General features: G+C 39.0%; 1 long non-coding RNA gene across 1 annotated transcript; it reads right to left on the reverse strand.

Annotated features, from left to right (window-relative positions):
- Window positions 1-2,996: 2,996 nt before the first annotated feature.
- On the reverse strand, window positions 2,997-61,984 carry LOC129622965 (uncharacterized). Its single transcript, XR_008700212.1, has 3 exons — window positions 61,747-61,984; window positions 55,869-56,117; window positions 2,997-4,445 (listed from the first exon to the last, which is right to left on the reverse strand). It is a non-coding gene; the product is annotated as an uncharacterized LOC129622965 (long non-coding RNA).
- Window positions 61,985-144,179: the final 82,195 nt, after the last annotated feature.

Consider the following 144,179-nt stretch of genomic DNA (forward strand, 5'->3'; position numbering starts at 1 on the left):
ACACTTTTAATAAGTCGTGTTTATTTCCCTCCAACATTAATGCTTCATGTGCCTCCCCACCAGCTAAGTAGAACTGAACACAAAACTCTTTCTTCCCATTGTTCATAACTGAAGCATAGATCTGCCTCGTGCATTTGACTGGTGAAGCCCAGGTATATCCTATGTACAAGGGAGGTGCTGAGGATTTTAGTTCTGACTTGTAGAATAGTTAAGACTATCCTCATAACTTAGGGATTTTTCTAAATATACAAAGACTAATAAAAAGATGATAGACAAACATAAATAGGACAAATGTCCAGTAAATAGTGATAGGGCAGGACTCATTGTACTCATTGTTCATTGTTCAGAGAGATTAGTTTATGTGAAAGAGGAAGTCGCTCAGTAGGTCTTGACTCTTTGAGACCCCATGGACTATACAGTCCATGAAATTCTCCAGGCCAGAATACTGGAGTGGGCAGCCTTTCCCTTCTCCAGGGGATCTTCCCAACCCAGGGATCGAACTCAGGTCTCCCACATTGCAGGTGTTTTCTTTACCAGCTGAGCCACAAGGGAAGCCTAAGAATACTGGAGTGGGTAGCCTATCCCTTCTCCAGGGGATCTTCCTGACCCAGGAATCAAACCAGGGTTTCCTGCATTGCAGGTGGATTCTTTACCAATGGAGCTATCAGGAAAGCTCTAGATTATGTGAAGGAACTAAAATCACAACCAGGGTATGGCAGACTTCCCAGGATACTCCTTTTCTGATCGAATGTCAAAATGTCCCAATTTCATACTTCTAAAGTTAATAGCCACATACTTGATGGCCAAATGTTAATAGTTATATGTCTTCTGTGTTCTTATTTGCTCAGTCGTGTCTGATTCTTTGCGACCCCATGGACTGTAACCCAACAGGCTCCTCTGTCCATGGGATTTTCCAGGCAAGAATATTGGAGTGGGTTGCTATTTCCTACTCCAGGGGAGCTTCCTGATCCAGGGATCAAACTTGCATCTCTTGTGTCTCCTACATTGGTAGGCAGATACTTTATCACTGAATCACCTGGGATATACACAAGCATATCCAAAGGCAGAGAAAAATCTCAATATCTGAGGATGTCACCAGAATTACATGTGACACCACTATAACGTCTCAGCCTCTCTGAATCCTCTGAAACAGGGGTATAAGCGGTTGGATAAGGGAAGGATTTTAAACTGCAGTCCATTGGATGTTTGTGATAGCTTGTGGCACATTTGATAATTGTGGACAATCAGAACCTCATTATCAGTGTGTATAGGAATTTCAGGTACTCTGCTTAAAATGTGAATTGCAAATGGGCAGGAATCCCATGTTCACACCATTCCAACAGGCATGGGCTATAACTCTTCCTTGGCAGAGAAGAAAAAATAAAGCCTTTCTCAACTGTCACTTACTCTGCTTTCCATCCCTTTTGCTCCATGTCCCAGTTTGCAGGTCTGTTTCTGGAGAACCATTTTTAAAACTGACAACAATAACAGCAAAGCATGCCAATGACTGATACGCTGTGAGAGGATTTCCTCTCTTGCTTCAGGCTTTGCTGATGCCCTGACACATACAGGACAGGCACCTTTTGTGCATGAGCATTGAATCATAGGATCTCAGAGGCAGAACAGCCCTCAAAACAATAGAACTCAGCTACATTTTGCCAGACAAGTAAGGCTGCGAAAATATGAAAGTAGATTTGAGGTCTTGTATGTTCATCAAATGTGGTTAGCATTTGTTCTTCAAATGACTTAAATGGCAAATGTATTTTTCGACCCTACCTGAGGCCTGGAATATAAAACACAAATTATTTTTTTAATCTCTAATAAATACTGCTAAAACTAGAAAAGTGTACTTTGGGGCATGTTAAGGAGGCACAGTGACTTGAAAGGGCTTTGATGCTGAGATTGTAAACTCAGACTTATGAGTATCTAAAGTCAAAACTCTCTACATAACACAGTGAAGAGGATTGGTCTGTATCAGGCTGAATGACTATTTCATTTATCTCTGCTGGCTATGCCTCAGTGCAGAGCAATTAAACTAGAGTTTAGAAACAGTGGTTTAGATAACTATTCATAACGATCAACGTCAAATCTCCTGCAAAAGTTACTCCTTGTCGTAACAGCAAATGCATCTAAAAGTATAAAAATTGTGGCGTGAGCAAAAACTAAAGAGCCTAAAAAAGAAAAGCATTCAATTATCTGTGATTTAAGTGACTAAAGGTTACTTAACAGTTTTCTGAAACTATTGGGTTTCCTTTCAAATGAACAGATTTTTAAAAAACACAAAACTAACAGACTTCAAAATGTTTAATATAAATTTTTAAAATAAACTGAGTCGCATTCAGGCATTAAATGTGGCCTCTTTATTCTGACCCCATGAAAAATAGCTCTAGATTAAACTGGAATATTAAAATTGCCACCAAGAAATTATTGTTCTTAGATATTGTTCTATATTTTATCTTAAAAAGTCTATTTCCTTTGTGGCCTCCACTTCTGTCATTTTTTAACTGTAGCCTAGATTTTTTTATTTCATTATAGTTACCCCACAATGAAGAATAACAGTGGCAATGATTTATTGAAAAATTTATGAAGTTCAAAAGTGAAGTAAAACAGTAGATAAAAAGGGAAAGTAATATCTCTAGTCCACCTATAGGTAATTTGATTTAACTTCTGTTTTGGTTTTTGTTGTTGTTTTCCCAACAGAAGTGGTATTAGATGCCTGGTCACAGTCCATAAAATGTCTTTAAAGTCTATGAGTAGAATCATCTGCAATTCATGCAGTCTTTCCATGAGTCCTAAAATTTGAGGCAACACAAACTGATCTTTTCCTGTTACCACCTTCTTTAAATTCACTGGCAAAGGGATGAATTGTAAATGTCTTGAGGTTAGGGAAGTCTTTTCAGTATCATTATTTTTCTTTTGGTTAAAAAAAAAAAAAATCCACATTTCACAAAGAACTCAGGATGGAGACTTGGGCTGGAAAAAAAAACATAGATTATGTCCATTACCACCTGCTTATTAAAATGGAATAACATTGAGAGCTAAGCCAAAGAAGTGAAGAACTCCCAACCACCATTGATTTTCTTTCTTCCTACAGTGTTTCTACTGTATTATATTTTATTTTTGTGTCCTTATTTTACCTTTTTGGTCATTAAAAATATTGGGTTAACCCCACTGGTAAACCACAGTCTAGGCTTTGTGCCACTCAAAGATTTAATAGAAAGAAAATATCTTACTCATAGAAGAAAAGAAAATAGTCTTTACCCTTATGTATTCTACAGAAATGCTGTTAATAAATTGCAAAGACTTTACAACCAATGAAGAATAAATCATTGAGCTAGATGAAATTCAAAACATGAATAGTGAAAGAATATACAAGCAAGGAGATAAGAATAGTTATCTCTCGGTAGAGATGATAGTATTTTTACTCTTTATTAGAAGAAACTTCTAATTTTTCAACAAAAGGTATTTATTGCTTATGTAAAAATAAAAAAACAATAAATGTAACATTTAATTTCAAAAATATACAGCCAGACCTTAGTCCATAACAGAATTGCAAGACTATTTTTTTGCTCAATCCTATGGTCTTGCAAGATGATCATGATTTAGGAAAAATTTCACAAATATAAAAAGATCAGCTAGATATAAATTTAGTGCAGTGGTTCAAAGCATGGATTTTGAGGTCGGATAGACTTATTTTGGAACTACACCTCTGCTTCTCACTCTGTGGGCTTAGTTGGGTTTCCTAAGCTCTCTCAACTGTGGTCTCATCCATAGTAAAATGGAATTAATGATAACTTCTTACTTCCACTGTATAATCATAAGGGATTTGATTTAGGTCATACCTGAATGGTCTAGTGGTTTTCCCTACTTTCTTCAATTTCAGTCTGAATTTGGCAATAAGGAGTTCATGGTCTGAGCCACAGTCAGCTCCTGGTCTTGTTTTTGCTGACTGTATAGGGCTTCTCCATCTTTGGCTGCAAAGAATATAATCAATCTGATTTTGGTGTTGACCATCTGGTGATGTCCATGTATAGAGTCTTCTCTTGTGTTGTTGGAAGAGGGTGTTTGTTATGAACAGTACATTTTCTTGGCAAAACTCTATTAGTCTTTGCCCTGCTTCATTCCATATTCCAAGGCCAAATTTGCCTGTTACTCCAGGTGTTTCTTGACTTCCTACTTTTGCATTCCAGTCCCCTATAATGAATAGGACATCTTTTTTGGGTGTTAGTTCTAAAAGGTCTTGTAGGTCTTCATAGAACTGTTCAACTTCAGCTTCTTCAGTATTATTGGTTAGGGCATAGACCTGGATTACTGTGATATTGAATGGTTCGCCTTCCAAACAAACAGAGATCATTCTGTCGTTTTTGAGATTGCATCCAAGCACTGCATTTCAGACTACTTTGTTGACCATGGTGGCCACTCCATTTCTTCTGAGGGATTCCTGCCTGCAGTAGTAGATATAATGGTCATCTGAGTTAAATTCACCCATTCCAGTCCATTTCAGTTCGCTGAACTATGGAATGAGATTCGTGACATTGTACAGCAGACAGGGATCAAGACCATTCCCATGGAAAAGAAATGCAAAAAAGCAAAATGGCTGTCTGGGGAGGCCTTACAAATAGCTGTGAAAAGAAGAGAAGTGAAAAGCAAAGGAGAAAAGGAAAGATATAAACATCTGAATGCAGAGTTCCAAAGAATAGCAAGCAGAGATAAGAAAGCCTTCTTCAGCAATCAATGCAAAGAAATAGGGGAAAACAACAGAATGGGAAAGACTAGAGATCTCTTCAAGAAAATCAGAGATACCAAGGGAACATTTCATGCAAAGATGGGCTCGATAAAGGACAGAAATGGTATGGACCTAACAGAAGCAGAAGATATTAAGAAGAGATGGTGAGAATACACAGAAGAACTGTACAAAAAAGATCTTCACGACCCAGATAATCACGATGGTGTGATCACTGACCTACAGCCAGACATCCTGGAATGTGAAATCAAGTGGGCCTTAGAAAGCATCACTATGAACAAAGCTAGTGGAGGTGATGGAATTCCAGTTGAGCTATTCCAAATCCTGAAAGATGATGCTGTGAAAGTGCTGCACTCTATATGCCAGCAAATTTGGAAAACTCAGCAGTGGCCACAGAACTGGAAAAGGTCACTTTTCATTCCAATCCCAAAGAAAGGCAATGCCAAAGAATGCTCAGACTACCACACAATTGCACTCATCTCACACGCTAGTAAAGTAATGCTCAAAATTCTCCAAGCCAGGCTTCAGCAATATGTGAACCGTGATCTTTCTGGTTTTAGAAAAGGCAGAGGAACCAGAGATCAAATTGCCAACATCCGCTGGATCATGGAAAAAGCAAGAGAGTTCCAGAAAAACATCTGTTTCTGCTTTATTGACTATGCCAAGGCCTTTGACTGTGTGGATCACAATAAACTGTGGAAAATTCTTCAAGAGATGGGAATATCAGACCACCTGATCTGCCTCTTGAGAAATTTGTATGCAGGTCAGGAAGCAACAGTTAGAACTGGACATGGAACAACAGACTGGTTCCAAATAGGAAAAGGAGTTCATCAAGGCTGTATTTGTCACCCTGATTATTTAACTTCTATGCAGAGTACATTATGAGAAATGCTGGACTAGAAGAAACACAAGCTGGAATCAAGATTGCCGGGAGAAATATCAATAACCTCAGATATGCAGATGACACCACCCTTATGGCAGAAAGTGAAGAGGAACTAAAAAGCCTCTTGATGAAAGTGAAAGTGGAGAATGAAGAAGTTGGCATAAAGCTCAACATTCAGAAAACGAAGTTCATGGCATCCGGTCCCATCACTTCATGGGAAGTAGATGGGGAAACAGTGGAAACAGTGTCAGACTTTATTTTTCTGGGCTCCAAAATCACTACAGATGGTGATTGCAGCCATGAAATTAAAAGACGCTTACTCCTTGGAAGGAAAGTTATGACCAACCTAGATAGCATATTCAAAAGCAGATACATTACTTTGCCAACAAAGGTCCGTCTAGTCAAGGCTATGGTTTTTCCTGTGGTCATGTATGGATGTGAGAGTTGGACTGTGAAGAAGGTTGAGCGCCGAAGAATTGATGCTTTTGAACTGTGGTGTTGGAGAAGACTCTTGAGAGTCCCTTGGACTGCAAGGAGATCCAACCAGTCCATTCTGAAGGAGATCAGCCCTGGGATTTCTTTGGAAGGAATGATGCTAAAGCTGAAACTCCAGTACTTTGGCCATCTTGTGCGAAGAGTTGACTCATTGGAAAAGACTCTGATGGTGGGAGGGATTGGGGGCAAGAGGAGAAGGGGACGACAGAGGATGAGATGGCTGGATGGCACCACTGACTCGATGGACGTGAGTCTGAGTGAACTCCGGGAGTTGGTGATGGACAGGGAGGCCTGGCGTGCTGCGATTCATGGGGTCGCAAAGAGTCAGACACAACTGAGCAACTGATCTGATCTGATCTGACCTGTAAATTTAGTTCATGGTTGTTGTGGAGACTGAATGAGGAAATATAGAACAAGGATATAATGTGCTTATGTCTCATTAAACATAATGCAGGCTTAATAAATAATACAAATAATAATGTAATAATAATAGCAATAACAACCACAAATTATCTAAAATGTATAGTCCCTCCTATATGTCCTATTCTAAATGCATTCACAATTTACCTCATGGAAATGTAACAACCCTATATGAAGTAAGTCACCATATTTTCCTATTTTATACTTGAGGGAACTGTGACACAGAGAGACCCAAAGTCCCAAGTTCATGCCACCATGTTGCCTGGTGTCTCTTAAGGGTATTTTTGGGGGGGGGGGGTAATGGATAATAATAATTTATATGTATTGATTTGTTCATAGGAATTGTTTTGGATAATGTGTATAATATTTTAGAAGCTGAGAAGTTTAGAGATTTTTTGATTATCAACTTTATGTTAATTGAAACATACCTCAAAGACTATCAGTGATAGGAGGTAAGAAAAAGGGAAGTTAATTGGAAAGTCTGAAGTTGTGGTTGATCCCCTGGAGCATATGTTGGCTTTTCATGTGAGAGCATTTGAGGGTGGGGTTTGTCCTAATTAAGGAAAATAAGCATGTCAGGAACTACTCTATGGCTTCTCCCTGTGGTATGGCAGGAGACTAGCATTGTTTTAGCCTTAGTCCCTTTAGTTATTTTTCTTTTCTGAGCCCCAGAATGCTTTAACGGACTTAATAGCAGTCCCTCTTATAAGAGACATAGTGAGAAAGATGGATAATATGCCTTCCAGATAAAATCTGTTTTTCTTGAGGATAAATGACAATGTTCTATTTTCTTTAGAATTTTCACATTCCCTTTTCTAAGATAAATAACCCCTCACATAATATTTTAAGTCATCATCCATGAGCTTTCTTCTCAAATTCGTATGAAATAAAGAAAACAATCCTAATATCACACCAAAAAAAAAAAAAAAACTTAAGTGAGACACTTTTTACTGTGAATACACAGAACTAGTTTATTTTTCTTGGGTTGTATGGTGACTACTCTCATCCTTTATATCAAGTGGGTGCATTTATCTGCCGCTTCTCCTTAGAATACAGAGCCAAAGTTCACATTTTCTGGAAATTATATAATTTATTTACAAGGACCTCAAGACAAATTGTATCCACATCAGAGAGCAGTATAATCAAGATGATCACTTACCACAAGAGGTTCTTTTATAAGCTGCAAAACATTAAAGTTCTGTTTTCATTTACTCCTCTCTGTCTCTTGGAATCTAGATGGTAGTTGAATTCACAAGCTATTCCACCCTCTGGGCAAGCTCCATGCTGATTTATAAGGTGTGGAACTTTTAGTCAGTTCTGTTCTTTAGGATGTTATTAATCAAAATCTAGAAGGAGATGCCTTAAAGACCAGAACTCTCATTGTAAGTCTGCTACTATCAGGGTTACTAGCCCTGGATGAATTTATATCTCTGGGCCTCAAGTTTTTCAACTGAAAAATAAAAAACAAACAGATGATTTTCCATGGACCATTTCCAGTTCTAAAATTCTATGTTTTGATTTTTTTGTTTTTTTTTTAATGGTTGCTGGGGCAAGGGGAGGAGAAGAATGGGAAGGGAGAGTTAGTGAGTTTGGGGTGGATAGGTATACACTGCTCTATTTAAAATGGATAACCAACAAGGGCCTACTGTATAGCACAGGGAACTCTGCTCAATGTTATGTAGAAGCCTGGATGGGAGAGAATTTGGGGGAGAATGGATGTAATAAAATTCGATGTTTTTTAAGAAACATTTAGTTTTATGTCTTTTAGTTCATAAAATGAGATGATTGGAAAAGACTCTCAAGAGTCTTCTCCAGCACCAGAGTTCCAAAGCATCAGTTCTTCCTTATGGTCCAACTCTCCTACCTGTCTATGACTATTGGAAAAACCATAGCTTTGACAAGGCAGACTTTGTCAGCAAAGCGATGTCTCTGTTCTTTAATACGCTCTCTAGGTTTGTCATATGGAGAAGGCAATGGCACCCCACTCCAGTACTCTTGCCTGGAAAATTCCATGGATGGAGGAGCCTGGTAGGCTGCAGTCCATGGGGTCACTAAGAGTCGGACACAACTGAGCGACTTCACTTTCACTTTTCACTTTCATGCATTGGAGAAGGAAATGGCAACCCACTGCAGTGTCCTTGCCTGGAGAATCCCAGGGACGGGTGAGCCTGGTGGGCTGCCGTCTATGGAGTCCCACAGAGTCGGACACAACTGAAGCGACTTAGCAGCAGCAGGTTTGTCATAGCATTTCTTCCAGGGAGCAAGGGTCTTTTAATTTCATGGCTGCAGTCACTGTCTGAAGTGATTTTGTAGCCCAAGAAAATTAAATCTGTCACTGTTTCTGCTTTTGCTCCATCTATTTGCCATGAAGAGATGGGACTGGATTCCATGATCTTTGTTTTCTGAATGTTGAGTTTTAAGCCAGTTTTTTCACTCTCCTCTTTCACCCTCATCAAAAGGCTCTTTAGTTCCTCTTCACTCTCTACCATTAGAGTGGTATCATCTGCCTGTCTGAGGTTGTTGATATTTCTCCCAGCAATCTTGATTTCAGTTGGTGATTCATCCAGCCTGGCATTTCATATGATATACTCTGCATATAAGTTAAATAAACAGGGTGACAATATACAGCTTTGACATACCCCTTTCCCAATTTGGAACCGGTCTGTTGTTCCATGTCTGGTTCTAACTGTTGCTTCTTGACCTGCATATTGATTTCTCAGGAGGCAGGTAAGGTGCTCTGGTATTCCCATCTCTTTTAGAACTGTCCACAGTTTGTTGTGATCCACACAGTCAAAGGTTTTAGTGTAGTCAATGAAGCAGAAGTAGATGTTTTTCTGGAATTCTCTTGCTTTTCCTTTGATCCAACGTATGTTGGCAATTTGATCTCTGCTTCCTCTGCCCTTCTAAATCTAGCCTGTATCTGGAAGTTCTCAGTTCAAATATTGTTGACGCCTAGCTTGAAGGATTTTGAACATTACCTTGCTAGCAAGGCAAAGCGAGGTAATCCGCAAATACTGTATAACACAAGGAACTATACTCAATATTTTTAATAAGCTATGTGCAAGAAGAATCCAAAAATGAATAGATATATATTGTAACTAAATCACTTTGCTATACACCTTAAACTAACACAATGCTATGAATAAACTATACTCCAATATAAAGTAATAAAACAATTAAAAAAACATAAAATGAAATCAGCAAAGATTTAGAATTCACGGATGATCAAAATGCTGTTTTGCCTCAATCTGTCCTGCATCAGTATGATATAAACAAACAAATCTAATCCACAGTAGGGCTGAATAAGAGGCTCACTATCCTCTCCCACAGTTAGAGTAAAATATTCTTGACATGCTATTTTTTCAACTGCCTGCACTTCAAAACAGAGTATAGGATCAAGTTTGAAAGAGAATTACAATTTGGAGAAATTATGTCACATCACAAAAGCAGCATACTAACTTTTAATTTACATTTCCAAGAGTCTGACATTAACTCCAAATATTTTGTTTCTTTGCCTTTTTTTTTTTTGTCTCAGAATCACAAGCATAACAAAACATAGTGGGAGGAATTTCTGCTGATTCTACCCAAGAGGCAGAATTCAAGGTGTTTTTACATCCTAGCTGAGGAAGATACCTACAACCAACGTCCTTGCTTGAGTCAGTTAGGAAATGAGTCAGGAGGTGCTAGAATTTCGTGGCCTGAAGCAAACAAGGGCTGATAAATCTAAATGCTGGTGCAGGAATGGAAAATACATGCTTCAGCATTGATAAAGAAGTCTCTAGACTATGCATCCCTAACTTGTGATCTTTTGATTTGAGATTGTAAATCTCAGTTCCTGGGACTCTTTGGAATCACTGAAGTGTTTGAAAAAGCTTTTGCATAGAGACAGACTCCATGGCATTTATCAGAGACTTCAAGAGCCCTAAGAACCAAAGTTAACAGGGGGAAATGGGCCATATGTCTGCTTCACTGGCTAGATCAAGGCATACGGATCAGTAGACAGGATTATTTAGATATTCTTCTTAGAATACTCATCAGGAAGCCCTCTAATTTTTGTTTTAATTTCCCACATAGTGGTTTGGAAAGAGACGTATCTTAACATCAATAACTGCTTTGGCTAAAAATCAGTTTCACAGATCTGAAATAGGTCCTTTATGTCCCTTTTCTCAAAGCTTAAATTTCCTTGAGTAAGTTATTAATTGAATTTCCAGACCTACTGGATTAGAGGAGGGAACCCAGAAATAATAACAAAATGAACCCATAACGTCTTTGAGATCTTTTCTGACAACCAAACATAATCCCACAACCACACAGCCTCTCACTAACACAGGATGAATCTGGAGATTTAATATGTCAATACTGAATATCAAAGAAGCCCACATATTCTAGCATATTTTCCCTTATATGTTTACTACTGTTTTCTCACCAGGGAACAACCACTGAGTGATTTAGTAACTACAAAATAAGCTTTTTTCACTTGAAAAATAAAGGTCCTGAGGATAGACTGACTAAAGACTGATATTTGTTTAGAGGGAACAAGATATCAATAACTTCTCCTTTCTTTCCAGATCAGTAGACTTCATTTTGTGTGCTATGTGATAGGTTGTAACAATATATTTGGTCAGCTTTATTCCCAAAGAGTTACCGATGTGATTTTTAAGAAGTTACATTTTTCTATTATTATGTTCACAAAAAACAATGCTCTCTTCAAAGGAAATGTTCTAGAAAGAAATCCATTATGATGCTGTGATGAATCTCCATCCCCCCCTACAGGAAAAAGAGTTAAGGTTGTAACTCCGATTCTTTTATTCATGCTGGAAAAAAATCTGTATTTTTGGTTCCCATCACAAGGTACTCATGAGACTTGCCTTTCGGCATCATTAATACCCAAAAGGGGTACTCCTTCTTACAGTCCCCTCTAGAGGCTTCAAAGTCCTTTCAAACTCTCTCAAACTCATCACCTATGACTTCAAAGGCTTCGGTCTCTTGTTGGTCTTTATCATCCTTGAGCTGCCTCTACCACTGAATACTCTTCACTCCCTTCTCCAATTCTATCTCCTTGGTCACTGTTCACCTACTGAGATTACCCCCATCGTCTCCTCATACCTCTCTGCTCCTTCTCCCTCATCTCCATCACTGACTACTCAGTGCCTCAGCCTCCTCTTAAATGTTGTGTTCTCCAAGCTTCCACCCTGGATAATCTTCTCACTATGAAATCTCATTCACCACTTCAATGTGGCAACACCCAGGTCGGTATCTTCATATCAGGCCACTCAGCTGAATACCTAGATCCAGTGCTTCTAAATACCAGCAAATCAGTCCTATACAGTTACCTCAGTCTTACCTACTCAAGATGGAATTCATTATCCTCATCCTCTTTCTGCTAGTCAAACTTGTTCTTTCTTCTATAGTCCTTTTTTTTTTTTTTGCTGTGCCATGCAGCACACAGAACTTCCCTGACCAGGGCTTGAACCTGTGCTCCCTGCACTGAAAGCATGGATTCTTAAGCACTGGACTGCCAGGGAAGTCCTCTATAATCCCTTTTAAGCTTAATAGTGATACCACCCACACAAGTATTCAAGTCAGAGGTGACTAAACTCTCTCTGAGACCTTTATACAAGAAATAATATTTGAGCTTCATTCATGAACAATAGAAACATATCAGTTTCAAAAAACAATAAGTCATTGAGTTGAGCATTTTTCTTTATTTTTTCTTTAAGTGTTAGTCGCTCAGTTGTGCCTGACTCTTTGCAACCCCATGGACTACAGCCCACCAGGCTCCTCTGTCCATGAGATTTTCCAGGCAAGGATACCGGACTGTGTTGCCATTTTCTTCTCCAGGGGATCTTCCCAACCCAGGGAAAGAGGTGGGGAGAAAGTCACTGAGTCAAAAAACAGTGTGACGTGTTGTTTAGAGACTGATAAGAAAGTATGTTTGGCCGGATTATACAGAATACAGTAGAAATTGGCAGGAGATGAAATAAAAGTAAATTGGGGTCAGATTGTAAAAGATCTTATGTATCAAGCTAAGGCTTTGTACCTTATTTTATAAGCAATAGGAGGTCTCCTCTGATCCTCAGGGGAATATCTTTTTTTAGCAACATCTTATAGCTTTCACTTTGCCTCGGATGGCTTTCAAATTCTCATCAAAGCCTGCCCTGAGCCATTTTCGGGAAACTTCAGGCTTTCAAAGAATCATTCAGTGTTTGTTACTTAAAGTTCATGGAAGCTACAATAGCATAGTACTACCCTTATAATTTTCTTAATAAGAACACTCTAGTGAACATTTATTGTGTTAGATAACCATCACCCATTTCCCCATCTTTTGGGAATACTCAATTTTCCTTTGAGGATCATCTCTCTTCCAATCAAGCCTGTGCTTCAAGTGGAGGTGATTCTTTGTCCAGCTCCTGCACTGTTCCTGCCACCAACTGGGTTATTTCATCACTCTGGACATGATAACCCTTCAAGGATATACATGATTCAATTAAAACAAATGATAGTCCAGATATTTTGTTTGCACTGCTTAGGGTGATGGGGCTTCCCTGATGGTTCAATGGCAAAGAACCCACCTGCTAATGCAGGAGACAAGGGTTCAATCCCTGGGTCAGGAAGGAGAAAGAAATAGCAACCCAATTCAGTATTCTTGCCTGGGAATTCCCATGAACAGAGGAGCCTGGTGGGCTATAGTCCAGGGGGTTGCAAAAGAGTCAGACACAGTTCAGTTCAGTTCAGTCACTCAGTCTTGTCCGACTCTGAGACCCCATGAACGGCAGCACACCAGGCCTCCCTGTCCATCACCAACTCCTGCAGTCCACCCGGTAATGCTATCCAAACATCTCATTTTCTGTCGTCCCCTTCTCCTCCTGCCCTCAATCTTTCCCAGCATCAGGGTCTTTTCAAATAAGTCAAGCTCTTCACATCAGGTGGCCAAAGTATTGGAGTTTCAGCTTCAAAATCAGTCCCTCCAATGAACACCCAAGACTGATCTCCTTTAGGATGGACTGGTTGGATCTGCTTGCAGTCCAAGGGACTCTCAAGAGTCTTCTCCAACACCACAGTTCAAAAGCATCAATTCTTTGGTGCTCAGCTTTCTTTATAGTCCAACTCTCACATCCATACATGACCAGTGGAAAAACCATAGCCTTGACTAGACGGACCTTTGTTGGCAAAGTAATGTCTCTGCTTTTTAATATGCTGTCTAGATGGGTCATAACTTTCCTTCCAAGGGGTAAGCATCTTTTAATTTCATTGCTAAACAACAACTTAGGGAAATGCTATCTTTTCTATTGAATTTGAGCTTGGAAAGCTGTTAAGAGCAGAGCCAACTGGAAACCAGCTTATCCCCACCAAGAACCTGAGGATAAAATCAACACAGAATTAAACAAAAGCAAGAGATTTTCATAGCTAAATGTTGGTGCAGCAGGAGATACAGCATAGTAAATGCATGACCCCTACCTTCAATAAGCTTAAGCTATATCTGAGAAAACAATAATAAGTATAATACTCAAGTGAAAGAAGGAAACTGGAAAACTACTCTTTCCTATTTACACTAAAAGGAATCAAGAAAGGAAGACCAGAGTATTTGCTTCTTTTCTACTGAGATAAGCAAGAGAGCCTGCCAAGCTGCCTAAATTTGAGAAAGAGAGTTTGAAGGAGTATAAATTATGCATTCAGGCTTCATTTGTCTCTCAATTGTTTCCCTTATCTTTCGCCATCACATGCTTAAATATTAATGGGTAAGAATACTCGTACCCCTCACCTTGCCCTGACTTTACTGCAAACTGTCTTATAACCATGCTTTTTCTGTAGAAAAGGAGAAATGTTGGCATACTTATTTTAAAACAGATTGACAGGCAACTGAAAGTTAGACTGAGAAATGCTCACATGATTGGAGTGCAATCCAGGGAGAGTGATACAAAAGATGCTTAAGAAAACTGAAAAACCAAGAGGCAGGCAGACTCAGTGAGACTGAAGAATAGTGATAGACCTTAAGGGAACTGGAGCAGACCAGAGTAAAAAACACCAGTATGTAAAATTATCCAGGCATACAGACAGCAGCTAGAGGAGAGATTATATATATATACACACACAATGCTAAACAAGGGGAGAATATAAAATGGAAGTTCCAAAGAGAATTGTTTTCAACTGAACCTAACTGCAGACCTGAAACCAAAGCACAGAGCTGAAGATCAGAAAGCCATAACTGTCTCATCCTGTAAAAGCCCCAGCACTGTTTTTGTCTGGCTCAGGCTGGATCTAGTAATGAGGCCATCTGCTCATAGTGCTTGCTCCATGTGCAGCTTATGCCCAGAAATCTACACGCCTTCCAGCAAAGTCATTTTTACACTGTACTTGACAGACAGAGCATGTGTTTATGTTCAAAACACTGCAGGAAAGGGGGTACTGGGAGGATTCAGAAAAGCCTTGACCTTGGAAAAAGACAGTCATGAACCCTAAGGAGGTAGTATTAAAAAGCCAGGGGCAGTGGAAAGCGGAAGAACCTACTAGAAGCAATTCTTTAGACTCATATCATTCCATAGTAGGTAGGAACACCTGTTTGGAGTTGCTTTGGGTGAGACAAAGCACAATGGCCTTGTTCTTTGTTTTTTAAATGACTTTACTTTGTTCAGTATTTAGCTAAAAGACATACAGTCAAAAATGACTTTGAAAATATTAGTGGGGACCCCTTTGCCAACTGGATAAAGCCCAAAGTATTTAACAAGATCTTTTACAATCTGACCCTAAATTACTTTGCACCAACCCTACCTCAGGCCATTTATTACCATATATACTCAAATTTTTAACAATCCACAAATATGGCATACGCTTTAATGCCTCTAGACCACTGGAAGTTTGGTTTGCACTAACCTAATATTTTTTCCACTCTTTCCAAAATGAATCCAAGAAAAGTTAACTTGCCCAAGATTAGAGAAATGTTGAGTGTGTGACATGATAATAAGACACCAGATATGAAAAAATAAAAAATCATCAAAATGAATGGCCATAAAATTTGAACGGAGATGCTTAGGCAAGAGATCATATGCCATGGTTCCTCACAGAATTTCCCACAAAGAGAGAACTGAACTTTGGTGTGAAAATATCAGCCTATATGAAGGGATATTTTAAGCAACTGGAATGTGTCCTTTATCATGTTTAGTGTGAGCATCTTACAAAGGACACTGTTACATTAGTCAAGGTTCTACTGATAAGGATCCTTCACAGACAGATCCTTTTGGTTTTCAGCACCAGAAATAATTGTATTTGACCTAGAAAGCTGAAATTTATTTTGTTCTATAGAAACTGAGGTGCTCATGAGTGGAGAAAGTTGGATCTCTGCATTAGCAACTAGAAAGGTTAGAACCAAGTTTGGGGCCCATCCTTCATGAGTATATGGGACTGTATGGCAGGAATCAGCAAATGTTTTATAAAGGGCCAGATGGTAAATATTCCCACCTCTAAAGGCCATACTGACTCTGTCACAGCTGTAACGTGAAATGAGCAAAGACAAGGAACAAAGGAATGAGTGTGACTGTGTTCCAATAAAACTTTATTTACAAAAACAGGCATTGAGCTGGGTTTAACCTCCTGGCTGTAGTTAAATGACCCCACTCTATGGCATGCTTTTGTAATAACAAAGTCTTAATCATGATTCTATTTAATTACTTTAACTTACTTTTCTCTTTGTTTTTTCTTACTCTTATATTTATGTTATATGGCTATGGCTTATGTAATTGTGCACCATTCTGGTATTTTCTGAATCCAAGAAAGTAATAAATATTTAAATAAACGTTTTTAAATTAACTGGTTATAGGCTTGCTTTGTGGTTACATTCAAGTAAGAAAGGATATTTGCCAAAGTTAATAGGGCAATGAAACATGTCAGATGGAATAAATTATATTAAGAGTAACTTAGAAAGTAAGATTTTATTTTTAATTTTTTCCTCTGGGTGTACCTCTAAGGAAAAAAGGCAGAGAAAGCCCAAGTAGAGAAGGAGGTCAAAAAAGAAGTCATGAATAGGTAAGAAAGTAGGGAGCCAATGGAGGTTGACAATAACCATTTTTCTTCTGAGTCCTTATTTCTCAGGTAGTGATATTTATAGCTTTCTAACTTTTATCAGAGTAATTTTATATTCCATAAAAGCCACTTACAATGTGCTGTTTATTTCCACTGTGTTATTGTCCACACATCTCTGTCCTCAACCTCTTAACATTTATTCATTTAATACTTATTAAATATTAATAAACTAATATTATTAGATGCCAGGTATGGTTCCAGTACCATGTGTATAACTCTAAAGGAAAGAGACAAGGTCTCTACCCTTATAGCATTTGTTTCCTAATAGAGAGAAACAATGAAGAAATAAATAAATAAGTCCGGTGGGAAAAGAAGGTATTGGTTGATACCAGAGCAAGAGGATAGAGTGATGGAAAACTGCTATTCTGTGTTGGGGAAGATACCTGGATGAAGTATTGGAGCAAATCAGGCACGTACATGAGGAAAGAGAATCCTAAGAGAGGGAACTTAAGGTGCAAAGTTTAAAGGTTCTGAGGTGGAAGGAAAGCAGTCCCCTGTTCCTTTTTCACAGGGAACAGACTCCAACCCCCAGGACTTCCGTGAGTCCCAAAGGGCAGACTCAAAAAATTGCTAATCAGGGAAGGGAGGGAAGGCAAAGAAACTGGAAGAACAGCCAGGAGGCAACAGAGCAACCTTGGAGGAGGATCCTGGTTCTGCCTCAAGGGACACATGTAACAGCATTTCTATACAGCTAAAACCTCCAGTGGAATGGAAGATGTCATCATTCTTCATTCCAGATCAAAGGAAGCAGAGAAGCTCTTCAAGAAGACCACCCAAGGCCAGATTAAAGGAACCACAGACATTCATCAGATTACCTAAAACCAGATTAAAGGAGTATAGCCCCTGCACATACACTAATCTTATCAGCAACCTCACCCTTCAACTATTGCTGTAAAACTCTTCATCAAACACTCCTGGGTTGGGACATACAGTGTTTTAGGGCAGGGTTCCACTGTGTCCCCCTTCATCTGACAAGACAATAAAGCTACCTTTTTCTACTTGACCCGAAATGGTCTCCAAAATTCATTTTGGCACCCATTCACAGAGGTTGAGGTTTCGGCATTAGGAGCTCCATGAATGCTATGTAGAGAGTATGTGGTAGGGTCAAAGGTGAAAACAGAAAAATTGATAAAGAGACTTGAAGTTATTCAGGCAAAAGAGAATGGTGCCTGAACCAGAGTGATAATAGAAGAGGTCATTTGTATTTATCTGAAAGAAGTGTTCTGGCAGAGTTTGCTGACTCATTGGATGTGGGTGTATGCGAAAAAGAAAGGAGTAAAAAATGACCCCAAAGTTTTTGTTCAGGGAAAGTGGGAGAATGAATTTTCCACTTATCAAGATGCAGAATACTAGGCACTAATAGGGTTATGATAGCTTACCATGTCAGATTCATGATCTCCAAAGAAGATTTAGCTTCCAGACCAGGGACCAGGCTTGATAACTCAAGAGCTTTTGTGTAGCAGAGTTTTATTAAAGTATGAAAAGGGACAGAGTAAGCTTCTGACATAGACATCAGAAAGGGGATGGAGAGTGCCCCCATCACTAATGTTAGCAAGGGAGTTACATAATTTTTAATTGGTTATTACAATACATCAAAAGAATGTCTCAAGATTGTAAACATTTTACCAGACCCACTCCCACAGTTTACATTTTAAGATAACAGGATTAGAACTTAACAATAGAAAGATTTTACCAGACCCACTCCCATAATATACATTCTAAAATATCAGGATTAGTCAGAAGGTTTTCAGGAAGGCAAAACTGTCCTCAAGCGGGATACATGGTTGTTATATAATCCTTAGTACAGAGTTTAAACTGAGCTGTGTGTTGTGTAATCATCAGTTCCAGGCTTAAAGAAAACAAATGTTTTATGTGACTAAGACTGAGAAACGTAGAGGAAAAAGAAAGTTGCTTGTCCTTTTCTTCTTGAGAATTCCAGACCCCTAACTCCTCCTTGAGAGCCCCAGACCCCTTTTTCCATCTCAGGGACCCCAGACTTCTTATCAACCTGCCTAGGAATTGACTGTCTCAGTTGGGAAGAAAAATCATGTATCTATTTTAAACTTATTAAGTTTGAAGTGGCTAATCAGACATCCAAGTAGTGATGTTTGTTACATAGTAAGCTGTCTGAGTCCAGGGTTGAGAGGAAAGGTGTGCAGTAGAAATATACATTTAAGCATAGTCAGCTATAGATTATATTTAAAACCATAGATGGGGAAAATCATCATGGTAGTGAGTACAGTTAGAACAGGGCAGTTTGAAAACTGAACTCTGGGGTCCTCCAGTTTTAGGAGGTTTGAGATGAATATATGAGGAATTTAATAAAGGAGAATAAAAGACAGAAGCCTGTAAAATAGGAGGAAAATTAGGAAAGAGTCTATTCCTGGAGATCAAATCTAAAAAATGTTCCAAAAATGAAGACATAATCACCTGTGTCAAATGATGCTGATAAGTCAAGGGAGATATGAACTGAGAGGTGACCTTTGATTTTGACAACATAAAGGCCACTGATGTATTTCATTAGACTGGTGAGAGAGAAAAGCCTGTTTGAACTCAATTCAAGAGTGGTAAAAGATAAAAGGCATGGAAAAATTTTCCATGTCCAGAGAAATGGACAGTAGCTGGAAGTGGACAAAATCCATAGAATTCAATATAAAGGACAAGTTATATACAGTAAATACAAAGATAGGTCATGTGGGAAAAAGTGTTTGACATCCCATGTGCTCAATCTCCCCTTGCTTCATTCTTTTCTCTCTTTCTCTCCATGATATGAATCCTATCCTCCTCCAAATCTGCCTGGACATCCAGGGTCCTGAACAGCCTTCCTATGCACTGCTGTGTCAAAGCTGTCAGGACTAGAAAGGTGAATCCACTCTAAAAACTGGCTAGTAAGATTACATGGGTCTGCACTGGCAGATGCTTTGTATTTTTGACACTGATCAAAATCAATCGTCCTCAACTAAAATAATAGATTCAAAATAAATGAGATCTAAACTCATCACAGCTCTGCCACCACCTCTAGCTTCCCCTTCAATCCCACTGTAAAATCCTATAATACAATGAATGAAATCACTAATTTGGAAGCTAGACAAAAGATGAAGAGGTACTTTACATCCCTGACATTCTTTTCTTATGCTATAGAACATGTTGGGTTTTATTCTGAAAACTGCATCAGTATTTGAAGCAACCAAGTTGTCCTTCAGTGAATGGATGAATAAATTCTGGTATATCCACAAGTGGAGTATTAGTCAGCTCTCAAAAGAAAGGCACTTTTAATCCATGCAAAGACGTGGAGGAACTTGAAATGCATATTATTAAGTGAAACAAGTCAATCTGAAAAAGCCATATATGCATGAATCCAACAGTGTCACATGCTGAAAAGGTAAAATTATGAAAACAATAAAAAGATCAGCAGTTTCCAGGAGCAGCTGAGGAAGAAGACGTTGAGGAAGAGATCAATAGGCAGAGCACAGAGGACTTTTAGGAAGTGAATATACTCTGTTAATTATTATCATGAATATGTCATTATACATTTCTCCAAACTCATAGAACATACAATACCAAAATTGAACCCTAAGGTAAACTGTGGTCACTGTAGGTTTATCTTTGGTAAAAATGTACTACTCTGGGGTGAATGACGTTGAAAAAGCAGGGGTGGGGGAGAATGCATGGGTTGGGGCAGGGGACATATGAGAAATCTCTGTACCCACCTCTCAATTTTGTTCTAAACCAAAAACTGCTGTGTTTTTTTTTTTTAAGTCTTTAAAAAATAAAAGGACAGCAATAATCAGTGACCTAAGAAAAGTGATGGTGACTTTAACATTTAACATTTATCTACTAAATCTTTCTGGCACCTTTGATATTCAGCCATTGTGCTAAGCCTCTGGGGTCAATAGGGGAGAAAACAAAGAATGAATGAGACAATTCAGTCAGTTCAGTTCAGTCGCTCAGTCGTGTCTGACTCTGCAACCCCATGAACTGCAGCACTCCAGGCCTCCCTGTCCATCACCAACTCCCGGAGTTCACCCAGACTCACGTCCATCGAGTCAGTGATGCCATCCAGCCATCTCATCCTCTGTCGTCCCCTTCTCCTCCTGCCCCCAATCCCTCCCAGCATCAGAGTCTTTTCCAATGAGTCAACTCTTCGCATGAGGTAGCCAAAGTACTGGAGTTTCAGCTTCAGCATCATTCCTTCCAAAGATATCCCAGGGCTGATCTCCTCCAGAATGGACTGGTTGGATCTCCTTGCAGTCCAAGGGACTCTCAAGAGTCTTCTCCAACACCACAGTTCAAAAGCATCAATTCTTTGGTGCTCAGCTTTCTTCACAGTCCAACTCTCACATCCATACATGACCACAGGAAAAACCATAGCCTTGACTAGACGGACCTTTGTTGGCAAAGTAATGTCTCTGCTTTTCAATATGCTATCTAGGTTGGTCATAACTTTTCTTCCAAGGAATAAGCGTCTTTTAATTTCATGGCTGCAGTCACCATCGGCAGTGAATGAATGAGACAAGGATATCTAAATTCAAAAGAGATTATTTACTCTCCTTTATCCATGATTACAGTTTAGAACTTTAAATATTCCTAGATCATAACCATTTGCATCAACTAAGTGTCTTTAAGACAAGCCACTTTACTAATCATCTGAATTTGGAAAAACACGGGGAAAGTCTCCACCGTTACTTTTGTATCAGTATATACATGGAGAAGGAAATGGCACCCCACTCCAGTGTTCTTGCCTGGAAAATCCCTGGACGGAGGAGCCTGGTGGGCTGCCGTCTCTGGGGTCGCACAGAGTTGGACACAACTGAAGCGACTTAGCAGCAGCAGCAGCAGCAGCAGACATGGTAACAAAAACTAGGTCTTCAGAGGTAAAGTTGAAATAATTTTTAAATACTGCTATTCTACCTAATTTTTTGGTAATATTTGAACTTGTATAGTGGTGTTCAAACATCAAACCTAATAAAAACTAATAATACAGAGGAAAATTAAGTGGACTATGCCTCTGTAATAGTTGTCAATTAACAAGAGACAGGTTCTCCTAAGGTCATATTAGTGACTTAAAGTGAAGCGAAATGCTGAAAGTATAAAACACTATACTAACATCAAAACATGTCACTATTTATATTTTCAGGTAGCAAGCATTCTATAATACAAAAAAGCCCATCAGAATCATTTGCAAAATTTTTAATGTGAACTTTTGTTACCTTCTGCTCCTGATTATGGTACTACATCTATTGTATTTTTATTTTTGAAAATCAAGACAGTTTATATGCCTGATTTGAATTAGGTAATCTCAGGTTCATTCAAGGCTCTCTTCCCTAGTCAGAACTGGATTAAAATGTAAGAAATAAATGGAAAATGAAAAACTCTTGATGAATGAAGACAAATTTAATCACAGTCATACAGCACAGGCCTATCTCAAAGAGGAGTATATGTCTTAACTATTTTTAAAAGTTAATAGGATATACAGAAAAAATAAAAAGCAGTGCATAAGCTGTCTTTAATTTTGTGTCTGTTTTGCCCTTTCAGAGAAAGACTGGAAACAAAAATGGAAAGGTTCATACAATTTCATAAGAGACAAAATTATTTCTAAGTAGACAATTTAAGAACTACCTCTCTCCATCAGCCAGTATTTACTGAGTGATTAGGAACTCGGGCCTCCTAGGAGACCCCCTGAGAGCAAATTGAAGAACCCTGCCTTCAAGGAGCTACTAGTCTAATCCAGATGACAAGTTTCCTATCCAGTGTGCCGCTTCCAAATAACAGACATTGGGAGAAAATGACATTCGTTACATCACTTTTCTGCTCAGTATCTTTCAGTAGGTATTTTCTATCATACCAAATTCAGATGTATTTTCTTGTCCGTGTAAGATCAAATTGTTCTCTCAAATTCACCTCAAAACCCTGATTAATTTTAGTGCTGCTTTCTTAATTAAGCAAACGTTTTTAGTTTTACACAGCCACACACACACGAGCTTGGCCCCTGACCCCCTGACTGTCTTGGGTGGAGAATGCTGAGTAGTGGGGACTGGAAGAAAGCTTGTAGGTATGAGTGAAACCTAAGAAACAAACACCCAGTGTAGCTGACAGAGAGCAAGAACCAGACCCCTAAGCAATGACCAGCAACAGAGAATGGGAAGACCAGAAGAGGTAGGCTTAGGACAGATAAAGCCTGTTAAGGTGTCCACTACAAGCTCATTGTTAGGGAAGGAGCCATGAAGGTTACCCTGTTTTCAGTGAGAAACACTGCCTCTCCCACTGCCGTCCCTCTAGACTCCTAGTTCTCGTTTTCCCCTGACATTGCATGTGATGCCTATAACTCACCTCCAGGAAACTCCCCAACTCCACTCTGATGTCCCACTATGTCCTCTGCCCTTGTATCTATTTCAAGCTATACACGTCTACCTGACAATGAGACTGCAGACAATCAGAGGGCAATGCATTACCCCCACATAAAATTTCCACATTTGCTCTGACATCTAGGAACAGACGGTGTTAAAGAATGACTGTTGAATGTATGAATTACAGACATTTTAGCCCCCGACACCCATATTATAATTGTTAGGAATATGAATTGCAGGGATAATAGGTACTTATCTCTTTTGCTGTTGAGATGTATTTCATTTTCTTACATTATAACATCACTGATGTTTTAGTAAAGTTGAATGAAGTTCCTCCTTGTGCAGCCTCTGAATGCATATTATAGTGAAGAACATTAGTCACTTTCCCTGGCTGGTAGTATTAAATATTAGGGTTGAACAATTCATACTCTATGAGTAACAGCTTCTTGGCTATTTGTCCAGTTTCATCATGGTAATAATAATTTATAATGTGAGAAAGTTCTTTATAAAGCATTCTGAAAGGAAAAAACTCTTTCCTGGTCTTATATATTGTATATGTCCTGATTTTAAATGCACTGTAAGATATTAATAGCACATTCAAATATAGTTTTCAAGGAATTTTTCCTTAATGAAAATTTAATTTGTTAATTCCAAATCCATAAGAATTGGGTGATTATATTGGTAATAAAAAGCATGGGTTGAATTGTGACTTTATTTGGAAATCTCAGTCTTCATAGATAACATTTGTCCTCAAAGTTCCTAAAACCACCCACACTAACATGGATATGTAAAATGCTATCAAACAATCCCTTGACACACTTTCAAAGCCAGTCACTGTGCTGTCCTCCAAGAGTAGTAAAAAAAAAAAAAAAAAAAAAAAAATTTAAACTTAAGGGTTTTTTTTGTTGTTTAGTCTTAAGTCATGTCCAACTCTTTTGCGACTCCATGGACTGTAACCTGCCAGGCTCCTCTTTCCATGGAATTTCCTAGGCAAGAATACCGGAGTGGAATGTCATTTCTTTCTTCAGGGGATCTTCCCAACCCAAGGATTGAATCCAAGTCTCCTGCATTGGCAGGCAGATTCTTCAGCACTGAGCCACCAGGGAAGCCCTAGGTTAAGATACTTTATGCCATCTAAAAATAAAAGAATGTCAATTTCAAAATATCCTACAGTGCAGATTTTTTTTTACTAGGCCAGGTACATATTTTTACCTATAAATCATCCTGATAAGTTTTCACTGCACAGTTTAATGTCATTTCAGTTTAAGGTTTTGTTTTCTGGGGTTTCTACTTTACTTTCAGTAGGTACATTATTTCCAGTGCCTTTGTCAAAATCCAGTTTTCTAACAGAGTTGGAGTCTCTAAGTCCTTTAGAAATCTCCTAATCGTTTATTCTTCAATACATTGTTTATATAGAAAAAGAAAACGTTAGTTCTTCTCCCATCTTTACCTTATGTAGCTAGAAATTAAGTGATGATGGCCATTTTGCTTTTGCTTTCTCTTTTCTATTTGAAACCCCAAAACAGATGAGTTTTAATTATGTGTTTTCCCTAATCTGAACAGGTTCATAAAACATCATTTTTCTTCTATTGTGTTTATTATATGGTACTGCCATCTATGGATCCTACTCACAGAATAATTTTGGTTTGGGGTTTTAAAAACATTAGGATTTGGAACCAAAAAGACCATCCAGTCCTCATCTTTCATTTATAGATAAGAAATTAAAGACTCTAGGTGGCTAAATAACTACATTATAGAAACAAGGTTAGTCACTAATAAAGGCTGAATTATTACCTATACTTAATGTTTTATACCCATACAAGTGATTTTTATACTGGTTTTGTCTCTTGTACAACTTGAACAAGCAAAAATACCTCAGATGGATTGTTTTCATAAAATGAGGTAAACACAAGTTATTTTAAATATATAAACATCTAACCACCTACCATCCCAATTTTAATTAATTTGCATATTTGTTTTGAGGATTTTTAAAGAACAGGCAAAACCTCTGCATTTAAAAAAGTTTTAAAACTCACTATGTTAAGAAGACATTTGCATACAAAATTTAGGTGTTATTTAGAGACCTAAGGAATAAATTTCAATGTCATTTTCATTTTTTTGTAGTAATTGCCAAACACAAGGGGACCGAAGGAATTAAAAACAAAAGCGAGACCTTTATTTTTGACAGTTAACCGCAAAAATATTTTGAAAGTTTAATAGCAAGAAACCCAGTGGGAAACTGACAAACTTTATATTTATTCCAAAAAAGTTCAAATTTAATAAAACACATAGGAGTATAATGATTTTTTAATCCTTTTTTTTGGTGTTCAATTTAACATGCCAACATTTTATTAACAATTTTTGCAACAATACACATATGAGAATGATCTCTGTTTTTCTTTTTATTCTGGCTTGGAAGGTTTTGCAGTCAAGGTTATGCTAGCATAAAATGAGTTGGGAAACTTTTATCTTTTTCTGTGCTGCGCACAGTTTAATTGGATATGTACAAAATGTTATTCCAAAGCCTGTTCTCATTTTAGGCCATCATACTGATTTTTCCTCCACTCACTTCTCAGGATTCCTGGAAACTGTTACTATATCCTGAATATGTTTCAGATTCTATTAAAGACGTCTTTGTTTTGTTTTGCTTTAAAACTTTATTGAGTTATAATTGATATACAAAAAGCTACATGTATTTAATATAAACAATTTAATGAGCTTGGACATATGCATACACTCATATCACCATGGTAATAAACATATCCATCACCTCTAAAATTTTAGCTACATCCCTTTAGGATTTTTATTTTGCTCTGATCTTTTTGTCTGTTTGTTTCTATGGTAAAAACACTTAGCATGAGATCTACCATCTCAACAAATTTTTAAGTGCACATGCACTTCTTTTTCTGACATCAATACCATTATTTCCCAACTGTGTTAATGTAGTATGATGACTCTGAGATATTAACATTTCTAAAAATTGTATCATTTAATTACTATTTATAACAAACACTAGAAGTTAATGTCTGTATCTTAAAAACTGAAATTGATAGTAGATCAGCCCACACTCTCCCTACTGACCTATTTTTGCATAACTAAGTTCACCATGAAACAAGGCAGTTATGTAGAAGGTAACTATTCAGAAAGAATAACTAACGTAAGTTGAACTGTTGAGCAAGTCATAGTAAAAGTACATTATTTCTTTTTATATTTATCTTCTAAGGAGATTCAGCTACTTTAATGATCTTTTGCAAGATGCAGAAACAATTTACATCAAGAAATTTCTTTACTGCATAGGCTAATTTTAAACACCCAAGACAGAAATTAACAGTGCAAAGAATGGATCTTACCCCCAACTCCCAACAAAAAGGATTATAATGAATGTCCATTGTAAATAAGAAGATAAACCATTTCTCAATTATCACTATGTTAAATGTGCTTGTTCTCATTTATAATTACTTTATAAACAAGGTAGGAAATAAGATAAGACTTTTTCAAATGTAACCATATTCTGTCAGCACTTAATGAAGATTTAATAACAAAAATAATTATAATTAACTTTTATAGTGCCAGAGAGTCAGTCTGCCTCCTGAGTTCAAGTTCTAAAATTATTAATTTTATTAATTTATTAATATTATAAATTTACTATATACAAAGTTCTGAGCTAGATGCTATAGGAATTACAAGTAATATCTACTTACTCCCCATCCCCAAAAAAACAGTAGTCTCAATAAAGGAATAATTTTATAAGTCACTGGAACACATAGCAAATCTATGCATTAGAGAGATGAAAACCAAGTACTACTGAACAAAGTTCTTAGAAGGAATCTTTCGGTTGAGACTGAACTTTAAGGGCACATGCAGCACTTGAACCTAAATTGAAGCCAGGAGAATAGACCAGAAAGAAAAAGAAAAGCGGCAGATAAAAGATAAGTAAGATAAGTTTTTCCACTTCTCTAGAAAAACTGGATGTGTACAAGTAATATCAAGTTGCTTGTTTTGACAGGCGTTTCCATGAACCTTAACTTTTAGAAGGTCACCCCCAAAAGCTAAGATAGAAACATACTGTGAAAATTCTTGTATATCAGAGTAAATTTGTGACTGATTTAGACATTGAGGGTAACTAGAAAGTTCTATGAGCTCTGATCTGGAAAACTTGGTGACAAATAAGAAGATAAAGGAAGTAGAACAAAGGAGAGTAGACTATTATTTTGAAGTGGTTGGGCTGGAATGAAGAATGATAGTGTTGGAAAAGTAAGTGGATGGTTATGGGAAACATGTGATGATGAAATAGTCTATGATTTAGCATTTATTGATTGGATGATAGAAGAAGGGAGGATTCAAATATGACTCATAAGTTTGAGTCAGAATGACCTAGAAAATGGTGCTGCCATTAGAAATAGGGAAGTCCAGAAGGACACACACAGATGGAAAGACAAGAAGTTTCTAATGACAATATTGAATTCAAAGTGTCAAACGCCATTCAGACAGATATCCCAGAAGGCAGGTAGAAGTACAAAGTCAGGACTAGAGAGAGTCATTTGAGTTATTTCCACATGAAAGAGATCATTGAAATCATAGGAGTTTTTGGTGTTGAAATTGGTTAGCAATAAGAAAGCCATTGAAAGATCAAGTGGTAAAGTCTTATTTCTAGAACCACAGGAAGAAAGATAAGTAATGAAGACATACAGAGATCTTCAGATAGATAAGAGGAGAATCAAGAAAAATACTATAGAATCAAAAAGAGGAAAATGTTTCAAGGAGGAGATTATCAAATGCTTCAGGCAAGGGAAGACAATAAGGATTTAGAATAAATTGCATTAATAGATTATACTACAGGAAATTATCAATGAACTTTGACAGACTTTTATTAGAGAAATTTCCACAAAACGTTAATTTTTACCAACAGTACCTTTTATCAAAAGTGTTAGATTGTATTATCTGTTCTTAATTACTCATTTCCTCCCTACATTTGCCATTCTTAACCATAGGATATGGATGTGAGAGTTGGACTGTGAAGAAGGCTGAGTGCCGAAGAACTGATGCTTTTGAACTGTGGTGTTGGAGAAGACTCTTGAGAGTCCCTTGGACTGCAAGGAGATCCAACCAGTCCATTCTGAAGAAGATCAGCCCTGGGATTTCTTTGGAAGGAATGATGCTAAAGCTGAAACTCCAGTACTTTGGCCACCTCATGCGAAGAGTTGACTCATTGGCAAAGACTCTGATGCTGGGAGGGATTGGGGGCAGGAGGAGAAGGGGACGACAGAGGATGAGATGGCTGGATGGCATCACTGACTCGATGGACGTGAGTCTGGGTGAACTCCGGGAGTTGGTGATGGACAGGGAGGCCTGGCGTGCTGCGATTCATGGGGTCGCAAAGAGTCGGACATGACTGAGCGACTGATCTGATCTGAACCATTGGATGGATGTACTTCCAACCCCACTGACTTTTGACTTGGTCTTGTGTCTTGCTCTTGCAAACAGAATGTGAGCAGGCTTAAGCCACTTTCCATCACATACAGATTATGTTTGCATGGCTAGGCTCTATCTCTCTTGTGTTCTGCCTTCTGCTGTGAGAATAGCATAACCTGGTTAGCGGCTGCTCCTTCAGCCCAGGTCCTAGAATGAGAAGATATATGCAGGCAATCATCCCAGTTGAGCCCAGCCAAGACATCTCAGCTAACTTGCAGCCCTCTTACAATACAATTTTAAAATAAACATTTGTTCTTATAAGTCATTGAACTATTGGGGTTGTTTGGTACCACAACAAAAGCTAACTAATATACCACATTTAGAAAACTGATAGATTGTTAAAAATTTTAGACTCTTTGGAAATGTTGTTGTGTGAAGTTCCTTGAGACATATATAAGTTAAAAATAATTTACCTTACCCATTATCATAAACCTGATAGTTTGTAGATATCTGTGAATCTTTGTAAGTACCTCTAATAATGTAATATACAAGAAATAAAGCGTGCTTTCAAGTCGTCTCCATGGGCTCTTTAATAGCCATACAGCTCCACTCTTTAGTACTTGGATTTACCATGGAAAGTATTTTTCCTCCCTATTATTGTTGGCAAAAACTGCATCATTCTGGTCTGTTCAGAACTCAACAATCTGTACTGCCAAATGTGCTATTACAATGTCTCTTAAGATTTCCTTTGCCATCCCTTTATTCTTGGTACCTCTTTTGTGATTTATGAGATGTTTTATGGCATTGTAATGTGGCTCTTGACATATAGTATAACCCACTAAATTACCCTGATTTTAAATAAATAACTTACTACGTGAATATACTCAGGTATTTCAAAATGCAGTGTTTTTCCCTTGATTTGGCCTGAAAAATCAATGGCACAAAAATTAAAGCAGAGTGCTTTAGCTTACAATGTGTAGAGTTTCCCTTTGCCACTCCTATTTGTGATATTACTAGAAACAAAAATTGTGTGTTTTGAAGAAAAATTGTGCATTACCTGAGAACATGAGGGTTTTTTTCACTTATCAAAATATTTTCAAAATCATATGGATACTTAGTTAGCTATATAAGAATATTGATAATCCAGTTTATAAATATGTTCCATATCAAATAACAAAGATACACAAGATATATGAACAACTGTTCAGCTTTCTTTTCAAATATTAGGGCCGTGCTGTCAGGTCAGAAGCATGTAGCTATCAAATCTGTTATATCTGGAAAAGAATGAGATTGAAGACATGCCCCCAAATACACTATTATCTTGAATGCAGAAGTCATATCTCCTAACATTGTTGATTCAAGTAGGAGGCAGCAGATGGTACAATAAGATAGTTGTAAAGTCCAGGAAGATACAAAAAGGCTGGTATAAAAACCTTAGTGAAAAGATGAGAGGGATTTTAAAAGAAGAAAACTCAACAGCTTCCAAGACAAAACAAACTAAGGAGGGAAATCTCTCAATGGGAAATAAATTCACAGATTTGCTTTGAGAACTATTTTTAATAAAGAGAAACTTGGATTCTTAGAAAAGAGTATCTATCCAAAAGCTCTTTTCCCTGTTTTTATTACTCAAAATTTTTGGTCCTCATTATTCATTAAATAATAGTACTACCTCCCTAATTATGTTCTCAAGAGTATATTTAATTACAGTTTCTACATTCAGTGATTTGGTCGTTAAATCAATATACTTGACATTATGTTTCTACTGGAGCACACTCAAAAAGCATAATGTACTCAGCCTTTGGATATGGCCTTTTTCCCCTTCGAACATTCCCTTCAGATACAAATGGGGAAATAGAGCATTTCAATTCCACTATAATTTCTTCCTTCAGTAGTAAAGAACCTGTAAGTTTGCCTTTAACTATAAGCCTACTCACTCTGTTTGAGCCTTCATAGAGGCAGCCCTGAATCCCAGATGATTAAGTGGGACCTGTGCTTTTTGAGTATCTACTACAGTTATTAGTTCCACTGTGGAAGCTGAGGACAACAGGAAATTTTGAGCTTAGGTCATTTTCCAAAATATTTCCAAATATCATTAAAGCAAATGCTTTATTCCTCACAATTTTTTTAATCCAGGAAACATTATAGCCTAGATATCCTAAGAAATCAAAAATTAAATTTCTTATTAGAAACTATCAAACATAACAATGGAATTTATTTTCTGGTATGCTGTGCTGTGCTGTGCTCAGTTGCTCGGTCATGTCCAACTCTTTGCAACCCCATGGACTGTAACCTGCCAGATTCCTCTGCCGATGGAATTTTCCAGGCAAGAATACTGGAGTGGGTGCCATTTTCTACACCAGTCATCTTCCCAACCTGGGATGGAAGCTGAGTCTCTTGTGTCTCCTGCATTGGTAGGCAGATTCTTTACCACTAGTGCCAGCTGGGTCCGATCTTTCTGGTATATTTCTCCTATAGAATTTTGAAAACCATTAGCAATACCAAAAGTATTCATCTCACGAGATTCTCCAAGGACCTACTTCAGGAAGTAGTAGGGTAAATAGATCAAGCAAAGATGCCAATTCATTTTATGAGGTTAGATAAAATTTCATTCATTAATTTCAACACATCATCCTTTGTGAAAATGTGTACTAAAAGACAAAATATACATTTCCAAGTGAATGTCTTGAGTCTGTGTTTTGTGGTCATTAAAATCTTTCCTTGAGGCTTAGTGGTAAAGAATCAGTCTGCCATTGCAGGAGACCTGGGTTTGATCCCTGTGTTGGGAAGATCCCCTGGAGAAAGAAATGGAAACTCACTCTAGTATTCTTTCCAGGAAAATCCCATGGACAGAGGAGCCCAGTGAGCTACAGTCCATGGGATCGCAAAAGAGTTGGACACAACTTAGCAATTAAACAGGAACAACAAATAGATCTTATCATTTTCTCTCTCCCATTGATCATTAGAAAGGTCAAAGCCAAATCAGTGACTCATCTTTAGCCAATACAAAGACCTTCATAGCTTGAACTTGATGTGCAATATAATGCTTGCCTTCATTTTACTTGGTTAGATTTCATTTCCTTTTGAGACACGAGATAGATGGGCCCCAGGCTGAGAAGCTGAAGTCTGTCCCCTGTGGACACATACTCCAAGATAAAAATAATGGCAGAGGCAGAGGACCTGAGTCCTGCCCAAATAAAAGATAAAGAGACCACATATTTCTCATTCTTAAGGTCAAAAAGATCTTTCCAACTATTCATGCACAGAAAGGTTCCTTGGGGGCTAAAAAGTGAGGGGTGCCACCCCATAATAGGTGGTGTCAAACTTTCCAAGGTCTCTGTGCTGGAATCCATCTTGGCTAAGAGATGTACACGCACAGGAGAAGATGCTGAATTATACCAAATATGGACTGAGAGCCAGGCAGAGCAAGATGACTGGCCAGGGGAAACCCAGAAGAAATGCCCCATATAGGTCATTTAAACTACCATGAAGGCATGACTCTCTGTCTTTCTGAGCCTGCCTGTGTGTGTCTATTCACAAGTACTCTTTTTTTTCTTTCCTCCTCCTATACACTTTCCTTGTTTTACTGCTTTCCATCTCTTTGTTGAAATTCATTTCTACAAAGCATGAATTTGCTTTATAGCAAATTTGCTTTGTAGCAACCAGGGCCTTGTCACTAGCCACTAGCCCTCATAGTCTAGTGGCTAGGTTCAATACTCCCATTGCCATGGCCACCCAAGATCACTATGCCTCATTTTTTTTTTTTAAAAGAACTTTATTTACTTAATCTTTCATTGTAAGTTCATTCAAAGACACTGGGAAAAGGTAGGATACAAATGATTAAAGACGTAAGCATTTTTAATAAATAAATGAAGAAAGCATATACAGAATGATTTTTTGTTTTTCTCTTTGACTGAACTGTACAGCAAGCAGGATCTTAGTTTCCAGACTACAGATAGAACCTGTGCCCCCTGTAGTGGAAGTATGGGATCTTATCTACTGGACTGCCAGGTAAGCCTCTGATTCTTTTAAATTTATCTTTCTCAACTGATTGCTTCATTGTTTTGTTTATTTGTTTCTTTATTTTATCTTTCTGAATCCCTGAGCCCAACGTCTAAGTTACCTACCTTTCCTAAACTTTCCCTGAGAACTTTTAGCTTGGAAGTACATTCGCTATGGGTTTACCCTCTATAACATTTCTCTTTAATGTTTATACTTCTTTTCAGTTTAAACTCAATTTTACCAAATTATAGAAGATAGAGGAAGTCACTTGAGATTCTATCAGTTGAACACATAGATTATTTTTATATTTGGTGTATTTCCCTTTAGTCATAGTGTTTCATCAATCTCTAGCATATTTCAGTTTTATTCAGGAAACATTTTATGAGTGTTGACTATGTGCTAAACACGGTGTTCACTGTATATGCAAAGATAAAGGCCGTGATAGCCCCCAGGTAGCATTCCGTCTAGAAAATGATATCCATGTGTAAAGTAATGCAACACAGAGTGTAAGTATGTGCAGATCTATAGACCCCATGAGTAGGTAACCCGTTAGCTAGGATCTGAAAGATAAAGAGGAGCTCTGCTGATACGCAATGAAAAAAAGGCATCTCACACTGCCACATTGCAGTGTTGTGAGTGGGGGCAATTATGGAAAAAGACACCATTAATGGTGGACAGAGATCACCATGCTGAAGGGTATTACTTGCCATGAAAAGGAATTTGGACTTTCGTTCCAGAGACAATGCAAAACCAGGAAAGAGTTCTAAGTGTAAAAACAACACGATCAGATTACATTTCAAAAACCAAGCTGTTTTACAGCATTAAGAGGAACAGATTGAGGGAGAGGCAGCCATGTAAGATAGATAAACCATTTGGAAGGCCATGGCAATTGTGGCAAAAGACAGAGGTTCTAACTGGGCCATGGCAGTAAAAATGAAGAGTCAAAGAACAAAACTGAGATCTGTTTTCAAATATTCAATTTGATTCAGTGACTCTACAATAGTGACTAAACAACAGGAAGCCAGGTGGGAGGGTGAGCAGGTGCCAGGAGAAAAAAAAAAGGCTGAATCTAGAGTGATTTTAAAGTTTCTGGTTTAGGAAGCTGGAATGGCAAAGTTGCCATTAACTGAGATAGAAAAACCTGTTAAAAAGAGTGGAAAAAGAGTGAGAAGAGGGGGAAAGAGACTGAAAATTAGTGAGGAGATAAGAGTTGGATTTGGAACATTGCTTTGGGGCTCAGAAAAATAGCCTTTGTTGCCTCTGAGTATACAGAGTTGGAAGAGACCTGGAGATAGAGATTTGGGATCATTTCCTAAACAGCTGGTAGTTAAAACCATGTGCATAGACCTTTGTAAGGGCTGATTTAAATATATGTTGGGGGAAAGGGAAGGAGGCAGTAAAGACCTGATGGAAGTGGATGGAATTGTTAATGTAGGACAAGAAGACAGAGAACTAGAACAGACTAGAACTAAGAGTTGGCTGTAACTGGAAAGGTACACAGAGCCATGGGACAGACTTCTTTGCTTCAGGATGAGAGGCTCAAATATTTTTAGTCTCCAGAGTACACTCTTACAAAGCAAGCAAAGAGGAGAGAAAGCAGAGAGGGATCAATCAATGACATAAAGACTTGACGGAAAACAAAGGGATAGGATCAAGAGACGAAAGTAGAAATTAACCTGGAACCAGGGGAAAATGCTTCTTCTAGGAGGTGAGGGAAGAAAGAGAAGATGTGCAGTGATAGAAAATATTACATGGAGATGTATGGAGATGTAAGAACCTTCATGTCTATCAACTTCTTGATGTTCGGGGGATGATTTCAACTGCTGGTCATGGACAGGGCAGACCAGGCTCTCAGGAGAATCAGGGAATATGAGTGGACCTGCCAGGAGGAAGAGAAGAAAGCAGCCCCCAAGGGAAGGACTGCCCAGCACCGTCAAGGCTCCACTGTGGATTTACAATAGTAATGAACTAGCTTATGATTTGCTTCCAGCTTCAGTTGGCCAACTGAGTAAAGATGGGGAGAATTCATATTTAAGGACTGAGCCAGAGTTGGGAACAATTATTTTTTAAATTTTTTGGAAGGAGAGGAGGCACTACACTACAACCTTTCATGAGAAAGGCTAGTTTGCAGAACGAACTGAAATTGAGGCAGTAAGAACGATGTGAGCCCCACCCCTCGTCCACTTCAAGGAGGAGCAGAGCAGAATGTAAGCTCTCTGTAGGCAGGCAGAGCTCAGAAACAACTGTGTGTCCTCCTTCTCTGCAAGCAGGCAAATCCCAAAGAGGATCAAGAAGGAGCTGAACTAAGCATGCTTAGAGCCTTTTCAAAATTCACCAGTCAGGTAAATCTTTCCTCCTCTCCTGAAAGGAGCAATGCAGGAACAGAAGTCAGGAATTTAATTCAGGTAAAGTCTAACCACAGGAAGAAGTGGGGGAAGTGTCCCGTCTGCCTTAACAGACAGAAGAAAAACAGAGGGGACAGATCCTTAATGCATGAACATTAAAGAGAGAGTGATGCTAGTGACTGTCTGGGCTAGAAAGGGAAAGAACTGTGGACAGAAGAGGCTAAAGGACATAAAGAAAAGCACTGGCAAGGGTGACTAAGAACAGGTTTGATGGGAGTGTAGTAGGTTTGGTGGGAAAGAAGGAATGTGACTGTCATATTTTTATCAGAGTAACAGAGTGTAAAGCTTCAGAAAGCAAGCAGTTCCAATGTGATCATTGAAACAGGAGGATGAAATAGGTTGCAGTTTACACTGCAATTGAAGACATTCAAAAACTCAGAGGCTAGGTACTGCCTAGACTGACCACATAGACACTCAAATAACTCCTACAGTTTGTCAGGACTAAGCAGGGGGAGGAAACAATGAACCAAATGCCAGGGTCCTTATAAGATGTGAAGCACTGAGCTGGATGAGGTGAGCAGATGATACAAGTTGCTAGAATGCTCCTAGAAACCAGGGGAAAGAGAAGTGAGGTTAATAAGTAAATGTTGGATAAATACTGGGGAAGATTTTTGTTTCTGAATGGGGAAAAAAAAAAAGCCTGAGAAGCTGCAAGAGAGAGTATAGAAAATGCACGTATTGCCTCCCTTCCCCAGTATCACTGGAACATAAAAGAAAGAACAACCCTGACTCAGGGCTGAGGAATGTGAAACCTCTGTTCCTCTGCACTGCTGTCTTGAGTGTTCAGAATAAACAGAATGATGCTGAAGCGGTAAAGGACGCTGGAGATCTTCCCAAGTCACACTCCCCCTGAGAGATACTCAATGACCACAGAAGACAACCTGAAATTCAGAAACGGAGTCACTTGCGTGAACCAGAAGCTTCCTAATGATTGAACTAAAGGGTTTTCTAAGGTTATCAGTGAGTAAGGAATACAATTCTGGTCTTCTGAATGTGCATCCAGGATCTTTCCAAGCACCTCGCAGAGTTTTACATGTGTTTCCTGGAAGAGGCTGTTGATGACATGCCTCAGAAGCTACCAGATGAGAAAAAGGAGATTGGGCCCATGGGGTTCCAGGCATATCCCACTATTTCAATCAAAACAGCTTTGCTTTTATGTTTTATATACTGGTGTTCCATTTAGGAACTGAATTTTTTAATATTTTAAAATAGTCTACTAGGCATATGTGAGAAGTTTAAAGATAGACAATGGTATTCTGATATAACTAGTACTGGGTGGGGGGATTTTGTTTGGATCAAAAGCTCTAATCATCTAAATAAATTATAGGCTCCTTGAAAGTCAGAACTTTATCTCAAACCTCTTTAAATATCTTGCCTCCTACCAGGTGCCCTACACAAGATAGACTACCAAAAAATTTGCAGATGACGGATATGACCCCTGGCCACTTTACTACTCAGTGTCTTTTCCCCAAATGTCTCTAAGAACAAAGGAAAAAGTAGGGGAAAATCTGTACTAACCAAGTAGCATCACTTCCTCCAAAGTGTCAGCACAGGCTGGGGCCCCAGAACAAGTCTTATTTATCATCCAACATGTCTGACACTTGAGCAAAAAAGGAAGCACGAGATGGGAACTGTGGTTGAAAGTCATAGCTCAATCCCTTCTATGACCTAGAAACTAGACCTAGTGAATGAAACAGAGACAGAGTAGGTCAAAGTGGCTATGGAATTTCTATTATTTTTTACAAAAATCAGTATCATATGATAGAAGGATTACTTCTTGGGAATTAGACAGACATCGATATAAACCCTGGTCCAGGATATAATAGCTAGATGACTTTGGTTAAGTTGCTTAAAATCTCTAAATCTCAGCTCTCTCATCTGTAAAATGGGGAGAACATTGCATGCCTCTCAGAAATGTTGAAGATTAAATGAAGCAATGTGTTTAGCACACACTGCCTTGTGCCTTGCATGTAGCAATCTCTCAATAAGTAGTAACAGTCATTATGAAGTCTACAGCACAGGGTGGAGTAAAAAACGTTGGGCTTTGGAGTCAGAGAAAAAATACAAATTTCATCTCTGTCTTTGACTAACACTGATGAGTCACTTAACATTTCTGGGTCCAGCTTTCTTTATAAGTCAGTGATACTCAATGGCTACATCAAGTAGAAGCTCCTTGAGAAGGACTAGAGTTTCAAGATCTTTTCTTCCATTTTGTTTCATCTTCTCATAACAATGTGATGCTCATAAATCCACAACGTATGTGATCTAGGTCATAAATGATGTAGCCCTTAACAAAGCAATTCCCCCAAACTAATTTAAACCTTCATTTTCATCTTTCAAAAGCATTTGCCAAAATTATCCATCATCTCATATTTTCTGGCACTGTGCCACCCCTGGGAGTCTCATGTTCTCTTCCCTGTGAACATTTGCTGCCTCTGGATCATCAGGTCCCTATCATCTTATTCCCTTCATCACATCTCCCCCTGTCCTCTCAACCCAGCCCATCTTCTATTGCCCACAGTCCTCCATGTGGATCGTTATGTCCTTTGGGTCTCCTCAAAGCTGGAAAGGAAGAAATCAAGTAGTAATGTCTAAGTGTTTTCTGTTCTTGTCAGTGAAGTACAGAAAAGACAATTTACCTCCACATGGTAATCATTTTTGTACCATCATCAAGCGGTAATACTAACCTGTCTTCCCTGTCCTAGTGACTAGGAATTTGGTATCTGTGTGACTGTGTGAATGCAAAGCTCAACCACCCTTGGCCAAAGAGCCCATGTTCTGTCCCCCAACTATATGCCACGGGACAAACTGAGGAATAGACACCATATGACTAATTCCTCCACATAATGGGGGATGTTTCATAATTCTCCAAGGCATTGCTTGTGTTGATAGCTCTGGCATTACTCAAGAGTTCATTTTAGGGCAGTGGTTCTCAAACTCTGATTCACATTAAATCACCCAAGGACCATTAAAAACCTTGAACATTCAGACTGAACCATATGCCAATCAAATCAGAATCTCTGGATGTGAGATTCAGGCATCAGTACTTACAAAGTGAAAACTTGCCATGTGATTACGCTGTACACCCAAGTTTGAGTAACAGTGTTCTAAGACAGTGCTTCTCAAACTTGAACTACTTAAGAATTCCTTGAGGAAGCTTTTTAAAATTATGATTCCCTGACCCTATGCTGACTGATTATATCATAATCTGTGGGGATGAGTTCCAAGAAATCAGTATCTTTAAAATCCTCTAGATGATTCTATATGGCCCATTTAAAAAGCATGTTTTGTCAAGAGAATGAGAAGACTGGGAGAAAACATTTACCAAAGACATACAGGACAGTTATCCAAAATATACAAAGAATTCTGCCAACTGAAAATTATTACTTGCCATCTGTTTTTATAAGAATGAAGTCACTCACCACTGCAGTTGCTGACAATGAACACACCCTGAAAGGAGTTCAGGATGGAGATCAGGAATGAGGCACTCGGTGCTCTGGGAAAAACTGGCAGGACAGGCCTTCAGATAGCTATTTTCAGGAGAAGATTTTATGAGCCCAATTTCTTGCACCATCTCATATCCAGAAAAATGCTCAAATCATTAATGGAGACATCTGCCCCTCGTGATTAGCAGCAATCTTTTATTGCATGGACCCCCTCCACCAAAATCACATGTATATTGACCTCCCCCACTGCCTCTTCGGAACAGTTCCTCAGAGCTGTCTGAGAGGCTGTCTCCTAGATGATAGTCCTCATTTTGCCCCAAATAAAACTTAACTCACAGTTCTCAGTTGGTGCATTTTTTTTTTCAATCCACAATCTTATAACTCAAAAATAAGAAATTGAACAACGCAATTAAAAATTGGGCAAAAGATTTTTACACCTCAGCAAGGAAGATATACAGATGGCCAATAAGCACACAAAAAGACACACCACGTCACATGTCATTTGCTGCTGAGTCACTTCAGTCGTGTCCAACTCTGTGCAACCCCATAGACGGCAGCCACCAGGCTCCCCCGTCGCTGGGATTCTCCAGGCAAGAACACTGGAGTGGGTTGCCATTTCCTTCTCCAATGCATGAAAGTGAAAAGTGAAAGTGAAGTCGCTCGGTCATGTCCGACTCCTAACGACCCCATGGACTGCAGCCTACCAGGCTCTTCCGTCCATGGGATTTTCCAGGCAAGAGTACTGGAGTGGGGTGCCATTGCCTTCTCCGCACATGTCATTTAGGGAAGTCTTAATGACAACAACAATGAGATACCACTATAGATTATCAAAATGGCGAAGATGTGAAACCCTGACAACACCAAATGCTGGTGAGGCTATCAAACAATAGGAATTCTCATTCATCACTGGTGGGAATACAAAATATTAATAGTACAACCATTTTGAAAGGTATTTTTGCAGTTTCTTAAAAAGTTAAACTTAGTCTCACCATATGATCCAGCAATCACACTCCTTAATAATTACCCAAATGAGCTGAAAACATATGTCCACACAAAACCTGCACATAAATGTTTGCAACAGCTTCATCCATAACTGTCAAAACTTGGAAGTAATCAAGATGTTCTTCAGTAGGTGACTGGTTAAATCAATTGTGGTACATCTAGACAATGGACTACTATTCAGCATTAAAAAGAAATGAGCTATCAAGCCATGAAAAGACATGGAGGAAATTTAAATGCATATTACTAACCAAAAAGAATCCAACTTAAAAAACTACACACTGTATGATTCCAGCTATATGACCCTGGAAAACGTAAAACTAAATAAATAGGAAAAAAGATCAGTGGTTGCCATTAAGGGGGAGAAGAGGATGAATAGGTGAAACACAGAGGATTTTTTAGTGGAAACTATTCTGTATGTGGGCTTCCCAGGCAGCTCAGCTAGTAAAGAATCTGCCGGCACTGCAGGAAACCCTGGTTTGATTCCTGGGTTAGGAAGTTTCCCTGGAGAAAGGATAGGCTAGCCACTCCAGTATTCTTGGGCTTCCCTGGTGGCTCAAATGGTAAAGAATCTGCCTGAAATGTGGGAGACCTGGGTTCAGATCCTCTGGAGGAGGGTATGGCAAACTACTCCAGTATTCTTGCCTAGAGAATCCCCATGAACAGAGGAGACTGGCAGGCTACAGTCCATGGGGTCGCAAAGAGTCAGACACAGCTGAGTGACTAAGCTCAGCACAGCACAGCACAACATGTTCTGTATGTAAAACTATTCCGTATGAAATTACAATGGTGTGTGTATACACACACACACACACACACATATATATCATAATACATTTGTCAAAACACAAAGAACATACAACACCAAGAGTGAACGCTAAAGTAAATCATGGACCTTGGGCGATGATGGATCAATGTAGGTTCACCAAATGTAACAAATTTATCACTCTGGTAGGGCATGTTAATAATAAGCTATGGGGTGGCGGTGGTATATGGGAAATCTCTGTACTTTCTGCTCAATTTTGCTGTTCACCCAAAACTGCTTTAAAAATAAAGTCTACTAAAAACAAAGAAGAAGCACTGTTTTTGACCTTCATTATTCAATGTGTGAATAGCCATTATAAGCATCACTTGGAACTTGTTAGTGCAAGTTCATGGGTCCCATCTCAGACCTACTCAGAATCTCTGGAATCTGTTTTAAAAAGCATTCCACCCAGCAAGGGATTCTAATGCTCACAAAATTTTGAGAGGCACTATCCTAATACTTCACAAACTTTAATGTGCAAGAATCACTAGGTATTTCATTAAAATGAAGATTCTGATTCAGTAAATCTAGAATGGAGGCAGAGATTCTGCACTTTGGGCAAGTTCCAAGGTGATGTCCAGATGCTGCTGGTATAAAGACCATAGACTGAGTAGCAAGGCTAGAACAAAGCGGTGGAATGAAGCCTTCTCTTCCGGCTCCAATCTCTCTCCTCTGGCCCCCTGCTCCCAAACAGATACGCTACAATAATGTCTCAAATGTAATATACCATAGGAAGAGGAAAGAAAGCTGTCCACCCTTGGTATAGGCAATAAGGGAGTATCTGCAAGGAATTTAAAAACATTCAGAAATTTGACTAAAATTGGTCCCCTTTTTTAAAAAAAATTCATCTTGTGTTGACAAGTCTAAACATTATCAGGGACAAAATATTCCTCTTCACCAGGAGTCTGTGTCTCACCTACACCACTCAACATTCTTCTTGTTTTCTTTTCCTTCTATAATGGCCATAAAGATTTGGAGAAATGGAGCCACAGAAAGTAGGAAAGCTTGATCAGGAATTAAAAACTCCTAATCCCAGAGAAGTCAGGTTTCTCTTTATACCAAGTAAATCCCTTAGTTTTCCCTTCCCCATTTTCTCAATAACACTGCAAAGAAGCTTTAAGGAAATTGCTAATATTGTGCATTTGCCTGGGGTAAATTAGGAAATCTCAGCTCTAACCAGAGCTCTGTCCAGCTCTGAAATCGGCAATTATTTAAAATGTATGGAGCTCAAGGAGAAGAGGGAGAAAGATTGAAAGACAGAAAACAAGGAGGGGAAAGCTCCCATAAAGACTTCAACTGAAGCATGGATGTACCACACAAAGATCAAGTGACCAATCCCCTTTCTGAGAAAAGATGATCTAGAATTTCTCCAAGTATGGCTCTTCACACCTGTGTCACATGCAGATTCTTGGGCCTTGCCTAGACTTTCTGAATGACCAATAAACATGAGGTAATAAATCTGCTTTGTTAACAAGCACCCAGAAGATTCACATGCCCAAAGTAGGTTTGCAAAACATTGATTTATTGGACAGCTGAGTTCCAGAAGTTTTACCATGCCAAGTTATAGCTCTCTTCTCAACCACCTGGAAAAGCATAGTTTGAGTCCCTAATGACTAAATGAGAAAGAAGTTGTAGCTGCCCTTCATGGGACTCAACACACCAGTATCCTTCCCAGAACTGAAGGAGTAGGCTTCATATCACTCCTGGAGAACTCTTACTGAATGGCCCAACTAAGACCCAATCAGCTTGCATGAGAAACAGTCCTAGGAATTTGTTATTCTGTCTCCCACAGTGAAAGCTTTGAAGATGTTGCTAATTTAGAAAATGTGCCCTCTTCATAAGACTCTAGGGAAACATTTCTTTCTTGTGTTCTATATAGTGGTCCATCTTCTGAACAATTAGATCACTTTTATCTTTGGAATAACTGAATTGTTGAGCTCATCAGATTTCCTTGTCTATACTGACCAGGAGAGCACTTAGAGTTTAGTCTGAGACTTTCACCTCACCAAACAGGATTTAATAGTATGCATTTCTGAGTCAGTTTCAGTTCTGACTACTCTTTTTATGATCCTTCTCTTTTCTCCCACGTGCCTTTTTCACCTATATCCAATTTCTTATCTTTCTGTCTTTTAAGTATCCTTGTAAACCACTTTAAAATACTTTCTGAAACAAAGCATGTTATAGGCAAATCGATGGGTAGATAGAAAGATAAATCCTTATGGACTTCATTTTCCTTGGTTATAAAATGAGGAATTCAGAGTTGGTGATCACTAACATATCTTCTCAGTTTAAAGCCAAAAATTTTATCATAAGTTTTGGTACAATAGTGAACTCTCCTTTTAAATATAACATATTTCTGATGTGTTATTGCAATATTTTTCTAACAGCTTAGTCATAAAAGGGAAGAAATATAAATTTCAAAAAACATTCTGTATTACAAAATGTAATTGCTTTTCACTTCACCTGATTTGGGGATAGTGTTTTAAGACTTTATGAAACCAATAGAAGAAAATAAAAATTATAGTGTCAGTAAAAACAAAACAAACAAAACCTTTATCTAAAATTGTAATCAACTTTGTTTATTCCTCAATCTCATATCCACTTTTTTAATCTTGTTTTTCCATCCTTTCCTTCAGCCAGTAGATAGGAACACAAAATTTTGATTTGAAAGCAATTAGTTCCAAAGTTTTCATTTTAAAAATGTAACAACATCAAACACTGTGAATGTATTCATACTGAATTGTACACTTACCATGGTTGAAACAGTACATATTCTGTTGTATATATTTCTACCACAATTTTTTAAAGGACAGAAGTTAACAATATCAATCATGAGAGGTTGCTACCTTTAATCCTGACCCTGTGCATTAATACTTTCGTAGTATCCTTTTCTTTTTTACATGTATGGATATTGTGTATACTCCAATAACTGTAAAATGGCAGAGGTGATTTATAATTTCTATCTCCTCCTAATAATGCTGCTATTTAAAGAAATATAAACAGCAGTTCACAGAATGCGGCTGCCACTGAAATATCAGAGATATTGTTTTCTCTATAAAGAATTTATTTTTTATCATCAACTGATTTGGATAATGGTTTAGAGTGTTTTCTGGGTATCCTTTCACCCCAAAACACTTGGTGATATTTTCAGTAGAGCATTGTGCGTGTGTGTGCATGCTCAGTGGCTATGTGGATGTCTGACTCTTTGAGACCCCGTGACCGTAGCCCACCAGGCTTCTCTGTCCATGGGATTTCCCAGTCAACAATACTGGAGTGGGTTGCCATTTTCTCCTACAAGGGATGTTTCCAACCCTGGGATCAAACTCAAGTCTCCCGCATTGCAGGCGTATTCTTTACCACTGAGCCACCTGGGAATCCCCAAACAGAGCATCATCCCTGCCTAAATAACATACTACGTCTATTTTCAGCCCATCTAAGTGTAACATATAACCACATTCCTTAAACAAAGGTCTTTGTTTTACCCTAAAAAAATTTTAAGTCTTATGTATGTAGAGCTACAGATGTAGCTAGAGATAGACATAGATATAGAGAAAACTGTTATTGCCAGATTGAAAACCAGCATTTCATATGGAAAAGAAAAATGAAAAAAAAAAACTCAAAAAAGGAGAGAAAGTAGAAGAAATTTAAACCAACCTTTATCAAAAAATCTTTGTGTTCTGCAAGGTGTTTGAAATGGAAGAATTTCTTGAATTCTGATCCTCTAGCCTCAAAAAAAACACTAGCATTTGAGACATAGATTGGCATACCTCGATTCTACCCTCTTCCTATTTTAATATCATCATCCTAGCTCTAACCCCTGTCTCCATAATATTACTTCAAAATAATGATGCTTGGACCTCCCCTATAACATAGGTAGAGAGAAACCAGCACAACACAGCCTCATCGTCTCCTTCCTGCTACATCCAAAATGGTGAAGGCACCCCTAGGCCCACTCACGATGCATGTCTCTGAGCCCAACTTATTTCTTCATGTGTGTACATTAATAGAAAGGACCACCCTGGCCCAGACAACAATCTCCCCTAATGGCAGCACTTTGCTGCACCCACAACAAACCCTAAGGTGATGGAATATTTTGGAAAACCATAGAACCAGGAGTAGCAGTCACTGGTCTCCTAGTCCCCATCACAATAAATTCAAGAATTATGTGGCATTTGCAGATTTAACCTTGATCCAGCACAAACTGGGTGCATGTAAGGGCATTAAGTGGACAGACAATACTTCTAGGGGATCAGTCATACAAGAAACCCTCTAAACACATTACCTACTCTTCCTTTGGTCTTCTGCCTCTAGTGGTTGGATGCTCATGCATTACCATCAATCAAAGTTCCCACCCCTCATTTTATCCTATCTCTCACTAGCCCAGATTTAAGATGTACTCACTTTTTCATAGTCTCAGTCTACACTTTGAATAAATGTAACTGGCTGTCAAAATTTACTTAATCAAATTTCATTATTAGAGCATTTGCTTCCCACAACTCATGATTATTAACAAGACCTTATTTTAAAGAAAATACCCTAAACAGGAAAAAGGCAATAATAAACAGATTTTAAGAATATAGAGTCTGTAAGAACAGCCCCTTTTAAAGTCCTTTTGAAGTCTCCAATTGAAATAACCTTTAATCAATATAGTTTAATTCATCAGCACTGTGGCAATAAATAGTTACAAATATTAACAGGAAAAATGGAACAAGTAACATTGTTACAAATATTTTTGTTGCCCTTTTAAAGATATGTGAAATACAAGGTTGAACACTGTGATTTAATGCCTTTTAAACTGTCACCTAAATGTCATGTTCTTTTTAAAATTACAATCTCTTAGTCCTAATGAGTCATAAATTCATTACTGTTAAACTCTTGACTCTGATTCCAGGTTAAAGAGCACTATATAGTTGGTTTACATTTTATTATATCCCATTAAATTGCTTTTGCTATGTTCTTTCAGATATTTACTTACTATTTAGGAACTTTATAGATAGAACACTGAGGCAATTTTTTAAAACTAAAACCATAAATTTTATTTCAGAATGTATAGACTTGATCTTATTCACTTTTATAAAACTGATGCCTACTCTAGTGTCTGCCATATTGCTGGCATCTAATAAATACTGATTAAATTAGAAAAGAATAATTTTCTAGACAACCAAATCCACCATAAATCTAAGCTGAAATGTTATAGTCAGGACACTATTCTCTAGTCCTCCCTACACAGGACTTAAAACTTCTAAAAGACTGTTTTTGTTTGTTGGCATTCTTCTGGCTTCTTTGCATCTTTGTATTTTTAAGATGATATATTTCTTCAATTTTAAGGTTCCATGGATTATAAAGGAAACAGTTTACAAAGAGCTTTATAAGAGAAAAACAAGGAAAAATAGGAACTACCAAAATGAATGTATACATCAATTTTATGATGTAGCCCAGTCATATATGTGTTAAAATATAAAATTTTACTGTCTTAGAACCAAGCAGACAGAGTATAATGGTAGTGACTTATCTTGTTATTATGACCTGTCTTTGTTTTATTTTCTAGCCCATCAAATGCACTTGGGGCAGGATATGTACCTTGAGGAAGTGTGCTGGATTTCTTTACTCTTTGGGGGAAGTCTGTGGGCAATATTTATCAGGGGCTATGTGTTCCCAGGGCCTTTTTGCTCAGCATCTGTTATACCACGGATTCCCAACACCGTGGGAATAGCAAGCATCTTACGTCACAAGGAAAAGTGTAATAATTCTTACCCAGCACAGGTACCGAGAGTACCTCAAAAGAAAGAACTTTGGAATGTGTACATATTGAAATGTATATAATGGAAGTGTTTTCATTTAAGTAAACAGGGAATTATCCAAAGTTTAAATTGTTCAGGTTTCTCCTTTCCTATAACCTAGTCTGAATGACTCTATTTTGGAAACTTGAAGGGTTCACGCAATTATCGGGTTCACAAAGACAGGTAAAAATAGCCTGCAAGAATAGTAAGAAATGGAGAGAAGAAAAGAAGGGAGAATCAAAGGTGAAACATAGGCAAAAACGTTCTTGGGAACTCTAGGACATTCTAATCCAAATTACCAACCGTTACTCATCCAGTGGAAAAATACCTGATCTGAATTTATTTCCGGAATTTTTAAAGCCCTGAAATGAACATCTTAGTAAGGCACACAAAACAAAGCACAAAAATCCTGTCACTGAGTCTCCTAAATAAGATGCTTGATTATCCCCAGATGATTTTTAACTCAACATTTAATGTTTCCCTGTTGTTTAGCATGGTTCTGAGTTATGTTTTGTTTTGTTTTGTTTTTTTACGTAAGAAGAGTTCTCATGTAGCCAGCAAATGCAAGCCAACCTTAATTCTCTTCTAAGCAAATCAAGGAGGAAGGTAAGCAGAGTCCTGCAAGTAAAATAACTTAAAGTATTCCTTCTAAGTACTATACGGCTGTTACTATTCTTATTTGTGAATGTGAATAAGCAAAAGTTAATTATACAGCAGTTGAAAAGAACAGACATATTTTTAATTCCTACTATTTATTTATTTAATGCCATTCTCTATATTTCAAAGTAATCAATTAGAATAGTTTGTATTAAAAATAATTCTCAAATGTTAACCTTCCCTAAATAGAGAGTAACTAGATTTGAATAATGATCATAGTCTTATTAGGACAATTCCTAATTTTTTATTCTAATTAGTGATATTTCAATACAAAGGTGATGGTTTTTATAAACAGAGCTCTGATTTAGAAAAATAAGTACTCAGTGTACCAGTGGAAAAATTATATATTCATGTTAGCATGAACTATTAGCTGGAGATCTTTTCATTATTCCTCAGGTTTCCATGTAAATGATGTAAAACAAATTATAGTTAGGGCTAGTCTTAAAATTACCCAGTGGAGAGTTTACTTTCTTGAACAATAATTAGTTCTACTTTCTAAAAATTCTAAAAATAATTCCTCCCCCTGGCTAACCTAAAATCCCTTCTGAAATGTTAGTCCTGTTTTCTCTCTATTGGCAAAACTCTTTGAAAATATATTTGTCTTCTTCTGATATGCACCAAGAAAGACTGTGGTATAAGTGGGGAAGGTAGCACTTTTTCCTAGCTTTAAGTCATCTATAATTGTGTAGTTTTATTTTCTCTAATCCCCATGATCCTGTGTGTATGCAGATGTGCACATTTGTATACAATGTTTACATTCTGATTTTTTTCATGGATTCTTTACCGAGGAAAGTCCTTTTCTGAGAGCCTGGAGTATAATTGTTGGGTAAACTGGAAAAGAACTGTTAACATTACACTCCGCTTCTGTCCTTCAAAGAAGTCAAACAAGAGTTGGGGAGATTTAGAGAGAATCATTCTCAGAATTTCTGCTCCGCCAGAATTACTCCCAGAATTTTTTTTAATTACATCTATAACTGGAAAAAGTTTGATTATGAAGATTTTTTACCCCCCAAAATTAAAATATATCACAATTTCTTTGGAATTATTAAGGCAGACAATCCCCTAAGGTGAAAGGAAACAAATACCCAGAATTGAGCACTGAAGGGAAAACCAACCTGGGTTTGAGGCCAACTGAAGGTTAGTAAAGTATAAAGGAGACAACTGAGTTTCTGATCTTTATAGTAGAAATAAAGGAGGAAAAAATGCCAAATGTGAAATAAAAAAAAACCTATACATATCAGAAACTCAACAGGTTGCTTTAAAATGCTTTAAAGTTTGAGTATTTATCAAAAAGCTACTTAAGTTTTAACAATATTAAGAAAGTTGGCATAATATTTATCGTGTGAGTCATTGGTGGTTAATTTTTATTTCCAATTTGCTCCAGTGAGAATAAGCAAGTGAAATACCCTGCCACCACCATGATTGATATTAAACATGCATCACAGTAATAACCCCAACAAAGAGAATGTTAATCACTAAAATACAGAAACTACAAGATAACTTGTAACTGAGAGATGGTCGTTCAGAACTACTATACATCTTAGAATTCTTTTTTCCCCATGTAACCAAGCAGGACCCTATGGGGGCCTTCCTGGGACACAGGAAAAACTTTCAAAGGGTAGATCTCATGTTAAGTGTTCCTACCACAACTAATTTCAGAAAGAACTGTAATAAAATTCATTCACTATAAACCTATATATTATAAAGAGATATGTGTCTATAGAGAAAGAGATATACACATATGTGTATATAAGTATATACATATATATCTTTCAATCTATGTGTGTAGATACATGTTATAGAGAGAGCTAGACTTCTGAATGCCTGTTTCTTTCATAATGTCCCTTAGAAATGATTGTTGATGAGTATTTTCTGCAAAATCACAAGTGTAAAGCACTGGCTTTAGACATATTATTGGTAGCCCTTGACAAACATTTCTAAGAGACATTATAAAAGAAACAGACCTTCAGAACTCTAGCTCTAGAGACATTATAAAAGAAACAGACCTTCAGAACTCTAGCTCTAGAGTTCTGAATTTGAACATAACAATGTTCAGATTAAGCCCAAAGTAGACGTACTCTGATAAAATATGAGGTTAATTCATTTGTTAATACCTTGTCAGCCTCTTCCTCAACATTTTAATACATTTTCAATTCATTTTCATAGTGCACTTTTAAATTTTGATCTCTCTATCCTTTATCTATTTCTTCTTTTTAGATGCCATTTCTGCTAAAATTCTAAAATGATTTATGAGTCACACAGACCTAACTCTGCTAACTCAGCCAAGCAAGGAGCAGGAACACACTGCTTCCATACCAATTAGCTGGCCTGAGTTGAGGCCCTGAGCCCTACTCAATTAACATTCTTCTCCCAGGTGGAGGAACACTGAGATGTACTTCCGTAAAAGAAATATCATGAAAGGCTGGGACCTGATCAGAAAGCAGGAGGCTGGAGAAAGAAAGCATTTTGTTGGGAAATGCTCTGACAATTAAGATTGAGTATTATTAATGTTCCATAGAGCACTTCTTGTCATCTAAATGAGATCTCCAGAGTAAGCACAATGAAATCCACCAACCTCTATCTCTGGCCTCTCAAATATGCAATTGCTTGACATTTTGTCCATAACATCCACAACTAGAAAATGATCTTGGTTTATTAACTTGAGAAACTTCAGTTGTTGAAGTCTGAAAACTATAAAAATTTACCTCACTTTGGAGAGTTAAAACACAAGACATGCATAACACCCTATCAAATTTTATTTCATGGTTAGTAGTCACTATGAACCACTTCTTCTAAGTTAGAAACCCTTTGACTGGTTTTATAAAAGCATCTGTACTAAGATTTGGCATCTAAGCACATCCATTTTTCCCACCCCAACGCTCAGCTATAGCATCTTCAAGACGCCAATGCTACACACAGAAAAACACCATCCAGGTACCTCTCTATCTTCTCCACTTATCAGTCAGATTCAACCAATGAAACACTGGGAGATATGTGTTAACATGCACTGCGAGGAACCAGCTCACACAGTTATGGGTGCTATCTAGACAAGTCTGAAACCCATACGTCAGGCTGTCAAGAAAGGCCAGCTAAAACTCTCAGGAAAGACATGTTGCACAGGCAGAATTTCTCCTTATTCAGAGAAGCCTCAGCTCTGCTCATAGGTCTTTCAACTGATTGAATTAGGCTCACACAAATTATCTAGATTAATCTCATTACTTAAAGACTAGTGATTATTGATTTTATGCTACGCTATGCTTAGTTGCTCAGTTGTGTCCAACTCTTTGCAACACCATGGACTGTAGCCCACCAGGCTCCTCTGTCCAAAGGGATTCTCCAGGCAAGAATACTAGACTGGGTTGCCATGCTCTCCTCCAGGGCATTTTCCCAACCCAGGGATTGAACCCAAGTCTCCTGCATTGCAGGTGGATTCTTACCATCTGAGCCACCATGGAAGCCCAAGCATACTGGAGAAGGTAGCCGATCCCTTCTCCAGGGGAACTTCCTCACCCAGGAATCGAACTGGGGTCTCCTGCATTGCAGGTAAATTCTTTATCAGCTGAGCTACCGGGGAAGCCCAACTACCAACTTTAATCACATCTATAAAGTACCTTCACAGTAATATCTAGCTTAGTGTTTGAATAACTGGTAAAGACTAACACACCGCACCTTCACAGATTCTTAGGCAATAATGTACAAGGGTCACCCTCAGCCCTAAGAGTTCAATCCCCACTAACAAATATTGACATAAGGTATATTTAGAAAGTATACAGTATAACACCATCCCCAGTGAAACCTATGACAAGAGAAAGAAAGCTCTCAAGGTCCTAAATAATACTTTTCTAAGCTGTTATCCCAGGAGAAAATAGGAAAGGGAAGCTAAGCTGTGGCCTGGCTTCAGTGGAGCAAACTGGTTTGACTTTTCCCCAGGCAAAGATCATACAGAGTCAGGTGAAGCAGTGCCTGTCCTCTGTCTTCCTCCTTTTTCATCTTTTGTCATTTATCACACCAAAACACACTCAGCTGTACCAGCTGTCCCTGGGGATTTTGCTCTGTTTTCTCTGCAGCATCAAAGCTTTTTTAGCCAAAATTGTTGTATTCTGGGGCAAGGAACCCAAAACAAAGATGATTTTACTACAACTGAAAATTTACCATGACAGTGGTTTTATGGTTGAGTTAGCCTTACAGGGTTGCAGGAAGAGGAGGGGAGAGGCTTTTAAAAAAACATTAATATAGGATATAGGGGTAGTGAAGTTTATCTTCAAAGATATGGGCTTGGGTCTAATTTCTCTTTTTTTAATTGGAAGATATTGTTTTACAACATTTTAATAGCTGCTGTTCAGTATACTTCAGTCTCTCAGTCGTGTCCATCTCTTTGTGACCCCATGGACTGCAGCACACCAGGCCTCCCTGTCCATCACCAACTCCCAGAGTTTACTCAAACTCATGTACATTGAATCAGTGATACCATCCAACCATCTCATCCTCTGTCAACCCCTTCTGACAGTCAAACGCCAAAGCCTTTGACTGTGTAGATCACAACAAACTGTGGAAAATACTGAAAGACATGGGAATACCAGACCACCTGACCTGCCTCTTGAGAAACCTATAGGCAGGTCAGGAAGCTACAGTTAGAACTGGACATGGAACAACAGACTGGTTCCAAATCGGGAAAGGAGTACATCAAGGCTGAATGTTGTCACCCTGCTTATTTAACTTCTATGCAGAATACATCATGAGAAAAAAAGCTGGGCTGGAAGAAGCACAAGCTGGAATCAAGATTGCTGGGAGATATATCAATAACCTCAGATATGCAGATGACACCACCCTTATGACAGAAAGCGAAGAGCTAAAGAGCCTCTTGAAAGTGAAAGAGGAGAGTGAAAAAATTGGCTTAAAAACTCAACATTCAGAAAACGAAGATCATGGCATTTGGTCCCATCACTTCATGGCAAATAGATGGGGAAAAAATGGAAATAGTGTCAGACTTTATTTTTTGGGCTCAAAAATCACTGTAGATGGTGACTTTAGTCATGAAATTAAAAGATGTTTCCTCCTTGGAAGCAAAGCTGTAGTCAACCTAGACAGCATATTAAAAAGCAGAAACATTACTTTACCAACAAAGATCTTTCTAGTCAAAGCTATGGTTTTTCCAATAGTCTGCATGAATGTGAGAGTTGGATTATAAAGAAAGCTGAGTGCCAAAGAATTGATGCTTTTGAACTGTGTGGTGTTGGAGAAGACTCTTGAGAGTCCCTGGGACTGCAAGAAGATCACACCAGTCCATCCTAAAGGAAACCAGTGCTGAATATTCATTGGAAGGACTGATGCTGAAGCTGAAACTGCAATACTTTGGCCATTTGATGTGAAGAACAGACTCATTGGAAAAGACTCTGAGACTAGCAAAGATTGAAGGCAGGAGGAGAAGGGAACGACAGAGGATGAGATGGCTGGATGGCATCACCGACTCGATGGACTCAGTTTGGGTGAACTCCAGGAGATGGTGATGGACAGGGAGGCCTGGCGTGCTGCAATTCATGGGGTCGCAAAGAGTCGGACACGACTGAGTGACTGAACTGAACTGCATTGAGAGTCCAAACCCAGTTGTTAGTTGTGTAATCATCAGTTCCAGGCTTAAAGATAAAAATGTTTTATGTGACTAAGAATAAGGAATGTAGAGGGAAAAAAAAATGTCTGTCCTTTTCTCCTCCTTGAGAATTCCAGACCCCTCTCTCCTTCTCTTCTCCTCAAGGACCCCAGACCCCTCTCTCCTTGGGGACCCCTGGACTTCTTATCAACCTCCCTAGGAATTGACTCTCTCACTCAAACAGCCATTTTGCCGTTTTGCATTTCTTTTTCTTGGGAGTGGTCTTGATCAGTGCCTCCTGTACAATGTCATGAATCTCTGCCCATAGTTCTTCAGGCACTCTATCAGATCTAATCCCTTGAATCTATTTGTCACTTCCACTGTATAATTGTAAGGGATTTGATTTAGGTCATACCTGAATGTGGTTTCCCTACTTTCTTCAATTTAAGTCTGAATTTGGCAATAAGGAATTCATGATCTGAGTCACAGTCAGCTCCCAGTCTTGTTTTTGCTGACTGTATAGAGCTTCTCCAGCTTTGGCTTCAAAGAATATAATCAATCTGATTTCAGTGTTGACCATCTGGTGATGTCCATGTGTAGAGTCTTCTCTTGCGTTGGTAGAAGAGGGTGTGTACTATGGCCAGTGCATTCTCCTGGCAAAATTTTGTTAGCCTTTGCTCTGCTTCATTTTGTACCCCAAGGCCAAATTTGCCTGTTATTCCAGGTATCTCTTGACTTCCTACTTTTGCATTCCAGTCCCCTATGATGAAAAGGACAATTTTTTTTGAGGGGGAGGGGTGTTAGTTCTAGAAGGTGTTTTAGGTCTTCAAAGAACCATTCAACTTCTTCAGCATTCCTGGTTGGGGCATAGACTTGGATTACCGTGATATTGAATGGTTTGCCTTGGAAACAGAGACTATTCTGTTGTTTTTGAGATTGCACCCAAGTACTGCATTTTGGACTCTTTTGTTGACTATGAGGGCTACTCCATTTCTTCTAAGGGATTCCTGCTCACAGTAGTAGATATAATGGTCATCTGAGTTAAATTCACCCATTCCAGTCCATCTTAATTCACTGATTCCTAAAATGTAAATGTTCACTCTTGCCATCTCCTGTTTGACCACTTCCAATTTGCCTTGTTTCGTGGACCTATCATTCCAGGTTCGTATGCAGTATTGCTCTTTACAGCATTGGACTTAACTTCCATCACCAGTCCCATCCACAACTGGGCATTGTTTTAAATTTGGCTCCATCTCTTCATACTTTCTGGAGTTATTTCTCTTGGCATATTGGGCACCTGCTGACCTGGGGAGTTCATCTTTCAGTGTCCTATCTTTTTGTCTTTTCATACTGTTCATGGGGTTCTCAAGGCAAGAATACTGAAGTGGTTTGCCGTTCCCTTCACACACATTTTTTCAGAGTTCTCCACCATGACCCATTTGTTTTGGGTGGCCCTACATGGCATGGCTCATAGTTTCATTGAGCTGCCTGCAGTGCAGGAGACCCCAGTTCAATTCCTGTGTCAGGAAGATCCTGAGTCAGGAAGAAGAAGGGATAGGCTACCCATTCCAGTATTCTTGGGCTTCCCTTGTGGCTCAGCTGGTAAAGAATACTCTTAAGAGTTATTTACATAGCACTTATATATACATATATCCCTTCCTCTTGAGCCCCCCTCCCACCCACCTCCTCATCCCACCCTTCTAGGTCATCACAGAGCACCAGCCTGGGCTTCCTGTGTTATACAGCAACATCCCATAAGCTATCTATTTTACACATGGTAATGTATATATTTCAGTGCTACTTGCTTAATTCATCCCATACTCTCTTTCCCCTGCTGTGTCCACAAGATGGTCCTCTACATCTGAGTCACTATTCCTGCCCTGCAAATAGGTTCATCAGTATCATTTTTCTAGATTCCATATATATGCATTAACATATGATATTTATTTTTCTGTTTCTGACTGAACTTCATTCTTTATAACAGTCTCTAGGTTCATCCACCTCATTTTAACTGACCCAAACTCATTCTTTTTTATGGCTGAGTAATATTCTATTGTGTATGTGCGTGTGTGTGTATACCACAACTCTTTTACCCATTCTCTTGTCTTTCATTTATTAATTTTATGATCCTTGACAAGTCTCAACCTTCTTGTATTCAGCTTTCTTGCCTATAATCAAAGAGAAAGACTGAAAAAAATTCTTTTAAAGTTCTACTACTTTTTGATCCTATAAACATAAGGCAGCATAACATGGAGATGAGCTGGCCAGAAAAAGAAGGATAGATGAGTAACTTAAAGAATAAAGTAGAATTAAATAGTCACTTGGTAAGAAATCATCTAATTCCAGAACCCAGAGATTATTATAAATAGCAAGTAGGTGAAATATATTTATGAATTATGAAACATGTTGATGCAATGTACTTAAATATGTTTTATATTACTTGCATATATTATTTTCACATTGATTTGTTGTGCAATAGTTCAGTTTGTAAGAAATTTTTCTAGATCTATGCATCATTTATTTTTTTTTATTTTCACAAGCATTTTCTAGTGGGGAAAATTATTTTCCATCTTGGGGCTAGATGCATGACCCAGTTGGCCCAGGCTCTGGCTCTGTAATCATTAACCTATTGCCCCAGCTAACACCAATAAAAGTGTCATTCCACAAGAATGGGCTGTGTGTTTGGGTCTCTGCCACAAATCTCTGAGCCCAGGGGTTGCACCTGAGCAGGACGCAAGCATCCCTGCTGATGTGCAAGGAGGAAGGCTTGGGCCCTTCCCTTCTCACCTTTGGGGGGGCTCCCTCACTGGCCAAAGCCCTCCAGGGCCCCTTTGTGGCTGCCTCATGGACCAGCCACAGGTTTTTCTTCAGCAGTTGATAAGTTTTAATACAAACCAGTCTGTATTCATTCCTAAAAGGCTCATTTTCAGTTAAAAAAAAAAAAACACTAGTAAGGAAGGAATGAATGAAGAAGGAGGAAAATAATCAGGGATCTGAGAAAAAAAAAAAAACAATGTACAGAGGTAAAGTGTAGGAACACACTGGTACATACAAGAGGAAATGGGAGGACTGTGCCAAACCGGAGAGTTCATGACTTTCTACAGAAGGTCGCTACTATTCATCTCTATCCAACCGCTGTCATGGGAAATGCAGATCTAGTGTTGCCAGGTTTTGGAGTCTTTCAAGAAAAGTCAGAAATCTGCATTCTTGCATGACCTCTCCTAATTTTTAAATGTGGGCAAACCATTTCAAATTTTAAAGATCGATATGCAGAACAAAAACACACTATTTCTCCAGGTAGAGCATTACTGTAGGGCCAAGACTAGGGTGAGGCAGGTAAGAAATGTTTAAGGATGCACTTTGGTTTTTAAACTTCAGTAATCAAGTGATATTTTAATGCAATATTTTTAAAATAAAATTTATTGCAAAATATGCATTAAGAACAAAACAACAGGTTTTCAATAAAGATAAAATCTGACCCTGCATTTGCATACTTAACATATCTTGCCTCCCCCTCATCCCAATGCTTCATCCTTCATAACCTCTGGGTAAAAGGCTTACCAACAGGGAGTGTGGCAGTGCCATACATGCATATAGGAAATAGGAAGAAAACAGGCTTGAGAGTGAAGGTAATGAATTCAACAGCAGGCAACTGATCTGAGATACTGTGTGGGCATCCAGGTGACAAAAGCTCTAAGTATTTGAGAATGAGAAAATGCTATCAGTAAGTAGAAGAGAAATGAATTCTTACTCAATGTCTATTATGTACCAAGTGGTCTACATATATAATCACATCTACCAACAATTCTTACCTTGGAAGAGGGGTATCTCCTCACTGCCGCCCTTCCTGACCTTCAACGTGGGATAGCTCCTCTAGGCCCTCCTGTGCCCTCGCAGCCACTTGGACTGGGGTTGCTCCTCCCAGCCACCGCCCTTGGCCTCAGGCGTGGGGGCGTGGGGTAGTTCCTCCCAGCCGCCGCCCTTGACCTCGGAGGCTGGGTATCTTCTCTCGGCCGCCCCCGCCCTGACCTCGGACACGGGGTAGATCCTCTCGGCTGTTCCTGCGTGAAGAGATACCCCACGCCCAAGGTAAGAGAAACCCAAGTAAGTAGGTGTTGCAAGAGGGCATCAGAGGGCAAACACACTGAAACCATACTCACAGAAAACTAGTCAATCTAATCACACAAGGACCACAGCCTTGTCTAACTCAACGAAACTAAGCCATGCCCATGGGGCAACCCAAGACGGGTGGGTCATGGTGGAGAGATCTGACAGAATGTGGTCCACTGGAGAAGGGAATGGCAAACCACTTCAGCATTCTTGCCTTGAGAACCCCATGAACAGTATGAAAAGGCAAAAGGATAGGATACTGAAAGAGAAACTCCCAAGGTCAGTAGGTGCCCTATATGCTACTAGTGATCAGTGGAGAAATAACTCCAGAAAGAATGAAGGGATGGAGTCAAAGCAAAAAGAATACCCAGCTGTGGATGTGACTGGTGATAGAAGCAAGGTCCGATGCTGTAAAGAGCAATATTGCATAGGAACCTGGAATGTCAGGTCCATGAATCAAGGCAAATTGGAAGTGGTCAAACAAGAGATGGCAAGAGTGAATGTCGACATTCTAGGAATCAGCAAACTGAATTGGACTGGAATGGGTGAATTTAACTCAGATGACCATTGTATCTACTACTGCGGGCAGGAATCCCTCAGAAGAAATGGAGTAGCCATCATGGTCAACAAAAGAGTCCGAAATGCAGTACTTGGATGCAATCTCAAAAACGACAGAATGATCTCTGTTCGTTTCCAAGGCAAACCATTCAATATCACAGTAATCCAAGTCTATGCCACAACCAGTAACGCTGAAGTTGAACGGTTCTATGAAGACCTACAAGACCTTTTAGAACTAACACCCAAAAAAGATGTCCTTTTCATTATAGGGGACTGGAATGCAAAAGTAGGAAGTCAAGAAACACCTGGAGTAACGGGCAACTTTGGCCTTGGAATACGGAATGAAGCAGGGCAAAAAGTAATATAGTTTTGCCAAGAAAATGCACTGGTCATAGCAAACACCCTCTTCCAACAACACAAGAGAAGACTCTACACATGGACATCACCATGGACATGACCATGATCACCATGGTCAACACCAAAATCAGATTGATTATATTCTTTGTAGCCAAAGATGGAGAAGCTCTATACAGTCAACAAAAACAAGACCAGGAGCTGACTGTGGCTCAGATCATGAACTCCTTATTGCCAAATTCAGACTTAAATTGAAGAAAGTAGGGAAAACCACTAGACCATTCAGGTATGACCTAAATCAAATCCTTTATGATTATACAATGGAAATGAGAAATAGATTTAAGGGCCTAGATCTGATAGAGTGCCTGATGAACTATGGAATGAGGTTCGTGACATTGTACAGGAGACAGGGACCAAGACCATTCCCATGGAAAAGAAATGCAAAAAAGCAAAATGGCTGTCTGGGGAGGCCTTACGAATAGCTGTGAAAAGAAGAGAAGTGAAAAGCAAAGGAGAAAAGGAAAGATATAAACATCTGAATGCAGAGTTCCAAAGAATAGCAAGCAGAGATAAGAAAGACTTCTTCAGCAATCAATGCAAAGAAATAGAGGAAAACAACAGAATGGGAAAGACTAGTGATCTCTTCAAGAAAATCAGAGATACCAAAGGAACATTTCATGCAAAGATGGGCTCCATAAAGGACAGAAATGGTATGGACCCAACAGAAGCAGAAAATATTAAGAAGAGATGACAAGAATACAAAGAAGAACTGTACAAAAAAGAGCTTCATGACCCAGATAATCACGATGGTGTGATCACTGACCTAGAGCCAGACATCCTGGAATGTGAAGTCAAGTGGGCCTTAGAAAGCATCACTACGGACAAAGCTAATGCAGGTGATGGAATTCCAGTTGAGCTATTCCAAATCCTGAAAGATGATGCTGTGAAAGTGCTACACTCAATATGCCAGCAAATTTGGAAAACTCAGCAGTGGCCACAGGACTGGAAAAGGTCAGTTTTCATTCCAATCCCAAAGAAAGGCAATGCCAAAGAATGCTCAAACTACCGCACAATTGCACTCATCTCACATGCTAGTAAAGTAATGCTCAAAATTCTCCCAGCCAGGCTTCAGCAATATGTGAACCGTGAACTTCCTGATATTCAAGCTGGTTTTAGAAAAGGCAGAGGAACCAGAGATCAAATAGCCAACATCCGATGGATCATGGAAAAAGCAAGAGAGCTCCAGAAAAACATCTATTTCTGCTTTATTGACTATGCCAAAGCCTTTGACTGTGTGCATCACAATAAACTGTGGAAAATTCTTCAAGAGATGGGAATACCAGACCTCCTGATCTGCCTCTTGAGAAATTTGTATGCAGGTCAGGAAGCAACAGTTAGAACTGGATATGGAACAACAGACTGGTTCCAAATAGGAAAAGGAGGTTGTCAAGGCTGTATATTGTCACCCTGTTTATTTAACTTCTATGCAGAGTATATCATGAGAAACGCTGGACTGGAAGAAACACAAGCTGGAATCAAGATTGCCGGGAGAAATATCAATAACCTCAGATATGCAGATGACACCACCCTTATGACAGAAAGTGAAGAGGAACTCAAAAGCCTCTTGATGAAAATGAAAGTGGAGAGTGAAAAAGTTGGCTTAAAGCTCAACATTCAGAGAACGAAGAGCATGGCATCTGGTCCCATCACTTCATGGGAAATAGATAGGGAAACAGTGGAAACAGTGTCAGACTTTATTTTTCTGGGCTCCAAAATCACTACAGATGGTGACTGCAGCCATGAAATTAAAAGACGCTTACCCCTTGGAAGGAAAGTTATGACCAACCTAGATAGCATATTCAAAAGCAGAGACATTACTTTGCCAACAAAGGTTCGTCTAGTCAAGGCAATGGTTTTTCCTGTGGTCATGTATGGATGTGAGAGTTGGACTGTGGAGAAAGCTGAGCGCCGAAGAATCGATGCTTTTGAACTGTGGTGATGGAGAAGACTCTTGAGAGTCCCTTGGACTGCAAGGAGATCCAACCAGTCCATTCTGAAGGAGATCAGCCCTGGGACTTCTTTGGAAGGAATGATGCTAAAGCTGAAACTCCAGTACTTTGGCCACCTCATGCGAAGAGTTGACTCATTGGAAAAGACTCTGATGCTGGGAGGGACTGGAAGCAAGAGGAGAAGGGGACGACAGAGGATGAGATGGCTGGATGGCATCACTGACTCGATGGACGTGAGTCTGGGTGAACTCCGGCAGTTGGTGATGGACAGGGAGGCCTGGCGTGCTGCGATTCATGGGGTCGCAAAGAGTCAGACACAACTGAGCGACTGATCTGATCTGATCTGATCTGACCAACAATTCTCAACATGACTCTTTAACTATGAGGTTTCACCTCCAATATTTTTTTAAAAATTAATGGATATTAAAGTTACTGACCCCAAACACAGAGCTGAAACTGACCCCAAACACAATGCTGAAACTGACACTGTCTGGATTCTTTCATTTATTAATTGTATGATCTTTGACAAGTCTCAATCTTGTATTCAACTTTCTTGCCTATAATCAAAGAGAAAGACTGAAAAAAATTCTTTTAAAGTTCTACTACTTTTTGATCCTATAAACATAAGGCAGCATAACATGGAGATGAGCTGGCCAGAAAAAGGATAGATGAGTAACTTAAAGAATAAAGTAGAATTAAATAGTCACTTGGTAAGAAATCATCTAATTCCAGAACCCAGAGATTATTATAAACAGCTGTAACTGTAACTCCAAATTCTATTCTTTCCAGTAAACTGCATAGCCTGGAGCAAGTCATATACACTTGTGTGTCATTGATAAGCCTTGAGATTAGATGAGATTCCCAGAGAGTTTAAGGGACCCTTTCTGTCCAGCAAGGCTGTGTCCTTATCCTGATGACTCCCTCAGGGATACGGCCCTTTCTTCTTGCCACTCTCAAGTCTTTCTTTGGATTATAGCTTTTGCCACCACTAGCAAACTTCCCCTGTAGCCACCTGGTCTTCAAGCAGTACAGCTTCTGAATTTTGTACTCTACTTACTTGTAAAGATACCTGGCTTCCTTCCATATTTACTCTGACTATTGAAGCCTTGATAAAACAAGAGCCAGTTGTTTGGAGCCTGGACCCTGACCACCAAGTTACCCTAGGACATGTGTGTGTGTTCATAGCAGCCACCTTACTGCACTGACAGAGTTTATTTTCAGGTCACAACTGTTTCCAAGTGCCGTGTTTCAGTAAACTGTTAATAGGGGGAAATCAAGCCATGTCTCAAAATATGACATCTCAAAGTTTTTGTTCAGTCTTATCAAGTACTGTTTTTATAGATGATTGACTAAAATAATTAGATTACTTGTTTCTCAAATGAGCTTCCTGTCTTCCTCCTCCATACATTTCTTATAGTCATGTCCTTCCCTTAGACCACCATCCTCCCTTTACTCTACCAATATGAGTCCTATCATATCTCTAAGATTAGTTGACATTTCACCCCCTCCTTCAATGAAATGTTCTTTCACCAGCTCAACCAAAATCAATCACTTTATCTATGTACTATGATAGTGTTGATTCATTAAGCATTGATTTGCCACTTTTAATCAACAGCACATCAGTCTTATTTCCATAACTACATGATACGTTCTTTAAGGATAGGTTTCAATGCCCTGTGCTTTGTTACTATTCCCCAAACTTCAAGCACAGTATAGGGACTCCAGTAAATATTCCTGGTTGGTGTGTTTCCAAGGTATAAGCTTGTATCTCACTCCCCTTAATTTCTCTCACTGGCTGTTTACTTCAAAAATAAGCATAGCATTCCATGAAATTTTAAGGATATTTTGAAGAATGTAGTGAGCATTTTTTTAAAATATCTATTGATATATTTTCCCTTTTGATTTCTTTCCTTGCAATCCTTAACCATTTTCTGTCCCCACTAAAAAGAGCAAATCCACAGAAGAAAGTAGGAGGATTTAACTAATGGAAGTGCCAGCAAGACAAGAGGAGTAAGAATAAAGCCCTTCTGGCCAAAAGGAAAGGATCGAGTAGAGAGAGAAAGGAATGAGTGTCCACCTGTCTCCTGTTCTGTTCCCAAAGTACCTTCTGCACTGGGGCCAACTCTAAGGGAAAATGGTACGAAGATCCCAGAGAGGCCAGAGAAGCCAAAAGCAGAGGGTTCTGTGTCATCACTCCCATTTGAGACTCTATAAGGAGACCATCTTGAAGAAGGCCTTGCATTAACATAGAGCAAACAGAATCAGGATGCTGTGTTTTGGCCTATGCCAGGTATGTTGAGGATGAAAACTCCCAGCAGGTCCCAGGAAGAATGCAAAAATAGCTAGTGAGCTCTCTAATAAGATTATTGCAGAAAGAAGATGAGGAAATCTGTAGCAGAATGTTCATAAGAGAGTCTGTCTAAGAAAATGAGCAAACCGGAAGCTTAGCCAAAACCAGGGAAACCACTGCCAACAAAAGCTGAAGCTAGGTCACAGTCATCAGGAGAATGACAGAGTCACCCAAGAGAAAAGCTATCACTGCATTTAACCACACAAACAAACAAAACAAGAATCAAACCCATCATGGACCATCATCACAACAGATAAAAGATAGCAATGACATCAGGCTTTGCTACCCAGAAACTATCAAGATAAATACCTCAAAAGAAGAAAAACAATTGTGCATGGGCTGTCATTCAACATCATGCATGGATGGACCCTTCTCTATTTCCCAAGATGAGAACCGTCTTGCGAAGGCCAGAAAAGGAGGGAGAAAAGACTTTGAAGCATTTGTCAATCTCCTTACTGAAAAACTGGTTTAAACTGAAGGAAAATGGGATTACTTGTAATAGAAAAACTAAGCTTTTCTTTCCCTTGTGAGCAGAAGGGTTTGAGAACAAATGAGATCAGCTATAAAATAAAGGAAGATAGATGGTTTTATTCACATTTCTGAGTTATAGTGTGCCAATTTCAATGCATATCTCCCCTCACAATAAATTTACAATGAATATTTTGTACATAACTTAGGAGAGCAACTTATGCTACAAAACTAAGGATGCTGTGTCACTGGATATGCTTTAATCACTTGTTTTCCTGACTGCTTTAAAGTAGGTTGAGAACAAAATCTTTCCCTAGTAAGAAAAGGAGAGAAATCATTGTGACATGAGACTTCGGTGAAATTCTGTACTATTAGATTTTGCTAAGAGGTAAGTGCCAGACAAGGGGATTTCAGGAATGAGTTATATTTGCAAATCAGTGTAATGAAAATTACCAAGGCAGTACCATGAATTTAAATGAGTTGTATAATTTTTTCTTAAGTTTTAATATGAAATAATTGTTCATTTCATCCAAGAAATAGTTAAGGTTGCTGATTCTTTTGTATAAATCAATATTCTCTGAACAATAAAGCTAATAGCCCAGTTAAAGTCTATAAAATGTAGCTGTGTAGCTGCTTGTTTCCAAGGCTTTATTCCAGGAGCTAAATAGCAGTTTCTATTTCTAGTCGACTACTGTCTTTATCAAATTACTTCTTTGACTCAGTGACAGCTTTTTAAGACATTTTCTAAAGGAAAGTTTTAATTTCCATCTTTTGTTCTTTGAGTTTAAGAGTGTAATTTCTAAAGTAATAGTACTGACCAGGATTGTATTTTTGAGGATTTTTAGCAATATTGAAAACAATCATGTACTTGTAAAACTAGTTGTAAAAAACACCACTCACATTGACTTTGTTATAGGTCACAGAATAAGACCAAGTAGGTCTTACCAACTTCTGTAAGATTATGTTATCATATTGTTGCTGTTTCTCATCACTAAGTCATGTCCCACTCTTTGCAACCCCATGAACTGCAGCACACTGGGCTTCCCTATCCTTCACTATCTTCCGAAGTTTGCTCAAACTCATATCCAATGAGTCGATGATGCCATTCAGCCATCTCATCCTCTGTTACCCCCTTATTCTCCTGCCCTCAATCTTTCCCAGCATCAGTGACTTTTCCAATGAGATAACTCTTCCCATCAGGTGGCCAAAGTACTGGACTTTCAGCTTCAGCGTTCATTAGAGCCAATGAATATTCAGGGTTGATTTCCTTTAGGATTGAGTGGTTTCATCTCCTTGCTGTCCAAGGGACTCTCAAGAGTCTTCTCCAGCACCACAATTTGAAACCATCAGTTCTTTGGCATTCAGCCTTCCTTTTGGTCAACTCTCATATCCATACATGACTACTGGAAAAACCATAGCTTTGACTACATGGACCTTAGTTCAAATCAGTCACTCAGTCGTGTCCGACTCTTTGAGACCCCATGAATTGCAGCAGGCCAGGCCTCCCTGTCCATCACCAACTCCCAGAGTTCACCCAAACTCTTGTCCATCGAGTCGGTGATGCCATCCAGCCATCTCATCCTCTGTCGTCCCCTTCTCCTCTTGCCCCTAATCCCTCCCAGCATCAGAGCCTTTTCCAGTGAGTCAACTCTTCACATGAGGTGGCCATAGTACTGGAGTTTCAGCTTTAGCATCAGTCCTTCCAAAGAACACCCAGGACTGATTTCCTTTAGGATGGACTGGTTGGATCTCCTTGCAGTCCAAGGGGCTCTCAAGAGTTGTCTCCAACACCACATGCAAAAGCATCAATTCTTCGGCGCTCAGCTTTCTTCATAGTCCAACTTTCACATCTTTACATGACCACTGGAAAAACCATAGCCTTGACTAGACGGACCTTTGCTGGCAAAGTAATGTCTTTGCTTTTGAATATGCTATCTAGGTTGGTCATAACTTTCCTTCCAAGGAGTAAGCGTCTTTTAATTTCATGGGGTCCATAGTTATTGAAAGTGTCAAGTTTTAACATAGGCAAAGAAAGTATTTTAGTCTAATAACAAATATTTTTTTTACCCTTATGCTCTTTCTAAAAGGAGATCCAAAGGAAAAAAAATTATAAGAAATTATAATAAAAAATTTTTAAAGCTTCTACTAGGGAGAGTAAAAGGCAGAGGAACCAGTGATCAAATTGCCAACATCCACTGGATCATCAAAAAAGCAAGAGAATTCCAGAAAAACATCTATTTCTGCTTTTTGACTATGCCAAAGCCTTTGACTGTGTGATTCACAACAAACTGTGGAAAATTCTTAAAGAGATGGGAATGCCAGACCACCTGACCTGCCTCCTGAGAAATCTGTATGCAGGTCAAGAAGCAACAGTTAGAACTGGACATGGAACAACAGACTGGTTCCAAATTAGGAAAGGAGTATGTCAAGGCTGCATATTGTCACCCTGCTTATTTAACTTATATGCAGAGTACATCATGTGAAATGCCAGGCTGGATGAAGCACAAGCTGGAATCAAGATTGCTGGGAGAAATATCAATAACCTCAGACATGCAGATGACACCACCCTTATAGCAGAAAGTGAAGAAGAACTAAAGAGCCTCTTGATGAAAGTGAAAGAGGAGAGTGAAAAAGTTGGCTTAAAGCTCAACATTCAGAAAACAAAGATCATGGCATCCAATCCCATCACTCCATGGCAAACAGATGGGGAAAAAATAGAGAGTGAGAGACTTTATTTTCTTGGGCTCCAAAATCACTGCAGATGGTGACTGCAGCCATGAAATTAAAGATGCTTGCTCCTTGGAAGAAAAGCTATGACCAACCTAGACAGCATATTAAAAAGCAGTGATATTACTTTGCCAATAAAGGTCCGCCTAGTCAAAGCTATGTTTTTTTCAGTAGTCATGTATGGATGTGAGAGTTGGACTATAAAGAAAGCTGAGTGCTGAAGAATTGATGCTTTTGAACTGTAGTGTTGGAGAAGACTCTTGAGAGTCCCTTGGACTGCAAGGAGATCCAACCAAGCCATCCTAAAGGAAATCAGTCCTGAATATTCATTGGAAGGACTGATGCTGAAGCTGAAACTCCAATACTTTGGCCACCTGATGTGAAGAACTGACTCATTAGAAAAGACCCTGATGGTGGAAAAGATTGAAGGCATGAGGAAAAGGGGATGACAGAAGATGAGATGGTTGGGTTGCATCACCAACTCAATGGACATGAGTTTGAGTAAACTCCAGGAGTTGGTGATGAGCAGGGAAGCCTGGCATGCTGCAGTCCATGGGGTTGCAAAGGGTTGGACACAACTGAATGACTGAACTGAACTGAACTAGAGATTGGGGAATAACAATCATAATTTTAGATTACTATATTAAATTTATCTTAAATATGATGGTAATGATCATGGATGTTCACCCCTAGACTTCTGCTGTGTAGTAAAATTAAAAAATGTGTTTCAAATGAATACAGCATACTGGTTATGTTTATCTGACATCTATTTGAAATTAAAATGGCTTAAAATATTATGTAGAAAGTATTAACTCTAATAATCCAAAACACTCTAATCAGAAACTGCTTTATATCTAATTAAAGTACATTGTTGCTTATTTTTATTCTGACTCTTAAAAAAGAGCAAATTGCTCATTATGTGTTTTGATGCTACCATAATTAAATGTGTTATAAAACTGAAACCAGATTTGTTTTACTATTCTGAAATAAGGAAACTGAACTAAATGATTTCCATGATTTCCAAGATTATCTAATATCTCATGCTAGCATTTAATCATAAGGCATACCATTTATCTTGAAAATTTCTTAAAATACAGAACAAAACTAGCAGACACAGAGCTTGTATGAGCTCAAACTAATCTATGACCTTAACCGCTGCTCTGGCATCACGTTTTTTCCCACTGTGAATATGAACAGTTTGATTATCCCTTCAGTTTCTGAGAGATTTTATTTCATTCCCCTCCTCAAGTATAGCCTCAGTGCAGTCTTAGAGAGAGAGCATTAGTTTTAATTCAGACTTCAGGATGTTCTGACCCATCTCCCAATCTGTCTGAGAATCCTGAGATACCTACGGAGAACTCACCAAAGCCCAACTCTGAGATGTATTTATAGGGAACCATTGACCAAAACTGCCAGCCCTGGCCAGGCACAAAAATTACCGTTTGCTTGAGCTATGCCACAACAGGAAGTCCCAGAATTGAGAAGCTACCACCAGCCCAAAGAATTAGGGAGGGGCCAATAGGAGGGAGGAGATGCCAGCCGTAAGAGGTCCTGCCAACCTCCCAGAAACGCTCATGCTGGAATCTATCTTGACTAAGAGATGTGCACACCACCAGGAAGGATGCCAAGGCAGACCAAATATGGGAACAGGCAAGATGATTGCCCAGAGACAACCATTGAAAAGCTAAGCTCATTGCTGTCAAGCGTGAGACTGTGAGTCACATGACAGCAGTTTTCCTGGGCTCCCTTCCCCTGCTGCTCTCCATCCAAGTGCCCCTTTTCAATAAAGTCTTTTGTTTTGTCAGTACATGGGCTTTCTCAGAAATTCATTTCCAAGTGTTAGACAAAATCTCTAGGAATTCTTACCAGCGGGGAATGACTTAAATATGTATAACTATCTTACCCTTGCTTACTATGCTTTTCCTGGTCACCTCCCATAACTGATTCTCCCCATTCTCAACATCCTCTTTTGTTTTTAGCTGAGGATAATATTTAAGGTAAAGGGCTTTAGCCATTTTGGTAAGTTACTCAGTTCTCCTGAGTCTCTCCTTGTTCTTAAATGTGTGTTGATTGTCTCTTGCTAACCTGTCTCATATCAGTTTAATTTTTAGACCAGCCAGAAGAACCTAGATAGGTTAAGAGAAAATTTCTTCTGCCTTGACAGAAGTAACCAAACTCAAAATGTTTCATCATCAATTTTCATGTACACCCCCATGTATCAAAAAGAACAAGGAAATTTGAAAGTTAACTAATCCCATTGGTCTTAGCAATATTTTTTTTGGATCCGTCACCTCAGGCTAAGGAAACAAAACCAAAAATAAGCAAATAGGACTGTATCAAACTAAATCACTTTTGCACTAAAAGGAACTATCAACAAAATGAAAAGGCAGACTACTGAATGGTCAGTCAGTCAGTTCAGTGACTCAGTCGTGTCCGACTCTTTGCGACCCCATGAATCGCAGCACGCCAGGCCTCCCTGTCCATCACCAACTCCCGGAGTTCACTCAGACTCACGTCCATTGAGTCAGTGATGCCATCCAGCCATCTCATCCTCTGGAAATGTTTCCAGTTCTAACTGTTGCATCCTGACCTGCATATAGGTTTCTCAAGAGGCAGGTCTGGTGGTCTGGTATTCTCATGTCTTTCAGAATTTTCCACATTTTATTGTGATCCACACAGTCAAAGGCTTTGGCATAGTCAAAAAGCAGAAGTAGATGTTTTTCTGGAACTCTCTTGCTTTTTCGATGATCCAGTGGATGTTGGCAATTTGAACTCTGGTTCCTCTGACTTTTCTAAAACCAGCTTGAACATCTGGATGTTCACGATTCACGTATTGCTGAAGCCTGGCTTGGAGAATTTTGAGCATTACTTTACTAGAGTGTGAGATGAGTGCAATCGAATGGTAAACATATCTAATAAAGAGTTAATATCCAAAATATATAATGAGCTCATACAACTCAACATCAAAGACAACAACAACAACAACCACCAACCTAATTGGGCAGAGACCCTGAATAGAGATTTTTTCCAAAAAAGACATACAGATAGCCAATCGACACACGAAAAGATGGTCAGCATCATTAATCATCAGAAAATTTCAAATCAAATCCATCAGATACCATCCCATCACTAAATATTCTAAAAGACAGCAAATAACAAGGGCTGGTGAGGATGCAAAGAAAAGGCAAACCTTGTACACTGTTCAGTCCAGTTCAGTTCCTTAGTCGTGTCCAACTCTTTGCGACCCCATGAATCGCAGCACGCCAGGCCTCCCTGTCCATCACCAACTCCTGGAGTTCACCCAGACTCACGTCCATTGAGTCAGTGATGCCATCCAGCCATCTCATCCTCTGTCGTCCCCTTCTCCTCCTGCCCCCAATCCCTCCCAGCATCAGAGTCTTTTCCAATGAGTCAACTCTTCGCATGAGGTAGCCAAAGTACTGGAGTTTCAGCTTTAGCACCACTCCTTCCGAAGAAATCCCAGGGCTGATCTCCTTCAGAATGGACTGGTTGGATCTCCTTGCAGTCCAAGGGACTCTCAAGAGTCTTCTCCATCACCACAGTTCAAAAGCATCGATTCTTCGGCGCTCAGCTTTCTCCACAGTCCAACTCTCACATCCATACATGACCACTGGAAAAACCATAGCCTTGACTAGACGGATCTTTGTTGTACACTGTTGGTGGATTGTAAATCAGTATAGCAATTACAAAAAATAGTATGGAGGCACCTCAAAAAATTAAAAATAGAACTGCCATCAGTTCAGTCATAAGATCCAGCAATTTCATTTCAGGGTATTTTCCATACAAAACAAAAACACTATTTTGAAAGGTATCTGTATCCCAGTGATTCTTGCCATCTGGGATAACATGGATGGATCTAGAGGATATGCTAAGTAAAATGTCAGACAAAGAAAAATATCATATGATCTCACTAATATGTGGAATCTAAACACAAAACCAGTCAACAAACAGAACAAAACAGACTCATAGATCCAGAGAACAAATGGGTGGTTTCTAGAAGAGAGGGAGGTGGAGTAGTAAGCAAAATTGGTCAAAGAGATTAAGAGGTACAAACCTACAGGTATAAAATAAGCCACTTGGATGTAATATACAACATAAGAAATGTGGTCAGTGTAGTAGCTTTGTTTGGGAACATTAGACCTATTTTCATGATCATTTCATAATTTATGCAAATGTAAAATCACTATGCAATCCACCTGAAACTAACATGATATTGTATATCAAATGTACAGTTGACCCTAGAACTCAGGGGTTGGGGCACTGACTGTCCATGAAGTCAAAAATTCATGTATAACTTTACAGTCAGCTCTTTGACTTCTACTTAACAGTCAGTTCTCCTCTACTCCTATAGGTTCAAATATCCCCAGATCATGCGGTACTGTAGTATGTATTTAGTGGAAAAAAAAATCATGCATAAGTGGACTCACACAATTCAAATCTGTGTTGTTCAAGGGTCCACTATTATTTCATTTTAAAAATATTTTTGTAAACAATGTTTTTGTCCCTGTAAAAATTTAACTTGATAAATATTCAGATTTTCATTTATTAGCTATATGCATAATGTCTAAAATTTTAGAGTTGTGTTGTCTGATATGGTACCCACTAACTACATGTGCTATCTAAATTTAAATGAATTAAAATTAAATACAGTATAATGCAGGACAACCAAAGCCAGTGCTCTGCGACAACCTGGAGAGATAGGGTGGGGAGGGAGGTGAGAGGGGGTTCAGGATAGAGGGGACCTCCATGGCCCCTCCATGGACACCTATGGCCTATTCAGACCAATGCATGACGAAAACCATCACAATATTGTAATTATCCTCCAATTAAAATAAATAAATTTAAATTAATTAACTAATATAATACAATAAAAGATTCAGTTCTTCAATCTCACTAGCCATCACCCTGTGCTCAGTAGTCACAGAGTGATGGTGACCTTATCCAGTTGGAAAGATATAGAAGATGTATTAGCCTATTTTTAGATGCATTAGTTAGGATATAGACTAAACATCTATATTTATAAGACTCAAAAAAAATCAGTGGCTCAATGGATGCAGTCAAGAGAGAAGTCCTTTTTCTCCTAACAGTCTAGAATTGGTAGGTGGTCTCAGTGCAGCACTAGGCAGAAAGGCAAGTTCAGCCCCATGAGATCTCCAAGGGCGCAGGTCCTTCTTGTCTTGCTGTCCCTTGGAGTGCTACCCTATTGTGCATATCAAGAACTAGCTCTGCTCTGCAACATCGTATCTGCCTGGTCTATACTGTCAGAGGAGGAAGAAGAGAAAATGAAGGGCAAGAAGTTTCCTTTACAAAGAATATGACCAGAAGGCTGCACATATCACTTGCACACACACCTGTGGCAGAATTGTGTCTACAGCCCACATCTGATTGTCCGAAAGGCTGAGAAAAGTGATCAAGTTGTATGGCTATGTACCCTGTTACAACTTTGGCTGGGAGATGTTATTTCTATAAAGAAGAGTGGGAGAATGATTACTGGAGATTAATTAGCCCTCTGTCAATAGGAATATTCTTTAATGGATTTATTTTTTAAAGTAGAGTTTAGATAACATTTAAACAGGAAGCTTTCTTCACACTTAATAATTTTTAGAATATAAAATTCCTAACAATGTCCCTTACACTGGTTATAAAAATTCTACTGTTAATATACTCTGTCCTGGCTGAAGTAGTATACACCAGTACTAGAAACAATTTATAGCTTCATTTAAAACTCATTAAAGGAAATTTTGCTTTATTGGCTATTTTAAAATAAATACTAGCATTCGTTTTTAATTCACTTAACTTCTTAATATGGAAAAAATTCTTTAAAGGATAGTGCTACCCAGAAAATCTGTGAAATATTATACACAAGTCAACACTGCAAAATTATTAAGTCATAGTATAACCCAGCCAAAAACAATAGTTAAAGTCTACAGTAAATGTAACAATACTACAGGCATATTTTATAAATTAAACTTAGGTTACAAGGTAAATGTTTTATTTAATATTTAATTTGTGGGTGAGGAACTAAAAAGGAAATTATTAAAATATACTAAAATTCATTTTTCTTATATAAAAGATGATTTTCCTGTTGAGCTTCAAGTCTAATCATTTTTAACCTGAAATAGTGGTATTATATAATAAAGGTTTATACATTTGCCTTCCACTTATGAAAAATTGTTTCTTAAAAAATCATATATATTTATACATTAAGTATTTAAATTATACAATTTAGGTAATAGAAACCAGTAAAATACAATTAAAATAATATCAGAATTATCTTTTAGCAATTGCATCTAGATTCAAAAATCTGCTTTATAATTATTAAAAATAATCTCTACTTATATACTTTTGTTTAGATGAAAACATATGAAGAACTTTACTGTTTAATGGATTTATTTTTAAAAGTGGAACTTAAACAGCATTTAAACAGCCAGAGACATTTCTTTTAAAATAAGAATAAATTTCAACTGCTAGCTAAGAACAACTGAAAAATCAAAATTGGTCATTTTGCATCAATAATAAAAGTTCTCCACACCAATAATTCCTATGTATTGTTAAATTATATAGAGTAGGGACCAATGTGCTGGCAAATAATGTTTGCATATTAGTCAACAGGATCTGTAAGACAATTGTACATATTTTATTATTTGTTAAATAGGTCTTAAATAATATATTAAACACTGTTTCCAAAGAAAATAAATTCTATTCTAATTGCTTCCATCTTTAAATTTAAGCAAGCAGTTTATAAAATCATCTTCAACAGCAATCAAAATATTTACCTTTTCTAGTTCCTCTTATCAGCATCTAAGATGAAATAAGTGCAGTATGAAGGTAGCACCCTCTCAGCCAACTTCCCTCACGGTTTATTATTAATTTTCAAGTGTTTTTCCCTCTGGCCCATATGGTCCACCCACATGGACATTTCTAATCTTAACCCAAATAATTTCCCTCCTAGTCAAGAAATAACCAAAAGCAAGGGAGAGTGACATTTTATAATGACTATCTTGAATCTACTTTACAGCTTATTTAAGAAAATAATACTTCATTTAAATATGAAACATCATTACACTATATGAAACATCAGATCTCATTTAAAATCCTCATGGGACTGAATATTTATCTCTCCAGGTTGGATTTCCTTCCTTGGGGGGAAGCAGAAAGAAAGAATAAGAAAGACACCTCTACAACTGCATAGAACTGACAAGAAATTGAGAGCTATCCTCAGAGGCTGAGACAGCGACAAAAAGCAGAATCCAAGAGGGAATAAAATGCTGATGTCAGTGCCTGTCACGGGAACATCTGCTGATCCCTAGAGGTCCATAGCTTCATGCTTCCCAGGCTGTGTGACTAAAGAACAGGGATACATGTAGGGACTACATCAAGTGGGAAGTTGGATCAGAGACTCTCACAAAAACTAAAATCCCCTAGAGCTAACACCTTAGTGAAAGAATAAACTGGAATTTTTAAAGGTACCACACAAGGAGGAAATATTAATAAAGATATCTGCCTATTTCTTTTCCATTAGCTCACCCATCAGAGATGAGGAGGAATGATCACTTTGCCTGAAAATTCTTAACCAGAAGTTTACTCTCAATTGGATTGGTGCTGAAATCATATTACTTGCTTCCATAGATCCACACTAGCCTTAGTCAATAATTTAAAGTGATCATGAATTGTCAGGAGCCGTGTTAGGCATTACTGACAAAATGGAGGTACGGCCCCAACCCCCTCTCCTCATCCCACAGGCACGGTCCCGGGATGAAGGAGTTACCTCTTGTGATTCTGACTTGTTCTTTCCTGTCTTCAGTTGAGTTGGCTGGAAATAATGTTAAGGTGCTTATTGTTCTTGAGAGAAGCATGAGAAAGCACAAAGCCTTCTGCTGTTGTGCCCAGAAAATAATCTATAAAGTAACCATTGACATTTGTTCAAGGATCTTTACAAAGAATGTTCCAGGATGAGCATGTAGGCTGCAGCTTGAGGACATGGGAAGGATTGTTATCTGAGACCTGTTTGTGAGGGGAATGTTTATGGCCAAAGAAGTTTGCTGAGCTTGGGGCAGTGGTGAGGAGATACCTTTCGTCCAAGGTAAGGAGCAGTGATTGCGCTTTGCTGGAGCAGCCGTGAAGAGATACCCCATGTCCAAGGAAAGAGAAACCCAAGTAAGATGGTAAGGGCAGACACACTGAAACCATAATCACAGAAAACTAGTCAATCTAATCACACTAGGACCACAGCCTTATCTAACTCCGTGAAACTAAGCCATGCCCTGTGGGGCCACCCAAGATGGGCGGGCATGGTGGAGAGGTCTGACACAATGTGGTCCACTGGAGAAGGGAATGGCAAACCACTTCAGTATTCTTGCCTTGAGAACCCCATGAACAGTATGAAAAGGCAAAATGATAGGATACTGAAAGAGGAACTCCCCAGGTCAGTAGGTGCCCAATATGCTACTGGAGATATGCTGAGCGACTGAACTGAACTGATACAAGAATGGCTATAGCAGCATTGTTCATGATACCAAAACAAACTAAAAACCTGGAATCTATTTAAATGGCCATCAATATCTGACAAAAGGAATGAACAAACTATGTCTACAGCAAGAACATAGATGAATCATAAGACGTAAAAAAAAGTTAAGGAAAATAAAAAGTGGGGGTACTTTCATGGTGGTCCAGTGGTTAAGAATCTGCCTTCCAATGCCAGGGACACAGGTTCAATCCCTGGTCCGGGAAGATCCCACATGCCATGGAGCAACTAAGCCCATGTACCACAACTACTGAGAGAGCTCTAGAGCCCATGAGCTGCAACAAGAGAAGCCACCACGCACTGCAACTAGAAAGTAGCCCCACCTCATCACGACTAGAAAAAGCCTGTGTGTATCCATGAAAGTCCAAAACAACTGAAAATAAGCAAATATATCAATAACTTTTTAATTAAAAAATACATACAGTATGTATAAAGTCTGAAACAGGCAATACTAAACTATATTGTTTAGGGAGGAATTTATAAGTGGAAAACTATAAAGAATAGTAAGGAAACAGTTATCATCAAAGTCAGGAAAGTGGTTGCTTTTGGAGGTGAGAAGATTATGATAAGGAGAAGTAAATGCTGTATTTTAGAGTGCTAATAATGTTTTTAACCTGGGTGGAGTTATACAGAAAATTTTTTATAATCATTTATTGTTGTTGTTGTTGTTGTTTAGTCACTAAGTTGTGTGAGACTCTTTTGCAGCCCCATGGACTGTAGCCCGCCAGGCTCCTCTGTCCATGGGACTTCCCAGGCAAGAATACTGGAGTGAGTTGTCACTTCCTCCTTCAGGGGAACTTCCCAACCCAGGGATCAAATCCATGTCTCCTGCATTGGCAGGCAGATTCTTTACCACTGAGCCACTAGAGAAGTCTAAACATGTTTAGGCTGTACATAAAACTTTGTATTCCTAATACATTTATATGGCAATTCAAATCATTAAGTTAATATAGAAATTTAAAACAAATGTTTTACAGAGGTCATTATTATTATTCCATGTGTTACTCTAAATTTTACAGCCCCTTTTGAAATTAGTTCATGGCCAATGTGATTATTTCTGGCTAACAGGATGTTAGCAGAGGTTGTATGTGTCCCTTGTAGTCTGAAGCAGGAACAGGCGTAAGTTTTCCATATTCTCTGTTTCCTGCTGTGGCAAGCCTTGAATCCCTATGCTGAAATGGAAAAGCCACAAAATGTAAGCAAATTAGATTCCTGGATCCCAGTGTGAAAGGGAGCTGTTCTACAGAACTGCTAGACACTCAGAGCAACTTGTGTGAATGAAAAATAAACTTGATGTTTAAAGTCATTAAGAGTTTAGGTTTTATATGTCTCCGCAGCATAGCCTGGCTTAATTGACTAATATGAGTGGGTCAAGAGCAAATTAGATAAAAATAAACAGAACTAATAGTATTACACAGTATGTTCCTCAGAATTTTTTAAGTGAAATATGAAACAGAGGTAAAGTGGCAAGGAAATAAAATGAGAAGGGCTAGCATATGTCTAATTACAACTCCAGAATAAAATACTCCACAGAAAATAGGCAAAAAGGAAAACTGCTATATAGCATATGTATCTGTATGAGATGATGGATGTCAACTAGACATTAATCTTTACACTGTATATGTAAGTCAGATTATGCTGTACATCTTAAATTTATACAGTGCTGTATTTCAGTTATATAAAGCTGGGAAAAAACTCAACCTCCAGTTCTCATTCCTCATCTATATAAGTAATCCATGGTATTGCTATTTATTTCTTTACTGGGCTCCCAGGACACCATAATCTACCCCTCTAATCATTCCTTCTAAATCTACTTTGCAAATTCCTCCTCCCCTCATCAATCTCTTCATGTTGGAGTGACCAGTGGCTTAGATCTTTGACTTTTACTCTTGTTCCTTTCCACTCACAATCTCAGGGCTTTAAATATCCATATTATGACACCTCAAAGTTACATGTCTGAAATTTTCTCCCTCGATGTTGCTCCACCCATAGCCTTGTACATCCTAAATTGGATTCATCCTTGATCCCTTTTTTCCTCTCACAACCCATAGATCAATCATTTGGAAATTCATTTGGCTCTACCTTTAAAATATTTACAGAGTAACCACCACCCACCATCTTTACTGCTCCTGCTCTCAAGCAAACCACTTCATCAATCATCTGAAATATAATAATGGCCTCTAAACATATCTCCTTGAGCTACTCTTGGTCCTCTAGAGACTGTTCCCACCCCAGCAGTTCCAGTGCTCCTTTTAAAATTTACAGCCAATTATGTCATTACTTTTCACAAAACCAAAATGGCTCTGCATCTCACTCAGAGCAAAAGCCAAAATTGTATCTAATGGCCTAAAATACTTTACATAAGCTGATTACACTACTGTCTTATCCGTCTTTCCTACCAGGTTTCATGCTGTTCATCAAGCATATTGAGGTCCTTACTTTTCCTCAGATACACCAAGCATAATCTTCAGACACCACATGGCCAAATTTGTCACTTACTTAGTCTTTGCTTAAATGCTACTGTCTCAATGAAGCCTACCCATACCACCCCATGTAAAATTGCAGAAAAAAAATCAAAACCAGTACCTCAAAATGACATCTTCACCCCATGTTCATTGCAGTGCCATTTACAATAGCCAAGATGTGGAAACAACCTAAGTAGCTGTCAATGTATGAAATGGTAAAGAAGCTATGACATATACATGCAATGGAATATTATTCAGCAATAAAAAATAGTCAAATCTTGCCTTTAGTAACAGCATGGATGGACTTTGAAGGCATTATGCTAAGTGAAATAAGTCAGAGAAAGACATATACTATTATGATATCATTTCAGTCAGTCAGTCAGTTCAGTCACTACTCGTGTCTGACTAGCATGTGGTTCCAGGTGAGGAAGAAGGTCTAGGAAATAACCACAAGACAGGGGTAAGTAAACAAATAAATAAAATTGCAAAACATCTCCTATCCAAAGAACTCCTTACCCTGCTCTACTGTTTGCATGTAATATTTATCACCTTGTAAAATACTGTGTAATTTACTTATTTATTACATCTATTGTTTCTTGTCTTCCCCATCAGAATGTAACTTTCATGAATGTTTGTTTTAAGCAGACTCTTAAATTAAGAGATGAATGTAAGTAGTTCATGAAAGGAAACACCAAAAAACACAGTGCAGGGCTGAGAAATGAAGGAGGAAAGGGAAGAAAGCCAGTGATCCTGAGTAGGTTACCACTGGAGAAACAGGCTCCATCCCACAGTCCAGAAAGACTAAGTGAGGCATGGATCATAATTATCCCATATCTCTGGGTACTAATTCTGCAGTATTTCTAGACTTCCCACATGGCCATCCTTACTTCTGTAGCTAGAGAACATCCTCAAGCTGAGAGATGTAGGAAAACATTAACATCTATAGAAACTGTCTGCAAGCGACTACCACAAGATAAGCCAAAGATATATGGGCAGGTACCAATCACCTCACTTCATTTCAGTTCAGTCGATCAGTCATGTCCAACCCTTTGCAACCCCGTGGACTGCAGCATGCCAGGCTTCTCTGTCCAACACCAATCCCAGAGATTACTCAAACTCATGTCCTTTGAGTCGGTGATGCCATCCAACCATCTCATGCTCTGTCATCCCCTTCTCCTCCCACCCTCATCTTTCCCAGCATCAATGTCTTTTCCAATGAGTCAGTTCTTCACATCAGGTGGCCAAAGTATTGGAGTTACAGCTTCAGCATCAGTCCTTCCAATGAACACGCAGGACTGATTTCCTTTAAGATGGATAGGTTGGATCTCCTTGAAGTCCAAGGGACTCTTAAGAGTCTTCTCCAATACCACAGTTCAAAAGCATCAATTCTTCTGCACTCAGCTTTCTTTATAGTCCAACTCTCACATCCATACATGACCACTGGAAAAACCATAGTGTTGACTACATGGACCTTTGTTGGCAAAGTAATGTCTCTGCTTCTTAATATGCTATCTAGGTTGGCCATAACTTTTCTTCCAAGATGCAAACATCTTTTTATTTCATGGGTGCAGTAACCATCTGCAGTGATTGTAGAGCCCAAAAAAGTGAAAAAGTTGGCTTAAAGCTCAACGTTCAGAAAACGAAGATCATGGCATCTGGTCCCATCACTTCATGGGAAAGAGATGGGGAAACAGTGGAAACAGCGTCAGACTTTATTTTTTGGGGCTCCAAAACCACTGCAGATGGTGACTGCAGCCATGAAATTAAAAGACGCTTACTCCTTGGAAGGAAAGTTATGACCAACCTAGATAGCATATTCAAAAGCAGAGACATTACTTTGCCAACAAAGGTTCGTCTAGTCAAGGCTATGGTTTTTCCTGTGGTCATGTATGGATGTGAGAGTTGGACTGTGAAGAAGGCTGAGCACCGAAGAATTGATGCTTTTGAACTGTGGTGTTGGAGAAGACTCTTGAGAAGACTCAAGAGTCGGACATGACTGAGCAACTGAACTGAACTGAACTGAATCACTTTGCTATACACCTGAAACATTATAAATCAACTATATTTCAATTAAAAAAAAAGAACAATACAATAAGCTCAAAGAAATCCATATAAAGACAATGAGGACAAAAACAAAAATTAACTTAAATAGACAAAAAGGTATAAAGAAGAAAACTAAATAAGCCACAAGTTGGTTTTTTAAAAAGAATACTGAACTTACATTCCTAGCAATATTAATCAAAGAAAAAAAGAGAAAGCACAATTAAACTAAAAGGTTATTAAAATAAGAATACTACTACAGATGCAACAGAAAATGAAAATATAAAAGAATATTAACACTATACCAGCCTGAAAATTCCTCTAACAAAATGAATTTAATCAGTAATTGAGGATCTTCATACCCAGATGGCTCTACAGGCAAGTTTCTACCAAATGTTCAAAGAACAAACTCATTCTAATTTTGTGCAAACTTTTCCAAAGACTACAAAGGAGAGAACTGTTTAAAGAGGGTATTTAGTTAGTCATTGCTGCAATGATGCTTAGTATTTTGTAACCAAATCTGACTGTGTGATATTAGCATAGGAAAAGAAAAATAGACCAAAAAGAACTCAGCAGAAAGTACAAGAATAAAATTACGCATGGTGGCTCAGACCGTAAAAAATCCACCTGCAACTGCAGGAGACCAGGTTTGATCCCTGGGTTGGGAAAATCCCCTGGAGAAGGGAATAGCTACCCACTCCAGTATTCTTGTCCATGGAATCATGGAGCTACAGTCCATAAGATTGCAAAGAGTCAGACACAACTAAGCAACTAACACATACATGCAACATTATTTGCATGGAAGGAACAGGAAGAAACATACAGTAAACTGTGTTGAAACAAATGGCTTTTCATATGGAAAAAAGTAAAATTAAATTGAAGATTGTAAATTAAAAGAAGAAAACTTGAAATTTTTCTGGAAGAAAGTATAATTGAATTTATTAATGAACTCCAAACAAGGAAGAATTTTTTTAGCAGGACAAAGTAGTGCAAATTCCAAAGGAAAAAACTGATTTATTTGATTGAGGCTTAGACGGTAAAGTGTCTGCCTACAATGCAGGAGACCCAGGTTCAATCCCTGGGTCGGGAAGATCTCCTGGAGAAGGAAATGGCAACCCACTCCAGTATTCTTGCCTGAAAAATCCCACGGACGGAGGAGCCTGGTAGGCTACAGTCCATGGGGTCTCAAAGAGTCAGACACAACTGAGTGAGTATACTTCACTGGTTGAATTTATCTTCAAGATTAAGACTGGGAGAAGTGATTTGCAACATATGTAACCCACAAAGAGTTAAAAAAGAAAATCTACAAATAATAAGAGAAACTGTTGGAAAAATGGGCAATAAACAAGCAGACACTTCACAGAAGTAGAAACACAAATAGAAAATTAGAAAAAGCACTCTACTCTCATTAGTAATCATAAAAATGTACATCAAACCATGAGGTTCCATTTTAAATGTACCAAACTGACAAAATTTAAAAAGCAAACAATAAGAAGTGCTGACACAAAGGGAATTTTTAATACACTATCAGTTAGAGTTTAAATTAATATGACTATTTTGGAAAATAACTTGTCTGGCAGAAAACAACTTGTCTAGACAAAAAAAAAAAAAAAAAAAAAACCACTAGGAAAATGGAAATCCACATGACCTATCAATTTCCACTCCAAAGACTACTCTAAAGAGAGTTTTGCACTTACATATTCACCAAGTGACACGTATAAACATATTTCGTACATCATTGTTTTTAACAGCAAACAAAAGGAAAACTAGAAATGATTCTAATTTTTACCAAGAACAGAAATGAATTAGCAAATGTCAAAAAAAAGAAATAAATGAATGAACTATAACCACACACACCAATATGAATAAATCTAAAATTAAATGTGAACAAAGCAAGTCTCAGAAAATATGATATGCTTTCTTTCATACAAATGTAAAAAATGTGCAAATATAAGCTATATATTATATTAAAACATAGAAGGTAAAGCTATTAAAAAAAAAAAGTAAGGAAATGCTAAGCACAAAATTCAAGATTATAGCTATCCCTGGGAGTGGTGGAGGAAGAGGGATACAATTGGAAATAACCTCATTGGGTGCTTCTTAGGTACTGACTATCCATATATTGATATATACATCACTGCCGTAACTATTACTAATTTTTAAAAATTCCTACTTGACAAGTAACTTCAATATACCAATCCATAGAACAGCAGTGAAGACCTTGGCACTTGTCTAAAATCATATGCAAAATATGAAGACAAATTATATATATGTATAACTGAATCACTTTGCTGTACAACAGAAGTTAACATTGTAAACCAATGATACACCAATAAAATTTTAAAGTAAATAAATAAAATCACATTCCTAACTCCAATAAAAGAAAATTCTGTCCTCCCACAGTTCTCATTACATACTATGAGCCTAGTCTTCTCAACTCACCATTGATAACATCTTGATAGAGTTCTTGGTATATATGGAAACCTCTACTGGCTGGATCCTTCCCAACTATTATGGTCAAGATAAAGTGACCTAGAGAAGCATCCTGCAGAATCGTGTCTTAACCAGATGTATGTCCTTATGGATGCAACATATTATATAGGCACATCAAAAAACCATTTACAGTATTTTACCCTGTATTTGAATTAAAACTTAAGTCTTATGTGATAGTATATCAATTAGATTCAATTTATTTTTAAAAATTCATAGAAGTTATTAAACTAAGAAAATTTGTTGCATTAAAATTCAGCTGTACAATGCAGCTGGCCATCTCTCACATTACTACAGTAATAAAAAGGCATCAGTTTTGTGTTTCTTTTAACATTAAGCTTGGCAGTTACTTATACAGCTAAGAATTCACCTACCCTGACACAGCAGTTCTACACCTACATATTTGCCTAAGAGAAATGCAAACGGATGTTCACAAAAAATACATCCACCTGTCCGCAAAAAGACTTCCTCAAGTAGCTCTTTACATAATAACCAAAACTGCAAACAATCCAAATGCCCATCAACAGAATACAGAATAAACAAGTAGGGGTATATTTATACAACTAAATACCACTTAAAATTTTTAAATTAACTACTGAAAGAGGAGAGTGAAAAAGTTGGCTTAAAACTCAACATTCAGAAAACTAAGATCATGCATCCAGTCCCATCACTTCATCGCAAACAGATGGGGAAAAAGTGGAAACAGTGACAGACTTTATTTTGGGGGGCTGCAAAAATCACTGCAGATGGTGACTGCAGCCATGAAATTAAAAGATGCTTGCTCCTTGGATGAAAAGTTATGACCAGCCTTGACAGTATATTAAAAAGCAGAGACATTACTTTGCCAACAAAGGTCCATCTAGTCAAAGCTATGATTTTTCCAGTAGTCATGTATGGATTTGAGAGTTGAACTATAAAGAAAGCTGAGTGCCAAAGAATTGATGCTTTTGAACTGTGGTGTTGGAGAAGACTCTTGAGGGTCTCTTGGACAGCAAGGAGATCCAACCAGTCCATCCTAAAGGAAATCAGTCCTGAATATTCATTGGAGGACTGATGCTGAAGCTGAAACTCCAATACTTTGGCCACCTGATGCGAGGAACTGACTCCTTGGAAAAGACCCTGATGCTGGGAAAGATTGCAGGCAGGAGGAGAAGGGAACGTCAGAGGCTGAGATGGTTGGATGGCATCACCGACTCGATGGACATGAAGTTGAACAAGCTCTGGGAGTTGGTGATGGACAGGGAGGCCTGGCATGCTGCAGTCCTTGGGGTCACAAACAGTCTGACACAACTGAGCGACTGAACTGAACTGAACACATAACAATGTGAATGAATTTAAAATACTTATATTTAGCAAAGGAAGCCAGACACAGAGTATACACCACATAATTCCATTTATATGAAATTCAAAAGAATTCAAAATCAACCTAAAGTGATTGAAATCAAAGCAATATTTGCCTATAGTTTGCAGAATTAATTGGAAATAAGCACACGGGAACTTTCTGGAGTAACAGATTTCAGCATCTTCACTACTAATGTGATCATATGGGTCATTTGTCAAAACTCATGAAATATCACACTGAAGGTCTGTCCATTTCTCCCTTTCTCTAGCTATCTGTACCTCTACCTCTGTCAGTCGCACAGTTGTGTCTGACTTTGTGACCCCATGAACTGTAGTCTGTCAGGTTCCTCTGTCCATGGAATTTTCCAGGCAAGAATACTGCAGTGACTTGATGTTTCCTTCTCCAGGGGATATTCCCAACCCAGGGATCAAACCTGGGTCTCCCGCATCACAGGCAGATTCTTTACTGTTTGAGCCACCGGGGAAGCCCACCTCTATTTCTACCTACATATAATTAACTCCAAGCTGTATAGTCAAGACTAGAACGAAATCAGAAGTTAAGTATAAGATATTGGATAGCTCCATATGACTCTGTGTTGTATGAAGTAAGCCACTCTAAACTTGGAATCTGGCCTAGCACAACAGCATCCTCTATCTCCAGCTACACAGAGAGAGAGAGAGACAGACATATACACACAGTTTATTAAGCCTTTCCAGAGTTTCAAGATCCATGCAAGAAATTCAGTGACTGCCTACTGAGAAATGAAAATAGGTTTACATGGCTGCAGCTTTCTTAGCAAGAGAAATAAAATTAAGCCCCATGGCATACTTTGAAGCTGATATTTTGATTTGTTGCTGACATAAAATGCTTTGGACAGTCATACTCTCTCTTTAAACACTGTGTTCCAGTGCTATTTTAGTATTTACACTTATGTTGGGGATTAAATCTTAGCAACATCTAATTTCACTTTTATCAGGGAAGGTTTCATTTCAGCTGAACTGATATGAATAACTTGGTTGGTGAGGGGTAAAGGTGGTATAATCAATGAAAGGGCACACATGAAATCCCATGCCCTCAGATTTAAGACTATTTTCATTATAGAGAGGGGAGAGCTTTAGAGAATTAAGCCTATGGAATCAGTTCATTCATTCATCCAATAAAGATTTATTGAGTCTACAGGGACCTCAAACCGTGCTCTGTGACAACATAGAGGGGTGGGATAGGGTGGGAGGCGGGAAGGAGGGCCACGAGGGAGGGGACATATATATAACTATGACTGATTCATGTTGATGTATGGCAGAAACCAATACAATATTGGAAAGCAATTATCCTTCGATTTAAAAATAAATAATTATTTTTAAAAAAGAAAAAAAGATTTGTTGAGTCTAAGTACTATCAAGCCAAATGTTATTCCAGGCACTTAAGATACATTCAGTTTAGTCGCTCAGTCATATCCGACTCCTTGTGACCCCATGAATCACAGCACACCAGGCCTCCCTGTCCATCATCACCAACTCCTGGAATTCACTCAAACTCACGTCCATCGAGTCGGTGATGCCATCCAACCATCTCATCCTCTGTCGTCCCCTTCTCCTCCTGCCCCCAATCCCTCCCAGCATCAGAGTCTTTTCCAATGAGTCAGCTCTTTGCATGAGGTGGCCAAAGTACTGGAGTTTCAGCTTTAGCATCATTCCTTCCAAAGAACACCCAGGACTGATCTCTTTTAGAATGGACTGGTTGGATCTCCTTGCAGTCCAAGGGACTCTCATTAGTGAACCAAACAAAGACACCTGCCCTCATATAGCTTATATTCTACCCAAAGAATATAGATGCTAAATAACAAACAATTAAACCATATAGAATATAATATAATAAGGCGCTTTGTGTCCATATGGGAAAAAGTAGAATAGGGTGAGGGAAATTGGAACTGCCAGATTTGGGTAGGGATAAGAATGGTGGCCAGTTCACTTAGAAGGTGATGTGAAATACTTGATCAGAGTTTCAGTCATTAGAAGTAAATCATTCATTGAATAGCCAAAAACAGGTGAACATTTAAGATAGGTATTTTGTCATAAGAATTTTGCCTATAAATACATATCAAGGTCTATTATTTTCTCTCAATAGAAACAAAGCTTCTGCTATAAACATTTTTATATAAATGCTCTTCGGGGGTTGTATCTTTAATCTGATATTTTCAACCTGACCTTTCACTGACAGTGATTTGTTTCCTAATGGGTTGACTAGAAAATATAAAACTTTAGTATCAGCATTGACTTTCGATTCTTAAAAAATATACTACATAAATATTCAGCCTAAATACTGAACCTCTACTGAATGTCATGTCAGAAATTGTGGATATAGCGATTTTAAATAAACCAGTGACCTCAAAGATTTTGTAGCCCAATACCATTAATTGCTGATGCTTATTAATATTCCATATTTATTACTGTACCAGGCACTGATCCAAGTGCTTTATAGCTATTAACTCACCTAGCCTTCATGACAAAATTATGAGGCATAATCTTTTTTTTTATTTAGATGAGGAAACTAAAGCCCAGAGTCGTTCAATGACTTGCTCAAAGCAACTAAGTCAGTTAGCGGAAAAGCCAATATTTGAACCCAGGCAGTAAGACATTAGAGCTTGCCCTGCAAGAAGGTCTAAGAGGATATGAGTCAATAAAGAGATGTGTTCAATAGCATAATAGAAAACCACTTGCAGATGACACTTATATCTGTCTAAGATAGGATAAGTGCCAGCATCCTTTCAAGCTCATGTACCAGTTTTCAGTGCAAGCCTGCATCTCAGCACTGTATTCAGCACTAGTCGTGCAGCAGAGGTGGTAAAAAATGGGGAAGACTTCAAGCAATTTCAAGCAGGAGTAAGAAGCACAGCTCAAATGCCACTGAGAGCTAACGAGCCTGCTCTGTCACCACCCAACAGGTGTGATTCACACAGGCTGGAATCAAGTCCATTCCAGCTCTCTCTTTTCCACTGTAGGCAAATTCCCCAAGAAACACCCTTCTGCCATCAATGGAATTTAAATTATGAAATTACGTTTTGCTAAGTAATAATGACGTTTGCTTTCTTTTGCAAATTTACACGGTTTTTATTTTTTCTTTTTAACAGTGTTCTCAATCAAAATTCTCCTGGGCATGAGTACTTAATATAGTCAACGAACTATCTCATACAAAATTGAAATTTCTCCTGGTAATATTGCTTCAATATTTTTAAATAAGAACTAATAAGGTGGCTGTAAAGTTCAAACAGCTTTACAGGGAAAAAAAATGCCCTAGAATTTGTGTTCTAAGATTAACATGTAAATACTATTGATCTATTTACCAAATAACAAATTAGTACTTTGTTTATAATGGCAGAGTGGAACATGATTAAAAGTTATTAAGACTTGCATAAGGGATTTATAGGAATAAAAAATTAAAACACTTTATTAAGTTGACATTATCCTGTTCTATTTTGTAATATTGTTTAAACTCTGTTACTTAGTTGCTGCTCCATAAAAGAAAATCTTATATGAGGACAGATTTCAAGGTGCCCCGTTTGTCACATGCATTTGCATGTTATTCAACATCTGTCATCAGATTCCTATGAGCTAATAAATGTAAGCAATATTTTAGAAATAAGCTCCATATAGGGACTCCCTGGTGGTTCAGTGGTTAAGAATCCACCTTCCAATGAGGGAATGTGGACTCAATCCCAGGTCAGGGAACTAAGATCCCACATGCTGTAGAGCAACTAAGCCCACACACCCCAGCAAGAGAAGCCTGAGAGCCACAACTAGAGAAGACCCAGGACAGCAAATAAATAAACAAGCTCCATATAATCTTCTTTTCAAGAGAGTGTTACTTATATTTTCATAGTAATATCCAATGTGAATGGTATTATAGTCAGACTTCTGATAACATGAACCATCTAGAATATATCAAATTCAATAAGGGAGACTGTCACAAAGTCCGTGCACTTTGCTCCACAGGTGAGATATGTCCCTCAGGCAACTTTTCTTTGAGAAGAAAACAAGCAAGTGTTATTAATAGAAGCCATTGTCCTGGGAAGGCAAAAACTACTGAGGAGAAAAGACAATAGAATAATAAAAGGCTGGCAGTGCAGAACCACATTGGATAGGCACTGACAACCCGAATGGTTTTTAAGGACCTCACAATACAATAATCAACATTGATAATAATACACCCTAACCAGCAAGATGGAGAAGGCAATGGCACCCCACTCTAGTACTTTTGTACATGGGAAAATCCCATGGACGGAGGAGCCTGGTAGGCTGCAGTCCATGGGGTTGCTAAGAGTCGGACATGACCGAGCGACTTCACTTTCACTTTTCACTGTCATGCACTGGAGACGGAAATGGCAACCCACTCCAGTGTTCTTGCCAGGAGAATCCCAGGGACAGAGGAGCCTGATGGGCTGCCATCTGTGGGGTCGCAGAGAGTCGGACACGATTGAAGCGACTTAGCAGCAGCAGCAGCAACCAGCAAGAAGTGGTTAAACTGTACTTATTATTCACTGCGTACCAAGGTTGTAGATGTTACAAATCTCTATTTGAATGGTTGGAAATATTTAAAAATTGGAGTTTCAGAGTGTCAGGGCCAACCTCATGTGGATCATTTCCACTAAAATACCAAACAAACAAGGTGAAGCTTTTTAGGATATCAAGGGGAATTGATGAAGATGCTAATTAGGAATCTGACAACCTGGGTTCTAGTTTCTGCCACTTACTTTGGGCAGATCTAGTAACCTCCCAGAGTCCCTTGCTTGTCATTTGCAGAGTATATGAACAGCTGTCCTTCTTGCCAAACAAGATCTCTGTGAGGATTATGAGTTCTTTGTGTGAGAAAACTGTCAAAATTAGAAAAAACTTCCTCAATACTAGACATTATCTTCACTGAATAAGTTCTAATGAAACATTTATCCCTTATATTTTTCATTAGATCAATCTAATGATGCCGTTTATAGTAAAAATGATGACATCTCATTTCTATTTGAAGACCATATGGCCAGTAGAGTATTTGAGTAATACTGATCCAGCCAATGGTGATACAGCACAAAGAACTTGGCTCCAGTACTGCCCACACATTTACAGAATGTATTAAAAGCAACTAGCTCAGCCCTATATTTGAATTTGGACAAACTAAACCATTGCCCTTTGCTATAATAAACCCAAAGTGAATTAATCATCAACTTTTCATCATTGAATACCAACAGCTATGAGATAATCCACTTGTCTTAACATTTTAAAATGAAAATTCAAAAGTGAAAGAAATTAGGTGCAGCCTCCCCCAACCTCAGTTCTTTCCTCATTTTACTCAACTTAATTCTATCTCTTTTTGACCACAAAAGATTTCAGATTGAGTGTTCCCTCACTGCTGGGCATCTCTATTGAGAATCACTGAGAGAGGGTGCTGGAAATGCAGAATGGAAACCAGACACAGGGTAGACAGCAGAAGGAACAGAGAGTTCTGTGGGGAACCCATGGGGCAGTGAGGGAAACTGAGGGAACTTAAATCCAGACCTCATGTCAGTGCTCTGAAGAGGTCTGTGATGAGGCTGGGGGTGAAGACGGGTTTAAGAGGCAACATGCTTGTACCACTTTTCTATTGCTCCCAGAATTATCACGAATGCAGTGGCTTAAAAAACACAGATGTATAGTCATACAGTTCTGTAGGTTAACAAGTCCAACACAGACCATGCCAGGCTAAAATCAAAGTGTCAAGTTGCTTTCCAAAAGCTCTAGGATCCTTGTATTTTCCAGCAGCTACAAATCCCCCACATCCATGGACTCATGGCCTCTCCCACCATCTTTAAAGCCAGAAATGGCAGGTGACATGTCTTTCATATCGTATCACCCTGACTTTCTCTTCTGCTACTCCCTTCCATATTTAAAGACTCTTGTGATTAGACTGAGTCCACCCAAATAATCCAGGATACTCTCTGCATCTCAATTTTAATCACATCTGCAAAGTCCCCTTTGCCATGTAACATAACATATGCACAAGTTCCAAGGTCTAGGACTTGGATATCTCTGGTGGCACAGGGAGACACTACCTGCCTACCGCAGTGCTATAGGTAAGAGGTGATTTGGCAAGAAGTTATCCTTGTTTTCTCTCGTTCTTGCTCCCCTCAGTCAGCTTTCCACTCAGAAGTCAAAGAACTTCAATACATCAATCCCAGTGTGGCTCTCCTCTGCTCACCAGACTCCTTCTGTGGTGTCTTGCCTTTCTAAATAAAACCTTTGCGCTTTATCACAGACCACAAGGGTCAACATAATTTGGTCCACTATATTTGAAACTTATTGCCCCATACTTAAAGTAAGAAATTCATTTTTAAATCATAACTTAGCACATACACACATGCATGTACATATATTTAATTCCACAAAGCAACACTTACCCTTACTATGCACTGTGATACCTTGAATCCTGACCCATTCTTTTCTCTTTTTAGTTCATTGTTAATGCTGTTTGCAACCCACTGATGAACTGTGACTTTGGGTTTGGAAAATAGTGATCTGGCCCTGCCTCTTACTCCTGGCACTGTATCACATTCTCTAAGAACTAGAAACACTGACCCCCAACCTCATAAGAACCTCTGATGGAAATATTTTCCCTGGAACTTCTCAGGATCTGCTCCCTCACCTTATCTGGGTGTCTGCTCTGTTGTTCCTTCCTCTAAGAGACTGGTCCTGACCGCTTGCCTAATAATCCTTCTCCTTACCCCAAGCATCATCTTCCATCCTTGATCTTGCTTTAGTTTTTCTTCACAACACTTAAATATGGCTTTGCATATGATGTCTTTGCTTCTTCTCTCCTACTAGACTGAAAGGTCCACTAGACTGTCTTATGTTTTGTTTATGACATAATCCTAGTGCTTGAACTAGCATGTCCTGAAGGAGGAAAAACTCAAAACTTAGTTATAGAATGAATAAATAAAATGTGAGTGAGTGAATAAATGGATTGGTAGATCTATGATTATATGAGTTATTAGAAGAAATGATTAGTAAGTATTATTACATTATAACATATAATAACAATAAATATAGGTAATTATCCTTTACTGATTATCTATATTATTCCAGATACCATGAAGGGCATCTTAAATAAATTACTTCTAGTTGTCACACAGTTCTATGAGGTAGCAATTTTTACAAATGGGGAAACTGAAGCCGGGAGAAGTTAGGTTTCTGGTCCAGGGTTAATATGGTTTGTAACAATAATCAATTTTTATCACATTGTTGTTCACTCAGTCGTATCTGACTCTTTGCAACCCCATGGACTGCAGCACGCCAGGCTTCCCTGTCCTTCACCGTCTCCCAGAGCTTGCTCAAACTCATGTCCATTGAGTCAATGATGCCATCCAACCATCTCATCCTCTGTCGCCCCCTTCTCCTCATGCCTTCAATCTTTCCCAGCATCAGGGTCTTTTCCAATGAGTCCGCTCTTAGAATCAGGTGGCCAAAATATTGGAGCTTCAGCTTCAGCCTCAGTCTTTCCAATGAATATTCAAGGTTAATTTCCTTTAGGATTGACTGGAATTTTTATCATACTTAACTTTTGTTGGCAGGCACTATTATTATTCTCATTTTATAGATTATTGTTGAGAATAATAATCTATAGTCATTTTACAGATTACTGTTGGGAATAATAGTCTGTAAAACCTCAATTTTATAGACTGGAAAATCCAGGTACAGAAGATGACTTGCTCAAAGTCAAATAACTAGTAAGTAGTGGCTCCAGCAATCCAGTGTAGGCCATCTGGGACCAGGTCAGTGTTCAGAGCCTAAATTCCTTTGCTGCTCAAAGTAAGGTCCAAGTGGCAGCAGCACCAGCAATACTTGAGTGTGTGTGTGTGCACGCTAAGTCACTTCAGTCGTGTCCAACGCTTTGTGATCCCATGGACTGTAGCCCGACAGACTCCTCTGTCCATGGGATTCTCCAGGCAAGAATACTAGAGTGGGTTGCCACGCCCTTCTCCAGAGGATCTTTCCAACCCAGGGATTAAACCTGCTTCTCATATGCCTCTTGCATTGGCAGGTGAGTTCTCTATCACCAGCGCCACCTGGGAAGCCAGCAACACTTGGGAACTTACTCAATATGCAGAGTTTCATGCCCTTCCCCCAAGCCTACACTCCAGGAAGAACCCCAGGTGATTCATAGACACAATAAAGGTGAGAAGCTCTGCCTTAAACATATGCCACTCAGACAGGCAAGCAGAGTTGGACAGAAAGAATTTTACGACAATAGGACTGGAACATATATAACATTTTAACCGGGAGTATTAAGTATAATTCTACATTAATTTAACAGAAGTATAATTATCTGAAACAAAACAAAAGGAAATTGCTGAACTTCCAGTAAATATTTATTATATTTTCCTTAGTCTTAACTTCATGTTTCAGCTTTAGTTCACATCAACCCTGTTATGGAGGATGAAATGTTAAAATTGTTCCCTTCTTCCCTCCTCCTTTCTCTTTTCCCTACCTCCACATTGATCTTGGTGTTTTACTGTTTTTCTGCCCTAAAATATGTAACATTTCCATTCCATTCACAACCATAATCCCCTAGGTGTTTCATCTTAGGTCTGTATTTCTTTGGATTCAATGATTCTATATGTGCCTTTGTCATATCTTCTCTGAGTTAAATACTCTGATTGACCCTTTGATTCTCTGGGTTTTTGTTTGGCTTGGTTTGTTTCGGTTTTGTTTTTGTCAAGGAGTGCTTTTTCAAAGGGATCATAGGGATCATATTCCATAAATTCTTCCGTATTTAAGAATGTTTACTTGCTGCCTTATAAATGAATGAAAACTTGGCCAATTATAACATCTGGGGCCACATATTTCTTCCGAACTCTGTAGCAGCTGCTCTGTTGTCTCCTAGAATCACATTCGGGAAGAAGTCTGAAGCTATTGCAGGCACTGACCTCTTGAAGGTGAATTGCTTCTTTTCTCCAAAAGTACTTCCATTATTTTAACTTCTGTTTTTTAATCTTTGATAATTTTGACATAATGTGTAACTTGAGCAGAATACATCTTGATCTAGACAGCTATATTTCACCCCACCCCCAGCACAGTCTTTTCAACATGGTCATTTGGTTCTTTTTTTTATTTTAGGAGAATGTTTTTGAATTATTATTTAAAACATTGTCTTCCACGTGTTAGTTTCTCTCTTTTAAGGGCAGTCCTTTGTCTACCGTAGAGGATACCTCTTCTCTAATTGTTCTAGTTTCTCTTTTTCTTTATCCACACATTCACGAAATTAACTCAAGCTTCTCCTTCATGATAGTGATTTGATCCGAAGCTTTGCCTATTCTGCTTTTGCTGTTTGGGGTTCACTGGTTATCTGTAATGGAATTGTGTTGGCAAGGGCTGGACATTTACAATATTTCAAAGTTCTGCTGGATGAACAGGAGTTGAGGAGTGGGAGAATGAACCCAAGCTAAAGGCAGTCTTTAATGAGGTACCAGCACTGAACTCTTCAGAATGTCTTTGTTACAGTGGCTGAAGAATGAGTCTATGGGACTTCAGATATTTTCCATGAACTTACCCATGGCCTAATGAAAGAGTCCTCAAGTCCCCACCTGACCCTCTGACCCTGCTTTGGGGGTTTCTGTACCACACTGTGTGATGTCACAGCCTGCTTCTCCTAGCTGCATCGGATCAGGTTTGAGACCAGGGAGTTAGAAATCCATTCATCTTTGAAATAGTCTCAGAAATATTAGGCACAGGGTAACTGTGCCTAACAAAATAACCCAATCCCACCATCTGTCTGAAGAAGTATAAAAAGTGGTTCCTTAATGCAAATCAAAACTAACAATAGGCACCATCTCACACCAGTCAGAGTGGCCATCTTTAAAAAGTCTACAAATAACAAATTCTGGAGAAGGTATAGAGGAAAAATAAACCCTCCTACGGTAATGATGGAGATGTAAATTGGTGTAGCTACTATGGAAAACATCAGGGATGTTCCTTAAAAAACTCAAAATAGAGCTACCATATGATCCACAATCCCACTCCTGTGCATATATCCAAATAAAACTGTAATTTGAAAAGAAACATGCATCCCTATGATCATAGCAGCACTGCTCACATTAGCAAAGACATGGAAGCAGTCAAAAGTCCATTAACAGATGAATGGATAAAGAAGTGGTGCATATATGCAATGTAATACTACCTTGCCATAAAAAAGAATGAAATAATGCCATTTGCAGCAACATGGATGTGCTTAGTCACTCAGTCATGCCCAACTCTTTATTACCCCATGGACTGTAGCCCACCAGGCTCCTCTGTCCGTGGGGATTCTCCATGCAAGAATACTGGAGTGGGTTACTATGCCCTCCTCCAGGGGATGTTCCCAACCCAGGACTGAACCCAGATCTCCTGCATTGCAGGCAGGTTCTTTACTGTCTGAGCCACTAGGGAAGCCCAAGAATACTGGAGTGGGTAGCCTATTCTATCTCCAGGGGATCTTCCCAACCCAGGGATCAAACCTAGATGTCCCACGTTGCAGGCAGATTCTTTACCAACTGAGCTACCAGGGAAGCCCAGCAACATGGAGAGACCTAGAGATTACCATACTAGTGAAATAAGTCAGAAAGAGAAAGAAAAAAACATTATGATGTCACTTATATGTGGAATCTAAAATATAACTCACATGAACCTATTTACAAAACAGAAACAGATTCATAGATGTAGAGAACAGACTTGCGGTTGCCAATGCTGGGCAAGGGGAGGAATACGTTGGGAATTTGGGATTAGCAGATGTGAATTATTATATATAGAATGGATAAACAACAAGGTCTTACTGTATGTCTATATATAACTGAATCACATTGCTGTACATCAGAAACACAACATTGTAAAGCAACTATATTTAATTAAAAAATAAGTTAAATTTTTTAAAAAGTCAGCATTTTAAGAAACCACATTCATTCAATGTCATTGGATTGTGAGAGAAAGCTGGGGCAGGGCCAGGTATCAGCTATGCTGAGCTGTTTGACTTTTACCCTGTGCTAACCAGGAGCCACTGAGAGGTTCGTGTTTTTTTTGTTTGTTTGTTTGTTTGTTTGTTTCATTTATGCTCAGTGCTTTGATAGCTTTTAATACAGTTATACTTGTGCTTCAAACAGATTACTCTAGAAATAATGTGCAGGATAAATCTGAGATGGTCAATGTCAGTGGTTAAAAAGGCTATTGGGAAGCTGGAGAAGAAATGAAGAATTCAATAGTTATTTAGAGGTACAACAAGGAGGAGTAGGTAAATGGATTGGCTCAGGGAATCCAGATCCTAGCTCTAAGAACTGCTATTTAGGCTCTACGTGTACATGTGCATCTGTGCTGGCATGTCTAACTATTTGTGACCCCATGGACTGTAGCCCACCAGGCTTCCCTGTCCATGGGATTTTCCTGGCAAGAATACTGGAGTGGGTTGGCATTTCTCCCTTCAGGGGATCTTCCTGATTCAGGGATTGAATCCATGTCTCTGGGTTCAATCTGCATTATAGGCAGATTCTTTACTGCTTCCCCACAGGGTCTGGAAATACCCAGGAAAGGAAACTGGGGGCACACATAGATCCCAGGTGCTCCTTCCATATGACCGACAGGAAAAACATGAGCATCAAACAGTAATAAGTGAATCTGAAGACTGAAAGTCAAGGAAAATATAATTCTAAACTCTATCAGAAGACATAAACCTGCCCTCTAAATGGATAAATGTTTTTGTATGGCTGAGTGCCTTTGCTGTCTACCTGAAACTATCACCACATTGTTCATTGGTTATATTCTAAAATAAATAAAAAGTTTTGTTGTTTTTTTTTAAAAAAAAGCCCTATCTTCTAATTTTGTCTAGGGTTGGGGTAAGGAATATTATTTGATTTTGTTTCCATGGACTGGGAAAGGAAGAGGTGGAGAGAAACCAGAAAAGAAAAAAAAAAAAAAAAACAGAAAATAACAAAAAGCTTCCTTGAAGACCTTTTAAAGATGCGCCTCTTAATTGGCATCTGATTTTTATATCACCATGACATCATCTTGCCATTTGCCTCAGTGACTCAATGGTAGATTTCATTCTTCTCCAAGATGTTCTCAAACTTTTTTCCTAGAAACGCACTAAGGGAACAAAGACAGGTCCTGGAGTTCAGAAGATGTGGCTTTCAGTCCTGGCTCTGCCACAGGTCAGCAACATGACCTAGAGACCACGTCATTCCTCCCTACATCTCTGTTCCCTCCTGGGGAAAATACAAACTCAGAGTTTCAGAGGAGTAACTGAAGTGATGTAGGTTACAGTTTCTAGTATATAGCTTGCCAAATAATAGGTGCTCTATGAAAGTTTGATTAATGTAGCTCAAGCTTGTGATGCATGTGGAACAGAGAGGGATAGGAGATGAAGAAGGAACACAACAAATGTGCGTGTCAGACTAAGGCATTAGTGGGCAAACATTTAAGAACTTTAAGAAGGGAAGGAAAATAGATTTGTTTGCAGGAGTCAAGCTAGAGCAAGTTACTCAGTTAGGAAATACATGTAATAATCCAAGTAAGAAATAATGAGCTCAGGCAGGATAGTGGTAGCAAGACTAAAAAGAAAGAATAATTTTCTTAAATATTTAGCAAGACTATTGATTACCAGTGGTAGTGTAAAAGAGAGAGGAGACTAGAATGGCTCCAATTTCTAGCCTGAAAGACAATGCATGGTCCTATTCAAAAGACAATGAACAGAGGAGGAAAAGTAAGTGTAAAGATGAAGACAAGTAGCTCACTTATTAAATTATTCCTATGGGAATCATAGCTTCCCTGGTGACTCAGTTGGTAAAGAATCCACCTGCAATGCAGGAGACCCAGGTTCAATCCCTGGGTGGGGAATAAGGAGAAGGAAATGGCAACCCACAGTATTCTTGCCTGGAAAATTACATGGACAGAGGAGCCTGGTGGGCTACGGTCCATGGGGTCACAACTTAGCGACTAAACCACATCATTCAACAAATACTGTGGAATGTCTAAAATATCAGAACATGTGGCATGCAGCAAGGAACCTACAAAGATGACCCCACTCTTCATGGAACTTAGGTGCTAGCAAGAAAGTTAACTAGATAAAAGTATTCAAGAAAAGTGATCCAGGAAGTGTGATACAGGAGAGAATTCAAGGAAAGTGATCCAGGAGAGAAGTATATGTGAAAGTCTTGAGGCTGAAAGAAATACCACCTTTACAGAAGTAAGGGAGCTCTCAGGCTGAAGTGAAGAGAGGAAGGCACCTGATGAGGATAGAGGTGTTTCCAGATTGTGCAGGTGCTGATGGACCATTTCAAGAATGTGGGCTTACAGACAAAGGAATGGATAAAGAAGATGTAGTATATATAACAATGGAATATTACCCAGCCATTAAAAAGAATGAAATAATGCTATTTGCAGCAAGATAGATGGACCTAGAGATTGTCATACTGAGTGAAATAAGGCACACAGAGAAGGAGAAATATTGTATGACATCCTTTATATGTGGAATCTACAAAGAAATGATACCAATGAACTTATAAAACAGAGAGACTCACAGACTTAGAGAACGAACTTATGGTTGCCGGGGGAAGAATGAGGAAAGGGATAATTAGGGAGCTTGGGATGGACATGTACACACTGCTATATTTAAAATGGATAACCAACAAGGACCTACTGTATAGCACATGGAACTCTGCTCAATCTTATGTGGCAGCCTGGGCAGGAGAGGAGTTTGGCAGGGAATTTTCCACCGGAAAATCATGTGGACAGAGGAGCATCGTGGGCTCCTCTATATGTATGGCTGAGTCCCTTCACTGTTCACCTGAAACAATCACAACACTGTTAATCAGCTACACCCTAACACAAAATTTAAAAGTTTAAAAAGAAAAGAAATAAATTAACCATCCTAGAAAAAAAGAAGAATATGGGCTTTATCTCTACAGTTATTGAGGTCATTGATGAGTTTTGAACAATAAACTGAGATATGGGCAGACTCATATTTGGAAATGTCACTCTAACTGCAGTAAGGAGAATGCTTTAAGGGTATGCACTTGTCAGACTAGAAGTTCTGAAAAGCCCACCTGCCACAGAAAATCTAGACACTGGATAAAAAAATGCAAATGTAAGTTTAAATGCATTGCTCAGCTTACAAGAAAGAAACAGAAATCCCCAAAGCTCATAAAATTAATATACTGAAACCAAAATGGTAGTATACTCAGCAGCCAGAAGTGCCCTGGGATTAAATGTTAACACCACAAAACTAGAGTTTCGGGGACCAATGGCTGTCTGGGAGAACAGGAGCTTAAACTTTTGGCCCATTGAAAGAACAGCATTGTCAGGACATTTAAAAGACCTACACTCAGTGAAAAAGACAGCTAGAAGAAAATCCATTTACTTCCAAAAGAAGAGGAGTAAGGATACCTATTTATCTCTAGGTGGGGTAAAATATAGTTTTCAAAAATGGTTAAAAAAACAACAACATGATACTGTTATCTTACTTTAAATTTTGATGTGTTACAAAATAGAAATAGACTCACAGAAATACAAAACCAACTTATGATTACCAAAGGGGATCATGGTGATGGAGGTCAGTGGAGAGATAAATTAGAAGTTTGGGATTAACAGACACACACTAGTATATATAAAACAGACAAACCACAAGGACCGACTATATAGCACAGGGAAGTATACTCAATACCTTGTAATAATCTGTAATAGAAAAGAATCTTAAAAAGTATCTATATAAAACTGTGCATAACTGAATCACTTCGCTGCATACCCAAAACTAACACATATTGTAAATTAACTATACTTCAGTTTAAAAATGGTTACATAATTTAAAAAGAAGAATTACTTTAATCACAAACACACACACAGAAAGTTCACTGTGCATCACTTTATTTTACTCTCTAGGCCAGGGAGATAGTGAAAATCTCCTAGTTAAGTGCTCATGCTACTCTGTTCTCTGAAATTTAGCACTGAAATAATGTAGATTTTCCTTAAAGCTTCCAGGAAGCACAGGGACTTCTGGGCAACGTTTAACATTCATGATAATATCTAATATTTGTTACATGAGTTAAATTTTACAAAATGCTATTAAAACAAGTGATAGCCCTATTCTCTCTTCTGGGAAAGCCTGATTACCCAGCATCAACTCCTTAAGGAGCTCACATGCCTTTACTTGTGAGCTCTACATATTGACTCCCTGAATAATGGCCCAATGAATGAATCAACTACATTTCCTTCTCTTAGGTTTCTTGCACAGATTAGCCATTCCATCCCTTCTCTTCACAGGCAATTTCCAGTTGTATGTCTCTCTCTATGCCAGTGTTAAAGAAAATGGAGGTGAATTCTGTTTCCACAGCTTGTAAGTTTGTGACTCTGTGCAAGTTACTGACTCCCATTTTCTTCATCTGTAAAAGTGGAAACAGAAACACATGCTGAGATTACTCTGAGGGCCAGATAACAGAGATTTGTATAGGCATACCTGGATTTTATTACATTTTATGCCTTCCTGGGCATCCTTGAACTTAACCATTACTCAAAAACAGAAAAGTCCTTGCATAGGATCACTATTTGGGGTTTAGGTATGTTGTTTAGTTTCCATATAAATGGGGTTGCTGATTTTGAGGGCTTTTTAGTTACTATTTTGATATATTTTTATTAGTTAAAAAAAGGATAATTATGGCCAGAGAACATGATATATATGATAGTATTCTTTGGAATATATTAAGACTTCACTTTTGATCTAGTATGTGGTTAGTATTTGTCAATATTTGGCCTGTATTTGGAAGAACATGCATTCTCTATATTTTTAAGGGGCAGGGATATATCTAAATCTATATATTTATATCTGTCTAAATATTAAGTCAAGCTTGTTAAATGCGTTGATCCACCCTTCTGTACATTTTTCTACTTACCTATTGTGAAAGAAGTCTATTAAATCTCCCACTATGACTGTGAACTTTATCAATTTATACTTGCATTTCTGGGCACTTTTAGTTTCTATATTTTGAAACTGCATTATAATATAGTGCATTTGTTATGCCACTCTTTTGGTATAGCCTACTGGTACACTGTCGCTTTTATCCACAGTTATCTTTTACTCCTAATATTGTTCTGTGACTTTAAATCTATTTGAAAGTGAAAGTTACTCAGTCGTGTCCAAATCTTTGAGACTCCATGGACTATACAGTCCTTGGAATTCTCCAGGCTCGAATACTGAAGTGGGTAGCCTATCCCTTCTCCAGTGGATCTTCCCGACCCAGGAATCAAACTAGGGTCTCCTGCATTGCAGGCAGATTCTTTCCCAACTGAGCTATCAGGGAAGCCTTAAATCTATTTAGTTTGATGTTAATGTTTTTATGACAAGTTTTTATCAGTTACTATTTGTCTGATATGTTCTTTTTCCATCTCTTTACTTTCTTTTTTTTTAATTTAAATTTATTTATTTTAATTGGAGGCTAATTACTTTACAATATTGTATTGGTTCTGCCACACATCAACATGAATCCGCCACGGGCATACATGTGCTCCCCATCCTGAACCCCCCTCCCACCTCCCTCCCCATACCATCCCTCCAGGTCTTTCTTTCAGATTTTAGCTATATCTCATAAAGAGAAAAAATGTTTCCTTTCAATGATGTATTTCAACAAATTTTATCTATTTACAATTACTATGATTATTCATATTCTTGAATTTATCTCTTTCATCTGACTTTCCCTTCTCCATAATTTAAATCAGGACAAAGAGTTGAATTAATCACATTTTTCAGTAAATTATCACTAGTTTCACACTCTTAATTTTTGTTTTTTTCCCCATTTCCCTCTCTCATTTATCACCTATCTCATATGATTATAATCCTTAATATGCCTGATATGATTATAAAATATGTATATGTGTTTTGAAAGTTCTATAAAATTCATGTATATAACCATTTAACCTCTTCATTTTGTTTTCAATTTTTTTCTTCTTTCTTTCCTATCATTGTCTGATAGAATTTCTTAATTCCTTTGTCTCCCACTACTGGCTTGCTGACTTGATTTCTTTCTACTTTTTTTACTTTTTACTTTCACATTTTGAACATGAAAACATAACTTAGAGACTGAAATTAATGTATCCTCCTAAACAATATACACTCCACTCTTCCTTTGCACCATTCCCTCATGCTCCATGTTACTTTGGAAATGTTGCTTCCACTCTAACTGTCACTTAAGTGAATTTTATTTTTATAGTCAGTGCTTATTCAGATTTATCAACATGCTCAGCAATATTAGTTCTCCATTGCTTTTTCACTTGCAAGTCTTTCTGAGTTCAATTTCCTCTCTCCTGAAGTACATTCTTCTGTAGTTCTTAGGGTAAGAGTCTTTAAGTCATAAATGCCCTGCTCCTCTTCATCTGAAAATGTCTATATTTTATCTTAATTCTTATAGTTTAACTTGGGGTTTAGAATTCTAAGTTAACAGTGATTTTTCCCTTAAAATTTTCTACCTGTTATTCTATTTTCTTTTGTAGTCTACTGTTGATAACTGTCAGCAGGACATTAGTTTTCCTCTCTGACTGCTTTTACATTTTTGTCTATGCCTTAAATGGTTCTGCAGTTTTCACCATAGGATGTCTGTATGTACATCTATTTCATATTCTTTAGAACTTGTGTGCTTCTTCCACTTGGGCATTAATATATTTCTTCAATTCTACAAAAAAAAAAAAAAAATCAGGCATAGTATCTTAAATTATTGCCTGTGTCCCATCTTTCTGCTGGGCCTTCTCATTCTCTCTTGCATGATTCTTAGCCAGTACTTACTGTCTGTCTTTCTTTTCATCTTTAGGTTCAGCCCACTAGTACCTTCCTCAGATCCCTCTCCACTTGGTCAGTCATTTCCTTTTGGTACTTAATATGTCATTAAAGTCATGTATTGTTTATAATTTTAATAACTTTTTTTATTTTTAGAGGTTCTACTTGAATTTTTTTCAAATCTACATGTTCTTTTTCTATACATCGCTTCATATTTATTACAGTTTCTATTCCTTCATTAAGCTCAAAAGTCCTTTAATTATACTTAATGTATAGAATCTTTTAAAAGGATTGTTCTATTTTCTCTGCTTGGAGTACTAATTCTCCTCTATCTTGCACCAGCTAATTTTCTGTCCTGATGCATAATTTTCTCACATAATTTACCATTTTAATTATGAACTTATATTCAGTGAGGGTTGTATTTTCTAAGATGTCTTAAGGGCTCTGTTTTATGGAAGAATCCACATTTAGTGGTTTACTATTTGCTTCTCTGAGGACTTCAAAACAGTTTTGTTAATAATTTCTCAGCTTGTAGTTCTAATATTGTAATAGTAAAATAAGTTAAATTTGGGGATTTGATTTCTTGTAACTGACTTTTGTTTTTAACCTTACTTATAGCTCCAGGCATCCAGAAAACTTCCATGCTATTTCCTTAGTTTTCTCATCTCTTTTCTATGGATGCAGTAGCCATCCAATTTTCCATGCTTTATGCAAGAGCTCCCCTCTAACTCTCTGTAGCCTAAGTCCATATATTCTGTTCTATTGCTCTGGCTTTGAGTTCCCTCTCCATTTTTCTGCTTAGGTATTCACCTTTTAAGCTCAGATTTCATTATTATTATCTTATTGTTATTTTGCTTTTATCCAGCATGTGTCTGTGCTTGTAGCATTGAGGGTACTGACTACATTGGTTTGATTCACTTGGTTGTTAGTGGGGTGCCTTGTTTTATGTAGGAGTTAAGATCCTTTTCTAATTCTCTTGTCCTAAACCTTAGTTCTCAAACCCAGTTTTGATTTGAAATATCCCACTCAGTCATTCCCAGTATTTACTCAACCAGCTTAAAGACATGCTTGCAGAAAATCGAAGCCAAGTAGTTCAGGTGTTCTTGAAACTATTTGAAATTATTTGAAACTGAACTTCTATGTTCTCTTCAAAATCTAATTTTTTTCATTCCTTTAAGAAACTAATGTCACACAAAGGGAGTAACTGCTCTTTTTTGTCCAGAAATATATCTTCCTTGGTTCCCTCAGTATTGCCTTCATTAGATCTCATGCACAATTATTGGCTATTTCCATTTCCCTTTAACAAGGTTGTCTGCCTAATTAAGAACACTTCAAGACCAGACCACAAATGATGTGCTTTACAGAGGGGCAACTAAATGACTTTTTTTTTTTTTTTGCTGTTTCATTACGAACACCATCAGAAATAAAACTGAGGATCTAATGTCATATGCAAAAAATAAGCTCTGTTGTTTTTTATATTCTTCTAAAGCATGATACCTTTGGTCAATAGATGGTAACATTTCATGCAGATTAATATATTAAAAGTATTTGCAACTTAACATAGTCCCCCTTGGGGGAAAAGGCCTTTGTTGCTATCCAATAAGTGAGAAAGAACATTATTACATATACTATATATCTGCATACATGTATATAATAACCTCATTTTGAAAATTATATTCTATTCAAGGACAAAAGTTGAACTGTGATCTAAGCTACATAAGAAAAGGATCACTAAGAAATAAATCACTCTACAAATCCTTGTCTATTGCTCCTCAGGATGGTAGGGAAAGACTGCATTTCAGTAAAATATTCAGTGGTTTCAGCAGTTATTCGAATATTTGTTCATCTTCAGTCCTCCAGTTATTATAATGAAGACATTTTTAACAAAAAATATGACTACTGTGGGTTATCTCCTTGAAATAATCACTATGCATTGTAGTAAGACCAAATATTATGTTTATATATGAATGACCTCTTTTGTTTAAAAAAAATTCATGTCCTTTTTGTTCTTTAAACATTCCTTACTCCTGACTTCACTAATCAGTGTAGAAAGTGCAAGTTTCACAGGGACTCTCAATCTTCCTTATATTGTAAGTAGCACAAAGATTGCCCCCATTCACGTAGCCTTCTACCTGCCCATCTTTTAATAAGAGCTAGTGCCCACATAAAGACTTCTAACATCAGCCTTTGGTCCTCTGAGCCAGTCTATTTTGCCTTGTCCTGGCCAAAATACAAAAAGGGAAGAATGTAAAGGCATAGGCAGACACTTCTCGATTCCGCCACTCTGCTTGCATTTCTATACGTCGCCCCTACATTTCTGTACATCTCTGTGTTTCTCCCTTCTTTCCTGGGACTGTACGTCTGTTAACAGTGACTGGAAGGATTAAATATAGATTGATTTTTGGCTCTCTACATGTACCTCATTTACAAACTTTTAATGTTTACAAGGAAAAAGCTGATTCTTGAACTCAGTACAGCAGAAACTATATTGCTTCAATACAACCCTGTTGTTCGATTATTCAACCCTTACTATCTTTCCAAAAGACTAACTCCTCATATATTTTCTAGTGGCAAAGAAATTCTCACTGTTAATTTGTCAGGTAAAAGAATGACAGCTATTATAAATAATACAGAAAGCATATATGCTAGATCAACATACAAAGTAATAGAAACTGATCGTTTGAACAATGTGCCAGAACTCAACATCCCATTTTTTATCTCCTACAAAGTAGGCAGTGTAGAATGTGTCTTCATGGTTCTCACAGGCACTGTTGGCTTTGCTCAGAACGTTTATGGAACTTCTCTTTCAGAATGGTCTTTACACATGGTCTACATTGCTTTAAACAGAGGCTATCCCAGCCTCTAGGATAACAAATCACGATGATGGAAGAGTTATTCTTACTTCATTTCATCTTTAAGATGCAAACATTACATGGAGAGAACTGAAATAGATGTTCAAGGTGGATAATACATTTGGGTCTGCTCAAATACCAGTAGTGAGATTACCAGGTAATAGGAGTATTTTCCTAGTATACCTTATAAACTGATCCTGAAGCTAGGATGAATTTCAAAATAGTTGCGAAAACAACAGCTTCACCACAACAAAAACAAATCCTCTCATAGAAACTCCCTTCGAAGGGCAACACTCCTCTGTTTTAACAGTTTAAGTACTGTTGTATTTCTTATGTGAAATTACTTTTTGTTTATAATTCATAGTTTCATTCTCTTTAAAAATATTTAAAGAGGTTTAAATATTTTTATGAAATATTTTTATGCTCAAGTTGTATAGGATTAAAGATTTGCTTTCAAAATATGTTTGGACATATTTTGAAAAGTAAACGTTTTCTGGGGGAAAGGCTAGGATATGATCATTGAAGTTTTATTTACTTCAGAGTAACTTCTCTTGGTTGCATAAAGCATGCAAATATTTGTACAAGATTCCCTTTCCTGAGGCAGAGCTGGAGTGAAGTAACAGGAGATGCCATAGACTTGGAATGAAGGGGTGTTGACTCTAACCCTGGCTAATTTGTTGTCTCTTGACAACAAATATCAGATTGTTTTTCCATCTGTGATGCTTATCATCCTCTGAGGATTTGCAGAATTAAGTGAAGTGACTTTTGAAAGCCCTACAGAATCAAATTGTAGCAGGAGATGGAGCCCTGGAGCACTGACTGGGAAAATCCAAAAACACTGTTTTGAACTGGTAATTAGAGCTTAACTATGTTTCAGCCTCTGACCCACTCATCCATTCAGCCTTTTGGAATATGCTGAAATGCTGGATGAGCACATGGATCACTGAAGCACAGGGCTCAAATGATCACAACCAAAAACTCGCCAACACTAAATTTTCAGAATGGTGACTCTAATCAGCAATCACAGTAAACATTGTCACAAGACACCAACTACTATCTGAAGACACAGAGTATATATACAACATAGTACATAGCTTAATTAATCTACATGTGTATTTTTTAAAATCTGAAAGTATGTAGCTAGATGATATATGTTTGTGTATATGTGTGTGTATATATATATATATATATATATATATATACATATACACACACACACACACACACACACCATGAGGAAAAGAGGCTATCTGTGACATGGAATTATTTTTTCTTCTTTTTTCTTTATCTGTATTTTCTAATGTTTCTAAAAGGAACTCATAGGAATATGAATAACTTCAATTCTCATAAAAATAAAATACTCAGTGTAAGTAGGATCACGCTGCAGAAGTGACAGTAGAACATAGGTATATCACCTCTGTCTACTTGCCCCATCGAATCTGTGTGGCTCAGGTGGTAAAGAATCTGCCTGCAATGCAGGAGACCCAGGTTTGATCCCTGGGTTGGGAAGATCCCCTGGAGAAGGAAATGGCAACTCACTCCAGTATTCTTGCCTGGATAATCCCATGGACAGAGGTGGGCAGCAGTCCATGGGGTCGCAAAGATTCAGACATGACTGAGCAACTAACACTACACTACTCCTTGCCCCATAATGGGCTGCACAAAGCTGTCAGACACGTGCATCCTGGACAGCATGCTCTGGATTATCTTGCTAAGCAAAATTTTCAAATTGATCATCCATATAAAAGTTGATTAAAGGGCTCATTCATTATACTGAAGTCAAGGTCACTTATCGCTGTATAACTGTAAAAACAATGCAAATAAAACACAGAGTCTGCATTGCTCTCATCATTCATATCAGCCCAAGCTAATTAAAAACAGATTTTTTTTTTTTCCCATTGCTTTGTACTCAGAAAAATTAAGCTTCTTGTTTGTTTTCTCTGTACTACCAAGAAATAGCATGTATATGAAGGTGCCAACCTTAAAATATGATGCATTTAAATCTTGGAAACTGGAACTACATTTAGTTTTTCATTTTTTCCATCTTTACTGTCATTGTTCAATGCCAGCATGTTCTTTGGAGTGTACATAGAATAAAAGACCACATTCATTTCCAATAACTTACAGAAGAGTGTGAAACTCAATGAACTTCTGCAAAGGACATGGTGGAAGACAAATAGAGTGAATTAGTATGAAAAAAAAATTGCAGTACATGGAAACTTCTGTTTGACAGTTTTTGACTGAAAAATTATATGGTATCCATGTTATTTCTCAAGGTATTCATTTTCTTCAAATTAGACACTGGTTCAAATACTCTTTAAATAGCGTCGCTTAGAGGTATGCTTTTTCTGGTGGGGGTGCACATATTAAAGTGTAGTCTGGCATTATCATTGGTTAATAGTCTATTAGCTTTATACTCCCGAATTTAATGAAAAGGATTTTTGAAAACTTTCACATCAACTTGGTGAGTGAGGAGGTGGGAGGGTAGGTGGAGGATGGGCATGATAAATGATGCATGCTGCTTCTGGTATTATTTTAGCAGATTTTCCAAAAGAAATTATTTTAGCTCATTCTTAGCTTTCAAGTCATTATTTGGAAAATGTATGCTGTCTTGGAATGGAACACAGAATTTCAGAATAATATATAACTCCTTCTGTTAGAGCAAAATATCTTGGTTTCTATACATATCACATATCTATGAAAACTGGCATTTCTTTTAGGCCACTAACTCCAAGAGATCTTGCCTGAGGTCACTGTGCCAGACAGAATTTTGGCCCCAAGGCCTCTGCTCACTAAATATTGACTATGTAATTTGCATTGTTATATAATTACATGGCAGATGTAATTAAGGTAACTAATCAGTTGACTAATCAGATAGACTACTGATCATTTGGGGCTTCCCTTGTAGTTCATTCAGTAAAAGAATCTGCCTGTAGTGCAGGAGACCCGGGTTCGATCCCTGGGTTGAGAAGATCCCCTGGAGAAGGAAATGGCAACCCACTCCAGTATTCTTGCCTGGAAAATCTCATGGACAGAGGAGTCTGGTGGGCTGCAATCCATGGGGTCGCAAAGAGTCGGGCATGACTGAGCAACTGACACTTACTGATCATTTAAAGTAAAGAGATTATCCTGGAGTATTCAGTGAGCCTAACCTAATCAAATAAGACTTTGAAAGTAGAAATCTTTCTCTGCCTGGTAGCAGATAAGTCATCAAAGTTTCAAAGGGTGAGAAAACTTGATATGCCACTTTTTATTTGAAGATGAAAGGAGTTACTTATTAAGCAAATAAGAATTTCAATTCTATAATAGCAAGAAACTGAATTCAGCCAACAACCTGAATGAGTTTGAAAGCGGAACTTTCCCCTAACTCCCAGATAAGAGCCCAAACTAGCCAACTTCTGGATTTTAGTCTTGTGAGGCTCTAAATAGAGGGCCACACTTTACTTAAACTTTCAACCCATATGACTGAGAAAATAAGTGGGTGTTACTCTAGACTTCCAAGTTTATAGTAATCTGTTACAGCATCAATAGAAAATGGACACAGTCGGGCTTCTTGAGTGGTTCAGTGGTAAAGAATCCACCTGCCAATGCAGGAGACATGGGTTTGATCTCTGTTCCAGGAAAGATCCCGCATGCCGCAGAGTGACTAAATCTAAGCACCTTAACTATTGAGTTTGTTCTCTAGAGACTGGGAGCCACAACTACTGAAGCCCAGAGACTAGCCCCTCCTCGCCACAATCAGAAAAAAGCCCAAACTGCAACAAAGAACTAGCATAGCTAAAAATAAATAAACATATACAATTTTTAAAAAAGAAAATGGACATGCTCACACAGGGAACAAAGGCTCTTAGATACCACGCCACACTGTTAACCACCCTCCCCAGTAGGTGCATTTGTACACAACACGACTCCTGTCACTGTCCCCGGGTGCCTCTGTCACCCAGGGCCACATCCCCTCTCACATGATCAAGGACATGAGTGCAGAAAACTGCTCAGGGAGGCCCACAGTGTCTCGCACACAAGACCCACATTCACCCTGATGATATCCCACTTCACTGCCTTCCACACCACAGCAGCCTCAGGACCCTGGATATTGAACCTGAGTGTCTTTAAGGGGTTCCATTGCAGCTGGCAGAGTGTTCTAGGCTCTTCTCCTAACCTCCGTATTGAGCAGTGTAGCTTCTCCGGGATTAGACAATATTTCAGTCTGTATAAAATAGCAGAAAGCATATGGGCTCCAGCATCCTGCTGCCAAGGTTCAGCTCTGGAGTTCATCCTCTACATGACTTGGGCAAGTTACCATGTGTTCCCTCTGTAAAAGGGAGGTTAAAAAGGTTCCACCTCAAAGATCTGTGGGGAGCATTAAATGATTTAGTCATTAGATGCTTAGTGTAGTACCTGGCAAGCAATAAATGCATGATTACATTATCTCTGTTTTTTACTTCTTATCACCCATCATTAGGAATATTATGGCACTCCCTCTTTTCCTACCTATGCAATTAATTTACCCAGTGAAAACTCACATTCCCTTATTACCTTAGAAAGTGTTTCACACGTTCTTTGGTTCAGTGATACCAAACTTGCTTGGTGTTAAGAAACACCTAAAGTACTTGCTAAAAGTACAAATTCACAGGCTCTGTCTCTGTAATGTCTGTTGTAGGAAGTCAGGAAAGCTCCAGAAATCAGCCATTTTTATCAAGGGCCTCAGATGACTCCTATGAATTGTCCTGGTTAAGGACTAGGATCTACGTAATCATGGTCGTTTTCAGCCACTGATACTGGTTGTTGGAGGCAGGGGTGGGGGAGAGGGGGCAGGGCACATGCCAGGATATCCCAAAAAGCCAAGGCCCTTCTAGTGCCACCGTGGGCACTGTCACAGGGTACCAAGATCTTGTCAGGAAAAAATGCAAGCACCCCCGCAACCCCCTGCTAATGCAAAGTCTGCAACAGCAAACTCATACATAGGCCCTTAAAAAAGTGTTCCTTCCACCCCAGTTTCTGTCATTCAAAGTAGCTGGTTAAACAAGCCACTGTATAGCACAGGCAATGCTTCTCAATATTCTGGAATAACCTGAATGGGGAAAGAATTTGAAAAAGAACAGATACATGTATATGTACAGCTGAATCACTTTGTCATATGCCTGAAACTAACACAACATTGTTAATCAACTATGCTCCAAAATAAAATAAAAAATTTTTTAAAGTGGCTAGTTAATGCTCACGTTATTTGGGGAAGGGATAAAATGAAATATTATGCTAGAGTATGACGGCTACGCTAGAGTATGAAGCATCAAAGCACTGGCCTTGCTCACAGCACCTGGCACAAAGGAAACACTCAAGAAACGGCTGCTGGTTTAGATACATCCTGGCCCACGTGTACAGCTGAGTGAGTGACAGGCCAGAGGTGCTGCTTTCCTTGCCTGCCTTGGCTATATGAAGTTCATAAACATCTTCAAGACACTCCACACCTTGCAAGAGTATAGAACCCAAGGGTCACAGATAAAAATGGATTTATGTGACATCAATTAAACTTAAGTCCTGGCAAGGTAATATACTTTTATAAACTCTGCAAAAGAAAAGATATTTTTGTACTGTTTTCTTTCTGAAGGATCCCAAAAGTCTATAAGCTTCAGGCTCCACCATGACTCTTCAAAGAGGGGTTTTGAACTGCTAAGAGGACAAGGAAATAAGATGCTTGAGACAGCCATGTCCTGCTTGCAGCCTGGAGCCCCCAACACCAACAAGTTATGCTCTGAGCAAGTGAACAAACTGTGGTCCCGGCCTTGGGCACAGCTGATCCCTCGTCTCCATGCCCGGCCAGCAGTGCAGAGCTCTTACTCTTGCCTGATCCCAGACGCTGCAAGGAGCCAAGGAAGACCTCCACTGGCCCTGACATGCAAATTCCTTAAAAAAAAAAAAATGTTGACCATTATTAAAGTCCTTATTGAATTTGTTACAATATTGCTTCTGTTTTATGTTTTTTGACCCCAAGGCATGTGGGATCTTAGCTTCCCAACCAGGGATCCAACCCATACCCCTGCATTGTAAGGTTAAGTCTTAACTACTGGACCACCAGGGAATCCCCTTAAATTCCTTTTTATTGTCCCAGAGCTTCTGGTTTCTCACCCCAGCCCCTCCCCTATGTGCCAATTCCATTTTGTCCCCCATCCCCTACTCAATGATCATGCTCTCTAACCATTACAGCAAGGTGGCAATTAAAAATATGCTGATGCCTTATGCACAAACAGAGCTCTACAAACATTCTGTGATTTAATTTGAAATATTTGCTTTATATAATTTGTAGATTTTAGCTATTGGACTAAGATCATTCACAGAAATAAATTGTAATTTACTGCTGTTTTTCTGGGAGTTTTTTATTACTGCATAATTAAAACCTACTGTCAGCTAGCACTGGGAGAAAATGTTGGTGTTACGCAGTGTGAATTTTAATTGGCTGCACAATTACCATCTCTTCTTTCAGCAAACCTGCATCTCTGCAGTAATGTGAACTCTCAAATCCCATAAGATGCCTATAACCCACAACCTCGCAATAAACTTACCACGCCATTTTCACTTGTCAGCCCTGCCGATGCTTTCACAGTGAAGGACCTCAAACTAAAGGCCTGTGGACTTGGGGAAGCTGGCATCAGTGTGAGCAGGTTTGGAGGAAAGTCGGCACAGAACATGGGGTTTTCTCCTCTGGTTGTATTCCCTGCAGCCATGATGGAAACATGGGCCAGCTGCTCTTCACTTGTGCTGTTTCTCACAGCAACAGACAAGGCACTCAAGTGGGCAATGAAAGAGGACTTCAGATTCTTAATAGGAGAACTACCCTCTATGCAATAGAGGTTTTTAAATTGAAGTGGAGTTGATTTACAATATCATGTTAGTTTTGGGTTTATAGAAAAGTGATTCAGCTATCTTTTTCAGATTTTTTTCCATTATAGGCTAGTACAGGATATTGAATATCGTTCCTTGCACTATACAGTGAATCCTTGTTGCTTATCTATTCTGTGTAAGTAGCTTGTCTCTGCTAGTCCCCTACTCCTAATTTACCACTTGCCTCCTTCTCCCCTTTGGTAATCATAAGTTTGTTTTCTGTGTCTGTAAGTCTGTTTCTGTTTTGTCTGTAGAGTCATTTATATTATTTTTTAGATTCCACATATAAGTGGTATAGTATTTATCTTTGTCTGTCTGACTTACTTCACCAAGTACAATATTCCCTTGGTCCATCCATGTTGCTGCAAATGGGGATTTTCCATTCTTGTTTATGGCTGAGTAATATTCCATTGTGTATATTCACCACATCTATATAGGTTCTTCTGGTCAAAATATACCTACTCTGTGCCACTTCCCATGCTTGGCACTGGGGATGCAGGAATGAATAATACACAGTCTCTGTTCTCAACAAGGGCTTCCCAGGCAGCGCTAGTGGTAAAGAAGCCGCCTCCCAGTGCCAGAGACATAACAGACACAGGTTAGATTCCTGAGTCGGGAAGATCTGCTGGAGAAGGGCATGGCAACCCACTCCAGTATTCTTGCCAGGAGAATCCCACAAATAGAGGAGCCTGGCGGGCTACAGTCCATGGGTCACAAAGAGTTGAACATGACTAAAGCGACTTAGCATGCATGCCCGTTCTCAAAAAGTGCAAATTCTAGTAAAGAAAGGAAAACATTCATATAAATAATTACATCACCACAGGTTTTGCTAGAGATATAAGGAACTGTTTGATACAATGGAAAGAACATGGTCTTTGGAATCACAGAGATTAGGGTTCAAATCTCACTTCTTCAATGCATTCAGCTCTATTGCCTTTAGAAGAGTTGCTTCATCAAAGAACAGTGATTTCCTTATAGAAACAGAATGCTACAGTGCTGAGAGGCTCCATGGCTGCGAGGAGGGGGTGTCTGATCAGAGCATTCTCCTCCCCTGTGCTCCCCTTAGAGGACGTGTGGTGGGGAATTTCAGTGACAAAGATTAGAAATGACAGATGTCAGGTACTTGGTACAATGGCTTGCATGTCATAAGGCATTTGATAAATGATAGTTATCACTGTTGACAACTACTGGGAAAACACCATCTCTCCTGTCCCTGGGCGATTTCAATAACCACCAAGCTCCAATCTCCCCTCCCACTGAGTCTCCTTGGAGCACCCCAGGAGAGCTCTTTCTGCAAAGCAAAGCTGATTTGTTAAAGATCTGCTTTAAATGCTTAGTACCTTCATCTCCCAATTCTATCTTCTTGGCAGAGTTGGGGGCACTGCAGTGCCCAGCACTCTCACCACCACCCTCCCTCTGCTCCTTGCAGAGCCACTTCCCTACCACACCCTGCTTCCTCCTGCTCCCTGATTTTGGACATTCTGTTCCCTTCCAGTCCAACCACCTCTGCTTGTTGAAATCCCCTTGAGGAGCCACACTGTAGCCATAGTATCCTACAAACTACTAACAGACTCAAACCTCCGCCCAACTGTTCCCTCCACTTTCCTGTTTGTCCCTGTCTAATTCATTCTTCAAAATGCAACCAGCCTTGCTTGTACACAGTAATCCCATTATGGCACTCACTTCCATAATGAAGTGAGTGCCATAACTCACTTCAGTGATTGTGTTCCCATCAGTTGAGTGAAATCTGTCCCCCGACCATGGCCTGCGAGGCCCTGCCTGATCTGACCCCTCACGTTGTCCCCCCTTGGTCACTGCACTCCAGCCACACTAACCGTCTGCAGCTACTCCAACCTCAAGCCTTTCCTGCCTCATGTGAGCACCAGCTCCTGCTTCGAGACTCCTGGACTCCTGTCCTTAGTGGGCCTCACATCCACTCCTTCTCCCCTGCTCAGCTTCAGGGCCTCATCCTCTTGAAACCCTTTCCCATCTCCCCAGACTGAATCATGGCTCTGTGATTCTCTCTCATCCTACCCTGCTCTTTTCCTTCATAATATGAATTATAATCTGTAATTACTGACCAATCTTCTTTCCCTCCAGATTGTAAATTTCACAAGGATGGAAACTTAGCCCTGAGCAGGAAGTCCAGAGCCCTGCACCCAGGTCTGTGGAGCAGATGTCTCTATGAAGGTTTCCCAGAGCCCACCACCCTCCCCCACCCCCATCCATATGACACACTGCTCCCTGGCATTTTGTTTGTATGTCAGTCTCTCCCCCACAAGAATGTGAGCCTCTTGACACCAGGGCTATTCTTCTGTGTCTTCCTGCCAAAACAAAGCACCGCCCCCCTGCTCTCTCCCACATCTGGCATAAAGATGAACTCATGATGGCACAGTGTTCTGAAACCTGCAGATAAAAAAAAAAGTAAAAATCCCTGCCTTCAGATAACAGTGTGACCAAATGCAACAAAATAAACTTACTAAATATACTGAAAATGTCTGCAATCATTAAGAGCTCAAAGTGAAGTAATATTGGCATTAAGTAGCCGTAGCCTACCTGCCTCCTGAGAGATGGTCAGCTTCGTTTTCTACTGTGCTGATGCCTCCCATATCTGAGAACAGAAGATCTTGTTCAGGGACCTAGAAGAAGAGAAGGAGAAAACAACATTAGGAGAAGGGAAGGAAAGGAGGGTAGGAAAAAAAGGCAAGAAGAAGCAATATGGCAAGGTGCAGAGAGCTGAGCTCTCACGTCAGACCACGTGGATCACACCGTGCCTCAGACCTGGCCTCAGGCAGGTCCCTTGGCCTCTCTAGTCCTATGCTTCCTCAGCTGAAAGATGAAGACAGAGTTGCCTCATTAGCTTGTCCTGAGAACTAGATCATGTAAAGCGTGCCTGGCCTGGATGTGGAAGCACTGAGCAGTCCTTGTCCATAGTTCCCATCCACGTGTATTTGCTCATCCAAGCATTTATTCAGCTCCTACTGTGTGCCCCAAATGGCAAAGGCTACCAGGAGAGCAAAAAGCAAACATGTGTTCATGGAGCCTACAGTCTCTTCAGGGAAATAAATGCTCCCATAACCAAAGATAAACCTGCACCTGTATTTGGTGCTACAGAGGAGATGGTGCTGTGAGCGCCTGTCACAAAGAGCAAGGCTGAGACCCCGGGCAGGCTCTGCAGCCAGCTGCCCTTGGTTTGATTTCTAGCACTTCTTCTAGCACTACTTCTACCACTAATCAGGCAGATAACCTTGAGCAAGTCGGTGTACTTAACCTTGTTATGTTTCTGTTTGCTTATCTTTAAGACAGGGGTAACAGTAGCATATGTACTACACAGGGTTGTTATAAAGATTAAATAAGTTGAGTTAACCTAGAGAGGACTGGTGCCTGATAACTACTATATAAGGATTTGCTGTTTCATTATTATTACTTTGCCTAATTGGGGTAGTAAAAAAAAGAATTCCTAAGACTATCTGAACTGAGGAAAGGTTAATAGTGTTAACGATGAAATGGAGGAGAGAAAAGCACAGGCAAGTGTCCGCAGGTGGAAATGACAGTAGCAAACCCAAGGAACTAATAACAGACGATTGCAGCTGAGAAATGAAGGCAGACCAGGCAGGACTTTGTAATCAGTGGTCAAAAGTTTCATCCTGACCCTGTAGGCAATGAGAGAGCAAGCAGACCACTCTAACTTCAGGGCAGAGAAAGTGAAAGTGAAAGAGAAGTCATGTCCGACTCTTTGGGATCCAATGGACTGTAGCTTACCAGGCTCCTCTGTCCATGGAATTTTCCAAGCAAGAGTACTGGAGTGGGTTGCCATTTAGGGACTAGTGAAGGGACAGAGTGAATGCAGGTCCACCACTGGGAGTTCACTGTAGAGATCTCGAAGGAATTAGGATGTCATGGACAAGAGGGACGGTAATACAGATAATAAGACGTGGAATGGACTTAAGAGATGTCTTGAAGATAAAACTGAACGAGACTGGGTGAACAGGTCAAAAAGCAGAGACAGAGATACCCAGCATGGCTCCTAGATACCTGGCTTTCAAAACTGAATGGATGGTGGAGCTATGCACTGAGATGGAGAACTGATCCCTACAATAATAGCATGGATGTAACAAAGGTTAGGAGTGCCTGCTAAATAACAGTGTGTGTGAGGGATCAGAGGGCAAGGAATCGGGTGCTCTTCCCTTGTAGAAGTCACCTGACCTAGGTATCTCATATTCCATTCATAGTTCTGCAGACAGGGAGATCATCCAAAGGTCATCTATATTTGGCCATGGGACACAGCAATATGCTAACACTGTACATTTAACCTGCTCTTGCTACCCAGACCGTCCTCCACCTCAGGCTCCTCTCTGTAGCCTGAGACCAGCAAGAGGAGAAAGGATAAGGCTCTAAACAGATGCTCCACTGAAGCAAAGAAATGACTGTATCTTCACAGGGCACCAGGACAAAACCAGGCTCTCCTTGGTATACAAAGAATGCGGGCAAGTTGCCATGGGAACAGTCAATGGATTTTCACATCATTACTATTTCTAGCTACTCTTGCTCAAGCACTTACAGAATGCCAGGCACTTTCTTTACATTGTCACCTTCACGCAGCACTATGGCAACAGGAAGAAGGATCGAGAGAAACTTACTGAGGTTACACAGCCACTGTGTGACGGAGCAGGAATTTGGACCCAAGTCTGCGTGACTCTGAGGTCAATCTTTTTTTAACCCTAGTGAATTTCTTTGACTGAGCAACACTTAAACACTGACTCCCATATGCAAAACAGACATTTTCAGGTGGTTAAACACATGTCAGATGAAACCCTTGGCCACACAATAGAACAAACCTAACTGGCCTCTACAGAGATCAAAACCACGGCCTTGTCCTTATTTGATCATTCTCCCAAGAAAGTGCTTGAGGCAAACGAACTTGCCATCACATGGCTATCAAGCATGTTATTTCCCTTCACGTTGCGTAGTTTGCTCATTTATTCAAAGAGCTCAGCCTTTCAAAATAAGCCACCAATGGAAGAGAGACAAGCGATGCTTCTACAAATTATCTGATGGAAAGACTTTTTTAGGATTTGTTAATTTGTTAGTACCTCTACTGGCCTTGTCTGGAGAAGGACATGGCAACCCACTCCTGTACTCTTGCCTGAAAAATCCCATGGATGGAGGGGCCTGGTAGGCTACAGTCCATGATATGGTGAAGTCAGACACGACTGAGCGACTTCACTTTCACTTTTCACTTTCATGCATTGGAGCAGGAAATGGCAACCCACTCTAGTTTTCTTGCCTGGAGAATCCCAGGGACAGAGTAGCCTGGTGGGCTGCCGTCTATGGGGTCGCACAGAGTCCGACACGACTGAAGTGACTTAGCAGCAGCAGCAGCACTGGCCTTGTCATGTGCTCACACTGCCACCTGCTGGACATCGCACGCATCTCTACTGCCCCTAAGAGTCCACCTGGAGACCCACACAGCTTACCCTGCAGATTGATTGCTCACACTTGATCGCCTCTTTTTAGTATTTTACAGTGTCATAGGCAAGAGGAACTCTGATTTCCTGACCCAAAACTCTTTACAGCCTGATACAAAAGAAAGGCAAATAGGAATCCATGCATGTTCTGTTGATGGAGGGGAACCGAGAGTACAAGGGAACATTCTGTGAGGAGCCCAGGGCAGGGGAAGGCGGTGATGGGTAGGCCATGCGGGCTTGCGAGGGTACCTAGGAGAGACCACTGCACCTGAAAACCCATTTGTCTACTCCAGAATCTCAAGGTTCTTTGGCCACAGTGCTAACAAAAAATCCCTTTTAAAATATAGTGTGATGCATTCTTCCTTGCATATTTTCTTTTCCTTTAAGCACAGCTTGCGGTGCTAAGGGAAGGGTGGGCTTCCAGCTTCGGAACATAGTGCTATTATTTTCCAAGACCACAAGCAGCAGTCTTTCTCTTTAAAAGAATTATAATCTTCCCCTTTCTTTCACTCACAGCATGAAAATAGATTACTGTGCTTGAGCATTTTAAAAATTAAAGGCTTAGATGGCACATGCTGATCAAAAGCTGATCTTCAAATACCTCTTTCCAGCAACTATTACATTTTTTAAGTTACCTTTTTCATTTTTCTTTGATTTACCTCATGTGGCATTGCATAAATGCAACAGACTGAAATGCTTCTCTTATTCCAAATTAGGATGTTAAACTCCATTTTCTTTTAATGTTATAAGTTTGGAATACAAAGATGAGTTAGAGAGTTCAGTTCAGTTAAGTCACTCAGTCATGTTCAACGTTTTGCGACCCCATGGACTGCAGCACGCCAGGCCTCCCTGTCCATCACCAACTCTCAGAGCTTGCTCAGACTCGTGTCCACTAAGTCGGTGATGCCATCCAACCATTTCATCTTCTGTCATCCCTTTCTCCTCCTGCCCTCAATCTCCAGCATCAGGGTCTTTTCCAATAAGTCAGTTCTTCACATCAGGTGTGAAGTATTGAAGTTTCACCTTCAGCATCAGTCCTTCCAATGAATATTCATTGGGGCTGATTTCCTTTAGGATGGACTGGTTGGATCTCCTTGCTGTCCAGGGGACTCTCAAGAGTCTTCTCCAACACTACAGTTCAAAAACATCAATTCTTTGGCACTCAGCTTTCTTTATAGTCCAACTCTCACATCCATACATGACTACTGGAAAAACCATAGCCTTGACTAGATGGACTTTTGTTGGCAAAGTAATGTCTCTGCTTTTTAATATGCTGTCTAGGTTGACCACAGCTTTTCTTCCAAGGAGCAAGTATCTTTTAATTTCAAGGCTGCAGTCACCACAGTGATTTTGGAACCCAAAAAAATAGTCTGTCACTGTTTCCCCTGTTTCCCCATCTATTTCCCATGAAGTGATGGGACCAGATGCCATGATCTTTGTTTCCTAAATGTTGAGTTTTAAGCCAACGTTTTCACTCTCCTCTTTCACTTTCATTAACAGGCTCCTTAGTTCTTCTTTGCTTTCTGCCATAAGGGTGGTGTCATCTGCATATCTGAGGTTATTGATATTTCTCCCGGCAATCTTGATTCCAGCTTGTGCTTCGTCTAGTCCAGCATTTCTCATGATGTACACTGCATATAAGTTAAATAAGCAGGGTGATAACATACAGCCTTGACATATTCCTTTCCCAATTTGGAACCAGTCTGTTGTTCCATGTCCAGTTCTAACTGTTGCTTCCTGACCTGTTTCTCAAGAGGCAGGTCAGGTGGTCTGGTATTCCCATCTCTTTCAGAATTTTCCACAGTTTATTGTGATGCACACAGTCAAAGGCGTTGGCATAGTCAAAAAGCAGAAATAGATGTCTTTCTGGAACTCTCTTGCTTTTTTGATGATCCATCGGATGTTGGCAATTTGATCTCTGGTTCCTCTGCCTTTTCTAAAACCAGGTTGAACATCTGGAAGTTCATGGTTCACGTATTGTTGAACCTGGCTTGGAGAATTTTGAGCATTACTTTGCTAGCGTGTGCTACTTCTACTGCTGCTAAGTCACTTCAGTCATGTCTGACTCTGCGACCCCACAGACTGCAGCCTACCAGGCTCCTCCGTCCCTGGGATTCTCCAGACAAGAACACTGGAGTGAATTGTTAGCGTGTGAAATGAGTGCAATTGTGAGGTAGTTTGAGCATTCTTTGGCATTGCCTTTCTTTGGGGTTGGAATGAAAACTGACTTTTTCCAGCCCTGTGGCCACTGCTGAGTTTTCCAAATTTGCTGGCATATTGCGTGCAGCACTTTCACAGCATCATCTCTTAGGATGTGAAATAGTTCAACTGGAATTCCATCACCTCCACTAGCTTTGTTCATAATGATGCTTCCTAAGGCCCACTTGACTTCTCATTCCAGGATGTCTGGCTCAAGGTAAGTGATCACACCATCGTGATTATCTGGGTCATGAAGATCTTTTTTCTATAGTTCTTCTGTGTATTCTTGCCACCTCTTAATATCTTCTGCTTCTGTTAGGTCCCTACTATTTCTGTCAGTCAGGGACCTATCTAGTGACATGTCCTTCATATGTTTAAGGTTCAATGACTCAAATAAATTAGAATCATTCTCTGAATCCACTTTCCAAAGGAAGACACTGAAAGATTCTTGCCTTTCCAGATTTCCAGAACCTTTTGATAACAAAAGAGAATATGGAATTTCTCAGTTTTCAGATTGTTTTCATGGTTCACTGAAGCCCACTACTGTCTTCTGATCTAACACACAGAATTAAAATCACAGCACCTCCCCGGGTGGTTTCACTTATTCCCATGGCCTCAAGCACACCTGAATGTCACAACTTTTAAGCCTGTGTCTTTAGTTTCCAACACTCACCTGAGGTCTAGACCCATCTCTCTGCTGCTGCTGCTGCTAAGTCACTTCAGTTGTGTCCGACTCTTTGCGACCCCATAGATGGAAGCCCACTAGGCTCCCCTGCCCCTGGGATTCTCCAGGCAAGAACACTGGAGTGGGTTGCCATTTCCTTCTCCAATGCATGAAAGTGAAAAGTGAAAGGGAAGTCACTCAGTCGTGTCCAACTCCTAGCGATCCCATGGACTGCAGCCTACCAGGCTCCTCCATCCATGGGATTTTCCAGGCAAGAGTACTGGAGTGGGGTGCTATTGCCTTCTCCCATCTGTTTATCCATCCACTAAATATTTCACCCTGGATGTCCCATAAAGTGAAAGTGAAGTTGCTCAGTCATGCCTGACTCTTAGCGACCCCATGGACTGCAGACTACCAGGCTTCTCCATCCATGGGATTTTCCAGGCAAGAGTACTGGAGTGGATTGCCATCACCTTCTCCATTCCATACATTAGATGCAACTTTTCTATAAAACTAAAACTATTCCAAAATAAAATTTTTAAAATGTATGTTTAAAGAGAAAGCACAAATGAAACAAAATGTTAATAATTGATAAATCTCAGTGATAGGTATGTGGGTGTTTACTGGCTGATTACTTTAACTTTTAGATAGGTTTAAAATTTGGCAAAATAAAATGTAAAAAGAAAATAAAGCTATGGAAGGTTAAAAGTAAATGGATAGAAAAAGATATTCTAGGCACCTTAAATTCTTTGTGTCTAATCTCAGACTTGGTCATCCAAGCCCCGTCTCTCAAACCTGCTCTTCCTTCATGTAATTCTGCTGCTGCTGCTGCTAAGTCACTTCAGTCGTGTCCAACTCTGTGCGACCCCAGAGACGGCAGCCCACCAGGCTCCCCCGTCCCTGGGATTCTCCAGGCAAGAACACTGGAGTGGGTTGCCATTTCCTTCTCCAATGCAGGAAAGTGAAAAGTGAAAGTGAAGTCGCTCAGTCGTGTTCGACTCTTCGCGACCCCATGGACTGCAGCCTACCAGGCTCCTCAAACCATGGGATTTTCCAGGCAAGAGTACTGGAGTGGGGTGCCATCGCCTTCTCCTATGTAATTCTAGGTAATAGCAAAGCTATCCACTCCATTATATAAACCCAAACCCCAAATGTCTCCTGATACCCTAGCCTGAATATATGACTGCTTTCTAAGTCCTATTACATCTATACCTGATAGGACTATTTACTCTCTCCTCTTCAGCTTTACTGACACTGGCTTTGCACATGTACTGTTGAAACAGCCTTGCAACTATCTACCTTTTACCTCACTTAGTGCTCTCCTTTTCATCCTTTACATTCAAAAATATAAAAATGATCACATCCTTGATACTACAATCACAATACATAAAAAAAAGCTGATAAATTAGATTTTATCAAAATTAAAACTTGCTCTGAAAAAGATGCTGTTAAAAGTATGATGAGATAAACCATAGACCAGAATAAAGTATTCACAGTCACATACTCAACAAAGAACTTGCATCTGGAATATATAAAGAATTCTCAAAACTTAACAATAGAAAAACAAACAATTTGACTCAAAAATGGTCAAAAGGTATGCACAGACATTGCACAGAAGAGCATATACAGATGGAAAATAAGCAAATGAAAAGGTGTACAACATAAGTCATTAGAAAAATGCAGATTAAGACTACAATAAGATATCATTATATCACTCAGAATGATTAAAAATAAAAGAACTGTGATAACACCAAAGCTAGGGGGGGATGTGGAGAAGTGGGATCATAAGTGAGAATGCAAAATGGTAGAGCCACTCTGGAAAACAGTTTGACATTTCCTTTTAAAACTAACAATAGACTTACACCAACAGACCTCGCAGTTGCACTCTTGGGCATATACAGCAGAGAAATGAATACTTGTTTTCACACAGAAATTCAGATACAAATGTCTTAGTGGCTTCATTTTCAATAACCGAAAACTACCCAAATGCCCTTCAATAAGTGAATGCTTGAACAAATTATAGTACAGACAGCCCATGGAATACTACTCAGTAATAAAAAGGAATGAACCTCAACAAAATTATGTTGAATAAAAAAAGTTTGTCATATAAATACTATATATATTGAGAGAGAGATAACTAATAGGAACCTGCTGTATATCCCACGGAACTCTACTCAATACTCTGTAATGCCCTATATGGGGAAGACCCTAGAAAAGAGTGGATATAAATATCTGTATAACTGATCCACTTTGCTGTACAGCGGAACACATGGGCTTCCCATGTGGCACAGTGGTAAAGAATCTGCCTGCCAATGCAGGAGACACAAGAGATGCAGGTTCGATCTCTAGGTTGGGAAGATTTCTGGAGCAGGAAATGGCAACCCACTCCAGTATTCTCGCCTGGAAATCCAGGGACAGAGGAGCCTGGAAGGCTACAGTCTATGGGATACATGACTGAGCAACTGAGCCTGCACATACAGAAACTAACACAGTGCTGTAGATCAACTCTACTCCATAAAAATTAATTTTTAAAAAATTTAGGTCACAGGGTGTATTTTGCAAGATTCAATTTATGTGAAATTTATGAAATGGTAAAATTATACAAATGAAGAAGAGATTAATGGTTACCAGGGCTTAGAAATAGGTGAGGGAGGAGATGGGTAAGGTTATAAAAGGCTAACATGAGAAAATCTTGCAGTAATGGTACAGTGAAAAACCTTGGTTGTAATGGTGGTTATGCTATGCTACAAATGTAATAAAATTGCATAGCAACACATACACACATACACACACAAATGAGATGAATTAGTACATATATTAGCTGGTGAAATTGAATAAGCAGATTATGTCAATGTTAATTTCCTGGTTTTAATTTTACACTTTAGTTATGACAGATGTTCACATTAAAAGAGGCTGGATAAAGGGCACACTGGATCTCCCTGGATATTTCTTTGCATCTTCCTACGTATTTCAAAATAAAGTTTTAAATAACTACCTGGGGATAGATGGAGGGGAAAGATAAATTGGGAGACTGGGATTAACATATACACACTACTATATATAAAACAGATAATAAGGATCTACTGTATAGCACAGGGAACTCCACTCAATACTCTGTAATGACTTATATGAGGAAAGAATTTTTAAAAGAATGTATATTATATGTATGTATAACTGTACACCTGAAACTAACACAACATTGCAAATCAACTATTTTCCCACCCCATGGACTGTAGCCCACCAGGCTCCTCTGCCCATGGGGTTTCCCAGACAGGAATACTGGAGTGGGTTGCCATTCCCTTCTCCAGGGGATCTTCCCCACCCAGGGATTGAACTCTGCCCAGGGATCAAACCCGGGTCTCCTCCATTGCAGGCAGATTCTTTACTCCAATTAAAAAAAAGAAAATTAAGTTTTAAATAACTGATTATGTCACTCCCTTCAGAAGTTATTTGTAGCTCTCATTATTCATAGAATAAAACATTCATCTATACATATAAGGTCCTCCATTCCAACTTTATTTTTCATTAATTGTAGTTTTGCTGTCTTTCATCTTTTTACAGAGTATGCTAAAATATCCACCATTTTTTAGATGTTTGCCTTTTACTTACAGGATTACAGAAAAAGATATGCATACAACCTGAAAATTCTCAAATTTGCCAGAGTTGGACATTCTATACATATTCCAAGGCCACTTAGTAAGTCTTTGCGCTTCTAAGATTCATTCATCTATGCAAAAGCCACCCATTCTAGATACTAAAGGCTTTATGCAATGTCTCCAACAAGAAAAGATGAGGTACTGTGATAAAGGTAATAGATAAAGGTAATAGTGAGAATTATGACAGCACATAAAGCATGGGACGCTGTGAAAGGAGTACACAGCACCAGGAAATATTCCTTCTTTGTTGATTTTGCTCCTTTCACAAATGCAGTGTATCAGTTTCCCAGGGCTACAGTAAGTAACACAGAACCACAAACTGAGTAGCTCAAGAAGCAGGAATCTCTGTCTCAGTTATGGAGTCCAAAATCAGGATGTTGTTTCCTTTTTAAGAGTTGGAAGGAAGACTCCATTCCATACCCTCAGCTAGCTTTCAGTGGTTTGCTGGCAGTCTTTGGCTTACAGGAGTATCACCCCAACCTTTGCCTTTACTTGCGTATGAGAGTCTCCCTGTGTGCATATCTCTGTGTCCAGATGTCCTTTTTTTAATATATAAAGATAACAATCATATTGAATTAGGGGCCAACCTTACTCCAGTATGACTTCCTCTTAACTAATTACATTCTATTTTCAAAAAGGATCACAACCTGAGGCACTGGGGGCTATCATGTCAACAAATGAATTTGGGAGGAAAACAATTCAGCCTATAACACCCAGAAAGCACTAGTAAACAAGAAAACTGTTCCTTCTTTTGTTTGAATGAGTAGATAGTCCCAGCAGTCCCCAGCCTTTTTGATACCAGGGACCAGTTTCGTGGAAGAAAATTTGTCCACAGACCAGGAATCAGGGGGAGGTGGTTTCAGGATGATTCACGAGCATTACATTTATTGTGCACTTTATTTCTATTATTATTATATCAATTACAACTCAGATCATCAGGCATTAGATCCCAGTGGCTGGGGACCCCACATACATATCAATAGTATGCCTGATAGCAGAGGACACAAGGAATTTGCTGGGGAAACCAGGGCTTACTGTGAAGATTCGTATACTCATCACATAGGAAGAAATCTAACAAGCACATGAGTGTGCCTGACACTGTATTAGAAAATATTTGATGCCTGCCAAATATGCAGGTTGGATCATCCTGAAATCAAGCTGCTAATCACACAGTAATCATATTCCAGTGTATGTTGCTGACTCACCTTGTAGCAGACTTAGAATCACAAATTATCTACAAAGATTTTAAATGTGGGAAAAAAAATGCTTACTTACTGGAAACAACCCATAATTGATAAATAATTCATTTAACTTTTAAGAGCCAAATTGCTTAATCTAATCAATTGTGGCCAGGCTTTGCAAGAAGACAGTGGATTGTTAATATATATATTAAACAATACCAAAAAGATTATATTGCTTGAAATACAAAGTAAATTTTTTCCTTCATATAATAAAAGTAAATTTTTCTCCTTAACAGTCTTCCATTTTCCAAGGTTAGAGAGAGCAGCAATTTTTAAATACCATTTAATTGATTTAAATGGCATACCACCCGGATTTCACAGCTTTTCTACTTCTGCTTATCACCACAGGGTGCCTTAAACCTAGTTGTAAGTCACAGTGACTGGACACAAGGACAGGGAGGTATTTCACAAAGCCAAGCTTGTGAAGCAAACAAGCCTCTTATCTATGGGGAATACAGAGCTGCTCTCAAATTTCATTCATCCTCAGATCAGTCACTGAGCCCGTGAAGGTCACTGGAGAGAAGTGGTACCACTGCTCTGGGCACGTTTCCCTCTGAGTAAGAAACTAAAACAAGCAAAATGTCTTTAAGACTCCAAAGCAGTTCTCAAGCACCAAAAGTCCCTGAGGGCTAATAACTAATAGATTAACCATGAGGAAAATAGGGGGTAATAAATTATAATGTGGTTAAATGGGAAAGCTAAAGGTAATGTAAACTTAAGGTTAAGAAAGTAAACGTAGAATTGTCAGGGAATCCCCAACTTTATGTTCCTTGTTAGCTCAGCAATTTGACAAGCCTGCAGGAATGGTTCAGCAATATAGGTCACTTTACAAGCATAAATCATCTGAATTTAATTTTTCTGAGCTAGATTCCTTTTAACTGACCTGCTTGATTCTTACTCCTCCCCATTCCAAACCATTCAATACATACTGATGTCACAGTCCTCTTCCAAAAGAACGAGTCCAATCACACTACTTCAGAGCTGCCTCTAACACACAAAGCATCCTTAAGCAAAATTTTTAAATGGCACCCTCTCAAGTAAAGAGTAAATATATATATATATATATATATATATATATATATATATGCATAGTGTATGAAGGCACAACCTGAACAGATTGTCAAGCCATACTCCCATCTGCTCACATGTCCCCAGAATGCCAAGAAGCAAATGTCACGGGCAGTATGCACAGTAGATGCCCATGTGTATGTCCATACACACACTACAACCCCGAGGTGAGATGCTATGACAGGGACAGAGGTTGGTAGGGTCGAAATCAGGCCACCAAGATCAGCCAATGAAAGGAACATCAAGTGTTAACAGAAGTTGCAGTGTTAATTTCTTACAGAGTAATGTCAAAAGATACAACCCATACAAACAAAAGCTTTTTGGAATCCTCAATCATTTTAAGAGTGTAAAGAAGTCTTGAGAGTCAAAAGGTTGTGAACCAGTGAGTGAGTAGAGGTCTACAGTGTGACCTGCATCCCGTAAGAAGCAGCAGCCACAGGAAGTATCATGATCACTCCCCTGTGGTTCAAAACCTGCACTAGTTCAGGAGCCATGAGGCAGTGTGAAGTGCACCCCAGTTTGGGAGACAAGTCTATTTCAAACCCTACTGTGACTACTGATTAGTTTATGTAACCTAGGCATGTTACCAGTGGTCACGTACAGATGTGAGAGTTGGACCATAAAGAAGATCGAGCACTGAAAACGTGATGCTTTTGAATTGTGGTGTTGGAGAAGGCTCTTGAGAGTCCCTTGGGCTGCCAGGAGATCAAACCAGTCAGTCCTAAAGGAAATCAACCCAGAATATTCATTGGAAGGACTGATGCTGAAGCTGAAGCTCCAATACTTTGGCTACCTGAAGCAAAGAGCCAACTCATTGGAAAAGATACCGGGAAAGACTGAAGTCAAAAGGAGAAGAGGGAGGCAGAGGATGAGATGGTTAGATAGCATCACTGACTCAATGGACATGAATTTGAGCAAATTCCGGGAAATAGTGGAAGACAGGGAAGCCTGGCGTGCTATAGTCCATAGGATCACAAAGGGTAGGACACAACTTAGCAAATGAACAACAACAGCAGCAAAACATGTTACTAAATCCTTCTGAATATGAGGACTCATAGGAACAGAGTTTTAAATCCTTCTGTTCTCCATCTATCACTCTGAGGTCCTCAACCAAAAGAAACATACCCACAAGAACCAATAGCAAAATGAGAAACAAAGGCTAATTTTATCAAAGTTGAACAAGCACCCAAAACCCCAACTCTGCTAGAAGGTAGACTGGAAAAGAAGGTGAGGAGCTCAAGCAAGGTTCTTTCTTCTCCCTGGCCTCTGAACTTGAGAATGACCAGCTGTCTGAGCAGAGTCTGAGTCTGCATACCAAACTGCCTGAACAGTATGCCCAGCCTGCCTTACTCACCCAGAGGGACAGGGGAGAAGCCCATGGGTGCAGAGCACAGAAAGGGAAGGTGCAGAGAGGAAAAGAAAGCATTTCAGAGTCCTATATAACTCTCAGTTCAGTTCAGTCACTCAGTCGTGTCCAACTCTTTGCAACCCCATGAATCACAGCACGCCAGGCCTCCCTGTCTATCACCAACTCCCGGAGTTCACTCAAACTCATGTCCATCGAGTCAGTGATGCCATACAGCCATCTCATCCTCTGTCGTCCCCTTCTTCTCCTGACCCCAATCCCTCCCAGAATCAGGGTCTTTTCCAATGAGTCAACTCTTCCTTCGCATGAGGTAGCCAAAGTACTGGAGTGTCAGCTTCAACATCAGTCCTTCCAATGAACACCCAGGACTGATCTCTTTAGGATGGACTGGTTGGATCTCCTTGCAGTCCAAGGCACTCTCAAGAGTCTTCTCCAACACCACAGTTCAAAAGCATCAATTCTTCGGCTCTCAGCTTTCTTGGGCTCCAAAATCACTGCAGGTGGTGATTGCATCCATGAAATTAAAAGACGCTTACTCTTTGGAAGGAAAGTCGTGACCAACCTAGATAGCATATTGAAAAGAAGAGATATTACTTTGCCAACAAAGGTCTGTCTAGTCAAGGCTATATAACTCTACCCCCTGGGAAAGTGTGACCCAAGGAATATTTCAGACACTGCCCAGGGAGATTAGCTATTTTCTCTTCAATAACAAGTAGTGATTAGTAGATTATAGGTAGACATACTAGGACAGCAACGGAAGGAACTTCTACTCCATAGAGATTAAAACATCCTGTGACCTGACACACATCAGTTACTTAAGAAGTTATAAATAATAATAGTATATGCTGGGTTAATAGGGAAAGAGTCTGAAAAATAAGAGACCTAAAAATTTTATAGCCTCTGTTTTTCACCCTTATTTATGAGAGAATAAAGGGCTGTGGAAGCTAAAAAGTCCCAACTTCCCCCAAAGCAGGTATCCCATGACTGTGTTCCTCCAACCCCTGATCATGCATTTGAAATTCTAGGAGCTCACCCTTCTTTGAGGCTTCCAGTTCAGGGGAATGGCAGCTGTTTTGACTTGAAAGTTCTACTGCAAGTTCCAACACAATGGTCCCAGCATCCTCTGCCACTCTCTTCTTTTGCCTTCAATCTTTCCCAGCACAATGGTCACTTCCGTGATATACAAAGAAAATCATGACTTCTGAAGTATTTACCAAAAACAAACCACTATATCCTGTACATTAGCATGGCCTTAGTCTGGTAACTGAAGAGCCAGGTAAAGATGTAAGATGTATAGAATTCACTTAAATTCCTATGTGTCTGAAAAGATGCTCAACATCACTCATTATCAGAGAAATACAAATCAAATCCACATTGAGGTACCATCTCATGCAGGTCAGAATGGCTGCTATCAAAAAGTTTACAAACAATAAATGCTTGAGAGGGTGTGGAAAAAAGGGAATCCTCTTACACTATTGGTGGGAATGCAAACTAGTATAGCCACTATGGAGAACAGTGTGGAGATTCCTTAAAAAACTGGAAGTGAAACTGCCATGTGACCCAGCAATCCCACTGCTGGGCATACACACCGAGGAAACCAGAATTGAAAGAGACATGTGAACCCCAATGTTCATTGCAGCACTGTTTACAATAGCCAGGATATGGAAGCAACCTAGATGTCCATTGGCAGATGAATGGATAAGGAAGTTGTGGTACATATACACAATGGAATAGTACTCAGCTATTAAACAGAACACATTTGAGTCAGTTCTAATGAGATGGGTGAAACTGGAGCCCATTATACATAGTGAAGTAAGTCAGAAAGAAAAACATCAGTACAGTATATTACCGCATATATATGGAATTTAGAAAGATGGTAACGATTACCCTGTATGTGAGACATCAAAAGAGACACAGATATAAAGAACAGACTTTGGACTCTATGGGAGAAGGCGAGGATAGGATGATTTGAGAGAATAGCATTGAAACATGTATATTACCATATGTGAAATAGATTGCCAGTCCAGGTTCAATGCATGAAACAGGGCACTCAAAGCCAGTGCACTGGGACAGCCCTGAGGGATGGGATGGGGAGAGAGGTAGGAGGGGGGTTTGAGACGGGGGAACACATGTACACCCGTGACTGATTCATGTCAATATATGGCAAAAACCACTGTAATATTGTGAAGTAATTAGCCTCCAATTAAAATAAATAATTTTTTTTTTAATTCCTAGGTGTCCTGGCTCTGCCAGTTAGGAGAGATGAAGAAAAGAGTTAAGGATAAACGTGAACCTTGAATTGGTTAATTGATTCCCATCTAGTGATAAAGCAACCTGGGTAGGAATTATAGAATTTCATCTACCTACACAAAATAATAAGATTGAAATATGTCACATAAGAATCAAGAAGGTCTTAATTCAGACTCCAGGCAATTAGGCTGCAAAAATAAACAATAACACTGATGGATAAGGGTCTTGGGCAAGACTCAACATGGCCATCAGGAAAACCTCTCTGAATAACTGTAGCCCCAGCTCCAAATCTCTGGCCAATTACCCTTCCTAGCCTTCTTAGCCAGAAAAGTAATCCCAGTCTGCTCAGGATGGTGACCCTGTCCTCAGTGGCTAAGGATTTTTTAAAGCCCAGAATATTGAGACAGGAAATAGAGATGATATAGTAATCAAATCCATGGTCTCAATATTTTTAAATTGCTTAGAAAATCTGGCACTTCAAAGCAACTGACAGATTACAATATATAACCAAATAAAATATGTAATTGAATAACTGAGCTTCAAACTTAGAGTTTAAGTTAAAAGGAATAAATGAATTTGCCTATGTTTGTATATACTATTAAAATATATTAGAAAAACTTGAGAACTACAATATTTATAAATTTTATTTATTAAACTAACCGGAGAATTTTAAGTACCTTGAAATAATTTACTTGTTATACACATTTAGTTCTAAGAAGAGAAAATCCATTAAAGTTTAAAATATTTAAAGGACTATAATCAAGTTAATTAATAAACTCTTTATTAAGAGTGACTGGTAACATTTACTAGATTTATAAATAGAGTAATAGTAAGTAGGAGTTTTAGATTGGACTGTAATATCTCAATTTTAAAATTTTTTATTTTACAATTTTAATATATCAAATTCTAATTTTAAACACAAAAGTACCTGCAAATCTCTTTTCTGTGAACATTAACCCCCAATATTACTAAAACACACATGCCATTTCCGATTCTGTTTCCTTTGCCTCTGGACATCTGGCATTTGGTCTTCTGCAAAACATAACCCTGACCCATAAAGAACCAGCTGTCTTCAGCAGGAGGAATAATCATTTACATGTCAAATGTGAATCTATTTCCTTACTATATTTAATCTCGAAGAATGGCCTCATAAAATAATAAAAGTCCCAATTCAAACTCGCATATGATACTTCATTCCATTATCAAAAACCATTACTACATAATTTATTGGCTTACAGAAAGGGAATGCCTTTTCAGTTCTCAGATGGTTGCCTATATCTCCATCAATATTAATCAAAATTACACAGAGATTCCCTCCCTGACTATATAATTTTCTAGGAGGATTAAAACACCCAGTTGCAGAATCAGTTGTAAACATTTACAAACTGGGCTGTACTGAAGAGTGGCTGACAAAAGATGGAGCCAAGAGAAAGGACAGAAATGTGCAGAATGTGGTAGAAGGTGAGGGGTCAAGAGACATAACTGAGATGTTACTGAAGCTGAAGAATCAAATATTTACATATTACTTAAATTTATAAAAGGTAACGAATAAAAGACCTGAAATTATAAGTATAAATTACATACATATATACAGATACACAACTGTGTGTTTGTGTGTGTGTGTATTCATAAACATTAGGAAGAGAACAGGAGAAACAAGTAGTGTTTAAGCAACTTTATCTTTCAAATCAAAGAGCAATTATATATATCATGAAAAATAAATATGTACTATATATTATAAATCAAAAAATACTATCTGGTATACATTATCTGGAGCATCAGTGTTCAATATAGCAGACCAGCCATGTGCGGCCATTGAGCACTTGCGTGCGTGCTAAGTCACTTCAGTAGTGTCCAACTCTTTGCAACCCTATGGACCATTGCCCACCAGGCTCCTCTGTCCATGAGATTCTCCAGGCAAGAATATTGGAGTAGCTTACCATTTCCTTCTCCAGACTGAGCACTTAAAATGTGTCTAATGCAACTTGAGGTATAAGTTACACTACAACTTATGCTGTAGGTATAATTTACACCACAAATTTTGAAAATAATATAAAAATGTAAAATATCTCATTAATAAAATAATTACACGTTGAAGTGATAATACTTTGGATATACTGGGTTAAATAAGATATGTTCCTAAAATCAGCTTTGGATGTGTGCTTTTGCTTTTTTAATGTGGCTACTAGATAATTTAGAATTTATAGATGTGGCTCACATTACATTTCTGTTAGATAGGACTGCTTTAGAGTTTTGACCTTAAACATCAGAAGGACTGAAAATATAAATAAAGGAGTTGGCCTCAAGGAAACAAGCCAGGGAAAGTGACACATGGGGTAGGAACCAGTTGCTCTTTATAGAAGAGAATCAGAACCTCTTCTATATGATTTGAATTACCTTAGGCAATGGCAACCCACTCCAGTACTCTTGCCTAGAAAATCCCATGGACGGAGAAGCCTGGTAGGCTGCAGTCCATGGGGTCGTGAAGAGTCGGATACTACTTCACTTTCACTTTTCACTTTCACACATTGGAGAAGGAAATGGCAACCCACTCAAGTGTTCTTGCCTGGAGAATCCCAGGGACAGGGGAGCCTGGTGGGCTGCCATCTATGGGGTCACACAGAGTCGGACACGACTGAAGCGACTTAGCAGTAGCAGGCATACATTACTTTGCCAAGAATTTGAAATGTTTAAACAAATACAAAATGAAATAATAAAATATCATAAAAGAAGGAAAATAACATGGTCACAGATAAAGGTTTTAGAAAAAAATAGGGATGGAAGGGCACAAGGGTGGAAAGAGGAAAGAATGTAGACAGACAACGTTCACCCACAGGAGAGGATCACAAGGCCACTCTATGGGTCAGCATGATGGCATTAGGGATCATAGTGGGCAGATCTGTCCACAGCTTTCATGAGCAAAACATATTTACCGAGGGATTTCTCTGGTGGTCCAGTGGTAAAACTCTATGCTTCCAATGCAGGGGTCCCAAGTTCGATCCCTGGTCAGGGAACTAGATCCCACATGCCACAACTGAAGATCCTGCATGCCACAAATAAGACCTGGTGGCAGCCCAATGAATGAATGAATGAATATTTTAAATATATATATTCACCATTTCTTACTCTAGCTCATCCTAGTCTCCAGTCTTCACTCTTAAAATGACTAGCAGGATTACTCTTCTCTCTGTCCCACAGCCTGTTATAGCATCCTAGTTCTGTGGCAAAAATCATCATGACCTTTCCAATTTCCTGATGGCTCTTGGCACCTAAAGAGATCTTGAGTCCCAAGTCAACACCTCCCTCCTATAAGCCCATTCTCTTTACCAACAGGAAACTCAGTATTTCTAAAAGTATCTTCCTTCATCAAGCTCTCAATTGCAGCTAGTTAAGTGTTTCTACCTCTGAGTCCACAAGATTTGAACCTTTTAATGCTTTAATGAGAAAGCATTAAAACACAGGTCAATAGTAAATAATATTGTCAAAATAGTAAGAAGGTCAATCCATACAGTAAATGCATGGCTGAAACAAATATTTTTGAGGACCTGTTGTACTGAGCTCTGTTCTGGATACGAGGAATAGCAATGAGCAAAACAATATCCTCTGCACTCTCGGATGTTTATATTTCAGTGAGAGAGACAAATAATAAATAAGTAAAGAAATCTATGCTTCCCTGGTGGCTCAGTGGTAAAGAATCCACTTACAATGCAGGAGACACAGGTTCAATCCCTGGATCGGGAAGATCCCTGGAGGAAGAAATGGCAACTCGCTCCAGTATTCTTGCCTGGGAAATGCCATCAACAGAGGAGCCTGGTGGGCTGCAGTCCAAGGGGTCGCAAAGCATTGGACACAACTTAGTGACTAAACAACAAGGAATCTATACGTAAGACAATGTTAGAAGATGATCAGTGCTGTCTGATATATTTATTATTGTATAAGAAAAATATGCAGGTTCATGGGATAGAAGGTAACAGGGTTGGTCAAGGAAGGGACTATCTTAGACTATCTTATTCTTACTGAGAAAGTGATCCTAAAGGAATCACTGGGATGATGGAAATGATTCAGCTACCCAAAAATCCGGGAAAAGGGGAAAAGATGTTCCATGCAGGGGATGGTAAAGGGCTTTAGATGGGAATGAGCTCAGTGGTCCAAATCAGCAAGAAGACATGTGGAACTGAATTACAGGGAGTAAGAAGGAGAGAGAAGAAGCTAACCCACGATCCATCTTACAGGGACTTGTAGTCCACAGAAAAGACTTCAGATTTTATTCCAAACAGAATGAATTCTATCAGCAGGTTTGGAGCAGAAAATGACTTGGCAGGACTTCTGACTTCTGGGTTTCTTGTAATTATACTAATCAAAAGATCCTTTCCTTCTTTCTTTCTCCACTCTTAATGACAGGGAAATGATAGAATTAAATCAGAATTCTTTATTCACCATAAATATGAATCACCCTGGATCAACAAAGAGATAACTATTTATAGGGTGGTCTATTTATAAGGTGGTTTCACTCTCCACACAGCTCTATGCCGTTTGCAGGAGAATTTAAGTTTTACATCTAATTTCTTGAGTAAACAAATATTTATTGAGCTCTTCCTATAGACCACTTCTGTGCTAGGCATTTTATTTCATCCTCATAACAATCCTGTGATAGTGGTAAGATTATCCTATTCCATATTTGAAGAAACAGGCCTGGAGATTAAATAACTTGTATGAGATTTTAAACCAATAAATGATAGAACCTAGATTCACACCCAGCTTGCCTGATGCAAAGCTCCACATCACGTTGTCTTTTTTATAGTCTTCTTATCAGCCATAATCCTCTCTTCTACCATTTTAAAAGACAAATACCAAAATGAATAATCTACTTGAAGGTAAATAGTGGTAATTGCTGTCAGCTCCCGACAGTAAAATAGAGATTCAGCAAAGTAGAATAATTTGCTAGCAATTATGCAACTTCGTAGTGGCCAAGCTGGGATAATTATTTGATTTTCCTAAATGCTCCCATTGTTATCCAAATGTGCATCTCTGAAAATTCAAAAGCAGAAAGACATAAATTAAACTTAAGCATGGATACAGATTTCAAAGTAATAAACGTTAATTAAGCTCTAGACACGCTCACCAAAAAAAAAAAATAATAATAAATAAAAAACCAACTGCATAGCAGCCACAAAAATGAGAATATTCAGGGGCTTCCCTGGTGGTATTCAATCGCTGGTAGGGAAGATCCCACATGACGTGGAGCAACTAAGCCTGTGTGCCACAACTACTGAGCCTGTGCTCTAGAGCCCAAGAACCGAAACACTGAGCCCACCTGCTACCACTACCAAAGCCCCAGATCAGATCAGATCAGATCACTGGCTCAGTCGTGTCCGACTTTTTGCGACCCCACGAATCACAGCACACCAGGCTTCCCTGTCCATCACCAACTCCAGGAGTTCACTGAGACTCACGTCTATCGAGTCAGTGATGCCATCCAGCCATCTCATCCTCTGTCGTCCCCTTCTCCTCCTGCTCCCAATCCCCCCCAGCATCAGAGTCTTTTCCAATGAGTCAGCTCTTTGCATGAGGTGGCCAAAGTACTGGAGTTTCAGCTTTAGCCGTAGAGCCTGTAAGAAAAGCCACCAGAATGAGACGCCCACACACACAACCAACGAGCAGCCCCCACTTGCTGCAACCAAAGAAAAGTCCACACAGCAACGAAGACCCAGCGCGGTCAAAAGTAGATAAATAAACAAACTATTTTTTAAGATTTTTTAAGGAGAATATTCAAAGAATGCTTCCAAAGTGGAGATGTGGAGGAGGACATTAGCATATTATGAAGTAGAGGCATCAACCGAGTGGACAGACAGACGTGGATGAGTAGGAAGCCTGGTGCCATCCCAGGCTAGTACATGGATTCTATTGAGTAATTAAGGTTCCTACAGATTAGTCATTGCCAACGTTTACCAGGAGAAACTGTACTTTAAATTGAAAGTGTGTTTATCTTGTATCTTGCCTGTGATTTCTCAATAAGATTCGTGTCATATTGATCAGGATACATCAATCTTGAAAAAAGCTGGTGAAAAAAATGTATGATATTTTTATTAAGATGTATAAAAATAATATATCGTATATGGCTTTCATACCACTCCATTCAAACACTGCCACTGCAGTAAATGGAGGGGGAAATTCTATTACAGTAGTACATGCTTTACTGCACTAATATTTTCCTTTCAATTTTAAGCTATACTGGAAAACAAAGTGGACCCTTCAGGAATCATTTGCTTTAGCATTTTAAAAAAAAAAAGCATTGATTTTAATACTGGAGCATATAACCAAGTTTTAGAAACATTCAAATCAAAATTATCTTTGAAAGGCAATTTGTCAGTATTTCATTTATCCAACCTTTGAACATTAAATTTTTTTAGTTTTTTCCCCAATCCTCTATCTCAAATATAAAAGGTCATTTCCTTTAGAATTATGTCATTTTTTTAAAAAATTCCCAACTTCCCATGTTTTTTATTTCCTGTTTCACTTACAAAATTAAAATACCTATGTAATAAGGTAAAGAAATAAGGAGGGTCTTTAAGTTTTAGTTGCATAAATAAAATGATAATGGCTTTGATGTAAGAAATAATTGTGGAATAATTAAGAACTGAACTAAATGACTCAGAGGTTGTCCCCTTGTAGCTTTTGATATTATCATCTCCAACACATGGCCTTTCCCAGAAAGGGAAAGACAAACGTGGAAGATTTTATGACTAGGCCTACAAATAGCACACATTACTCCCAACCATATTTCACTGAACAAAACCCAGGTACTTGGCCCCAAATCAAATGCAAGGGATGATGGTAAATTCAGCCTTTCTGTGTGCCCAGGAAAAGGAAATGGGATTTATTAATAACTAGCAAGTCTCTAACACAAAGAAAAAAGGTTAAATTATACAATGGTAAGGTACTAAGATTTCCTTCTTTAACTTCTAAAAGTAGTTCAGAGAGCTACCCTAGAATCCATTTATACTTTTTTTTTAGCCTTATGAAGAAATCTCATGAACAGTTGGCACTCCCCCCCAAAAAAAGGCTTTACTACTGACATTCTGAGAGATAAATAAACCTCTGAATCTATAGCTTGCTCATCTCAGGAAACAGTTTTTTTAAAAGCTGAGGAAAACAAAGTTCTGGATACACCAAACTTGTCTAGTATCATTTCAAGCCCAACCACAGAGAACTGCCACCTCACTTTCAACTCCTATTTGTGGTTAAATTCAGAGAACAGCACTCTATGTGTCCAGCTATACTGCTGAGTTCTAGGTTAATAGGAACATACCAGAAAAAAAACTAAAATGTGTGCTCACTCTATTGATGTCCACAAAGAGCAACAGGACTATGAATGGTGGGCACAAACAGCCTTGGATTCCTACCCTTGGGCCTACTTTCAGATTTTGAATCAGTTCTGTTCCTGTGTCCAAATCAGTAACAGTGCTTTGTGGAGAATGGAATTGAGTAGCTAATTACAACTTTTATAACAAAACGTGTGATGCCATAATGGATGCTGCCTCTTCAAGTAATGAGTCCCCCCTCACTGGAAGGGTTCCAACAGTGAGAGCATGACTGTCTAGTGAAATGCCATAAGGACTCCAATATTCAGTATAAAGCTGAAATTATAGCCACATACCAACCAAGGATCAGATCGCAAGACTTCATGCACTTTTAAATCTTTCTGCTATTAAAAAAAAAAAAAAAGTGATTATGTACCAAGTCACATTTCCAACTCTATGTCATTGGTATCCTTTGTTTAACAATTATGTATGAAAGGCAAAAAACAAAAACAACCAAAAAATTAATCTTAAACCACAACCTAAATCAGTGCTTTATTTCTCTTTCTTCAAACAGATTGTTTTTCTAGCCATCACTTTCTTAAATAAATCTAGAATGTTCTATTTAAGTCATTTTTAACTCAAAATAACATTCAGTTTTGCCACCGAAGGAGATTTCCAAGGTAATTCATATATAGAAATGGATATGAACAATGACAGTACAAGTGTAGTGAGCCATACATCCAGAGGTAGGGTTTCCAAAAGTTATGCTTAAAGATCCAAAATTACTGATTTTTTAAATCTGGGTATATAATTAGACCATAATTAGATGGTATACACACATATATACATAAGCACCCAGAATACCATAGGTTGAATCATCAGATTTTTAACAGTTAAACCAGGTTAAAATTAGAAATGATAGAAAACCTTCACTTAAAATAAAATGACCAGCAACCTCAGAAGCCTAGAGATTAGTTCTTGTTAGCATCATTTTAGTTAATAATTCCAAGAGGGAAAAATACAGCCATGACCATAAGTTAAACTTGGTGTTTCTTGCTGACTAAACTCTGCATGTTGCTGTTAAAAAATGCTTGTTTCTTAGTAGCAAAACATCTGCTTTTCGATGCTAAAATGGGGATCCTCAGGGAAGTAGTGATCTTTCCCAAGGCAACTTGATTAATAGTAGGCTTCCAAATTTTAGCTAAAAGACATTCTGATGAAGCCAGCAGTACTGAATAATTGTTTCCACAAATAATCTTGATATATATTTCCTTTCTTTCCAGGATTCTAGACAATGGGACTCTGAGAGGCACTGTTTTTCTGCCACACAGCTTTGCTCCTATAGTTAACCCACAAGTCAGTGGTGTTCACTGCCCACCTACAAACGCGGACCATGTCCTGCACAGCATCTTCACTCACTGGTTTCTAGAGGAGAACTCATCTGAATGTGGAGAAATAATAAACAAATAGACATAACATTTAAAACAAGGACTAAAATGTTTATTCCAAGGAGTTAATTTTATTGCAATAAGTGGAAATGCAAGAATAAAACTGTATTCTCAAATACACAGAGATGGGCCATTGAGAGCTACGCAAAACATAAAAATTGTTGTTGAGAGTAAATAAGCTTTCTGCAAGGTGAGGAGAAGACGCTTCAAGGACAAAGCAAGACTTTTAAAAATACAGTAGAGTTGATGGTGGCTTCGAAACATAAAATAAGTTCTTAGAACACATCAGAGGAGATGACAACAGGAAAGAGAGATACAGAGGAGAAAAGGAAAGGGAGGTTGGGGGCAAGGAGACAGAAAGTTTGTTGTATTAGCAAATAAGAGACCTGAATTCATGTCCCTGACCCCTCCTGAATATGTAATATTGAGTAGTTCTCATCACCATTATTATCATCATCATCATCATAAGCTATAACTTCCAGAGAATTTATAACAAACTCACCCTTTACACAGATTATAGATTATCTTCTTTAATCCTCACTGCAACTTTATAAGCAAGATCCTGTTAATCCCACTTTAGAGACAGAGAAACAAACTGAGAAAACTTAATCATCCCAAAGTTTTACAACTAGCAGATATCAGAACCAGGGGTTCCCTGGTTTGAAAGCCTGTGTATACTTTGAACACCTCCACCCTTTCTACAATGGAGGGATATCTTCGAAATGTAACCTCTCAGAACCTCAGTCTCTTCATCTACAAAGGGATCATTATAACCCTTTCTACAATCACATGAGGGTGTGCGCGTGTGTTAGAAGTCTCTTCAGTAGTTGCTCCAGTTGTATCTGACTCTTTGTGACCCTATGGACTATAGCCGCCCAGGCTCCTCTGTCCATGGGGATTCTCCAGGCAAGAGTGGGTCGCCATGCCCTCCTCCAGGGGATCTTCCCAACCCAGGGATCGAACCCACATCCCTTACCTCTGAGGATGTGTATCTGTCGTCTTTTTTTAAAAAAAAAAAGTAGAATATACATGCTTTACAATGTTGTGTTAGTTTCTGCTGCATAATGCCACAGTAACTTAATTTGTTATTTCTCCTGGGTCCATGAGAAGGCTAGGCATTCTTCTGATCTTGGCTGGACTTGATGGGACAGTTTTAATGGTCTGAGCATGTGCTTGGCACTGGGCTTTGGTGATTAGCATGGCATCACTGGGATAACTAGTCTGTTCCCTGTGGCCTCTCATCTCCAACAGCCAAGTCCAGATTTGTTCCCATTACAGAGACAGAGAAAGCAACAAAGCTCTCTTGTGTCCTAGGGACAGAACTGACACTTTATTTACACCACATTCTGTTAGCTAACTAAACCACAAGACCAGACTGGATTCAAGGGTTTGGGGGTAGACTCTAAAATCACATTTCACAGGACACATATACATGAAAAACTGAACAAATGGGGCTACTTTACAATCACTCTATAACAGGATATATGTAAATATGCTTTGCAAACTACAAACTGCCACACCACTGGCTCCCTAACTAAAACCCCCCCTTCCTGAAAAGCGCCAGTCTCTGCCACCAATCCAAGGACAATTTGTTTGCTTGTTTCCATAGCTATTATCTCTTCCAGCTGAGCTTGTGGAAAAGAGCTGAACAAAGCCACAAAATGAGAATCATATATCAGGTTTTTCTTAAGGTCTCAGAATTTACGTAAGATTTTCCCCTCTGTCCTTACACCAAGACTCCATCCACACTTACATTCTATTAAATTCAAAATTCCTTCCAGAATTAAAAATCAAGGAAAATTATTTCCAAGCTTGGTATTATTTATTCTTGACCTTTCTGAAATTGTACATTCCATCATTTTTGTTGTTGGAGTATCATGCTTTCTTCTTAAGATAAAATCCTAAATGTTAAATCCCAAGTTCACAGTTAAAATCCTTTAAAACCATACACTATAGGTCCCTAAGGGACACAGTCTGGGAGGGTGTCAAATCACCAGTGCAATTCATATTAAGCCATAAAATTTGCTGTGATTTGGACAAAAAGCTGCTATAACCAGAAACTCTAAATATTATCTCTTTTCTGTCTCAGACAAAAAAAAAAAAAATATATATATATATATATAGTATATATGTATATATTTAAGTCCCTCATGAACCACATTCAAATGATGTCCACCTTATCATGTCATATAATACAGCCTGTCTAGGCCAGTGGCTCTCAATCCTAGTTAGCTTTACATTCAAATCACCTGGGTAGCTTTTATTTAATCTCCAAAATATACAAACATCTCATGGAACTACTAAACATAGAACTATCAGAGGACCCAGCGATCCCACTAGGCATATACCCAGAGGAAAATCATAATTCAGAAGCACACATGCACCCCAGTGCTCATTGCAGCTCTATTTACAATAGTCAGGACATGGAAACAACCTGAATATCCAATAACAGATGAATGGAGACAGAAGTGGTAGTGTGTATGTATGATGGAATATTACTCAGCCACTAAAAGGAACAAAATAGCATCATTTGTAGAGACATGGATGAAACTAGATTCTGTCATACAGAGTGAAGTAAGTCAGAAAGAGAAAAACAAATATTGTCTATTAACACATATATGCAGAATCCCAAAATAATGGTACAAATGAACTTATTTGCAGGGCGTGAATAGAAGCAAAGAACAGACATGTCTATGTGGGGAGGGGAGCAGAGATGTGGGATGAATTTGGAAATTAGGATTGACATTTATATACTACCGTGTGTAAAACAGATAGCCAGTGGGAATCATAGTATAGCACAGGGAACTCAGCTCACTGCTCTGTGATGACCTAGATGGGCAGGATGGGGGGCAGGTGAAGGGAGGGTGGTCCAAGAGGGAGGGGATGTATGTGTACATATAGTTGATTCACTTCATTGTACAAGAGAAACTAATATAACATTGTAATGCAATTATATTCCTTTTTTTTTAATCCATGCCCAAGTCACAACCCAGGACAATCAAATCAGAATCACTGGGAAGGAGACACAACTCCAGTAGTTTTTTCAAGTTCCCCAAATGTATCTCCAGGGTTGAGAACCACTCACGGGGCCCTTACCTTCCCTGCCTATGAATGGAAGGCATTGCACTAGATATCAATGTGTACCAGGAACGCAATTCTATTTCTGTCTTTTAACTGCTAGCAAAATAAGTTGGCTATTTCTGATCAAACCATTTTGAAATAACATAGAGTAGAAACAGGTTTTGGAGTCCAGGTGGTAGTTAAATCTGTGGTCAGTTAGTTATTGGGAACATGACTTGGAGCAAGTCATTTAACCTCGTTAGCTTCTCTGAGCCCTGATTTCCTGCTAAGGCAAATGGTATAATAATTCCTATCGCATAAGGTGTTTAAAGATTAAGTGAGATTCAGTACATAAAATGCCCTCATAGTAGACAATCAGTAAATGTCCATTTCTTTCCCTCTTTACCTAAGGATTATTGAACAAGCTGCTAAGCATCCTTGGGTAGCCTACTGTTGACCACTGGAGCCAAAGGAAAGGACAACACAATTATATCACATGGGTCTGTATATGATGAAGGGGTCTAACTATCTGCCTTTCACATGCATCTAAAAATCCTGCTGCTAATTCTCTTGGCGTGAAATATTATGATGTATCTGCTTGCTAGGGCTCTGTCCATGGAGGGTCTAATGGCACTTGCTCTTTGTCCAGAGACATCACTGATAGGGTCATAATTTTCTTCTCCATCTGCCCAGTAGGGCTGATGCAGACAAAGTTTAAGGGAAAGGCCACATAGAAAAGCATGGCCAAGGACACAAAAGCCTCCCTCTGCACCAGACCAACTTGCCACAAAGGCAAAGAACTAAAAATGACTGCAGAGTAAGGCAATATCACCAGTATACTTCACGGCAGCAAAATCACCTCTGGATAGTAGAACTGTTTTCTTTGCTAATCGTTAAGTCTCCTGGACAGGTCTGCAAATACACTTTTGCACAAAGGAGTATTGTTAAATTTATGTTGTTTTTTTAGGAAGCCTGGCACCACAAAGCAAATGAACCTTTTTTTTACTTTTTGTTCTCTGCATCGGTGACAAATAAGTGATGCCTTTCGAGTTTCCCAAAATGTACTTTTAAATGATGAAACTTGTTTTCTTGGTTCTGACTCATTTTCCAATTACAGGAAGTTTTTATAAACTAAGAGTGATTGAACAGGAGCAAAGCAGAAATTGTAAGAATATTATTGATCAATTATATGTCACCAAATGCCATACATTTAATAGTCATTTCAAGGTGACCAATTTCTGTGCAAATCTGTACATTCTCAGCTGCCTGTCACCATGCAGTTTAGGACAGGTCATGGTTGCCCCGATCCTCAACCCGATTCAGATAAATTGCCCTAAATTCTAGCATGGCAAAACCTGCACCCCATTGTGGTGATTAATTATGTGCTGACACTCACTGTTTTCCTTGTTTTTTGTTTCTTATTAAAGTCAAAGTTTTATTCTAAACTAGAATGTTTGACTTCCATGGAACAGGAAATACCTAGCTTGTGCAAAATCTTCTATCTCAGAGAAATCTATTTGTTTATGTATTTACTGAATACCTCTACGTTCTAAATCAGAAATCTACAAACTGGCCCACAGGACAAATCAAGCCCATCATCCCATTTTTTTTAGTAAATAAGGAGATTATTTACAAAGTCACACCCTCTCATTTGCATGTTGCCAGAGGCTGCCTTCCCACTACAAAGGCATGACAGACACTGGTCTGAAAAGCCAAAAATACTTCACTCAGTAGTGTCTGACTCAGTGACTCCATGGACTGTAGCCTACAAGGCTTCTCTGTTCATGGAATTCTCCAGGCAAGAATACTGGAGTGGATTGCCATTCCCTTCTCCAGGGGATCTTCCCGACCCAGGGATAGAACCTGGGTCACCTGCATTGCAGACAGGTTCTTTACCATCTGAAAGGTAAGGGTAGCCCCCAGAAATATTTACTACCTGGCCCTTCAGAGAAAAAGTTTGCCAAGCCCTCTTCAAGACTCAGGAACAGAGATCTTATTATAAACTCAGGGACCTGCACAAAGTAAGTGTTCAATAAACATTCATTGCATAAATTATGTTTAAGAAGTTATTAGGGATAACTTTATCATTTCAGCCACAAAATTACTATTCAGGTGCAGATCCTCAGAAAGAAGAAAAGCAGATGTACCTTACAGATTTTAAAACCTGGAGAGATTCTGAAGACGAACAAATCCCTAATTTTTCATCTGAGAAACTGAGGTCCAGAAAGCTGAAGTGAGTCTCCCAAGGTCAGCCCGAGGAGAGGTGAGAACTACTCTGTCAGCACATTTGTTTTTCCTTTAATTAATAGGAAGTCAGCCTATTCTGTGAAGTCAGCCCCTTCCCAGGAGCACCAAGGTTTTGAACACAACATGTATGCAATAATAATTACACTTGTTTGGAACTTTCAATTCTGACTTATTCCCTAAAGTTTTTTAAATACTTACTGCCCCAATACGTTTTCATAAATTTGATTCGGGAATGTTATGCATATGCACTAAAGAAGCCAAAGTACAGCTTTATAAAAAATTTTGTAATTAAACTGATGCCCAGAGAAAGTCCCAATGCCCACTGAGTGATTATTCCATCCACTATCTATCTGTTTGGACAAAAATTTGTCCAGCTCTGATATCCCAAAGTACTGGTCTGAACTTTAAGGCATCCACCTACTCCCTGAAGCACAAGGGAAAGAATAATTTGATTCTGCCAAGTCACACTAAAAAGCAGATAAGGATTGCCCAGCACAGCTCAATTTCTCTCTCTCTCTTGCACATATTGACTGAGAAAGAAATGCTGGGTGGTTTGGTGTCTCCAATGCACTAAGGCAATTTTTCTTGTATCATCATTTATGTTTTCCTTTCAAAGTTCTTGCTAATTCAGCCCCACAAAAGAAGGATCAGAGACAAAAATAAATCAGGCAACAGAAACATGTTTGGTCTGCAAGACCTGGAAACCACAGTCAGAACTCACTTGGCAACCACTGATTAGACTCCTAGTCTGCCAGGCACTGTGATGGACACTCGGAGAAATGAAAAGGCATTAGACACAGTCCCTGGGCCCCAGAAAGAGGGACATTTCATATGGGAGAGAGAATAGAAGAGGGTGAAAAAGTTGGCTTACAGAAAGAAAAACACCAATACAGTATACTAACGCATATATATGGAATTTAGAAAGATGGTAACAATAACCCTGTGTACGAGACAGCAAAAGAGACACTGATGTATAGAACAGTCTTATGGACTCTGTGGGAGAGGGAGAGGGTGGGAAGATTTGGGAGAATGGCATTGAAACATGTAAATATCATGTATGAAATGAGTTGCCAGTCCAGGTTCGATGCACGATACTGGATGCTTGGGGCTGGTGCACTGGGACGACCCAGAGGGATGGAATGGGGAGGGAGGAGGGAGGAGGGTTCAGGATGGGGAACACATGTATACCTGTGGCGGATTCATTTTGATATTTGGCAAATCTAATACAGTTATGTAAAGTTTAAAAATAAAATAAAATTAAAAAAAAAAAAAAAAGTTGGCTTAAAGCTCAACATTCAGAAAACGAAGATCATGGCATCTGGTCCCATCACTTCATGGGAAATAGATGGGGAAACAGTGGAAAGAGTGGCAGACTTTATTTTTCTGGGCTCCAAAATCACTGCAGATGGTGACTGCAGCCATGAAATTAAAAGACGCTTACTCCTTGGAAGGAAAGTTATGACCAACCTAGATAGCATATTCAAAAGCAGAGACATTACTTTGCCAACAAAGGTTCATCTAGTCAAGGCTATGGTTTTTCCTGTGGTCATGTATGGATGTGAGAGTTGGACTGTGAAGAAGGCTGAGCGCTGAAGAATTGATACATTTGAACTGTGGTGTTGGAGAAGACTCTTGAGAGTCCCTTGGACTGCAAGGAGATCCAGCCAGTCCATTCTGAAGGAGATCAGCCCTGGGATTTCTTTGGAAGGAATGATGCTGAAGCTGAAACTCCAGTACTTTGGCCACCTCATGCGAAGAGTTGACTCATTGGAAAAGACTCTGATGCTGGGAGGGATTGAGGGCAGGAGGAGAAGGGGACGACAGAGGATGAGATGGCTGGATGGCATCACTGACTCAATGGACGTGAGTCTGAGTGAACTCCGGGAGTTGGTGATGGCCAGGGAGGCCTGGCGTGCTGTGATTCATGGGGTTGCAAAGAGTCAGACACGACTGAGCAACTGAACTGAACTGAACTGAACTGAACTGATAGCACCATGAGGTGAGTCCTGTGAGTCCACAAGGTAAGCCCAGCATGTGGTGGATGACACTGAGAGACACCAAAGCCAGACGGTCCTGAGGTCAAGTTAAGAGTTAGCCAGACAGGAACAGAAACACAGATGTACAGAAAGGACTTGTGGACACAGTAGGGGGAAGAGAGAGTAAGACGAATTGAGAGACTAGCATTGAAATATATTCACTACCATGTGCAAAACGATAGCTAGTAGGAAGCAGCTGCATAGCACAGGGAGCTCTGCTCTGTGCTCCGTGACAACCCAGATGGGTGGATGGTGAGGCTGGAGGAGGAGAGAGGCTCAAGAGGGAGGGGGTGTATGTATGTGTATGTGTGCTAAGCTGCTTCAGTCACGTCCGACTCTCTGGGACCCCATGGACTGTAGCCTGCCAGACTCCTCTGTCCATGGGAATTCTCCAGGCAAGAATACTGGAGTGGGTTCCCATGCCCTCCTCCAGGGGATCTTCCTGAACAAAGGCTCAAACCCAGGTCTCTTATATCTCCTGCACTGACAGGCAGATTCTTTACCACTAGAGCTATCTGGGAAGCCCGGATATATGTAATATATGTATACTTAGAGCTAATTCACATCGTTGTACAGCAGAAACCAATACAACATTGTAAAGCAAATATCCTCTAATTAAAAATGAATTTTAAAAAAAGAGTCAGGTGTAAAGCAGAGGGGGGCAGGGGGAGATGAGAGGGGACAAACTCCAAGAACATGAAGTTATATGTTGAAGGACAAGGAAGTAAGAGAGAACATACATAGTTAAGGGAGTGGAAACAGTCTAGTATATCTGGAGCCTCACATGGGAAGTGAGCCTGGCACAGAAGGCCTGGACCTTTAAACTTGGGACAACATACACCCTACAACAAACATCCACTCTAAGTCCAATGTGTCCTGGGTACTGGGCTAGGCACCAGGACAAGTTTTAAAAGGGAAAAGGTATCCTCAAGGTCAATCTTCTGTAAAGCAGTGGCCTTCTGGCTCTCATCTCCCATCCAACCTTATTTCAATAACCTAAATAGAAATCTGCTCTTCGTTTGAACACTTTCAGTGACATGAAATTTATAGCCTCAGAAAGCAGTAAGTTCCTGATTTCAAAAAGACAGAGACCAACAACTTTCCCCTAAAGAAAGGCTCAAATCACAGTCAACA

The sequence above is a fragment of the Bubalus kerabau genome, chromosome 11 (assembly GCF_029407905.1).
Source record: "Bubalus kerabau isolate K-KA32 ecotype Philippines breed swamp buffalo chromosome 11, PCC_UOA_SB_1v2, whole genome shotgun sequence".
Taxonomy (NCBI): Eukaryota; Metazoa; Chordata; class Mammalia; order Artiodactyla; family Bovidae; genus Bubalus; species Bubalus kerabau.